The sequence below is a fragment of the Hemicordylus capensis genome, chromosome 5 (assembly GCF_027244095.1).
Source record: "Hemicordylus capensis ecotype Gifberg chromosome 5, rHemCap1.1.pri, whole genome shotgun sequence".
Taxonomy (NCBI): Eukaryota; Metazoa; Chordata; class Lepidosauria; order Squamata; family Cordylidae; genus Hemicordylus; species Hemicordylus capensis.
The window spans coordinates 193,270,368-193,414,546 of record NC_069661.1 but is presented as its reverse complement, the minus strand read 5'-3'; the positions used below and the strand labels follow the sequence as shown (position 1 = coordinate 193,414,546).

General features: G+C 42.7%; 2 protein-coding genes and 1 long non-coding RNA gene across 3 annotated transcripts; 2 read left to right on the top strand and 1 right to left on the bottom strand.

Annotated features, from left to right (window-relative positions):
• Nucleotides 1-25,125: 25,125 nt before the first annotated feature.
• CSRP2 (cysteine and glycine rich protein 2) lies at nucleotides 25,126-47,601 on the top strand. The gene is made up of 6 exons (XM_053258293.1): nucleotides 25,126-25,283; nucleotides 37,743-37,861; nucleotides 41,695-41,863; nucleotides 46,274-46,403; nucleotides 46,788-46,881; nucleotides 47,273-47,601. The coding sequence occupies exons 2-6, from the start codon at nucleotides 37,750-37,752 to the stop codon at nucleotides 47,347-47,349; spliced, it is 582 nt and encodes a 193-aa protein (XP_053114268.1). The 5' UTR covers nucleotides 25,126-25,283; nucleotides 37,743-37,749; the 3' UTR covers nucleotides 47,350-47,601.
• A 9,235-nt stretch (nucleotides 47,602-56,836) lies between these two features.
• ZDHHC17 (zinc finger DHHC-type palmitoyltransferase 17) lies at nucleotides 56,837-137,424 on the bottom strand. Its single transcript, XM_053252738.1, has 17 exons — nucleotides 137,290-137,424; nucleotides 114,084-114,187; nucleotides 108,734-108,856; nucleotides 106,005-106,082; nucleotides 98,363-98,507; nucleotides 96,002-96,066; nucleotides 95,210-95,372; nucleotides 81,437-81,562; nucleotides 81,111-81,253; nucleotides 78,874-78,974; nucleotides 72,492-72,616; nucleotides 70,666-70,728; nucleotides 67,510-67,603; nucleotides 64,625-64,708; nucleotides 64,127-64,284; nucleotides 62,125-62,219; nucleotides 56,837-59,933 (listed from the first exon to the last, which is right to left on the bottom strand). Exons 1-17 carry the CDS (start codon nucleotides 137,350-137,352, stop codon nucleotides 59,795-59,797), a joined length of 1,869 nt encoding a protein of 622 aa, XP_053108713.1. The 5' UTR covers nucleotides 137,353-137,424; the 3' UTR covers nucleotides 56,837-59,794.
• A 13-nt stretch (nucleotides 137,425-137,437) lies between these two features.
• On the top strand, nucleotides 137,438-142,742 carry LOC128326245 (uncharacterized). The gene is made up of 2 exons (XR_008307904.1): nucleotides 137,438-137,834; nucleotides 142,485-142,742. It is a non-coding gene; the product is annotated as an uncharacterized LOC128326245 (long non-coding RNA).
• Nucleotides 142,743-144,179: the final 1,437 nt, after the last annotated feature.

The window sequence follows — 144,179 nt, the reverse complement described above, 5'->3', positions numbered from 1 at the left end:
ATAGGGGCCACAGAAATCACCATCAGCCAATTACAAAAAGCAACTTTACTGGGAACAGCCTATATTCTGCGACGATATCTATAACAACAGCAACAACATTGACAATAAAATTCAGCTATCCCAAGTCCTTGGGAAGGACTCGATGTCTGGATAAAACAAACCAGTCAATAACACCTGTCTGACTGTGTAAGTAAATAAATAAATAATAATAATAATTAATAACCTCCCTAAATGCCTGCCTGGAGTCGGTGATGGGCTGGATGAGGGATAACAAACTGAGACTGAATCCGGCTAAGACAGAGGTCCTCATTGTGCAGGGTCGGAACTCAAGAGATGATTTTGATCTGCCTGTTCTGGATGGGGTCACACTTCCCCAGAAGGAACAGGTACGCAGTCTAGGGGCGCTTCTGGATCCGAGCCTCTCCCTGGTCTCCCAGGTTGAGGCGGTGACCAGAGGTGCCATCTATCAGCTTCGGCTGATATGCCAGCTGCGTCCATTTCTTGAGGTGAATGACCTCAAAACAGTGGTACATCTGCTGGTAACCTCCAGACTGGATTACTGTAATGCGCTCTATGTGGGGCCGCCCTTGTACGTAGTCCGGAAACTACAGTTGGTTCAGAATGCAGCAGCCAGGCTGGTCTCTGGATCATCTCGGAGAGACCATATAACTCCTGTATTGAAGGAGCTACACTGGCTGCCGATATGTTTCTGGGCAAAATACAAGGTGCTGGTTATAACCTATAAAGCCCTAAGCAGTTTGGGCCCTGGGTATTTAAGAGAACGCCTTCTTCGTCACGAACCCCACCGCCCACTGAGATCTGCTGGAGAGGTCCGTCTGCAGCTGCCACTGGCTCGTCTGGTGGCCACTCAGGGACGGGCCTTCTCCGCTGCTGCCCTGAGGCTTTGGAATGTGCTCCCTAGTGAAATAAGAGCCTCCCCATCTCTGACAGCTTTTAAAAAGTCTTTAAAAACACATCTCCTCACCCAGGCTTTTAATTAATGTTGTTTTAATGGTTTTAATGCTGTTTTAAAATATTATTTTAAAAATGTTAAATTGATGTAATGTGGTACCCCCCCATTTTTGTCTTAACAAGTGTTTTACTTTGTTTTTATTCTGTTGTAAACTGCCCAGAGACGTAAGTTTTGGGTGGTATAAAAATGTTTTCATAATAAATTAATGGTCATCTTGAATATTCTACATGCAAAGGTGCTCTTACCCCTAGACTTCCGGGCAGAAGTCCAGAGCCTCCATACCCCTGGGGGCCCCCAAATCCTCTTTAGTCTGTCCCGGGTGGTGTGGTTGCCACACCAGGCCACCAGCCTAGAGAACACTTCAACTAGGAGTTAATACTTTCATTTGTGAGGAGAAGATTTTTCAGTTTAATTAATTTTTTAAAAACACCATTAAGGAGAACCAAAACTAAGCAGTTATGTCCCACTTTTTTCAACTGGAAGATAAGCACATGCTTAACTCTCCAACAGAAATAAATGATATGTACAGGTATATTGGTCAAATTTTGGTTAGCACCCTTGTAATAGCTAGGGATTATGCTAAACGGAGGGGTGGAAGCAGATGCATGAGTCACTTGTATATCTACTTTACTTTCTTCAGTGCAACATCTGAAGCTATTCTTACTTGGAAAAAACATACTTCCATTCTTACCTAAGAAAACACACTTGGCACATTTGCAGAGAAACATGTCAAACAAATAGGATTGGGATGGGTCTAGTTTCTCAATGTGTGCTTATACATGTTATATGAATTAGATGAGCCCTCAGTGGTTCTCAAAAGAAACAGCATGTTGATAGTGGAGCCTCAGAGGAATGATGCAACTTTCTGAGCATTTCTCTTTTGGATTTAATTCTCCCTCCATTCAAAACACAACAATGTAATTCTTCATTGCACTGATGAAGAGAAGGGTATTTGATTTAGCAGTACAATTCAGGGCTACTTCTACCATTTCTAAATATGGGAAACCATGAGTCCTCTTGAACACTCCTGATGTACACTGTTGTAGTCAGTAATTTGATTAATGTGGAACCCACAAAGGCAACAGTGTAGTCCGGAAATCTTGATTAGCTGTCATTGCTACCTCAAAGTTAATGATTGCTAATGATTTATTAACAATTGCTGCTAACCCAAAATTTCCTCTAGCAACTGGATGAAATTATATAGGAAATTACTGTGCTGTGACACATTAGATAACTGGATTCCCCAGTGTGCATTTATAATTGTAAGATGGGGCGGGGGGGGGTGGTTGGCATAACAATTACAAGAACTAATGACTTCTGGAATTGTGATCTTGTTTACCTTAACTTGGTGCTTCTGGAACAGACCAACCTAAGAGCTATGAAAAGCAGCATTATCTTGAGCAGCATCTGATGAAGGTCATCAGCTTAACTTGAGTAAATCTTATGACTAGGAAAGAATAGTCTTTTCATGCTACCTGGCAGTTTTCTAGTTTCAAAGCAAGATGCATCATTTGCAGGAGCACTTTTAAAAGACATTTCTGCTTAAAAGTGGGCAGGAATGGGATGGATTCAGTTCTTAGTCATACACAGGCAACAGTACAGCACAGAAGAAATGCAAGGCTCTTATCTGAGCTACAGGTATTTGTAATTTGTGCATGTGGAATACTGGCTTCTCTAGTTCAGCTTCAGTGGTTTAATTTCTATCTCATGCTGCAATACGTAAGTGATCTCAGGGAGCTTAGTATTTATAAAATGATACTATTATTCTGACTGCTATCTATATATCACTTTACAACAAACGTTCTCAAAGCAGTTTACACAGAATAATATGGTTCCCTGTCCCAAAAGGGCTCACAGTCTAAAAATGAACACAAGGTAAACACCAGCTACAATCACTGGAGGGATGCTGCACTGGGATTGGATAGGGACAGTTGGTCTCTCCCTGCTAAATATAAGAGAATCACTGCTTTGATCCTCTTGAGCCCAGGTCTCATGATCTCTCCTTAGCGTCCTCTCCAACCTGCTTCAAAACTAGGACCTAGGTATACAGAAGAACTACAGGGGTTGAAGTGGCAAGGCAGACAACTGGAGGGCAAGTGGAGAAAGACTCAACTCAAATCAGACGGATTACAATATAGAGCGCATTTGAAGATCTATGCTCAGGCTTGTGTATTGGACCCACAAGTGCATGCACAGCAGAGTTGTTCAGCAGTGTGACAGAGCTAGTGTGTGCCCCCACTCACTTGAATCAGAATTTGGAACCATCAATTATGTGTTATGACTTTTTAATGAGTTCTTTGTGGACAAAACCTCTCATAGTAGGGCTGACTTAGATTCAGACCCCACAATTACTGCAGTGTTAGGCTGACAGGCATAATCTCATACTGTGCGAGAGATGGCAATGCTAAACCCCTCCTGTATTCTACCAAATAAAAACCACAGGGCTCGGTGGTCACCAGGAGTTGACACCGACTTGACGGCAAACTTTACCTTTTAGGTTGGATCAATTTCCATTTGTAACTGAGGATGGGGACAAGCTGATTGGAACAGTGCGGCCTACCACCTGTTCTACCACATGGCTTATATTATCCATGCTAGCTTGGCAAAGAGACACCTTTTAACGTGGTGATTCTCTTTTATTTGGCAGCAGGCAAGTAACTGGCCCTATCCACCCCCAACACAGTACCTCCAGTGACTGTTGCTGGTGTCTATCTTATGTGGGTTTTTTTAGATTGTGAGCCCTTTGGAGACAGGGATCCATTTTATTTATTTATTATTTCTCTGTGTAAACCACCCTGAGCTATTTTTGGAAGGGCGGTATAGAAATTGAATAAATAAATAGATAAATACATACATACATACATCATCTGGCAGGGTGTTGTTGTGGAAGGCCTGGCAGAGAGTATAAATGCTTCTCTGAGTGAGGGCAGGATGCCTCCTTGTCTTGAAGAAGCCATTATTAGACCTCTTTTGAAGAAGCCTGCAATGGATCCCTCAGAGTTAAGCAACTATAGGCCTGTCTCCAACCTTTCATTGATGGGCAATGTAATTGAGAGGGTGGTGGCCTCCCAGCTCCAGGCAGTCTTGAAGGAAACTATTATCTAGACCCATTTCAAACTGGCTTTTGGGCGAACTATAGGCTGGAGACTGCCTTGGTCAGCCTGATGAATTATCTCCAGTTAGGAATTAACAGAGAGAGAGAGTGACTCGGTTGGTCCTTTTGGACCAACCAATCTTTCGGTGACCATAGTATCCTTCAGGAGTGTCTGAGCGGGTTGGGGATGGGAGGCACTGCTTTGTGGTGGTTCTGCTCAGAAGCGCTATTACCCCAGGACTTTGGGGTCTTCCACACCACTTGAGGCCCCCAAATCCTCTATAGTCTGTCCTGGGTGATGTAGTCACCACACTGCCAGCCCGCGCTGCACCTGATGGCCCAGTGCAATTGTGACATGCACCGGATGCTCTAGAGACAGAGTGGGGAATGAAATATGTGGGATAGGAATATGTTTTTTGTGTGTGTTGAAATGTTGTTGCTAATGCATATTTGCATGAATATACCTGTATTAAACTTTTGCATTCTTGTTCGTGCAGTTGCTGTCTGTGCCCTCAAAAACCCACTTGTTAAAAGTACTGCATGTGTCACAGTATGTGTGTGCGTGTGTGTGTCAAGGGGGGGTGGGGTTCCAAAGGCCTTTAGGTCCAAGTTCCAAAATTACCTAGTTGCACCTCTGGTTCCACTCCTACCTCTTGGGCAGATTCCCATGTCAATATCAGCAGGAGAAGGCATGACATTTTTCACCCAGGCTTTTGGTTAGACTTACAATTTGTATTGTTTTATTGTAAACTAAGTTTTGAGCAGTATAAATATGCTAAATCAGTAAATACTCTTGCAAAGCTTTGTATTAAGAATTAGAATAGAAACAACCCCCTACAACCTATGAAACAACAATGGCTGGACAAGAACAAGGAGGTTACGATAATTATGTATAAACTCAACCAACAGGCACTTCAAGCTAGAAATCCAGTACAGAAAAAGAACACAATGGCAGTTGGGTTCCCTTGTAGTACACACATGGCTCATAACCATATTCCTTCCAAAGATAATGTAACACATTAATATGATGTAGCATATACTATTTTTCCATTTTTCCCTATTTGTTTTTTTCTAGGTTCCCTCTTCTCATTCACTATTGTTCTGTTGGTTTTTTTTGTACTTTTAATTCATTTCTTTGTATGTGCATAAGTAATTAGCTGTAGATTGTCTCCACCCCCAACTTGGTGATACTATAATTTTTATAGATGCCCTCAGTTAATTGAGTTTGCTTTTAAAAATAAGTTTTTTATTAAGTTACATGATGTACTTTCTGGAAAACCTGTTTAATAAAATTTATGTTCAAAAATAAATATTGAAGATGAGAAAAAACTGAACAAGCCCCGTTACTTTTTAAAGCTTTCCTCCTAGGAATCAGACCAGTGCAGGGGATGGGGGCAGAATCAGGTCCAGAAAAACCCAGCCCACCTTTTCAGTTTGACAGGAAAAAGACTGATGGCCCATAACTGGGAGTCACACGCAATTCGCTCAATAGCAGGATGATGGCACCAAGCTTGGCAAGTCGCCAAAACGCACAGAATGAGTGACATCCACATCGATCGCCGGGAGAAAGATCAAGACAATGAGCTTAATTGGAGTCTGCTTTGTGAAAATTAAATGAAACTGACAGACCTACAATGACAACTAACACAAACATCCACAGTTGTGAAGCCAGAGAACAGTACAAAATGCAAGCTGGCCAAAGAACTGAGCCATAGCCAAATTTTATTTGAGTTTGTTTGTCTTTTCTCTAGAATGTTCAAGAACTTTCAGGAACTGGAGCAAGAGCAGCCTCCACACAGTCAGAAGTGGTACTGCCTGGTGACAGGAATCAAAAGTATAACAGCACATGGGCCAAGAATGGCAAGTCATAAAACATACGAGGCAGTAACACACCAATTGCAAGCAAGCTGACAGAAAACCAGGAAACCAGTTTGTGCCAGAGGCTAATCAACAACCAGCTTACCACTTGATAAGGCCCCCAACCCTTACCACACATTAGAATGTATGGCAGAACAACACACATCATTTTATCATTCCAGAAGTTTACTACTGTATTTGGTAAATTGACTGTACTGGGCAGAGACATGTAGAAGCAGATGACAGTGGATAAGAGCAGAATGAGTAACAAAGGGAAGGGTCCAAGAACTGGCCTGCAAAGCAAGATGCATGAACCGGAGTGGAAGAGAGACAATGGTCTGCCTGGAAAAAGAACAAGGAATCTGGGAAGTCTAGACAGTGATAACACGTGGAATTATGCACTGAATGTGAAAGATGGTTGCAGAAGATGATATATTTATAGGGTGGAAGTGGAATAAGTGCAGGGTTTTTTCCAGGTCCATTCAGATTGCATTGGCCGCCTGTAAGCTTCCAGAGCCTGTTCAGTATGCTAGTGCTTGCCTTTAAAGGCTTTTACAGCTTGAGTCTACCATACCTTTGGGACTCCCTCTCCTTCTTTGAACCTCCATTGTGGTTGCACTCATAAGAACAAATCCAGCTCTGTAATGCCCCCTCCTCATTTCAGGAAATGAAATCCACAGCCTCTAGGGAAAGAGTTTTCACTTCCCAAGTGTGTCCTGATGGTATTCTGGAGGAGTTCAAAAATGTATCTCTTTCTCATAGCCTTTAGCTAGTAGATGAATATGATGCCATGAGACGCAGCCTTATTGCTGGTTGTGGATTTTTTATAGATCTGAATTGTTATTAATTATTGTGTGATTGTATGATAGATAGATAGATAGATAGATAGATTCATTCTTGCCTAAAAGAAAAAAGCAAGTAAATAAATGCATTAATCAACATATTATTACAAGTATGGACCCACAACAAAATGTTGCAGTTTATGCAACATGTGGTGTGCCTGTGTTACTTGGGCCTGTGGCTGAACACAGTGAAACAACAGAAGTTAGCAAGCAAGGCAGCTCTAACTTTGGTCTTACTTCATATTCAAATTTTCCCCATTTCCTGGTGTTGGGGGGTGGGGCAAGGCAGCTCCTTTTCATCCAGCTCTAATCTTCACCTTGCTATACCACTTGCGTTGGCTGTTCATGTAAGTTGTACTGGGAATCAGTCTTGTACATGGAAAAGAAGCGCTATGAGGTTTCATTCTGGCCTACAGTAATAACAGTTGAGACGTCTGGAAATACCTTAAGATGTATCTGATACTGGGAAGCAGTAGCAAGATTGACAGTTGCTGCTTCTGAAATAATGAATACTTGCATTGCAAAGAAACTGGTACATTATTACTTGTGATCTGAAAACACCATGTAAGTAAAACCTCAGAGAGCCCAGCTAATAAAAGTGCACATAATACTGTACAAGGGGTGATATTCACAACAGTCAAACCCTGACATATCATAGAAAATCTAACATCAACAGAAAGTTAAAGCGGGGGGGGGGGGGGTGGACACAGAACAAAGGAAATGGTTTTAAATAGCTGTGACTAGTGCCAAAAAAAATTAAATGGAAGACTTTATCTATTTTCCCAAAAGTACACTGTTCTGTATCTTGAGCTATCCAACAGCTCTGGAAAGTATCTCAATACTTTGCCAACAATAACAGACACCTTTAATCAAATATAATATCTTCACAGAGACTTACTATATATGACTACTTGAAACAAAATACAGCAAGCATATCTATTCCTAATGGCTGATATAGTAATATTTAAATATAACAACTCAGTATTATGCTCCATCTGCATTTTCCATTAAAAAAAATTATTTGTCTAGGAATTATTTGTTTTTGTATTAAAATGGAAACTGGGTGTTTTAGTCTATCAATAAGCTTTATATTAAGTAACAGAAAATGCTAAGGCAGACTTTAACAATGCAGAGACTTGATCTGAAATGGTAAATTAATCTGGCTGTTAGTTCGGAGGGAGGGCGGGAGGGGGAATTCAAAACTGTGAAAGAGAAGAAAAGGATGTGTGTTCCATGTGGATCTGAGTCAGGATTCAGTACAGGAGAGAAAAGACATGAACCTCAGGTAAGAACAATTCTGGCTCTGAGAGAGAAAAATGTGAACAAAGAATAAATGGATAAGTTGCTGAGGGAATAGAAGTTGCTATAGGCCCTCATTATTTAACAGTGTAGTGACCATATGGTATATGAACTACCACTGCTGGAAGTGTTTTCATAGTCATGGCTAGATCTAAGAGATTTGCTTGGTAGTTAGAGGTTACTACTCTAGTTCCTACAGAACCCCTTCCAGATGATTTGTCTTACTCCACATAGCACATGCATTCTAACACATTCTTCAAAATTGCTTGGAGAGGGTGCAGTAAACATAGTCTCACAACTAATTATCTTAAAACAGCAAGATCCAGATACCCAATGCCCAATAGATCTTGTGGACAACCTGAATTTCGTGCTCTCCAGCAAGAGAGGTAAAATCCCTCTTCCATATAAAACTTATGTCTAGAATTCTTAGACACACCCTCAAACTGAACCTGGCTATACCACATCAAGAAGTACATGTGCTCGTAGTTTTACTACATGCTTGGGAATAAATGGATCTGTCAAAGAGAGGTATTTTAATTGGGATGTTAAAAAGTGCCACAACAAAGAGGGAATCCTGCATCAGAAGCAATGACAACAATAGTATTTACAAACCAAAATAAAATGTATTAGAGGGATATAGGGAAATAGGGACATTAGGAGGAAAGCTATCAACCATGAAGAAAAACAGAACAGCAAAGGAAGAAACTCAGTTCATGAAGGTACCCTATATTTGTGGATGGACATGTCAATAATACATCTTATAAACTATCCTAGACAAACTTGAACAAAATGTATAGACTAGGGCAGAAAGGAGTGATCTTGTTTGTCATGGAGCCATACTTTCAGTGAACCAAAATGAGATGGAATCAGAAGCAGCAGGAATTCTCAGACTTCTGTAGAATAGGGTTGCAGCAAAAACCTCCATGGTTCCTTAAATGTTTACATCTATCATCCAAAGTTTGTCTTAATAATAATAATAATAATTTTAAAATACCCTGGTACTTGCTTGTCATCTAAGTGCCTCATATATGAAGAGTGGAATGGGTTAATGTCATTAACTTCCCATATCTCCTTGAGGAGGCCAAGCCCTCCTCTTGCAAAACCTACACTATACTGTCCCTTTGAAGCTATCTGGGGTTGGCCTACTGGCAAAGCTCAACAACATCTGCATGTTTATGCAATTCTTGCAGCGCTGCTGGTCCACCCATCTCTCTGGTGAGTCTTGATTCCTCATGGCGAAATTGGCCAGAGTCTGTTTTGGGTGCTGCTGCTGGCAAGCCAAGATCCCAATGGGGCAATTAGGCTTGGACCAGTGGCTGAAGCAGAGGCTGGAAAGAACTTGAGTAGGACCTAGAACTTGGAAGCTAATCTAAGAAGACCTGTGGCACCAGCAAAGGTCATGTTGCAAACGCTGTACGTTACTGATGCCCTGCCTATTCCTGGAACTGAGATGGGTCCGGATCTGCAGCAGTACCTGAGCTGGCCTCCCTTCCTCCTGATCAGGCTCACTGAGAGAAAGGCCTTGGGCTGACAGGCAGGCATTTTGCTGTCAATGCTGAAGTTTAGTTCTGGTTTGACATTCACTCTTGGGATCCCAGGGGTGATTAAGACACTTCCAGGAGTGGATCAGAGACATGTCCCATATTATTTCCAGTGGTCTTTGGTAGACAGGGCAAACTCCAGCTATTCAGGGGCTGAGTACTGAGGGATCCTTCTCAGTGCAGGGGGCATCCAACTGGTATTTTGCCTTTCACCTTCTCCCTGAAGAGGCCTCATCAGGGTTCAAGTCTGATAGTTCTAAAAGTAATTCATTTAAACATTACTCCATACTACACAGAATATTACTCCATACTGCAACAGGAAAGGGCTTTTCAGCAGTAAGCACATATGCAATGCATACATCAGTCTATAACTGTGAGTGAGCAAAGGAACTAGGAAGGAACTCCAGTATGATACAACACCACAATTCCTAGGTGATTTGGGAGATTGGGAACTGGGCATAAAACTGTTGGCAGATGCTCCAAAGTAAATCAGTAGCTGAATGGCTTGTTTTGGTACTCTGCGTCCCAAAAGGGTACAGACACTGACCCGTGACACAGTTTCTGTTATCTAATACCTCAAACACTTCTTTCCAACAAGAAAACAGCAGTGTGACTGAATCACAGAGCTATTTGTGAGTGAGGGTACTCAATTTTTAAAAAATAAAATTACCAACATTATGCCTGCCAGTGGTTGAATTTGAATCATTTCTCATTTTCCTTGGGTTAGGTTCTCTGTAACATTAAGAATCAGAGAGTTAAATAATGAAATTAAAACTCAATTTCTGTTAATGGCATCAGTTTTACTTAATGGAACATAGAAAAAAGTGTTGGTATTACTCTTAACCTTGGCCTACTGAATATTTATTTATACAGCTTGAATTTTTTTCTGTTCTCTTTCCCTTCTTCCAATTATTCTCTACACAGGCTTTTGCACTTAGTGGGAAATGTACTGTACATGTTCTGATCAGCCTCAGAAAGCTGCCTTTGTGCAGTGTTACAGGAGTAACTGTTACATAACTATTTTCTTTATAAGTGGACTGAACTGCTGAGGACAATTACTGAGCAAAGTGTTGAAACAGATTGTCATCAGTACACAAAAGAAGCCCTCAGTGTCCTTGTAGCTCTTCCACTACACCAGCTTTCTTCACAGAAAAGAGAGGTGGTTGCCAAGGCTGTGCTCTGACAAGTAGCTTTCTTGGTGTGCAGAGCTTTCCCCCCTCAGCACTGGAGATAAGGCATGATGGAGCATTATATAATGCAAAGTAATTGCAGAAGAGTCAGAGTTCCTCACTGAAAAACAGAATCACATGTTCATCCGCACTGGACTTACGAGACAAATTACACATGATTGCTATTAACCCTCATCCCCTGCTCATATCTCCCTGGTAATTTTTGGTTAAAGATGATATGTGATGTGACATCATTACCCTTAGAGTTTACCACCACCACTCTATTTCAGCAAGCTGATGCTTACTAGGAGTAACAAACTCCCAGTTCAATGGCATCACTTCACATCTTCTTTAACAAAACAAAAGTCAAAGAGCTGTTCTTCATGCAGCTGCTTTCATGAACAAACGTGTACTCGTTGCAACTGCAGTGTGTCATTCTGGTATAAGTGGTAATTATTCTAGCTAGTTAATTACATAGGAAGCTGCCATATACTGAGTCAGACCTTGGTCCATCTAGCTCGGTATTGTCTACACAGGCTGGCAGTGGCTTCTCCAAGGATGCAGGCAGGAGTCTCTCTCAACCCTATCTGGAGATGCCAGGGAGGGAACTTTGAATCTTCTGCATGCAAGCATGCAGGTGCTCTTCCCAGAATGGCCCCATTCCCTAAGAGAACAGCCCCATTCCCTACAGTGCTCACATACAGTCTCCCGTTCAAATGCAAACAAGGGCAGACCCTACTTAGCAAAGAAGACAATTCATGCTTCCTACCACAAGACCAGCTCTCCTTCCATCCACAAGACCAGCTCCCCTTCCACCTCTACACATGGACTGACCAACAAACCTCTTAGGCATAGAGGTCATGACACCCATGCATTGAACTTATTCCCATATTGGGAGCAGACAAACTCATTCAGAACTTTCCCCTTCACAGAAGGCACAGAAACACGGGGAAACAGTTCCAGTTGCAGATACATGTCCAGTTGCTATTTCTGAGTTAGATGCACAGGAGACCCAGTATTACCCAGCTCATGCTGGGTAATCAGTGTGGGAAAACTGGCCAGTGGTAAGGTTTCAGAGCAGACAAATTCTGTTTTGAAGGCCAGGGTAGATGTCATGGTCTAAGATGATGATCAGATTCTGGAGCAGTCAGATAAGAAGGCAAGACAAGGCTGTCTCCGCGGTGCAGAGAGAAAGATACTTCAGTAGTTAGAATCCCTTGTTTAAGATTCATGACCCTTTATAAACAGTTGGATTAAATCTATTCTAATTTAGCAGGTTGATGGACCAGAGACACATCAATGTATAACAGCACGTTGGCCTTCACTCAGCCTATTTTTTTCTGGCATGTGCACGAACCAGTTCTTATGGGCCTCCAAACTGGTTTGACTGTCCGGCAGTTCAGCTAGTTCAAAGTGGGGAGGTATCTTTAAGGATGGGGGAGGATGTTCCTACCCCTGCTGCCATGTTTTCCCCACTGGCACTGTCTTTTAAAATGGTTCAGTGGGGTGGCAGCATACCTCCTTGCCACCCTGGGGCCTCCTCAGACACACACAGCAGGCACTTTTGGCCACTTCTGGTCTGAGGAGGCACCGAGGCGGCAAGGAGGTATGCTGCTGCCCTGCCAGACCATTTTAAAATACAGCACCAGCAATGGAAACACAGCAGGAAGGGTTCAAAACAGCAAGCGCTGGTTCCGTGCACACCACTAGGGCAAAGGCCTGAACAAACAACAAGGTCTTGCTCCTTAAAGGCATCAAGGGAAGCCAGGGAAGTGGGAGGGCCCGTAAAAAAATTGTGGCTGTAAAAACAAATAATCAGCTATCACCTCCCTAAATAAGTATAGAACAGCCAAAATGTCTGCACAGTGAGAATAACTCTAACACCTGTTTAGGAATCAGAGTTGATAAGTCTTCAAAGCAGGGGTGAAATTAGCAGGGTTTAAAATATGCTGCAAAGGGATCTCAGAATAGAGCTTCCTGGTATCAGACAGTGCCAAAGAGTCATGCACCTGCTGTAACACTGACATACCAACTGAACATGCCAGAAATGGCTGAGGAGAATGAAGTATTGTTAGGAAAAAGAGGAAACAGGGAACAGCTGCACTTGATGCTTTTCTTTTCTTCCCAAAGTAGTAGAACCTAAGGATGCAATCCTATATTTTAGAGAAAAAGACTAGCATAGGACCTTTGATCAGTGAGCACCCTTTGACCATCATTTCAAGCCATAAGCTTGCTGAGGGTAATATGAGGGAAAGTGAGTATCTCTAGACTTACTCCCCAGCAACAACAAAGGGAGGGTTGGGGAGTACATGGACTTGGGTGGCTTACACTGGAACCTCCTGTTTGTCAGACTCTTGAATGAGTATGTGAAGAAATCCCAGAAAGGCACAAGCTATCAACCACACATGACTGAGTAAGTAAAGGAGTGAGAAATGGACATTAAAGTTCTAGAAGATGCTCACAAGGTAACTTCCAAAGTTATTCAGATCTAGGTTATAAAAACCTCACACCCAATTTCCCGAGAGGTGCAGCAATGCTCCTGTGACATGGTTTTTATTTCCAGAAAACACTTTGATACAAGCAATTTGGATCTTCATTCAATTTGGATCTTCACTAGCAAACTTATACTAGCCTGTGGCAGAATCTGGTGATCTGGAAACTTTAAATTCTAGCCTACAGGTTCTCCATTGCAGGGTTGCAGCTAGGTAATTTCATATTGGATCTAAAGGCTTTATGTGTTGGGTGGAGCTTGACAGTAATTTGCATGACTTCAAATTATGTTTGTTAATTATACCACTTTTCAATAAAAGTTATCAGAGTGGTTTACATAGAATAATCTATCATATATATATATATATATATATATATATATATATATATATATATATATATATGGCATACCCATGGGTAATCCCATGCGTGGCAGAGAGTTGCAAGAGTTCACAAGACTCTTGTGAAGTTCACAAGCAGCTGCCAGATAGCGACAGGTACGGGTGGGGGAAAGAAAATGGCAGCACTGGCCAGCAGGGATAAAACAGCAGCAAATGATGGTGGCCGGCCACTGCCACCAGGCAGAGAAAAAAGCAGCGACAGATGGGTGGGGAGGTGGAAGAAGAAGGAAGAAAATGGTGATGGGCAGGCAGGGGCCCAGAAAACTACCACGGTGGCCAGCAGAGAGGGTGGCGCAGTGCAGCCTCCCTCTCTGGCCCACCTGCCGGCCAAAAGGAAGGATTGCCTGGCCGGTGGGCGAAACCGGCGGGTGGGCGGAGGAGAGGGCGGTGCACTCCCTCTCTGTCCCGCCTGCTGAACAAAAGGAAGGATGGCCTGGCCACCAGGGAGGAAGAAGGTGGCAGCTGGCCAATGTGCGGGAGAAACTGGCAGGCAGGTGACAGAGAGGGCAGCACACTCCCTCTCCGGTCCACCTGCCAGACAAAAGGAAGGATGGCCCAGCACAGCGGTGCCGGGGGTAGGAGCACAGGTAGGGAAGTGGTGGCGGGGGGAGAAATGGGGGAGAACTAGAGGCGCAGATACTCTGTGCCCGGCCCAGCTGGTATGATATAATACACTAAGGTCGTACATGGCAAGCCCCGCCTTCTAAGTGCTTTACCAAATGAAGGTAACATAACAGAAGCAACGTGGTGATTGTGCAGTAGGGATTCCATATGCAGATAGGGAAGAGGAGCAGGAAGAGGAGCAGGTAGAGGAGCGAACGAGTGCATGAGGGGCGGGGAGGGGCATGCAGGCGGCGGGGAGGGGGCGGGTGAGCAGGCAGGTGGTGGGGAGGGGGCGGATAAGTGGTGAATCAGTGGGCGGCGAGGAGGGGCAGGCAAGTGAGCGAGCAAGCGGTGGGGAGGGGCAGAGTGAGCGAGCGAGGCTGACACTGAGCAATAAAGCAGAGGCTGTGGCGGGGGCAAAGCAAGCAACAAAGTCCTAGTGCACAGAGGATCTGTGCGGGTTCAGCTAGTAAATAATAGATACATTAAAATATGAGTGAAGAAAGGGTTGATTAGGATTGGAGAGACCTGAGTTCAAATCCTTTCCCACTCAGCCATGAAGATCACTGAATGACCTTGGGCTAGTCACTCTCTCTCATCCTAACCTACCTCACAGGATCATTGCAAGAACGAAAAAGGGGGAAGAAGAACTATGTATGCCACCCTGTGCTTCTTGGAGGAGGGAAGGGTATACATTTCATAATAGTAACATACACTTATATATGTATTGATTTTAGCCACATGCACTCCAATACTAACATGTCAGTTGAAAAACGAATGTAAATGGATGCTACAAAGAAACAAACTAAAGCATATTTGAATGTTACCCCCAACAAAACAACCTTTTAAAGCCAAAACAAACAGATGACAGAAATTCCTAAAGTAATGCCCAGAGTCAGTCACAGAATTATGCACACACTGCTGCTGTATACCAATACAGAAGAAACACAATTCACAGATTCGCTTAGCAAGAATTGCCACATGCAGTGATAAGAACATAAGAAAACCCTGCTGGATCAGGCCCAAGGTTATTTATTTATCAAATAAATAAATAAATAAATAAATAAATAAATAAATAAGGTCCATCTAGTCCAGCATCCTGTTTCACACAGTGGCCCACCAGATGCCTCTAGGAAGCCCACAGGCAAGAGCTGAGGACATGCCCTCTCTCCTACTGCTACTCTCCTGCAACTGGTATTTAGAGGCATCTTGCCTCTGAGGCCAGAGATGGCCTATAGCCCTCAGACTAGTAGCCATTGATAGACCTGTCCTCCATGAATTTATCTAAACCCTTCTTAAAGCCATCCAGGCTGTTGGCTGTCACCACATCTTGTGGCAGAGAATTCCATATGCGTTGTATGAAAAACTACTTCCTTTTGTCGGTCCTAAATTTCTTGGCAATCAGTTTCATGATGAGATGACCCATGGTTCTAGTGAGCGTTATGCAAGAGGGAGAAAAAATTCTCTTGATCAACTTTCTCCACACCATGCGTAATTTTATACACCTCTATCATATCTCCTCTCAGTCATCTTTTTTCTAAACTAAAAAGTTCCAGGTGTTGTAGCCTTGCCTCGTAAGGCCAATTCCATGATAAGGATCATTAGCAAGTTTTATTTTCAAACCCCTTCCTAATGATCCCTAGCATGGAACTGGCCTTTTTCACAGCTGCTGCATACTGAGTCGACACTTTCAACCACAACCCCAAGATCCCTCTCTTGGTCAGTCACTGACAGCTCAGACCCCATCAGCGTATATGTGAAGTTGGAGTTTTTTACCCAGATATGCATTACTTTACACTTGTTTACACTGAACCGCATTTGCAATCTTGTTGCCTACTCTCCCAGTTTGGAGAGATCCTTTTGGAGCTCCTCACAATCTCTTTTGGATTTCACTATCCCAAATAGTTTGGCGTCATCTGCAAATTTGCTGCTTACCCCAACTTCTAGAAGAGGCTGGGGTATGCCAAAATAGAACAAATACACAGTTCACACAGATTAATAGAAACATAGAATGTTACAGCTGGAAGGCTCCTTGGAGGTCTTCTAGTCCAACCCCTGCCGAGCTCAAGAAACTGCAACAACATCCCTGACAGATGTTGTCCAGCCTCTATTTGAAAATCTCCAGTGAAAGAGAGCCCACCACCACTGCACAAGGTAGACTGCTCCACTGTTGAATCGCTCTTCCAGTTAGAATGTTCTCCCTCCCTAATGTCTAGCCTAAATCTGCTTCCTTGTAACTGCAACCCCTTGGTTCTAGTCCTGCCCTCAGGAACAACAGAGAACAAGTCCACTCCTCCTTCTGTGTTACAGCCCTTCAGATATTTGAAGGTAGCTAGTGTATCTCTCCTTAGTCTTCTCTTCTCTAGGCTAAACATACCAGCTCCTCACAGGACTTCATTTCCAGGCCTTTCACCATCTTTCTTGCCCTCCTCTGAACCGTTTCCAGTTTATCAATTCTTAAATCAATTTATCACATCTTAAATTAAATTATGGGGTCCAGTTTAGGACACAGTATTCCAAGTGAAGTCTAACAAATGCAGAATAAGTGAAACAATTACTTCTTGTGGAGACACTACGCTCCTGTTAATGCAGCCTAAGACTTCATTAGATTTTTTAGCAGCTGCATCACACTGCGGGCTCATGTTCAATTTGTTCACTAAGACACAGAGATCCCTTTCACATGTTCTGCTACCAAGCCAGGTCTCCCCACTCTTGTACTTTAGCATTTAATTTTTCTTGCCCAAATGCAGGTCTTTACATTTGTCTCTGTTCAACTTCATCTTGTTGGGTTTGGGCCAATATTCTAGACTATCAAGATCAGATTGAATCTTGATTCTGTCTTCTAAGGTGTTAGCTATCCATCTCCCCAAGCTTTGTGTTTTCTGTAAATTTCATAAGTATCCTCTCTGCTCCCTTCACCAAGTCATTTATGAAAATGTTGTTTCCATTGAAAGCTATAATCACCATGCAACGCCAGTTTATTGTGGGCAGATCTGGCTAAAATCAATTCCTCACAAAAGTAAAATATACTTTCTATTACTTTTTTTTTTTTAGGAAGACCCTGATATTCACTCTCATTTTGAAAAAAACAAAATTCAACAGCCTCCACAGAATGAGAAGAGGCCCTAAGGGGATAAAAAATGTAGCTTCTTTATCTCAAAGGACTGGCTGATTCCATAGGAAATGGAGGTGCAGGATGGGGAGGTATTCAGTCTTACAATTAGCATATAACAAGGTGTCAGAACAGAGAGGAGAGCTGCCAAGCATGAATTGTCCCCTTTGCTAAGCAGGGTCTGCCCTGGTTACATTTGAATGGGAGACTACATGTGAGCACTGTAAGATATTCCCCTTAGGGGATGGGGCCACTCTGGGAAGAGCACCTGCATGCTTGCATGCAGACAGTTCCAAGTTCCTTCCCTGGCATCTCCAAGAGAAGGCTGAGAGAGACTCCTGCCTACAACCTTGGAGAAGCTGCTGCCAGTCTGTATAGAGACAATACTGAGCTAGCTGGACCGATAATCTGACTTTGTATATGGCAGCTGTCTATATTCCTAACAGATCTTGAAAAGCAGAAGTTTTATGCAAGAAAGAAGCCCACAAGGAGATTGAGCTGCAGTTTACCATTCCAAAGAAGTGACTGATTATATCAGTTGACAAAAGCCACTAATAAATCTAATGAATATTAGCTGATAATTAGATGTTCCTAGCAACAGAAGTACTATTAGCATAGTTAGTATTTAAATATAGTTACTGCAAATTGACAATTCACCAGCAGCAAGTAGGAGCAGCAATCCACTTTACCTGTGAGCTCTATATATCTGAGTTGGTATTGCTCAATTCTTTCCCCGCCCTCTTTCCCAGGATGTGTGGCCACCTCAGACATGCAAAAGAGACTTCTGGATCAGCTAAGCTTCAGGATATTATTTATCTCTCTTTCAATCTTAAGAACATAAGAACATAAAAACAGCCCTGCTGGATCAGGCCCAAGGCCCATCTAGTCCAGCATCCTGTTTCACACAGTGGCCCTCTCCTGCCATTACTCCCCTGCAACTGGTTCTCAGAGCCATCCTGCCTTTTGAGACTGGAGGTGGCCCACAGCCCTCCGATTAGTAGCCATTGATGGACCTCTCCTCCATGAAGTTATCCAAACCCCTCTTAAAGCCATCCAGGTTGTTGGCTGTCACTACATCCTGTGGCAGAGAGTTCCACAAGTGGATCACGTGTAGTGTGAAAAAGTACTTCCGTTTGTTGGTCCTAGACCTCCTGGCAATCAATTTCATGGAGTGACCCCTGGTTCTAGTGTTGTGTGAGAGGGAAAAGAATCTTGTACCAATTGAGTGAGGATAAGAGAAAAAGTGATTGGTTGGAACTCCCTGCTGTGAAGGCATCTGAACTTTTGCCCTAAGGGCCCTGCTGAAAGGTGCTACTACTGTTCCATGATGCATGGAGGGAGATCTCTTACTAACTTAAAGGTAAAGTGTGCCGTCAAGTTGATTTCGACTCCTGGTGCCCACAGAGTCCTGTGGTTGTCTTTGGTAGAATTCAGGAGGGGTTTACCATTGCCATCTCCTGCTCAGTATGAGATGATGCCTTTCAGCATCTTCCTATATCGCTGCTGCCCAATATAATACCAGCAGGGATTTGAACCGGCAACCTTCTGCTTGTTAGTCAAGCATTTCCCCGCTGCTCCACTTAAGGTGCTTACTAACTTATTATCAGAAGAAAAAATTCAGGAACGCTGTGCATTTTTCCTAAGATACAAGACTTATTGGTGTAAGTTTAAAATTCTCCTCAACAGGTATCTTTAAAGAGTCCATGTTTTACTAAGCTTTTCACAGAGCTCTTTCCAGGAACCTCAGAACTTGGATTTAATAATATCCTTATTTTGCTGGGCTTATTGAGCTCTGATAGCATCAGCACCTGTGGTCTGTACTGCACATTATTTCACTAATTGCAGTTAGGATTATATACAAATTGTATGTTTCTCTCATCTTAGTGGATTTTAAGATAAACCTACAAGAATCTGAAGTGGAGGTTAAGCTATCGGCAAAAGGAACAGAGAATCAAAATAAGACCTCTTCTCTCCAGGTTTGCTTTGCAAGAAGTTTAGTGAAATTCATACGTATGCAATGAATTGCTGTATTCTTAATGAGAATACAGGCTTTGTTGATTGAATAACATTTCATAACTTCACCTCTAACACTGTAAATTAGCATGGGCTATTTCAGGATTTTATCACACATTATTTTCTGTTCTATGTGAGAAATGCTAGAAATATAAAAAGCACCATTTTAAGTCAAGCAAGGCATCTATGAAAAAGTAATCCAGAAAACTCTCAAGCCAATGTCGATTTACACAATTCATTAAGGATATTCAGATAACCACAAGGGCTGGTGGGGGGAAGGCTGTTCCAAACTTATTTCCCCCACGGATAACAGCGAAACTGTTTCTGGGAGCATGGACCGTGCGCCCTGATTATCCATGCTGCAACCAGTAGTGCGGATCTCTGGAGGCCAGGACATGTTCCGGCCTCTGGGAATCCCACAATGCATTGCACTCTGAGCATGGTGCATTGGGAAATCCCCATCTAGGTGGGCACTCTAGGCACCCATCTCTGTGTCTTCTCGGGCTTCGTGCAGTGGTGTGCTGCAGCTGCTCAAAAAAGCTAATACAGTCCTAGACTGCATTAACAGAGACATAATATCCATAACATGAGAACTAATTGTTCCACTTTATTCAACACTGTTCACACCTCACTTGGAATACTGTGTCCAGTTGTGGTCTCTGCATAAAGAAGGACATTGATCAACTAGTTCAGAGGAGGACAAAGATGGTGAGCGGTCTGGAAACCAAGTCCTATGAGGAATGGTTGGAGAAGTGGGGTATGTTTAGCCTGGAGAAGACAAAGGAGAGAGATTCATTATTTATTTATTTATTTATTTATTTATTTAGATGATTTATTTTATTTGAAATATCATGGCTCTCTTCAAATATCTGAAGGGCTGTCAAATAGAAGAAGGAGTGGAGTTGTTCTTTCTTGCTGCTGAAATCAAGTCTAGAACCAATAGGTTGAAATTACAAGGAAGCAGATTTAAGCTAGACATTAAAAAGAATGTTGTAACCTCAAGAGCTGTTCAGTAGTGGAACAGTCTGTCTGCTTCATTCAATGGATGGCTCTCCTTTGCTAGAGGTTTTCAAACGGAGGCTGGGCGGCCATATGTCAAAGATGCTGTAACAGTTTCCTGCACTGAGTAGCAGGGTTGGACTTGGCCTCCAAGTTCCCTCCCAACTCTAAAATTCTATGAGAACGCAAGAATACACAATTTCACATAACAGTTTTCTTTGGAGACTGGGACATAATGTAATTCAAAAGTGGCTTAGTTCTTGTTTTCAAAACAATAGACCACTATTTCAGAACTAAATTACACATTCAGAAGCTAAACTCACATGACAGCAATGAATACCACTTCTTGATTACACTTATGCAAGTAACTCATAAAACATATAGAAATGAGATGAGTTAGTGACAACTTTGCCTGGATTCTGAACAACAACTGAGTGAATGATGCCCATTCTGGAGAAAACAGCAAGTGTGTCAGCAGTACCACTATAAAAGTTGTACTGGGTTTGTGGATATGTGATAAGGGCATGGGAGCAAAGCTGAGGGTGGCAGGGTGGATCTTGGAGTATATATGGCAAAAATAGAGAAGTTCAAGAGGATATGAACCAAAAAAGGAACTACAGCTAAAGAGAGGAAGAGTCTGGACACTGTAGTCAATTTTGTAAAATATAAAAATGTAGCAAAAATGGGAAATTAAACTTCTTGCCCATCAAACTTCTGGAGCACACACAACATATGCACAGCTTCTGAACACAAAGTTAATTCAGAGGGAAAGCATATTAGTATTCATTCACCCTCTTTTCTGCATGCCTCTTGTGCACAGATCCTTTAATTTTATAATGTATGGCTGCTGAGCATGCAGCAGGTGCTGCATTCAGGGGTATATAAAAGTTATTATTTAGGTCTCTGCAATCCAACCCCCAAATGAAAAATGTTCATTCATTTTAGAGCAATTAAATGAGTTATAAGAAAATGCCTACCTTAAGGAGAAAACAATGGTTTTCTATTGCAGTATTATTTAGAAGTTATGCCTGTGTAACAAAACAAAAAGGGCCTTGTGTTCAGAACTACTCAGCTGATACAAAGACTGATCCTCAAAAGCTCTATTGGCACAATCCCCTTTAGAACGAATTAGGGCCCTTTAGTCTAATCAAGGGGATAGTCTTACTATGGGGAGATAGCTGTATTAATAATGTTGTTATTGCTTATTAATTTCCATCCTACCCTACGTTTCTATAGGAGTACCAAGGCAGCTGCTGATAGTCATGAAGAGCAATAACAAATAAAGCTAAATAAAACTAATAGACCCAGATCTTTAAACAAAAAACAGCCTACACCAACTCCACAGCACAACTTTATCTTTACCTTTAAAACAAAAGCAGCAGCAGTAAATCCTGATTACTAACAAGCATCTGGAAAAGCCTGCTCAAACAAGATTATCTTTACCACCCCACCCCATCAAAGCACATAGTGTGGAGCCATATGTATCTCTTTCTTAAGTAGTCATTCTACCTCTTGAGAACCTCAACTGAAAATGACTATCTTGCGTATATCCATCAGCTGTACCTCCCACAGCGGCAGGCGGGACACACACAAAGGTCAGAGGACCACCAAATTGAAATAGATTTCTCTTCTTTTTTAAATAGTTGATCCAGTGTTGAAAAAAGAAAAGCCTTCATTGGCTTCAACTGGAACACGCACAAAAGCTTTCAAGGCAAACACTGAGATGCTCATGCATCCTACTTTAATGGTTTATGGTCTGCTAATGGCTATTATCCATGTGATGGCAAAATGGAATCCATGTTTAGAGGCAGTATATCGCAACAATGGGGAGGGGGTGTAAACTTCGTGAGGGCAGTAGGACTCAAGCTCCCTCCAGGATTTCCTGGAGGGAGCAATGGGCCCACCGGGCTGCCAGGTGGGGTGGTGGTGGGGGTTCAAGCCCTCCTCCGGATTTCCTGAGGGAGGCAATTCCCCCCACCACCCGCTGCCAGGTAGCATCAGTCAGTTGAACAACACAGTCAGTCCTGTGTTATCTTTGTAGCAACTCAGCAAGTTATTAGGAGGCTCGGCTGAGGCTCAGGGCCTTTTCGCTTTATGATTCTCTGTTTAGAAGTAGTATCACACGGAGAAAAGCTAGTGGTGCTCTATGCATGCAGTTGCTCTGCCCAGAATGACCCCATCCCCAAGGGGAATATCTTACAATGCTCACATGTAGTCTCCCATTCAAATGCAAACCAGGATGGACCCTGCTTGCTACCACAAGATCTCTCCTCCCATATGCCCCTTGCCCCCCCCCCACCGTTCCCAGAAATTAAGCTGTCTATGCCCCTGCTTTCATGCCCTCCTTGTGGGCTTCCTGAAGGGACCTTGGTAGGCCACTGTGGGAAACAGGATGCTGAACTAAAAGGACCTTTGGTCTGATCAGAAGGGCACTTTTTATGTTCTTATGTCACTGCACAATAGTGTTGCCTATTTACTATCTCCAGTGCTCAGGTATTTGCCTCCTATAATGAAAAATAAATGATTATCTCCTCTGCTGTAAGGGCTGTAAGGGCTACTACCTCATCTCCTTGTATTATGTTCAGACAGGGTCTGCCTCTTGCTAGATCCTCAGGCGTCTCTGTGCCTTTAAGAGTTAAACAGAATTGAGAATTAACCCAGTGTGGTTTTTCCCATCTTAGTTGCTGCTCTGAGAACACATGAAGTGCATTTCCTAGCATATATACATTGGCAGGGATGTAGTAGCAAGGTTGGAGTAGGACAAGAGAGCGGAAGACGGGCCCCACCTTCTCCACCACCCCTCCTCCCATGTCCTTGCTGCAGAAGAATGAGGACAAAATGAAAAGCAAAATATTCTTAGCTTGGGAAAACATCCTTTACCTTACCCCTATGCAACTGATATCACACAATCCCCATAGAGTGCCCCACCCACTCCACCAGGCCCCAGGAACATTTGTCCCACCTTGTTCAATTTTAGTTATGTCCCTGTGCATGAGTCCTACCTTAAAGATAAATAGCAGCTACATCAGGGTCTTTAACTGTTAACTCTAAATTTTATTTTCGTTATTGCTACTACAGTGCTAAGTAGAGTGAGCAATGTTTAAGAGTCCTTTTAATAGCAACTTGATAAGCAGGAATTAGGCAGGCGAAGCTTTTCTGACCACTCTATTCTCCAAGCATTAACCTGAATAATGTTTTTGCCGCTTTAGGAACATATGAAGCTGCCTTATATGGAATCAGAACATTGGTCCATCTAGCTCAGTATTGTTTACTCAGACTGACAGCAGCTTTTCCAAAGTCCCTCTTAGGCAGGAGTCTCTCTCAGCCCTATCTGGAGATGCCAGGAAGGAAACTTGGAACTAGGGGTGTGCCCGAATATTTTTGGCACCTCTTTGAAGAGGCACCGAAATGAATCAGCTCCCTGCAACTAAAATGTTTCGGCGTGGGGCGAGGGGCTATGGCGTATTAACGTAGTAGCAAATGTAGCATTTGCTACGGGCCCCGTGTTTTTGAGGGCCCCGCACACCTGGCTTCCAATAAATATCCCTTTCCTGCTAAATGTGGCTTTTAAGAGAAGGCTCAGCACAGCATCGGTCCCGTGGCTGTTGCTGGTGCTCCTTGCGTAGCGCTGACATGCGAATTTTTTTGGGCGGCAGCGCTCCTCGCTCCCGCCCCTGCCCCCGTCGTTGCCTGGAAGTCTCCGTAAGAGCAGCACGCATGTGCGCATGGTGGCGCGCGCGTGCGCCAGCGACATACGCACGCTGCCACACGCGCATGCGTGCTGCTCTTACGGAGACTTCCAGGAAATGACGGGGGCAAGGGCGGCAGCGAGGAACGCTGCCGCCCCCAAAATTTCACTTTAAACTGCAGTGCCGGAGGGGGAAGAGCGGCGGGAGGGGTAAGTTCTACCCTGCCGCCCTTAAAGGTAGACCCCCCCTCGGTGCCGGACCACTGGACCGGTCTGGCTCCGAACCGGTTCGGAGGCCTCCGACATGGCCTCCGAACCGGTTCGTGCACATCCCTACTTCCGGTCATATCCAGGGATTTTTACTTTACCAAGTACAGTAAAGGGATTTTTATTACGTCTGGCTTTCCCCTCTTGACTGATTATTGCTGCTGCTGTCTTCCTGTCTTTCTGTGTTGCATCATGGTGTTTTGCATTGTTTGGTCCAACTATTGCATTTAAATGTTTTTTCAAATCATACTTTAGCATTGTACATTGCTCTGAACCTTTTAAGAAAAGTGGAATAGACTTTTAATAAGAACATAAATCAGAAACAGGTTTACCTCCTCATCACCTAGTGCTGTTGTGTGGTCTAGGCTTAAATGTGAACATCATTATTCAGATACAGCCGTTGAGAGGTTTGTTCTCCCTGGGAGGAAACCTGTGTGTGTGTTTCGGGGGGTGGGGGACCTCTAGTATAACATGGTGAACAATGAATTTATTTCGAGTTCCCTCAGCACTCCATGCCAATTTAATCCGTGTGCAACACAAGAACGCGTAGAAACATTTCCCCCCTAGAATATTTGTTGTTGCTGAATTGCCTCTGGCGACATGTGTTAACAGCTGCCATTCGAGGGGGCGTTGGAACGCTCACGAGGGCGGGGTAAGAGAGACACCCCGGTGGAAGGGAATACAGTACAGAAATACACCGAGAGCTCCTAGGCACGCGATACCAATCTGGGAGCACAACGGCTCGTGGAAACGTAGGGAGTCACGTCACGCACGGTGATGGAGGAAGAACGAGACGCAAGGGAAGGGCTCGGTTGGTTGCATACGCCGCGCTAGCACCGCCCCCCAGCGGGACGCTATAAACAGCTTCGAGTGAAAGCTCGCCTGCTGTACTTGCTGTGAGCGTGCGTTTTCAGTGCTGGGTGCAGCTGCTTGTGGTAAGTGCTTCAAAAGCCGCACGCGCGCCCAAATGGAACGGGGAGAGTGTTGCTTTCTTCTAGGCGGGCTTCTCTCTCTCTCTCTCCGTTTTTGTTCTCCTCCTCATCAGCCTGGGTGGTTTTTCCCGAGTAGTACAGGGCTGTGACAAAGCTGGGAGATGAAGCTGGGCTTGTGCTTCTGTAGTATGCTTATTCTTAATCCTGTTAGAGAGACGTGTCAAAAGCTGTTAACTTTCGGGAGTGAATGATTTCTTTCTCTCTCCTTCTGGCTATCTACTCCCTTTCCTTCGGGGGTAGCTGAAGGGGTAACAGCTGTTCCCCCAAAGTTACCTATAGTCCCATTCGCTTCCTTAACTTTACGCACGCTATCTTCAGGCTTACTATGGTACTGTGACTCCAATGACAACACTTCTGCTCCCCCAAATCGCTATTTCTGTCCCTTTAGAAAAGGCTTCCTTTTGGTCTTGAAGCCCTGTTACCTAATCCTGCAGGTCCCGTCTGTGTATTCTCAGAGGTACTTCATCCACTGTTCTTTTCTGCATATCTGGGATTTAGGTCCTTCTTCTTAAATATCTCTAAATCTGGCTGCTTTCCCCTTCAAATAGGAAGGGGGGGGGATCTCTCCTCAGTTTGTACCATGTTTAATCTTTGTGCCTCCTATGTAAAACTTTAAGAAGAACGAGAGAACTTGGCCATGGTAGATGCTAGTCTTGAAGGTGCTGCATGGTCTCCGCCAGTGACTTTACTACTTAGTGCTCACTACTTCAAGGATGCCAAACATTACTTCAGGTGGATGAGTTTTTATGCCAGCGCTCTTCTACTCGGTTTTCAATCTGAGCACTTTCTGGGAAAGCTATGCTCTTCTCTTTGGGCAATATGTAGTGATTGTTTTAAAATCTGTCTAAAATAACCCCCTGTTCTAGTTTCTCCCCCTCCCCCTGCCAGCATTCTAACTTGGAAATGAACTCAACTATCAATAGGGAGCTTTGACTCTCAGTAAGGAAGCAGGAAACCTATGCCTATGCCTTCATATTTATTTATTTATTCAACTTTTATACTGCCTTTCCAGGAAGGCTCATATCTGGATGATACTACATATTCTCATGAATGGTATTTACTTCTTTAAAGTGTTTATTTCAGGGGGAAATCTCTGAGGTGTATCATGTAGAGCTGCTCACATGATGTGGGTGTGAACTATTCCATTGTGAATTCTTACATGTAACTGTATAAAGCAAGACTAACTTCACCAAGCTTCTGTGGGTTGAGTTCTATTAATTTTAAGTGGAAGACAAGCTACAGGTTTTCAAAGTACTGCTTGAGAGATGCTGTTTTGTTAGCCTGTCAACTAATCTCTTGGAGGTTTTCATGTTCTGTGAAAGAACTCTTTAAATAGACTGGATTAATTAGAAAAAACTCCAGCTATCTGCCATAAACCCCTTAGCAGAAAGCTAAATGATGTGTGTGACAGGGCTTATGCCTTGCAGGTGACTTAAACTTGTTTTTCTATGTTGGGCCTATTGCCAGGTTGGTGATGTACTCAGTATTTTAAAATAAGTGTACAGCTGCATGTTATTAATAAAGATCAGAATTGCTGCAGAAATCATTTAAAGGTGGTTCTGGAGATCTTATTCTCCATGGAATCCAGAAGCTGCACATGTATATTGATTATATGCATTGATAGTAGTAGTCTTGGCCTAGATATTTCATTGTCAGCAACCCCTTTTGTGAGAGGCAACATGCATGACTGTCTCCTTTGCTGCAAGGGTTGTTGCAAGGGTTTAATTGGTACCTCTTCTCTGCTTCCTGCAAACTTACATAACAGTTTATGTTAACTTGCTACAGCAGGAAAATTGTGTCCCCCATGATTTTGTATATGCTACAGTCAAATAAATTCTGACTCTAGCATATCCAACAGGTTCTGTCACGAAGAACTTGCAAAACTGAGGATGGAAGCTGTAATATGTCTGAAGAGATGAGTTTCATAATTCCTTGGTGCCCTCATGCCTGATTAAGAAAACTGGTTCTACAGCCTGGTTGCTGAGCTCGGAATGCCTTCTATCTTGGATGGACCCATCTGTAGCAACTGTTGGGTTGGCATTCCTGTAGTTTAGAGAGGTTTGGGTCTTTCTACAAAGCTTGGTCTTTAAAAATGCATCTAAATCGGCTAGTAGTGTGTCTTCACTACTTTCATGTAATATCTACTACACTTATGTAAAAATCCTTCCCAGTGGTTACACGCGCTTAGACCTGAATAGTCCAATTGTAAACATATCTTGACAGCATAATAAAAATGCAATTGCTAATATTTTGTCAATTGTTTTGAACAAAATTATTATGCTGTAAGTTATGAAATAATAAAGGTTAGTAAGTATTTGCATTGTTGGCGTTCTAGTGCAAGTCGACAGCTTAGATAAATACCTTGGAGATCTTACGTTTTGCTACTCTAGAATTGAAACTCTCAAATCCTGGGAAATATTCATTGATCAAGCATACTGTGTTGCTATTATCAAGGATACACATGCAAATGAATCTTCATATTTAAAGATTCACTAAATATGAATTAGCTGGAACAGAATCAATCCATTTTTTCCATGTCTGTTCCATTACGATCAGTGCATGCTTGTGATGACTTGTGCTGATCAGTTATATCTTCCTTAGTACAAAATGGTGAGCACAGTAACATAAATTGTCATGCTAGCTAATTGGCATTGGTCTCCCTGTCACAGTAAACAGAAATGAGAGAGCCAGTATGGTGTAGTGGTTAGCATGTTGGATTAGGTATGGGGAGATCAGAGTTCAACTTCCTGTTCAGCCACAAAGCTCATGAGCTGATGTAACCTACCTTACAAGGATTTTTGTGAGGATATTGGGGGATGGGGGAGAAAAAAATGTAAATCCACCCGGAACTCATTGGAGAAAGGATGGGATACAGTCTCTAAAAAGGAAGATGGCTGTGGTTGGTAACTTCAGTAGACCTTTGCTTCTAAAGAAGCAATTATTCAAGTGAACAAAATAGCTCAGTGGAAAGGCGGTTTGAATTCAACTAGGCAGCTTGGGCATGGGTTTTTGCCCTTTGGTAACTATTGCAAAATCAACATAACTGACTAGGAGACAGCAGTCTTGGGTGGGGGGGTGGGAAGTATAGCATAACTGTAGTTCTTTATCTGTATTTTGACTGCTTCTGGCTGATATTTTTTTTTAAAAAAATTCAGTCCTCTAAACATGGTGAAAGACCTGGATCTAGTTGCTCCTAAGTAGGTGATCACACCATAGGAAGCCTTGACTGTGTAGCTGTTGCGCAGCCTTTCCGTAGTAGGCTGAGTGTTTAATTGCAAGTTGTTTCCCAAACTCAAAACATGTTCTTCAGAACTATGACTTGTCTCTTGGATGACTGTGGTTTAAGCTCCTCGCTAGCAGTAAAGTACATGACTATGACAGGCTTCTGAGAGGCAAGTAAGTCTTTCTTTCTACCCTGCAGATTAAATGAAGGAATATGACAGCTTCATAAAAGCAGATTAATATGAACTAATGCAGGTTAATACATGGCCCCTGAAACGGCTTCCAACTTTTCCCTGCTGGCTATATCAGGATGGCCCTGTGAAAATGCAAGAATCAACTGAAGCAGGATGACATGAACACCATTTGCCAGAAGGTGTAATCTTGGTATAGGAAGAATTAGGAGACTTGTAGCCAGGTTCTCTAACTCAGATAGTCTTAAGCACACAGTTGACTAAAATATCTGGCAAAAGTGGTTTTTGTTGTTGTTGTTTTGCACCCTGCACTGCTTTTAAATACACTATGAGGCATAGCATGTCTCTACTAGCAGATAACTCATTGGGAAATCAAACTGAATTAAACCTTAAATCAGAAGCTGATACTAACCCAAGGATAGAGCATGTCCATTTTGAGTGGATGTGGAACTTGAGTGTAAGCAGCCATGCAGTGGGATGGTGAGCTTGACTGACTGTGCTACACTAAGATCTCTAGATAGATGAATCTTCTTCCACACAACTCTGTAATGCTAGTTAAAATCTCTACAGTTTTAACTCAGTATTGAGAAGAAAAGTGACTTGGTCTCCTTTGACTTCGGATATTTTGCCTTGCAGAAAAACTTTATCCAGCATTGCTACTCTCTGGTTCCTTTTCTGTGTACCCAAGGTTGGCCATAGAGAAAACCCAAATGCAAGATCAGATTCCTTGCCCAAGTGCTCAAAAACATCACTGAAAATTGGTCAGGAAACCATCTCAGCTTCCTAGGTCTAGCTTGCATCTTAACAAGCATAGATTTGCCTATAATAGAAGGAGAGAAAGATATTTCAGGGTGAAAGTTGTCTGCTAGAACTTTATTTCCTTTCTGCATGCCTTTGAGCATCTGCAGGAAAAATTATCTAAAGGAGATGGTGCAATGCCAGATTTTCACCTGGATACCAGTATTCATCTTTAAACTAGTGCAGAGAAGCAAATGTTAGATGCATGGGTAGTACTGCAAATCAGATATGTAGATCTGGAAGGATGTATCAATGCATTGAACAATATGCATGGACACACATGGCAAATGCACACTGCTTCTAAACCTGGCATCGGTTGCTCAGGGTCTCAAAAAGAAATAACCATGCTAGTCATCTACAATAGATTCTCACAATGCATAATAAACCTATGGAATTCTCTGCCTTAAGATGTGGTGACAGCCAACAGCTTGGATGGCTTTAAGAGAAGTTTAGATGAATTCATGGAGGACAGGTCTATCAATGGCCACTAGTCGGTGGGCTATAGGCCACCTCCAGCCTCCGAGGCAAGATTCCTCTCAACACCAGTTGCAGGGCAGCAACAGCAAGAGAGAAGGCATGCCTTTAGCTCTTGCCTGTAGGCTTCCCAGAGGCATCTGGTGGGCCACTGTGTAAAATGGGATGCTGGACTAGATGGGCCTTGGGCCTGATCCAGCAGGGCTGTTCTTATGTTCTTAATATTTTCACCATTTTTTCCTGGACCCACAAAAGGAAGAATACATCTATTTTTGTGTTGCATATTTCACCTCAAACTTGTCTCTGAACAGTTTACATTAACATAAATTAAAATAATGGAATTGTATAAATCTAATATTTAGATCTGATATAGGTGTAGGGTGTCGTACTGTCTAGGGTCAGCCAGGAAGAATGCCTCCCTATAGTGGCAATATTGCATATTATGCAAGAACATGGATTTCTATAATGGATATATGGGATTTATAAAGTGGAAGGAAGCGTTCTTTATATAGACTCATATGGAAGGAAATAAATTTTAAGGGCAGCTAAGCTGCTGTCAAAGCTAAGCAAGGAACAAAAAATTCAGTTAAAATACAAGGATCCTACTCTTGAGAGGATGTCATAAAGTGGGGAAATCTTACAATGCCAAGGTTTTGGAAACAGAATGTAGCTTGTATCCCTCTTAGGATCCTGTTTGCTGTGATTGATGTCAGCTGCTGCATAGTAGTGCAGCCAAACCCTTGTAAAGATGTAGTGGAATCTTAATTTTTAGATTTCATTGATGCCAAGAATGACAAAATAGTAATGGTGTATGTCTTAAACTTTTAAGAATCTCCTCTTTGAGTACTAGATCCTGCCAATGCATGGAAGAGCAGTGTTAAACTCTTGGGAATCTTATAAAGGGATGTGTTAAATAGATAAAATTAATGTTGCTACCCTAAATTGAGCTACTAAATTGCACATGATTGTGTCACAGTGGAAAAGCTGTAACTGTTGGTTTGAATGCACTAAAACATCCTGATTGGGATTAATCACTTAATCTCTTCTGTCCACATTCCAAAAATGCTTGCCTCTGAGCAGCCATCCTTTGTAAGATGTACTGGGTCACACTCTGCATAATAACTTTGGGAAAGCGCTTTTTTGTATGATCATTTCAACTTTCTGTACTTGTAGTAGGGGGACACGTTTTGTGCATACCCCAGTTCATTGGGACTGGTCTTGCACTGTAATATGGCCTTCTGCTTTCACACAAAGGAATGTGCATCTTCAAGACCAGCCTCTTGTATTGATTTAAATTGGTTTGCCCCTGGGTCCGCAAGATCCAATAACCAGACACAGAGTTGGGAACTTTTCAAGAGGCTTTATTGCTCTGTCTGCAGCAGCGATGGTTGCCAGCTAGCTCATGCTCAAGGCTGGGAACCCCGATTAGTAGTAGCTAAGTTCACCCTTTATACCTATGGGATACCAATCTTAGCAAGAAAGAGCCAACGCCCTATTCAATTCATGTTCACACAGACAGTGAGTCACATTCCTTGTGAGGCAACATTGATTCAATTTCTTACACAGGCAGTTTGCTGTATTGTTACATAAACATTCTTTGTGAGGTAATATTGTTTCAGTTTCTATTTCCTTGTTTCTTCCTGGTGTGTCAGCAAGTTAACGTAACTACTGCCTGGTCCTGAGTTCATCATGGCGACACTCTGATTCATCAGTATGAGGTAGCAGCTCCTGTATTTCAGGTGCCCAATATCTGTGCCTTGGAGCATAAGAATTCATGAAGTAGTTGCAGCTGCTATAAAACCCATTAGCTGCTCTAACTTGTGTTGGGTTTGCTTGCATAACTGATTATTTCTCTTAGGTGATTACCATGATAGGGTCTCCAGGATAAGATGTGAATTGATGAACTATCTTGCAGTTGATCTTGCAAGATATTATAAAGATGTGGACAGATGGCATGCTTTCTGGCTTCAAGTGAGTGATACTGTGCCACCTTGTAACTTAGAAAATAAAAAAGGTACATGTGACAATCCATTCTTGTGAGAGGAAGCGTCTGTAGAAAGCAGTAAGTTCAATACCTTTGCATATGGCTGGTATATCTCAACAAAGTGATAAAATATTGGCATAAAGTGATCTCAGTATAGCATTACCAGTTGTGGCAAAGGCAGGAGCTGACATGTGAACTGCTTTCTCATTTCAGAAAAGAAGCTGGAAGAACTGTGTCCAAAAGGGGCTGCCAGTGCACCCTGTGTATGCATTACAACCTGAACTGGGCGGTACTTAAAGATGCTACTCTTAACCGTACAAAGCAAGTGATGCCACCAATTAGATTAATAAGTTGTCAAGAACACCAGTGATCTCTCCATCCTTAAGAATTAAAATGTGACTTCTAATGGCTTGGAAGGAAGGAATTATAACAAGTTTTGTAAACAGCCTTAGTTGTTTGCAACTAATTCTAATTCCATAAATACTTATCATAAGAGACAAGTGAAAAGATTACTACCTAGTTCAAAGGGTTCATGGGTTTAACTTCTGCTGTATTGTCATGCATGACAATATTCACGACATATGGCACAATGGGTAACTTAATGCTTCATTCCAAGTTGTGCATTTTTCTTAATGTCTAACAGTGGTCACACACCTGGCTGATTTTGGCATAAGGACAGAAATTGGGTTAGTATTGGGTTTTGAGAGGAATATTCTCATCCAAGTGCCCCCATATAACTCCTCAATGGCATTCTAAAGCATTCTTTGTCCTTTACTATCCCAAAATATTTCCATGCTGTTGGGAATCGTTCCCCTGCTCATCTGAAGTTAAAGGGTGACTGGTAAAAAGGCCTTCTCGGGTATGGTGTCCTACATATGGAATGCCCTACCTAGGGAAGCTTATCTGGTGCCCACTTTGTCATCTTGGCACCACTGTGATACCTGCCTGTCTCAATTGCACCCCAGACTAACCCTTGGCTGTCTGTAATAATATTAATGAGGAAGCCTCCCCCTGAGTGCATGCTTCCAATTCACTAAGTTGTTCTGGCCAGGTTTTAAGTGCCTCCAGGTCATTTAGCTTGATCACAAAGGACTAAGATACCACTCTGATAAGCATAGCCCCTAGCCCTGGAGCATGCACAGAGACTGCCAGAATAGAAAATGCTTTGGAACACTGAAATGTAACTCTCCTCAGTTCTCCTCTCCTGAGATGCAAACACTGAGATAAACCAAGGCCATTCAGAGGGCATCCCCTCTCCTAGAGATAAGGTTTCTAGATGCAACCAAGTGAATCATGCTGAAAATCGGTGTTGAGACTGCCTCTCTTGGAGGACACTAATTCAACCCTTTTAAGTGGAATGTCTTAAGAGAACACACATAGGTGTGACTTGTAGGAGGCCCCCCTGCAAAAAATAGCTCGGCCACTGGAAGTCGTCAGTACCCGGATCAGATTTCCAGAAGGTGGAGAGCATGTAGCCCAGCCATCAAACACCTCTTATCTTATGTTTAAGACTTGCACTTTGGGTGGTATGCAAATGTGTGATAAATAAATGTAAAAACTATCCCCCAATGGACACGTCCAGTATCAGGCCCCTCAGGCTACTTGGAATATATATATATTTTTAAAAAACCCTTGCTGGAATGCACATCCTACTAGGGTTGCCATGCCCCCCTGAATTCTGGGTATCACCCAGATTGCTTAGCCCACCTGGATTCACCTGGATTTTAGCTTTTTCTTTTTTTAATGGCTAAGCTCTAGCCCTTGTAGAAGCGGAATTATGGAGCAAAGCGTGCAGTCACTATTCTGCTCAACCACTGGATTTGGATTAAGAGAGGTAGCACAGGAAGCTAGCTGGAAGGGGTGCACAAGTACAGTAATCCCCTGAGGAATGTTGCCTTTGCTTTATATCAGCAGGGGATCTTTATTGGGCAGTTGAAAGGATAGTTTGCTTTTGATATACTGTATTGTAATGTTTAAGGACTTCCTTGGCTTTACATTCAGTGCATGCCTACCTAGAAGTAAGCACTGTTGGTTTCAATCAGATCTTCTCTCAAATAAGTGTGTACAAAATTGCAGCCCTAATTAAAAAGCTGTGATTTTTTTTTTTTGTTGTTGTTCTATTGTTGCTGTGAATCTGTCAAGGAAAATGGTCAGGCAAACATATATTCCCCAACTACTGTTGGTAGATATCCAGAACAAATACAAATCAACTGGAAAGTGCAGCTGCTAATTTGCATGTTTAAACTATTTGCAAGCCAATTTACATAATATGCAAGTTAGGCACCCAGATTTGGAGAAACAGAATTTGGCAACCCCACACAGACACCTAATGGCACAGTGGGGAAGTAACCTGCCTAGGGAGCAAGAAGTTGCTGGTTCGAACCCCCACTGGTACACTTCCCAGACTATGGGGAACACCTATATAAGACAGCAGCAGTACAGGATGATGCTGAAAGTTATCTCATACTGTGTGGGAGATGGCAGTGGTAAGCCACTCCAAAGAAAAACACATGGCTCTGTGGTCGCCAGGGGTCAACACCAACTCAGTAGCACAACTTTTCCTTTACTTCACATCCTATCCACCTAGACAAGTAGCTATAGACCTGTATCTATTCTTCCCCCCTCCCTTTGTATCAGTGTTCCCTCTAAGGCATGAGAGCCAGCATGGTGTAGTGGTTAGAGTGCTGGACTAGGACTTAGGAGACCCGAGTTCAAATCCCCATTCAGCCATGATACTTGCTGGGTGACTCTGGGCCAGTCACTTCTCTCTCCGCCTAACCTACTTCACAGGGTTGTTGTGAAAGAGAAACTTAAGTATGTAGTACACCACTCTGGGCTCCTTGGAGGAAGAGCGGGATATAAAATGTAATAAATAAATAAGGCATGCACACGCTCACAAGTTTTTTGCTGCCCTCTCAGTTAATTTTAGATCATACTCGGGCTGAATCAGGAAGGCTCCACTCTGAATGCAAGTGTGTGAATCTACCTTGATCCTGCCACCCAGAACAAAACTCATTCTGCACATAGATGGAAAAAATTACAGGCCCAATGCCCTGTATCCCCCTGTCTCTCAGCACTAACCTGTAAATGTGTATTGGAGGGCATTCAGAGCCATTCCTGGAGCATTAGCCCCTTAAGGGAAGATCATCACCAGCAACCTTGCTGAGGAGCTAACCATTTCCTTTACTGTAAATTTTTGCTCTTCAGTAAAACCTAACTTTGCTTTCAGGGAATATGTCTGTACTTTTATGGTGCATTTTTGAATACTCTTAACACAGGTGTGTCCTATCCAAGGTCTGCTTTCCTGGTACCTTAAGCTAGAAGTTGTCTGTATGAAGGTTTGCACTAAATTAACTTAAATACCCCACAATAGGAACAACCAGAGCAAACCTGGAGGCTTAACAGATGAGGCTTCTACCCTAAATCTCCTTTGGAAGAGAGTGTGTGCCTTCACACACCAGCCAAACTTACCCCAAAGTCCCTTTGAGATCCTTGGACCCAATCCACACACAAGTCGGGCTTTGCCTTGCAAATTCTAGCTTATCTTGAGGTATTTCGGGTTTTTAAAATGCTGGTTTTAAACTGATGTAGAATCATTAGTATTATAAGGATAGTCTCTTTACAAATGCAGATGTAGCTCTTCATTACTCTCCCTCTCCCGCCACCCCGCATTAGCTAGAAGGAAAACACTATGTGAACTTGTGTCAAAACAAAACCCTAGAGCAGAGGGGAGGGGCTGCTTCCCTCAATGCCGCGAGTGTAATTCGAAGTGGCTTTGCTCAACATGAAGCCATGTGCGAATAACTCCCTGGTAATACCCCCTGATGATGCTCTTACTTTGCACAAGCCTTCCAGTATGTGCTGTAAGTAACTTAACTTAAATATTCCTGCTGAATATTTATTGGTCAGCTGCGGCCTGTTGCTCTGTGCTTTTTAACACTGAGTCTTTACACCACTCTAGAAGTCTTAGGCTGAAAGGGAACCTATATTTTACAAAATCAATAAAATCCCTTAAAATTTCCAGAATCTGCTCTTAACCCCAGCACACAAGTTTCCCTCTTACATTTAGGGAAGGCATGGAGGAAGTGCAAGCTGGTACCCTCACTGGTGCTGGATGAAAAGGCAGTGATGGACTGAATATTGGCAGACATCCACACTGGTGTTGCTGTGAGAGACTGTGCACACTTCAGCTTGCAGTCCTGCATGGAATTGTGGTATTTTGTGATGCTGCACAACTGGTTGTGGAAGACCTTCTCTAGAACATATACAAGTTTGTGTACCTTGTAAAAATTGCTAGCTCTGTGAGTATTCTGGAACAAATAGTCATTCTTAGCGCGATGGCCTTGTGCTAGTGCAGCAGCATTACTTTGTGCAACACTAGTCTGGATGTAGATGCCTAAGAAGTCTGGAGGAATAAACCACATGGCATCATTCTTGCAGTGTTTCAGTGTGTGGGGGGTGGGGGAGAAGCTGCATGTGCTTAATCATTTCTCAACCTCCTATTGGAAGCGTGGTGTGCATGATGCGGAATAGAGATCTTACAGTGTGTTGTTCCTGGTCCCAGAATGTGAACCCACAGTTTGTGATCATAATGGAGGAGTTGGGCAGCATTGCTGCAGTCCAGTGGATTTCTCCTAAACTTTATTTACTACTTTTGATATAGCATTATATGAACGGTGGTAATGTGTGACTAATAGCAGAAGAGAACTGCTATTGCTAAAATTCTTTCATTGGGATTTTCCATGGATTCTCTGGTCTTGTTGAGCCATAATCAAGCTCTACAGGCTCTGAAGCAGAGAATCCTGGATATTGAAACTCAAAACAAGCTTTCCATGATTCCAGAATGTTTGAGAAGGAAGCTGGGTTTATGCATTGCTGTCAGGGGTCCCACTACTTATCTGTATACCCTAGGGGACCCGCGCTATCTGAGGGCTTTCTTTAGAGCAAGGTATGACCTGCTCCCGTCGGCTGTCCTGTCGGGGAGAATAGAGTATACCTAGGCAAGATAGAATCTGCCCTGGGGTTATAGGGAGATTGAAACCATCCAACATGTATTGCTCCCTTGCCTGTTTTACAGAGAGTTAGGATGCTCTGTGATATCTCCTTGTCTGGCACCCTTTCCAGGATGCTCAGAAGATTTTTGTGTCTCTTATCTTCTGACAGATCAGTCTCTATCTATTACATATAAGGTGGTGAAGTTTTGTTCTAATGCTATGTGGTTACATCAGTTTTTTTATTTCATGCGTATATTCTTCCTGAATTTTTAGTTTATATTTATATTGTTAGCAATTGCTAGTTAAGTCTTTGATTGGTACTGTATGCGATTGATGTTTTATTACTTTCTAGCAACTGTTAACCTCTTGTAGGATTCCTTTTACTCTACCATTTCTAGTTGATTTGTAAGCTGACCATGGGTCGTGTGTGTGTGTGTGTGTGTGTGTGTGTGTGTGTAGAGAGAGAGCGCTTGTTGGGCAATTGGTACATAACCAATGGAGATCTGTTCCCTACAAGTTAAATAAGGCTGTACTTCATTGGTGAAAGATAGAGCTTACCCCTGTCTACAGGCTGTGCTGGGCTGTAGTTATAATTGCATTAGAAACTCTCTATAATTCTTTCTAGCAAAATGTTTATATTTCTTAGCAACTAACATGGGAAGTGCTGTCCAAGCACAGAGTGCTTGTTGCGAATGGTCCGCATATCAAATCAAATGAATGAATGAATATCTCTTTGCAGCCTCAGAATGCCAAACTGGGGAGGTGGCAACAAGTGCGGTGCTTGTGGCAGGACAGTGTATCATGCAGAAGAGGTTCAGTGTGATGGGAGAAGCTTCCACAGATGCTGCTTTCTCTGTAGTAAGTATTCTTGCAGATCCTTGTTGAAGAAGCTGCAAGTGATCAGGCTGCCTTAATGCAAGTTAGTAATTGGAAGGAAAAGAACATGGTGGCATGTGGAGCCTGGTAGCAATTGAAAGTCATAAAGAACTGAGACCTTGGAATGTAAGAGATCAACTTTTGCAAACATGAGTTGCTTATTCTCCTCTCCAGTGCTTTTGGCTGCCTTATTCTCCTACTACAGATATGTATATACTGCTTTTCAACAAAAGTTTCCAAAGCGGTTTACATAAATAAATAAATAAATAAGATGGCTCCCTGTCCCCAAAGGGCTCACAATCTAAAAAGGAAATATAATCTAGACACCAGCAACAGCCGCTGGAGGGATGCTGTGCTGAGGATGAATAGGGCCAGTTGTGGTGTAGTGGTTAGAGTGCTGGACTAGGACCAGGGAGACCCGAGTTCAAATCCCCATTCAGCCATGAGACTTGCTGGGTGACTCTGGGCCAGTCACTTCTCTCTCAGCCTAACCTACTTCACAGGGTTGTTGTGAGGAGAAACATAAGTATGCTCTGGGCTCCTTGGAGGAAGAGCGGGATATAAAATTAATAATAATAATAATAATAATAATAATAATAATAATAATAAATAGAATTGTCACTCTAAAAAGGTGCCTCTTTGCCCAGTTAGCAGGGGGTTGAGCAAAGATTCTAACTGATAGGGGAAGCTGTGTGTGTGTGTGTGTGTGTGTGTGTGTGAGAGAGAGAGAGAGGGGGGGGGAGGGAGAGAGAGAGGAAATAGACTCACTTGTGCTTCTTGTAACTGAGCATATTGTGGAATGTGCACCTTATACAGGTGAAACTCAGAAAATTAGAATATCGTGCAAAAGTCCATTTATTTCAGTAATGCAAATTAAAAGGTGAAACTGATATATGAGACAGATGCATTACATGCAAAGCGAGAGAAGTCAAGCCTTAATTTGTTATAATTGTGATGATCATGGCGTACAGCTCATGAAAACCCCCAAATCCACAATCTCAGAAAATTAGAATATTACATGGAACCAAGAAGACAAGGATTGAAGAATAGAACAATATCGGACCCCTGAAAAGTATAAGCATGCATATGTATTCAGTACTTGGTTTGGGCCCCTTTTGCAGCAATTACTGCCTCAATGCGGCGTGGCATGGATGCTATCAGCCTGTGGCACTGATGAGGTATTATGGAAGACCAGGATGCTTCATTAGCGGCCTTCAGCAATTCTGCATTGTTTGGTCTCATGTGTCTCATCCTTCTCTTGGCAATGCCCCATAGATTCTCTATGGGGTCAGGTCAGGCGAGTTTGCTGGCCAATCAAGCACAGTACACTGTATACTTTTCAGAGGTCCAATATTGTTCTATTCTTCAATCCTTGTCTTCTTGGTTCCATGTAATATTCTAATTTTCTGAGATTGTGGATTTGGGGTTTTCATGAGCTGTACGCCATGATCATCACAATTATAACATATTAAGGCTTGACTTATCTCGCTTTGCATGTAATGCGTCTGTCTCATATATCAGTTTCACCTTTTAATTTGCATTACTGAAATTAATGGACTTTTGCACGATATTCTAATTTTCCGAGTTTCACCTGTAGATATCCAAGGATTAAGACCAGCCTTTAAAAGAGCCCTAAATACACATCTTTCTAGCCTGGCATTCTTAAATTATTTTAATTTATTTATAGTTGTGTTTGAGTAATTTCTCTGTCATCTTGTGAACTGCCTAGAACCATAAAAATTAAATAAATAAAAATATTGACAGCTGCTTTTAACTATTCTGGAATGAGCCTTAAGACAATTAAACCATCTCTGTTTGGCACAGACCAATTAAAGGGAGAGCATTAAGATGGGGTTCTGAGATCTAAACATGCACCCCATCTCTGAAAATGATGTTATGGTCACCTTAATCCATTTAAATCCCTTAAACCTAGCCTGCAGTTCAGCTGACACCTGAATGAATGTTGGAAATTAAAGCAAATTAAGAAATACAAGATCAGTTCAGCAAAATGCAAACCCTAACACTTAGCTGTTCCAGCAGTTCACATTTCAAATCTTCAGTTAGAAAATTATTTAGTTGTTGGCTCTCCTCACTCATACCAATAAGTTAATTTAATTATTCGGTTGATTTTCTGTTTCAGCATAGTGCAGCCAAAATTCTGTTCGGTTTTGGCAGAGGAGGATGTAGATTATCTTAAATGAACAGAGTCCAAGTGATTGTTTTTCATCTTGTAGTTTATTGAAGCACTGAATTCTTGTGCTAAAAGCTTGCTTGTTAGAGATAAACAAAGGACCATGTCAAATAATAGATTGCTTTATGATGCAACTGCCTGTCTAAATAACAGTATTACGATAGGAAAAATGCAGAGTACAGCTTACCCAAGTTGGTACCATGAATAGGTGAGTGGGTAGGCAAATGGGTGTGAGAAAATAAAATCTCTAAGGTTACACTTTGGGGGGGAAACTTGCTGCTAACTGTGAAATATAATGGAGTATGAGACTTAACCTTGCTAGCACGAATGTCCTTGAGTTAAACAGCAGGGGCTGTGAAGAACAGGGAAAAACAAGTTTGAATTATTCGTAGTTGATAGAATGAAATGATGCTGGAAATATTGGGGCTCTGATCTGGGAAGTATTAAGTGTCTGAGGATGTACAGACTGCCATCTCCCATGCAGTAAGAGATGATGCCTTTCAGCATCTTCCTATATCGCTGCTGCCCGATAATTGCAAATAGCCTCTGCTACTCTGGGATTATGGGCAACAGCCTTCCAGTTACAAGGCATGACTTCCCAGCATAGCCTAGTTTAAAAAACAAACAAAACAGCCTTGTAGGAGAGGAATGGAAAATACTGATTACTTCATACAGTATACAAACTGACTACAGCTGCAATCCTATGCATAGCAGGGGATTCCCAGCCTTGGGTCTCTAGATGTTGGACTACAGATGCCATAATCCGCAGCCACAATGGCAGAGTAATTCCCTTACTTCTGAATAGACGTGCATAGGTTTGTGCTGTGAAGGAATCTAAACCCATGTGACAGTACTCACAGTAATAATGGAATGCCTTCTAGCAGCCTGTCATTTTAAACATGCTGTCTTGAAATAAGCACTATGTGCATGGTGAGCTGCCTGCGCCTATTAAAGACCATGGGCTCCACTGTGGTAAATGCACTCATAAAACTGTCTCTATCCATGGGGATGGAAGAGAAGAGAACATACAGGCTTGATTCCAAGAAAACAAAGTGAGAAGCCTAAAAGTGTAGCAGCAGAACTAGGTAATAAGTTACTGATAGTATTCCAGGACATGGTTTTAAGTTGGCTTAATGTTCCAGCTAGGCTCCTGGAACAAATGCCAACACAAGATCTAGTCCACCACAACGTTTAGTTATGGATACTTGGCATTGTTACTGAGTGAAAGTGTATCTGGGAACAGTTGCATAATTAAACAGGTTGGCACTAATATAGATGCTTGCTTTATGTGATTTTTAAAAAGTAGGAGGAAAAATTGCTGACCTCAGTTGCTGGCTCTCTTACAGCCTCACTAATTAAACGGCATCAAGCTTCCATTCTGTAAATGTCATAGTTGTGAAAGGGAGGGAAAGGCAAGTCCCTTCACCGAGCAAAATATAATTCAGCAATTCAAAAAAAACCCCAGCTCTTTAAACTTTCTACAGTCCCTTACAGTTTACTGAGAGCTACTACAGGCAAGAGAAACAAAAACATCTTGCAGTTGATTTGGGGTGGTAGTGGTCTGAATAGGCAATTACGTAAGAATTATTCTAAAAGGCAAATCCTTTTTTTTTTTTTTCCCCAGTGGTCTGCCGGAAAAACTTAGACAGCACAACAGTAGCCATCCATGATGAAGAGGTATACTGCAAGTCTTGTTATGGAAAGAAGTATGGCCCGAAGGGATATGGCTATGGCCAAGGAGCGGGCACTCTTAATATGGACAGAGGAGAGAGGCTGGGCATCAAGCATGACAAGTATGTACAGTGTTACGTTGCTTATAACTAGTAGTAACTGAGCTGCACTGGGTAGTTCACCCATGCAATAAAAAGCTGGCTCCTGGGTTCTTTAAGCCATGTGTTCTGTATTGTACATTGGATACAAACAATGTTAGTGTTGACCTCCCAAAGCAAAAATGGAATAGTGAAAATCACTCTGATGTATGTGAATTTTGATTTAATGCTGTTAAGGAGAGCATCTCTAGGAAACATATTGTCCTTACGCTGTGTGTGATTATATTGTCTGATAACAGTGCAGAAATTGGTGATTATAGTCATATATTTTTGTTTTTTGCATTATATACCACCCTATATAAAATCTCAGGGTGCTTTACAATCCAGTAAAAACCTGACAATATAAACACATTAAAACTACCATAAATAAAACTGTAATGGATGTGTTTAAAAGCAACCAGAGATGAGATTCTGACTTCATTTGGGAGTGTGTTCCAAAGCCTTGGGGCAACCCTAGAAAAGGCCTGGTTTGGGGTTGCCACCAAGCAAGCTGGTCGCAACCAGACCTCCCCCCTCTTTCATGAAGGCAGCAGTGCTCTCATGATGAAAATGATACAAGCCAACTTGCATTTTCAGTGTACAGTATTAAAATGAGCCTACCTCTTAATCATGTTAATGAAATCAGGTTCATGACTATCTAATGTAGGATTAGGCAACACAAGTTTGCTGCCAAAGGAATGAACCCTGTGCATGCTTTTCATTCATATCTGCTTCAATGTGAGCCATCATTTGCCAATTCAGATATAATGGCAACTATGGCTTGTGCTGAGCCACCTAATGGTGCAGTGGGGAAATAGCAAGTTGCCAGTTCGAATCCCCACTGGTATGTTTCCCAGACCATGGAAAACACCTGTATCAGGCAGCAGCGATATAGGAAGACGCTGAAAGGCATCATCTTATGCTGTGCAGGAGATTGCAATGGTAAATCCCTCCTGTATTCTGCCAAAGACAACCACAGGACTCTGTGGGCGCCAGGAGTCGTCACCAAATTGACAGCACACTTTACCTTTATGGCTTGTGCTGAGAAAGTCAACTGAAGTGGAGATGAGGAAGTGAATGAGCAGAGGTTATTCCCAAGGTGCTAAACCATGGTTTCATTTTGCATGTGAATCAGTTCACCCCGATGGTAGTATGCCCATTCTTCTATTAGCAAGACTTCAGAGTCTTGCTTCAATTTCAGATGTGCTCAACGCTTAAGGCTGTAAAGCGAATCTTGAGCATAATTGTCTCAAACAGTATGAAGTCATAACTATGTATAAAACTCTGTATAAAACATTTTAAAATGCTCAACAGTGGCAGACATCCAGACTAACCTTTTGTGGATGTGCCAAGTTCTACTATCAAAAGTATTTTATTTATTTATATTTAATAAATTTGTATACCACCCACTACCAAAGCCTCTTGGTGGTTTACAGCATAAAACAAAGACTAAAACAGAGCAGTGAGTAATTTTGAGGACTTGACTACTTCCAGATCACCTTCAGTTTGAGTGTTGGTTGAAAAGAAAATAGTAAAAATCAGCCGGCTGGCAAGTGGTGCCTTGGCCTTAGCAAGATGCTGACCATGCCATTATGCAGCTTTATCTAGGGGTGTGTCAAAGCTGATGCATCACCACAGCAATGAGTGAAGGACCTAATTTTGGCATGAATGAACTTGTCCCACCCTGGCCTAGCAGGAGCTATAGGTATTGCTGACCCTTTCTAATACTATTGGGGGCTAGCTTGTCGGTGGAGACATGGTTCTGCCTCACTTATCAGGAGTAGGATGCTGTAATAACTAGACTAGCACAAGCAGCTATTGGCTTGTGGAAGAACGAGGCCTAGACTTCTTGGGTGTCTGTAAATAAGCCCCTGTATTGTATAGTGTATTAATATTCTCAAACCTCTTCTTGTAAAAAACAAAAAACCCTGATAAATGAATTGTATTGTACTATATTTCTAAAACTTCTGCATTATTGTAAATGAGATTTCTGTGCTTGCAGATCCCTATGCATGGAGAAAGTGTGCAGGGTAAAAAGTTCACACTGATTTTTATTTTGTTTGACAATTGGGGGTTGTTGTTGTTTTGGAGGGAAAACCGAGGGAATTTTTGTTCAGATTGGCTGAGCTGAGCAACGGTTGGGGGCAAAAATGTACATATATTTATTCTTTTATTTGATTTCTATACCGCCCTTCCAAAAATGGCTCAGGGTGGTTTACACAGAGAAATAACAAATAAGATGGATCCTTGTCCCAAAAGGGCTCACCATCTAAAAAGAAACATAAGATAGAGACCAGCAACAGTCACTGAAGGTACTGTGCTGGGAGTGGAAAGGGCCAGTTACTCTCCCTCTGCTAAATGAAGAGAATCGCCAAGTTAGCAGGGGTTTTATATATTGAGAAAGTTCTGGAGAGTGGAGTCTCTCTGCTGGAGCAAGTCGGAGCTGGAGGTAGCAGAAAGAGTCTGGAAGTCTGCTGAAGTGAGCCCAAGAAAGCAGAGAGTGAGCAGCCAGCAAGAAGAGAAGCCCAGCTGAAATCTAGGGATGTGCGAAATGTTTCGGATACAAAATGTTTTGTACCCAAAACAGCCTGTTTCGGGTGTTTTGTAGACAAAACACCCATTTTCCAGATCCAAAAGTTTTGTATACAAAACAAAACGCCCCTGTTTCAGCTATAAAACGTTTTGTTGTTTCAGACCTCCATTTTGTGGTGATCTCTGAGTCAGTCTCCATTTTGTGTTTGACATCTCTTTGAATTTCCCACCCTTCCAGCCTTCTGATTAGTGACCTAAATCATGGGCTGACCTGCTGACAATTCCCTCCTAGTTCCCCATTGGCTCTTTTGCTTCTTCCCACTCTTTACTGACCCCACATTGGCCAGGAGGAGGGTTGCTAACCCATGGGGTGCTGGGTTCTGCTGTTTCTGTGGTGGTCTGAGTGTAGATTCTCTGGTAGAATATGAGAGTGGATTCTTGTTTTTCACTGAAAATCTCATATGCTACCAGAAAATCTACAGTGAACACCTCAGAAACAAGAAAACCCAGTACCCCACAGGCTTGTTGGTATGGGGGTGGTTGGCACCCTATGTGCACTACACAACCCCTCGCCCCCCAAGTGGAATTATGGGGCTGCTCAAACCTCCATTATTTCCTATGGGAGAAATCTTAAAGACACGTAAACTTCAACAAACCACAAAAGATCAGCCCTTTGCCCAATTCCTTTGAAATAATTCTGGAAGTTTCCTTGCCCCCATTGGGCACTACCACCCACCACACTCTGCTCTGGGTCATCCCTTTCCCCTTGATTTGAAGCGATACATTTGCTGGAATCCCCATTATTCCCTATGGGAAAATTCTTAAAGATGTGTAAACTTAAAAAAAAAAAATACAAAAAAAAATCAGCCCTTGGCCTAATTCCTTTGAAATTTGGGTGGTAGCTTCCACCCATTGGACACGACCACCACCTACTCTTTTTGCCCTGGGACCCTTTTTAAAAATCCAAATCGATTCAGAAAATTTGGCTACAAAACAGAGCTGATTCAGAAAATTTGGCTACAAAACAAAACGGGGATGTTTCGATTCGGATACAAATCGAAACAAGAAAATTCCAAAATGCACACCCCTACTGAAATCACTGGAAGAAAAGGAAGAGCCAGGCTGGACTGAGCCTCAGACCTGTGCTGTAATTAGAACAAGAGACTACCCAGCAAGCCCAGCTGAAAAGAAGGCACAGAGGACTCTGAGTAGGGACCAGTATAGGGCCACGTAGTCATTGCATTTTCCCAGCTCTTTATTTTTCCCTATGCTGTAAGTCACTGAGTTTATCTTTTGCTGTAAAAAAAGTTTTAATTGAACCAATTCTTTTCTAAAAGTAAATTTTCTGGTTATATAAAAATTTGAAGCTTGTTGATTTTGTCTCCACCCCACGCCTGTAAGCCTTTCTAAACTACTGAGGTTTTCTTCCTAATTTTTGATAAAGGTGAAGGGCTGTTGTAGTGGACCTAGCCATACAAAAAATCCACTTGGTGGCAGCAGTAAAAAGGTTAGGAGGAATAGAACGCTGTTCCTCTACATGGCCAAAGCTAGATAAGGATCATATGCTCGTGGGACAGTTCTGTGGTGGTCTCAACTGCAGAAAAATTTTGTACTTCATTGCTGTTGCTCAATCATTAGGCTAAATGTTTGATGCACAGGGGTCTATCGTGGGGCATGTTGTATTCTATCTAATTTATATTCTCTTGCTTGGATGGCTACAGTTAAGACTAGATTGTGTGGTGGGAGAGATGGTAGCATTTCATTTCCAATCCATTGAAATGAGGGGGCATGGTCTTTAATGAAATGTGTAAAATAATGTGCAGTGAAATGGGTCATTCATACAAAGGTAAATCTCACTTGTAGTGCACCTTCTCATCGACCTACAACAAATCCAAATACTTCAAAGTTTGCCCAGAAATTTGGAGGAGCAGAGAAGTGTTCCAGATGTGGCGATTCTGTGTATGCAGCTGAGAAAGTAATAGGAGCTGGAAAGGTAAAATTGCATGGTAACTTATTGAAAAAATCTTACCAACCAACAGATCTCATTTGAGTGAATGGTGTATTATCTTGTGAGAATGGAGCTCCCTAGATCTAAAACTGCTTCTTACTAAAGGTACCAATAGATATTTTTCAGAACGGGGAAGAATGCAGTCTGGAAATAGAACCCAGCTGAATTCAGTTTCTCAAATGTATATACACTTATAGTATATTACTATCCTAATTTTTTTAAAAAAACAAAACAAAAACCCAAGTTGCCTCTAGGAAGATTGAGATGAAACTTATTTAAGCTGGTCCTGATTATTTTGGGTTTAAATGCTGCTCATAATGTGTTCAGTGGTGCAATACAGGAACGTAAAACAGCTGTGCTCTCTTTTAGCCTTGGCACAAAAATTGTTTTCGATGTGCTAAGTGTGGGAAGAGCCTTGAATCAACAACTCTGACTGAGAAGGAGGGTGAAATCTATTGCAAAGGTAAGATTGGGAGTGGGGGAAGAACTGTTTCCAGTGCAGAGTCATAAATTTTGATTTAAGGAAGGAAATGGGGTTGGCAACATTTTAAAGGTTTTTATTCAATTGTTGCTTTTACCTTTTGACAATGAAAATGTTTTAGTAGATCAATACAAGTGATATTTGAATGACAGCTAATGAACAGAAGTATAACTTCCAAGTTGCAATGAAGGAGGTGGGAACTGTATCAGTTAAGAGACTGTAAAAGCATTTTTCTTTCTCAGGTGATAACATTTTTAATTGTTTTATACCTAGTGCTAAGTTTATCAAAACATGTGATCTACTTACACTAGTACCTGCTTCTTACTAAACAGTCTTATGGAACAGAACTAATACAAACTTCTTCTCCTTGCAGGCTGTTATGCAAAGAATTTTGGCCCCAAAGGATTTGGCTATGGCCAGGGAGCAGGTGCTCTTGTTCATGCTCAATGAATCTCTAGTACTACATCACTGAGATGGTTCTGTAGTTAAGAGATGCAACTCCAAATGCTATTAATTACTGTGAAACTAATACTAGTGTCTAGGGATGCTTTCCACATCAAAACAATTTGCACATCCCTACTAGTGTCCTAGGCTATTGCTTGGTTTTAAAATATTGTATATTTTCATGACTTTTTAAAAAGCTCACTTGGTAACACTAGATGCACTGTCAACAGATGTTAATAAAGCTTCGTATTTAGAAAATTGTCCTGTGTGCACATTGAAAGGGGTTGGTTTTTTGGGGGGGTGGGAAATCCTTGACTTTCCCTTGCCTACACAGCTGCATATATAGATCCATGGGTTTTATATTGTACTTCCCCCAAAAGAAGGTGACGCAAAATGTAAGATGATGCCTTAAAAGATAGAGGCTAGATAAAGGTTATACCTATATTTACCCAAGAGGAATCTGAATCTAAGATTCCCCCCCCCCATATTTAATAGGAAAATACTGGGGTTGGGAGTGCGAACGTCATCTTAGATTCAGGTAAATCTTGTAGACTGCTTGTCCACATGCATCTGAAGCATGCTATGCCTGCTGCCTAAAGAAACACTTCAGGATGTTGTGGCAGAAATTGGGTAAAAGCATGTTACTCCGTGGTAGTCTTTGGCATGCCATTGTTTCCTTGATAGATATGTTCAAACAGTAGACCAAAAACTGAGGCAACGCCTCAAAAGGTTTGCTGGACAAAATGTTTATGGGGAAACCCAAAATGCCCAACTTGCTTAGGTATAAGTAATCAGCAGTACAGACAAGTCTATTGGTCTTTATAAAAGGTTCCACTGACTAGAGAGTCAGGCTTCTTACCTTGCATTTAGGATTTCCTCAAACTTTATATTTTGAGCACCTTCTTTGAGGCTTTGCCTTGCCTTTGCATTCCAACAGTACACTACTATTCATCTTACTATAGTCTATAAAAGTCATTAGTCTGTTGTCACTATTTAGTATAGCAACATAAATTTAGACAACCCACAATTACACCTTTACCAGCAGTGAGCTACCAGTTGCACACCCAGCAAAAGATGTATTGCTCTGAGTGTTGAGGTATTTATTCTGTGTGTAATGGACATAGAGTTGCAAGACTAGAGTTTGAATGGTAGTTCAGTGCAATGGACAGCCAAGCTGCATATTAAATCTTGTGATACAAATTCCTTGGATGGTACCACTGTAGGTAAAACTGTATATTTGAATTGTGTAGAACTACACATCAAAGGCTAAACTAAAATATCTCTCTGAGGTGCTAACTTTCCAAAAAGGTTCCTAATAGAGCATTCAGATAGATCCCTGATCCATTGTAGTCTGAAATGGTGCAGATCTATTTCTGAACATAGTTGGCACCTTTAACATGGAGGACAAGGTTCCCACTGGAGTCCTCATATTAGCAGTACCATGGCTTCCAAACAAGCCTACCTTGAAGTAGCTGCCCTCCTGCTATCTGTTTCATTAACTATGATGCATACGAAGTTAAAACTCAAATGTTTAAATCTTTGTACTAGCTATTAAGTGATCCCCTTCAGATATTGGGGGGAAAGCCTAAGGACTTCAGAAATAGAACACAGAAACCTATTGTTAACAAAGCCATACCACTGCTGCATCGATGACCTCTTCAAAAGCTTGTAATGTTGGAACAGGGTCCTGCTGCCTTAAGATTTGACTGTGAATGTGAACAAGGCTCTGATGGTTCAGGAAAAAACTCAAGGTAGCTGGATATGTATGTATCTTCCATCCAATCCACAGTGCCACAGGTAGAGAGGCAGTGGTTCTGGACAAAATTGAAAAGCACAAGGTATACTTCCTGGAATAACAGTAGGGTAGGGTAGGGAAGGGAAGTAGGTTAGGCTGAAAGAGACATGACTGGCCCAGAGTCACCCAGCAAGTCTCATGGCTGAATTGGAATCTGAACTCAGGTCTCCCCAGTCCTAGTCTGGCACTCTAACCACTACACCACACTGGCTCAAAATCAAAGAGGTCCCTACTTAAATATGTAATCCCTCTAGAACAGGCTGGCTGCAGATGTTGGGTTACAAGTCCCACCATCCTTGACTGTTGCCTGATGGGAATTGTAGTCCAGCAGTTAAGGGGCTAAAGTTATGCATGAACACAACAACCTATAAGCAACTTAATTCAAGCCATGCTTTTCTTCAGTTGCCACCTCTCCATGTGCCTGCATTGTATTTAATTTTCTGTTAGAGGAGCTACTTGAAGGTTACTGTTCTTGGTTCCCAAAATAGTTGGGAACAAACAAGTTCCTGCAGGGGCAATATGTAATTATTTTCTATAGTGCATTTGGAGTGTGACTAAATTACCAGGATAACTTCCTTACTCTAAATGGCATATATGGTTTTCATAGTTAGATTAGTAACTGTTTCACTGGCCATCCTTCACAACATTATTCACTGTGGCAACTTCATTTACTGTAGCAAGAGGCTGTGTCTAAACATGTCATCAGTTACTCATATATTTGCTGTCAAATTGAGGACCATATTTCAAGCAAGGCTTTTTATATGCCACAAGGTCTTTCTGGAGTAGATTCTGTCCAAGTCTGTGGGGCATGCCATTTAAATTACAGATGAACAAAGATGAAACATGCATATTTCCTATATAACACACACATGGTCAGACTGCCAAAAAATGACTTCATCTCCCCTTTCAAAGTCAATATTAGTAAGGAGCAGCAATCTTGCAAAGTCCCTAAATCAGAGAGTAATGCTCAGCTCTGAGTTTTATTACATCTATGTAATTAACAAAAAAAATATATAGCCCAGGTGAATATAACTTTGGCAGGAGGATCAAATATCCGTTTTAAGAACAGTATGATAATTACATGACTAGATTTAACAGTTCCTCCTGTGTCAGTAAATTCAAACTGAAAAGAGGGGAGAGGATTTGTGGAAGGGGTAGCTGAAACTAGTAGGGCATCAAATCACAGAAGTTGGTTTAAGATTTTGTTTTTCATTGCAGTTTCTCAAACATGAAGCTAAATTTTTGATGCATGAGGGACTATGATGTGGGCACATTGTATTCTGTCCAATCATATGTTTGTTTTTGTTACTTAGAAGTTTGGCCCAGTGTGGGTCTTGCAGCGAGTGTGGGGGATAGTCAGAAACAAAAGGGAGGAACAGGAGGAGAGAATTGAGTTTCTGAATAAAGTCTTAGTTAAAACGACATAAGGTTACTTTGTGTCTGAGGGAAGCATTAAGGCATTAAGTCTCTTTGTCACGGCCAGATAATACTAGAAGAAATAGTACTAGAGATTCTCTCTTTAAGAATCTAATGGGGAAAACCTTTCCTAGAACTGAAGGTAGGATCACCTCTGCAGCACCAATGCCTCTGCAACTCAAGCTGGGACTCTTACCTCAAGGGTGGGTAGAGCTAAATATGAGTGTTTCAGGCACTACTAAGTCATTTCTCTAGTATCACGAGCCTTAGGAAGCTTGGTAAACATTAAAACTGGGAAGGTGTTTCTAGCCTTAGAATTGAGCCTTGCCAATGATCAGTGTAAACACATGATTTGTTTATTATTTATACTGCCTGATGTATCTTTACAATAAGAATTTTTATTAAGAAGTAAACCAAAGGAGACAGACAAATCACCATAAAGACAATATAAAACTAATCATTTTTCACAATGAAAAACACATTTTTCTAATTAATTACATCAGTAAAGAAAATATATCTAGAACAAGATAAAGCAAAAGAAATTCAGACTCTTAAAGTTATAAAATCTGTTCAGCTTCTTGTAAATTACATATCGAGAACACTAAGTCAAATCCAGAAAATGGGAACAAAGTTTCACCATAACGGATATTATAATTTATAAAGGGTTCCCAAACAGACATGAATGATTCAGTAGATATACCATGTACATAAGCCGAGACTTTCGAAACTGAAGAATAGTCCCACACTTTCAAAAACCAATAGTTTAAGGAAGGGATTTCCAAAATACGCCAATTAGAAGCATATATAACCCTAGCCACTGTAATCATATATAAACACAATCTGTTTAATTTGGCAGGAATATAAGGTTTTATCATACTTAAAAGAAAAATTTCTGGAAGAAAGGGAATCTTAACTTCTAAGATTTGTTCAATTTTCATCTGAATTTGTTTCCAAAACTGTTGAGCTTTGCCTGATTTGTATCAGTAGGCATTGTACCTAATATAAAACAGTGAAAACAAAACTTCATGGGATAAAAACAGTTTAAAAATAATTTCTGTTAAAAGCCTGAGAAAACAGGTGTGTTGTGAGGGTCTCTCTGAAAGTAAACAGATGGAGATGCTCTTTTGACATATTTCAAACTGCCGCCCAGTCCTGAGTCACCACCATACATGCCAGTGGCAACCATAATCCGATCTCTCCGGATGATCTTTGTATGTGATAACCAGCACTTTGTATTTCACTCAGACCTAGCACCAACCAGTGCTGTTTTTAAAACAGGTGTTATATGGTCCCTTTAGGTTATCCCAGAGACCAGTAGGGTCAGCATTCTGTACCAATTGTGGTTTCTGAACTTTGTACAAAGGCAGTCCCATATGGAGTGCATTACAGTAATCCAGCCTGGAGGCTACCAACATATACACCATTGTTTCAAGACAATTTTCCTCTAGAAATGGGCATGGCTAACATCAGCTGAAACTGTCACTGCCTCAGCCTGAGAAACCAGAGAGAGTTTTGGATCCAGGAGCACTCCCAAGCAACATACCAGCTCTTTCAGGGGGAGTGCAATCCTATACAGAACAGGCGAATCTAAACCATCTCTCGGGTCCCAACCCCTACCCCTAGTCCATACCTCTGTCTTATTCAGAGTTAACTTCAGTTTGTTATCCCTCATCCAGTCCATTACCATTTCCATCTTGAGGGAAGACATAGATTTGGCTGTCATCAGCATATTGATAACACCTGCACTAAACCTCCTGATAATTCTCTCCCAGCAGTTTCATGTAGATGTTAAAGAGCATTGTGGAACTTCATACTTTAGTTCTCACTTTGCAGAGCAGCAGTCTCCAAGCGACACCATCTGGAATCTCCAGAGAGACAGGAACTGAACCACTGTGCTACCCAATCCCACCTCCCTTGGGCAACCCAGAATGATACCATGGTTGATGGTATCGAAAGCCGCTGAAAGATCCAAAAGGATCAGCAGAGTCACACTCCCTCTGTCGATAGTCAATTGGAGATCATCCATCTGGCTGACCAATGCAGTCTCACCCACATAGCCCATTCCAAATCCCTTGAAATGGGTCTAAATAATCAGTATAATCCAAAACTGTTTAGAACTGAGGCCACCACATGCTCAATCATCTTGCCACCCATAGAAGATTGGAAATGGGTCTGTAATTAGCTAACTCTGAGGAATCAAATACAGGTTTCTTAGATAGTAACAGCCTCCTTACAACAAGAAGGCATCCTGCTCTCATTGGAGAAGCATTTATAACTTTTACCAGACCCTCTTTGATAATACTACCAGATGAAATAAGCCAAATTTGGCAAGGGTCAAGAGAATATATTGTAGGATGAATAGTCTGAAGCAGATCGTCCACATCCTCAGGATCACAAACTGAAAGTGATCCAATCTAATCCTATAAGAGGAGTTGCTGGACACCTCCATAGGAGACACTGCAGTAACTGTGGAATCCAGTTCGCCCCAAATACGAGAGATTTCATCCACAAAAAAAGTCATTGAAGGTGTCACAGTGAGTGAGTGATGGGGGAGGGGGCACATACTAGCCGCAGCCATAGACAACTCTGCTGGATGTGAATATGTGGAAGAAATGCAGGTAGAAAAGAAACGCTTCGGTACCGCCCACACTGGCAGAGCATGGATCTTCACTCTTTCCTCCTCTTGCATTCTGGTCATCTACTTTGCTGCTTCAACTCCCGTAGTTTTTCTGAATAAAATAAAGTTGTACCATTGAGTCAGTGTCAACTCTTGGCGACCACAGAGCCATGTGGTTTTCTTTGGTAGAATACAAGAGGGGTTTACCATTGCCATCTCCCGCACAGTATGAGATGATGCCTTTCTGTATCTTCCTACATTACTGCTGCCCCATATAGGTGTTTCCCATAGTCCGTGAAACATACCAGCGGGGATTCAAACCAACAACCTCTTGCGCCCTAGGCAAGTTACTTCCCTGCTGTGCCATTAGGTGGCTTTCCCAAATACCATGGGGATAGAGAAGACACTTAGGAGCTATTGTGTCTACTGCTCTAGTGAGTTCATTATTCCATGTTTGCACCAGAGCATCAACAGGATCACTAGCAGAGCTGACTCTAAACCCTTCCAAGGATTCTTGGAATCTTATTGGATCCAATAACCTTCTTGGGTGGACTAACCTAATAGGTTCTTAACCCCTGCAGTGGTGGGCTGTGGTTGTAAGTCCTACCTTAACCAGATGGTGGTCCGTCCATGACAATGAGATCATAGGAGTTGACCCATGGAACACAACCCGATCAGAGCAAAAGACCAAATCAAGCGTGTGGCAACATGTGTCGGTCCAGAGACCACTTGGGATAGGCCTATAGTCATAATGGTCGCTATAAACTCCTGGCCCGCTCCTGACAACCCAGTCCTAAAATGAACACTGAAGTCTCCCAACACCACCAACTTGGGCAACTCCAACTCCGCAACCAGATGCGTCAGCTCAGTTGTCCACTCTGTTGGGCAGTGGGGTGATCGGTAAACCAACAGAATCCTTGGTCCCTAGACTTAGGTACACACATTCAATATAGGCCAATTCCCTGGGTGGGATCCTGGTAAGGGAGATGCTATTCTTACAGGCCACAGCCACCACACCTCCCCGCCCACATCCTCTCACCTGCTCCACCAGGTGAGAGTAATTCACCGGGAGAAGCTGGGACCAAACTGGACCACTAGCCTCTCCCGACCAGTTTGGCTCCTTCCTGCAATCATGTCATGGATGATCTGACTTATTCTGGACTGACCTGGCATTACAGGGTAATAAACTGAGGTTCTGTTGATAATTGGCACTATTCTCCAAGATCAAAGAGGTGGTAGGCCTGCTGGAAGGGGAAACCTCCATTAAATTTCTCTATTCCTTTCCCCTGTTACAGCCTGCTGACCTACCAACACCATATCTTTGTCGATTCCCCATCACCACTGGAATAGCTGCCCCAGAGTCATCCCCTGCCTCCCCATTTCTGGACATTCCAAGACACATACTTGCACCAGGCCCAACCAGTCACTAGGCAAAAATAATACTGTATCCAGCAGGAGTCTTCCTTTTAGGAGACCAGAACAATACGTTTGGCCCCAGCCCTCAGTCCCACCCCCAAAGGCTGCCACCAAAGGCCAATCCCCTTTGGACTGTACGCCAAATGTTGCTCCCCTTTATAAAAGGGCCAAAAGTTTAAAAGCCCAAGAGGTGTGGCTCTCACTCACCCTATCAGGCAAACCCAGCCCAGATGCAAGATGTTACAGCAATTAACGTGAACAAAACACCAGATAGCAGCCAAACAGAAAATGTGCAGTCCCTCTCCCAATTCAGAAGGGGTGGGACACAGATGAAATAAAACTCTTACCTCACAGTGTCTCTTACTCCACCTTTTATAGACTCGAGGCCTAGTTCTGGAGATACATTTTGCAGTTAAATCTACATTTGTTGCTGAAAACAAATGAAAAAGCATGCAGTATGACGGTTGAGAATACCACACCTATTCTCTCATAGCTATAGTTCAATAAGACTTTTGAGGAGGGGCGTAACTATAATAGGGCAAGGGGAGACAGTTGTCTGGGGGCCCACTGCCTTGGGGGGGCCCCAGAAGCAAGTCACATGAATGACTCCTCCAGCCGCACACATTCCTTGGCTTCCTTCAGTTGTATTCATCCTCCAAAATTGATGTGAGTGTTAAGACATGGCGCTACCGAACAGCATGTCTTTCTCTAGTACCATTAAATGACTTGCATCATCCACAATTTAAAAAACCTTTAAAAAAATAATTTAGGATGATGTTCTATTGTGGCACATAGGTTATATGTGTGTGTGTGTATGCTTATTACCACTATTCAACCTCTTTTAAGATTGCTTTACTTCATGAGCTGAGCTTCAGTGAGGGGGGCACCTTTAAAAATCTTGTCTCTGAGCCCACTCCAACCTTGCTACACCCCTGCTTTTGAGTGCATATATATGTTGGAAGAGATATAGGAGAAAAAAGCCAGATTAGTTTTGAAATTGAGTAGAGCAAAAATGTTTAGGCAGAAATCATGCTCTGACCTTTACATCCCATTTAATAAAGGATACATTTATGCCAAGTCTGGGAAAGGCACATAATAAATTATTGGGTACAGAGTTCCTGAGAAAAATTGGCTAACTTAACAAGATTCTAGCCCTTATGCTTTTAAAAGTAGTAGCAGGAGGGAAGTGAAATACCTGGTGAAGTCTAAGAGACAAGAATGTTAATGATTCTCCTGTGTACAGGAGTCTCACCACTTTACGAATGCAGACTATCCAACTAATACCCTCTGATTTTGATTGGCATTGCTTACCCCTCTGCCATTGCATCATCTGCTTAAGATAATGTAGTTCACATCTTGATCACTTGAAGATACTCGAAGCACATTACTTTCTGATGTAGGTACTTTAGAAGATTGCTGCTGCTCACCAAAAAAAATTGGCTTTGAAAGGGGAAATGAAGTCATTTTATTGGCAGTTTTACCATTTGTGTATTGTACAACAATATGCATGTTTCATCTTTATTCATCGGTAATTTGCTTCAGACTCTGAACAGAATCTACTCCAGAATGACCAACATTTATTTAATATAGCATATTGATAACTTAGCGGGATAACTGGACAATCTCCTGTGATCTAGATACAGCATTTGCATGGTAGGTTATTACCATGTGTAAATTAAATTAATTAATTAACCTCACAATATTTGCACCGAATACTTATATTCAGAGGTGTGGGTGGGTCCAGGAAATGGCACTATGGATAGCACAAGACATTAAGAAGAGTCTGTAAACAAAGAATTGTCATATGCCTAATTCTAGAATTACTTTCCACATGCTAATTTGAAGCAGAGAGAGAGATTGCTCTCATACACTTGCTCCTTTTTCAAGTTAGTATATGCAGTGGAACAAGACTGCACCCGAGCAGGTTCTAAGATGTTTTCCATAGAACTCCTCAGGTCAGAGGGGTGTTGCAGCAACTTCAAACTACGGTTGTGTTAAGCAACTTAAGACAAAAGCCTGGTTCAGATGTTTCTTGATCTGCATATCATCATCTACTGGCAAGTTCATATCCCTGCTGGAATAACATGGAGGTATCCGCAGAGGCCAGGGCCTCCACAGCTCCTGGGGCCCCCCAAATCCTCTGTAGTCTGCGGTGTGGTCGCTGCGCTGAGCTGCTGGCCTGTGCTGCGCCAGGCAGCCGAGTTATTGAATGGGCAAAATAGTGGCAAAAGTTATGACACATACTAGTATCAAGGAGACAAGTATTTATTTGATTAATAACTTACAAAAATCGACAAGTTTAATTTAGGTAAGGAGAGCTATTTTATTAAACATTTGACAGATTTTGTTCACAATGTAATACATCAATATCTTGACAGTAGTAAAATAATACTTGGCACAGTTATAAATAAGGTAACGTTAAAAAAAATCAAAATATTCAGTTTAAAACGGTGTAATTTTATGCATATTAACTGTTAAAAACTCAGGGCGACACTGGAAAACTTAAAACCTGCAAAAGTCAGCTTTGTCCTGGGCAGACACAACATTTTAATTTGCTTGATGTGTAGATTAACACACTTAAATTCTTCTCTGTTTTGATTGGTTTCATATAGCTCCTAAAGTGGCATGTTGTGCTGCAGTATATTTAATTGATATACTAGCAGGGGGGAATGCTGCATAGATTATTTCCTCCCATTCGGATGGTTTTGGGATATACACCTCAATATTTCTAAAAACAAATGAGAACTGCACCAGAACTTTTTTAGATGCCTCAAAAGTAGAACACTCTCTTGGGTGAGTCTAACTCCATTATTACTTTCTCTTTGCCAATTTTATAGTGTACACGCAAGCAACATTTATATCACATGTTTTTGGTTCAATTGAAGATTTACTCTCTGTTAAGGACACAATTTTCTTATTTTTTTTTTTTACAAGGAATCCATATAGTATTTGTGACTGTAAGTGGGTTAAACAAATCCAAACATATTTTATACAGTTTTTTCTAGGGCTATGAAGTGTATTTAGTATACAAATTGACACCTTTTAACACCAATAAGTGATTCTGCAAAACACCACTTTCCCTAAATAAAGGGGCTACTACACTTAACGCCAGAGAAATAAAAGGTCCTGCCCAGCCTTTTTCGGCTTTGAAACTAAAATTACAAATAATGATGTAAGAATAATATATTCTTATGTTTAAAAATTGTATCTGACAAAATAGCATTGGCTTTTGCCACCCCTGCACCCAAGCTTCATGTTCTTTACCTCAGAAATAGTGTGTCAAAGAGAAGGTTGATTTTTCCAGTATTAAACATTCGAGTACACTAATGCTGCACTTCTGTAACTCTTGATATCTGGTACTTGCAAACTATGCACACCGGGCAATCAAAGAAACAGCTAGAGAGGGAAAATGTCTACTTGCAAATACTGAACATCAACTATTTACAGTTTCACTGCTCCTCTTACTAAGGCAAGGGGTGGGAATACCTCTAGATTGCTTTAATACCTGTAATCTGAGTATTACAGGAAATGCTAGCTTTGCCAAGCATCAAACATGCAGTGAAGTTGCAAGGTACAGTGCCTATTAACAGCAAGATTGATCATCACTAAAAAGCCCATTAGTTATCTTCCTACATTTTTGGTTGAATCAAATGAAATGAGCAGCTTTTAAATATACTAACACACACACACTCACACACACACACACACCCACACACACACCCACAAAGAGAAAACTATTTGATAAATTATTTATATACAGATACACATTCTTTACACTGGTCTCTATCATTTGTATTAAGGTCCCCCTCCCCAAATCCTCCCCTCACAGGATTCTCGAACCATTATGTTGCTACAGCACTTAAACTAAACAGATTTTCAAGTCTTTCTGTAAACAATAGTTAAGGAAGCAGTGAGAAATTAACAAGGAATATATAAAAATGCCATAACAGAAAATCAGTGCATCACATTCAACAACAAAAAAGCAGATCTGCCATCTGGAATGCAACTTCATACCACTCCTTACCTTCCAAATTTATCTGGGTTTGATAACTTGAAACAATTAAGGATGTTTTCCCTACCTGTTGACTTACCATATTCTTCAAATATGTTCCATGTTCCATACAAAGAAATCACAACCTGCTTTAGCTTGAATTCCATCATCTTATTATGTAAAAATAGCTAAAGTTTTAATCAGTGTTTACTTCTTCAGCAACTGCAAACAAATTCATTACAATTCTATCCTTTCTTCCTATTATTGAGAAATGCATTCTTTGGTTCCACCCATGCAACTTTGTCATGTTTTCCAGCTCTCCCGACGACTGTAAAATATATTGTGCACGACTGTTCCCAGTATTTCAGAACTGACATTCCACTGATTGTGTATATTATAATTGTTTTCCCTTTACTTTCAGCAGGTTATTATATGCTATATTTCATTTTGTGGTCTAATTGTTAAAAGTATTATCATGCACATAAGTGGAACTTGATATTGGACAGAAGTGCTGTACTTCCTTTGTGCAACTTTTTCTCCCAGAACAGACAACTTCACACAGGGTTTATCATGAGCATTGTATCAGACACAAGACAGTCCAAATAGCCAACATTTAGATAACAGTTCTGTGATCCTGCTTGCTGTGTCCTGCTTCAGCATCTTCAGACTTTACGGTGGATCCCCAATAACATTGTTTCATTCAGAGTATTGAATGCACATTTTTCAATGTACATAATACTATTGCAAATCTATACAAAAAATTTCATTACAGGAAATATAATATAATACAGTGATCTGAAAGTTCTGACTGCTTTGTGAAATTTGACTGTAAATTCCAATGGAATTGTTCAAACTACAAAATAAATATTTAATGTTCAGCATAGCATGACCTTAGTATGCTTGTATTTTAACAATCTCATGCTCCATTGTGAAAGCGGTTAAAAGGAAAGAAAATGCCATGAATATGATGATGTGAATAATTCTCATGGTAAGAACAGTTAAAATCCCTTTTTCATCTTCCTTCTCATTATCAGGATTGGCAGTTTATTCTGTCCTTTGTTTATCTCTGTTAATAGAACTGATGTGGAGAAGGTACCATTAGATTCACTGTTAGCTCTATTCATAGCATGCTACTTGTTCAAGGGATGTGGATTCGAGAGAAACAAATTTTCAGGCACCACTCAAATATGATATGCTCACAGGTTGGAGGTGGATGTTACACCAGCTGGTAGCCACTTCCAGATGTTTGGTCATACTCTATTGTATACTGCCTTGTCCAGTCCACAATAACAGGACGAATAAGACCACAGCATCTGAATTCAAAGAAGTCTATAATATTCCTTATACATCCATGGCTAAAAATAAACAATAAAACAAAGTTGCAGAAATATTTAATCTTTTATATATAAATAATATAAATATAAACATTTGCAATGTTTACACCTTTACAAACGTATTTATATGGGGGCAATTCATGGTAAATTGTATTTATTCTAGATATCTATAGAAGATGTAATGTACTAGGTGTTCAGCAGATAAAGGTTCAAGGAATTCAAAGGATACTAGCCGACCCCACACATAGCATCTATGCGCTCTTTGGGGCCGGTGGTTACCTCTTCCCCCCCACCTTCTGCCCCAGTCTCCACTTCCAGACCCAGCCGCCTCTCCTCCCCCCGCCACTTCTGCCCCCTCCCCTTTCTTCCCCCCACCCCCGGTCCTTTCCTCTGCAGCTGGGCCGGGCCCACCGCTGCCTCTATGGCCAGGCCTGCCACCGTCACAGCGACCAATACTCTTGGGTGCGCCTCAGCCGATCAGGCCTGTCCGCCGCCCAGCCAATCAGCTGGGCGCTGGGATGCACATTCCAAGGCACACCCAGGAGAATTATATATATAGATGTGTTGGAGAAACTGAATTATTTGGGAGAAGGTTGTAAGACGTGATATTATTGTATATATGCCCATTGTTGGTACTATATTGTATTCTACTTTGATTGTCCATTCATTAAGGTAGTATAGGTTTGGAGATATTTTATGTAAGTTTGTATATTATGACAACAACTATGAGAGGAGGTATGGGAGGCAGGGACCACTGGGTAGCTAATGCATGAAGCAAGAGGGCTAAATGTAGTGGTAGTGTTTGTAGGAAAGAAGCTGGGCATGGCATGGCATCTAGGGAGACAGAACACAGATATCAGAATATGGATGATAGATAATAGATGGTGTAGGAAATACTTTGGGGATTAAAGTAATGATTTTCTATTTTTAAAAAATCTTATTAAGTTTTACAGTTTGATTACTCTGTTGGCTTAATCAGTTCCAAACTAATATACAGGAGAAACCAGAGAAGGTAGGGTAAAGTGTAACATAAATGGGAAATGCAGCAATTCAGGTATTAATGTGGTCTCAGAGACGAGACAGAGCTAAAATTGGCCCATGTCAAATAAAGAGAATATGGGTCTTAGTCTGTGTACTCTGTGTTTCTGAAGTCCATTTGCAGGAAGCAATTTTCATTTGCAATGATGATTTGGAAAACTATTAAGCTTTTTGTTGTGCATGCTGATACTAATGCATCATTACTTCTGACTGAATTTCAGAGAGAGCGTGTGTGTGCGCACACACACATGCACACACACGAAAACTAGAGGTTTTTTATTTATATCTGCATTTATATCCATGCCTGGTTTAGGCTATTACATTTTAGGTATTTTAGCCCCCTTTTCAACTTACATAAAATTCCCAGAACAGGTAACAAACAATCATTTAACAATATACATGAATACAACAAATGTATTGACCTACTGAACTAATGAGAAAGTAATGAGTTCTAAAGGAGCCATTACTGCACCTCCAAAATAATCTTTGCAAGTCATACTGATAGTTTACTTGAAAATGTCTGACACCTAAAGGAGAATGCATTGTGTTCAACAGCACTTTGCTTCAGTCAGGGCCAAGGGGCACAGGAGACCCATGAGTAACTTTCCCTTTGTTGTAGTTAAAAGTGTAGCCCAGTTGCAGAAGTCTGAACATTTGGAGCACTAGTGAAGTAGAAGCAGTGCTTAACTCTTTCTTTGCCTTTCATTTTCCAATCAAAATTGCGCCCTCACCTAGCTACTTTCCCACCTGTAGGGAAAGATTCTCCTCCTGGAGCTACATTTCAGTAAACAGACATACCAAGAGACCATTCACATGAAGGATTCCACTTTTTCACTCACCAACCTCATCATGGTAACTGATGAGGCTGCTATCTGCTGGTGAGTGTGATGAGCAAACAGTTTCACAAGGAGCCCTGCATCAGACTGGGAAGAAGGCGAGAAGCTGTTTGGCTGCAGTGCACTGAGGAGCCTAGAGTGCCCCAGCAATGCAGAGACACACCATTGGGCCCTACCACCTTTTCCAGTTGCAAAGCTGGAACAGGAGATTGTCCTTGATCTTGTGTGCAGAGATGCAGTGTCCCCCTGTGTCTTATCTAATTTGACCTTAAATTGTGAAAATATTCATTTGTATGCATAAACATGCATTTCTATAGTTTATTCATCTATATACTTACTTAAATGGGCTTTCAATAGACGTTGTTGTAACCTTAAAGTGCTTATATCGTCTTGCATTCATCCTTTCATTTGTAGTAATACCTAAACAAGAGATCTGGGGGCACAGAGAAAGGGAAGTGAGTATTTAGAATATTTCAAGTTAGATATATAAATATACAAACCACTGAAGGAGAGACACTCTGTACTTAGTTTAGTGCTTCAGAGATAAATTTTTACAAGGCACCTTAAGTGCTTCTGAGAAACATATTATCAAGAGAGTAGAACAGGTAGACCGCCTTAAGTGGTGCAGTAGGGAAATGTGTGGTTAACATGCAGAAGATTGTTTGAATTCCTGCTGGTATGTTTCCCAGACTATGGGAAGCACCTATATCGGGTAGCAGCGATATAGGAAGATGCTGAAAGGCATTACTTCAAACTGCACAGGAGGAGGCAATGGTAAATCTCTCCTGTATTCTACCAAAGAAAACCACAGGTCACCACGAGTCGACACCGACTTGACGACACACTTTATTAGAACAGGCAGACTGTGAATGAAATATTCTCATGTATCTCCAGTTTCACATGACAGTAGAGTTTGCCTTCCACACATAAAACTGCTCTCTGGATTACTTATGCGGAAGCGACACAGGTGACTGCTCTGAAGGAAAACATGGGCATTCGGCATCCACACTGCAGTGGATGCAGTTAGGTGCCAAAGTTAAGAGACTCTCTCAGAGTCTAACTCTCTTCCTGAAGTCGGGAAGCAAGGTTGAGGCCGACAACAACCTTGCTTTGCTCACTGTATTGACAATTTGACCCTTGGTGCCTAACTCGGGTATTGGTTCCTAGATGATACTGGATGGACACTTCAAAGCTTTGGTTCCTAATTCTCTCTGTACAGACAATTTAACCCTGGCACCTAACTAAAGTGTTAGTTTCAAGAATGTTCATGTAATAGCTGTGTGTACCAGTGAAGAGAGAGCACCAGATTACTCTCTTTTCCCTGAAATATCAATGGACTCTGATAATGTTTTCCTAGTCTACAAAGCAAAATAAAGCAAAAACCGTTATTTCCTGTTTTTTTTCTGTTTATACCATCCAGAGACAGAAGTTTGGGGCAGCATACAAATTTGATAAATAAACCAACAAGCACACTGCTAAATGACAACACAGATAGCTGTATATTATTTTGTTACACTGAACCAAGCACATACCTCAGAAAAAAGGAAATGAGGTTTATAAAAACTGAAGAAGAAAAAATATTTTTACCAACATGGACAATAATTACCAATCCTCATTATCAAAACCAAGAAGGAACACTTGAAACAGATTTCCAAACCACTAATGGCCTTTTGGAATAATTTCCTCTGTAAGAAGTTGCATGCTTAGAACTGGTGGGCAAGATCTTTACTGACAGTGTAAAAACCACATTGTGTTTTAGCAATAAAAGGGGGTTTTGCCAGCAGAACAGCTGCACTCAATACGTTCTTGATTTCAAGCCTTTTCTACTGTCCTTTGTGTTTCTGCCTCTCATTTTCATTTATGATTAAAGATGTATGGTAACAGATTTGAAAGAGAAATTTATTTTTTTCATCTTTTTGTATACCCTAAATCATCCAAATCCCATAGTACCAGCTACCAGCTTCAAGTCTGATGCCATCTACAGACTTAAGAAATAAATCACATTTCAAATGTGATGATTTGCAGTTGATAGAAGCGAGAAGCTGTAATATATGGAGTCCACTGCTACTTCCTTTGGGAAGGGATGATGGAAAACAGTACATATACATATAATGGAAGAATCTGTGTATGTGCATGTGCGTGCACATGAAGCATTTTCAACTTCACAGAAGCAAGGTGGGGGTGTGGGGGAAGGATACCTGCATTCTTGGTTGCATGTGCATACCAGAAACAGCATCAGAACAATATGCGGTTTATTGGGTTCAACCACAATTGGACGAAGTTATAGAAAACACAGCATATTTGTTAATTTTACTGTTCACGTTAAGGACTTTCCCCCACCTGATACATCTGACACATTAGGAGCACAGCCACCCACATGAAGTGAAACACACTGTTCAGAAACATCCAGAACATCCAGGGTGAACAGGTGGCAATTTGTGTAATATATGTCCAAAAGCCATCTGCTGTATAACTAGTGTGACAGTGGATTCCCCAGTCTGAAATTAAAAAAAAGGGGGGAGGTTAGAAAATGTTCTCTGAACTCCTTAACCACTTCCCCTCCTTCCACTACTTAAGACAGAAACCTCCACAACTGTCCAGCTTATATTTGCATCACTCTTCCACCAAAGCAAAGAGAAGTATGTGAAGTAATACAGGAAGATATATGGGAAATGTTTCAAAATGAAATTGCTTTTTAGGATTAAAAACCCTATTAGGCAACAACAAATGTGTAGTTCCATACCCACACACAGAAAAATGCAACATGAACATGCCGATTTCAGTCACACTAGGAGTTAAACAGGCTGTTAGAAAATGATTCAGGAAAATTATACTCACAAGAGATACACCCATAAATCATCCAGCAAATCATGAAGAGCAAAAAGAACAGATATCCCATGAAATAACGATGGTTGCCTGCTCCTGAAAATGAGAGAATTTACATAGAAGTCTTCTTTTTAAAGATTAAGTGACAAGATACCAGAGGGGTGCTTTAAGTCAATTTATTTATATTTATTTATTTATTATATTCTAGCACTACACTATGTGGCACAATGGGGAAATGACTTGATTAGCAAGCCAGAGGTTGCCAGTTTGAATCCCCGCTGGTAATGTTTCCCAGACTATGGGAAACAACTATATCGGGCAGCAGCAATATAGGAAGATGCTGAAAGCCATCATCTCCTATTGCGTGGGAGATGGCAATAGTAAACCCCTCCTGTATTCTGCCAAGGACAACCACAGGGCTCTGTAATCGCCAGGAGTCAACACCGACTCAACGGCACCCTTTACCTTTACCTAAGCATAGCTTTTCTGCCATGACTAAAGACTTCTTGCATCAACTGCAGTTTCACCACAGTTCCTAACAAGCATTGAAAATAAGCCACATACCCTCTGAGGAGAGTGCTAACCAGCCATTCAAGGAGTGGAACAAATGTATAAACAAACAAACACCCAGCATAAACCAAACCTTAGGCTCAGTGGCCTTTCCTTTCCCAAAATGAAATCAGCTTCCTCCACACATAAAATATGGTGTTAAATTACCCCTGCCAATACATAATAAATAATCCAGTTAGAAGTGTTTCAAATGCAAAGTTTCTTCATGAATCTTGGGTTTTATGCTACTATGATCTGTGACCACACCTGCTTCAAAGTCAACCTGCCAAACATTCACACAGGGAACTTCCCCTTTAAGACTCAAGGCAAAATGTTCAATATGAATCAATATCTTTATTTTGGTCTTTGACCAGCATGAAGCAAACATAGAATCTGTCATCAAAAGTGGAAGATTGGAACTATAAAATTATAATTTAAAAATGGTTTATGCCTGTGCAGACTGTGCAGACTGTGATTCAGAAGATGGTGACACTAAAATCATATCATCAAACTATGGCCTATGAAAAGCTATAACTTTGGTTAAAATCTTTAAAATGTGATATGTGATAAGGTAAAAATATAAGAGGCATCAGTATAGGCATGAGCCGTCTCGGGTCTGATTAACACATGTTGGTGGTCAGGTCCCAGTACGCTGCCACGCAGAGCTTGACAACCTTATGTGTTATGAGGAGGTTGCAGTCAGAGAGTAGTAGTGAGACGTAGAACTAGCCTGTCTGGCCTGGCAACCTTGTAGGTTGTGGGAGGATGAGAGTATTGCAGATGTCTCTATAAAATAGGCAGTAAAGGAGGACGTGCCCAGTGCTTCAGCGGCATAAGCGTTCCAGGAAGGTGATCTTTCTCTATCTTCCATCTAACACAGCCGAAGGGAGGGTGCTGCAGTGAGCCAGGGTGAAGGTTCTTCTGTGGTTAGGGCTCTCTAGTTGCATAAGATATGCAGCGGTGTCACTATGTACCTTAGGCTTTCAGTGATGGGGAGCTTAGGGGCCCTGCCTAAGTCAGTTTGGCATTCTGCATCCATTATGCACTGTTATGTGTCCATTATGTGTCCTGGCCCGCTCATATCCCAGGGAAAGTAGGTGGGCAGGGGAGAGTCTGAGTGATGATAGTTTTGTTATCACTTCTCAGCCTTTTGGCTACGATCAAGTGTAGTGCAATAAACAATCACATTTTAATGAGACATGTACAGAACCCTCCTGGGAAATGTTGTGCTGGTAGCTGAGATCTGTTTGCTTCTCTCAGATGTTTTGCCCAAGCACAATCCCCAAATTCACTTTGAAATTTCATGCTAGCTGAAATGTGGTAGTAACTCTAATTTTAAGTGAAAATTGTAAGCACCTTACAACCAGGTTTCCGTCTAGAAGTGAACTCAAAGTTCCCTATTACAGACATCTCTTAACTGGAAATACCAGGAATCAGATTACAGGTTTCATACATACCACTGGATTGCAGGCCCTTTCTGCTTGTATTTATTCCTGTCTTATAATTTAGTACATAATTTTTAAGAAATACATTACCCATTTGTCCAGTTTAAACAGAATGCATTGGTCAAATATTGTTGGAATTAAATTATATACTTTTGAGCAAGATAAAGCTATACTCCAAAACTCTCAAATAGGTTAATTAGGACTCTGACACTCCATTTATGAATGAGCATATGTAGATGTGCAGCACAGATTGGTTCACGTAACTGGCTCTCTATGGTGGTTAAGATGGTGCCTTTAGAATCTTATATGGATTATAAGATTATAATTAAGATTATTCCTACCTCTAACCCTGCCACCATGTTCTCAATGAGCCCCTGGTGGCGCAGTGGTAAAACTGCCGCCCTGTAACCAGAAGCTTACAAGTTCAATCCTGACCAGGGGCTCAAGGTTGACTCAGCCTTCCATCCTTCCGAGGTCGGTAAAATGAGTACCCAGAATGTTGGGGGGCAATATGCTAAATCATTGTAAACCGCTTAGAGAGCTTCCAGCTATAGAGCGGTATATAAACGTAAGTGCTATTGCAAAAAAAAAAATTGTTTCTGAAAAGTTCTGTTTTTGGCAAAAATGGTTGCTGGCAACAAAGTAGCACACTCATACTCCACAGAATCCTTGTTCTGGTCTGAGTTAACTTGCAATAATGGAGCCCTGCCCTAATCCATATTGGTCAACTAGCATGTTGAAAACAGGCTGCCTGAACTCACTACTGAATAGCGCGCAGGGGTGGGGAGGAGTGGTGGGGGGAAGAGAAGAGATTGGACATCTAAGTCTGACAAATGTGCTGTAGGAAAAAGGTTGACTATGAAATAAGCATACTAGACTTTTGCATCTCTACTTAGTACTCACCTACACAGTTACCAACCCATGGGCAGTGGTGGTCAAACTTGGCTATACATCGATTGCACACACCACAATGTTTGGACCTCACTGGTTTCCGTATCTGTTTGACAGATTTTAATACACATACAATTATAGCAGGCTTTACAAATGAAAGAAAGGTTAATCAGTTGAGTTTTAAAGACTTTTTTGGGTTGATGTTTTGGCTCATGTATATATATATACAGTGCTATCAAGAGTTCTCAAATATGATCTTGTTCAACAGTAACACATTAACATTCTAACCCTGACTTCACTATGGGACACGCCGCGCAAACAGACCTCACTCACCTCCTTAGTTTTCCTTTAAATGGAAATTGTGTATGTGTTGTGAATGCCCACCAGTACTGGCAGCTTGCAGTGGAAGTGTACTTGCAGTGGGCATCACTAAATAGGGCCACTGGGTCTCCCTCTCAATGCAGAATTAAGGCCAAGCACAGGAGAATTCTCTTTACTGCTATTTGATAGTGTTAACATTTTGAAAAGCACCTTTATTCTAAGGATCAAAGCAGCTAAGTCATTATTAAATGAGAAAAACCAACCATAGTTTACAAATAAACAAGCCTTGTGGGGATGTTTACTTGTAGTTATTGAAAGATGAAATGATTACTCACAATGAGTGACAGCATAAATAATCTGTATGCCGGATGGAACACACTGAATAAGTAGTATTATCACAAGTGAAAGTGTTTCACCAAAATTAGTATCAGAGCACAACCTTTTTTCTTTTTTCTTTTTAGTCTTGGGTATGACACCTACAATATTTAGCATTTCACTGTTCTGAAATACTATATTTATCAAGGAAGAAAAGCATTTGCCCCTGAAGCACAAATAAAATAATGTCAATCTCATAAATTGACTATTCTATAAAAGTAGACAGAATTATTTTATCAGTATGCCCCCAAATGAAAAATAACCCCATTATCTACCACCCTCTGTTCAGTTATAAACAAACCTTGATGCAGAAGTGAAAATTCAATTATATCCAATAAAAATGGTATTTGAAGACTAAAGACTAAATAATTTATACAGCATTTAGTTTTTAAAGTGTTATTAAAATCCTAGAGTTCCAGGTATGTAGATTATGGGTTTGAACAAGAGTATTCTTACCACACTATAATCCCTTCCCACCCTGAGAACCTTTTAATTAGATAGCACACACTTCACTTACTACATAGTCTTATACAAAGGCAAAAATTTTAACCTATGACTGATATAGCAATAACCATCATGCTTGATCACGTTACACATCTCACAAGTATAAAGTGATCATCCACGCTGGTTATTGCTATCAGTCACAGTAGCTTGATAACTGTGTTTGCAAAAAAATATCCAGTATAGATGTGCACAACTAAAATAAAGCTGCATATCATATCTGAAACCAAATATTAAGTCATGTTTTGTACTCCTCACTTATATGACACTTTAAACTATATCTGGATGTAAAAGTCCTAACAATTAGGACACAGAAAAGAAGCCATTGGCTGCATACAGATGGAATGGCAAACGATGGTTTGCCTGTTAGGAGCATAAACGTACTTGAGCAGTGGATTCCTGTGCTCCCACCTCTTTCCCTCAAGCTTAGAAGCTCCATTCCTGATTTGCAGCACACTATAGCCCAGGGCTGCTCAACTTTGGTCCTCCTGCAGATGTTGGCCTACAACTCCCATAATCCCTGACTATTGGCCACTGTGGCTGGGGATTATGGGAGTTGTAGTCCAAAAACAGCTGGGGAGCCTAAGTTGAGCAGGCCTGCTATAGCCCTATTCAGAAGTTAGATGGTCTAGTGCTGTTCATGGTTACAGCACTGAAAGCTGGTAGGAAGGTATGCCCCAGCACTGTCACTTGCCCCCTTGATCTTGCTGCTCACAATTACAGTGGCATTTGTGTGAAAAGGGAAGCACTGTAACTGCAATGGTAGGTGCTTCCATGATCGGCAGCCTGGGGCAACCCAGCCTGCCGATCACAGAAGCACCTGCCATCATGGTTACAGCACTCCCTTTTTCACACAAGAGCTGTTCAGTAGAAAGCCACTGAACCCACTTACAGTGCTCGAAAAGGGCGGGTTGGGAGTCCTGTCCCCAGCCCGTCACTCACCCTCCTGGCCCAACTCTTCACGTTTACTGCAGTGTTCGTCTGTAGAGATAAATGTTTTACGTGTGATTTTGCCCGTTTCTGTGATCAGGACACCCCTGTCTTTCAGTGCTGGTCTGGGCACAATGAGAAGTCACTCTGTTTCAAGCAGCAGTTGCTGTTTGTCTTTTATTTTTAGGAGCTGTATAATCTTTTTGTATTATATCAAGATACACAGGAACAACAGAAAAATCTAAAGAATTAGAAGGAATTACTACTGCTGTGCTGTGAACATAGTGTTGGAGAAGGGTTGCTGTGTTAAGATGGGCAGCTGCTGTACCACATCTAAGTCAAACCTTACCTTTCGCTATTAAAAGTGGGGCAGCTACCAGAATTTCCATATTGATTAGTCAGAGGATCATCTGCATTTGACTGCAACAGCTTAAACCATTTAATCCAGTTTTCCACCCAAACCCAGCTGAACTCACTTCCAAAGCAGAGTGTAGGGCTCTAATCACAGTGGTGAATGAACCCCAATACCTTGTTTCTTTCTGAATGCAATCTCAACAGCAGTGTTGTCTCTAACAGGGATTCCCAGATGTTGTTGACTATAACTCCCAGCATCCCCAACTGCAATGGCCTCTGGCTGGGGATTATGGGAATCTGGGAATTCCTGTTAGAGGGAACACTGCTCAAAAGCAGTGTAGACAAGAACTGGATACCAATTTACCACTATGCTTGCAAAAATCCCTTTTGCTCGTGGAAGGAACCCTTCTGTGAGTGCAACTCTTCTTTTTTCCATGGAAAGGGCTTCTACAAGCACAGAGGTAATTTGGGATCCACCCCACTGGGTGTTGTGTTGTGTGTTTTGTTCAAAGTATAGCATGGCATTTGTATTCCTAAATAGTGATTCAGTACTCTTAGATAGCAGAGACTCATGTATATGCTGTATGAGTATCTGGTCTTGCATGCCCAAGCATACACTAATTGCTGAAAATAAGCATGACATTAAAATTTATAGTTTAATTACATGTAAGCAAAAAAGCATACTACCAAACAGGTACTGCAGAATATACTCAGGTCCAAACTTCCCGTCTCTGCAAGTTCCACTATTGTCTGCAGAAAAATAAAACACAAAACATAACCTTTTAAGACTTGACTTCGTAATGACATCTCCAGGTATAAACTTGGCCTTGGCAAATAGACTGGACTATGCCATTTTGTTGAAGTGAGATCAACTTAATAGTTGTAAACCCCTGCACAGAAACAAACACACACACACACACACACACACACACACACACACACACACACACACACACACCCCTATTTGGCTCCACTCCACTTGCCTCTAGATGAAGGAAACTTCACCCCTCCAAGACTGTGCCGGCATTCGGACTGAGAGATTGGTCCAGTGGCTCTTGGGTAGCATAGCTTTTATTATTTTGTATAGTTTATTAAGAGGCACTTTGTTCAAAGATTATACACTTCCTCTGACTTATTTAAACACCCTCTCCTTGCTCAGAAAGTGCTGTGTGAGGTCACCATTGCCCTGTATGAGTCTTTCCCCACTTTCAGCACAGCAGCACTATGGGCTGCTGCCGCCACGTTGCAATAAGGAAGGTGATCTACATCTAGTCCCAGAACAAGGGAAAGGTGCTCCTTTGTGCTAATCTTGATACCTGTGCCACAAATCAGAGTTCTCCTGTACAAAATATAGGGTCAAGACTAGTCAGCCAGCTCATCAGTGGTAAAACAGTCCCTAGACTGTACCACTTCAGGCTGTAGGTAAGATAGCAATTCTCCCAACACATAGAAAACTGTTCTCGGGGTGAAGGTATATTGTCTAGCCAGAGAGCATATTACACCTATTCTTGTCTATCCATACTGATTGCAAGTCATCTTCTGGATCCAGTTCACCTCAACAGACTGATTCCAAAGTAATGTCTTCTTTTGTACAGCCTTCTCCATCTACTGAGGTCATCTGGGAAAGTCTGAGGAAGTTGATGTCAATTCTAGTTCTTTTTAGTAATAGCACTGATCCTTTTAAACACTCTACCTCAAGAGGCGGCTTAATTATATCTTGATATTCTTTCTGCTGACTTGTAAACACTTGGATTGTTTGAGCAGGCCTTTCCTAGAATGTTCTGGGACTGTCTGTGTGGTGCAGTGCTTGGATTATGTAAATAGTAAAGCATTTTATAATACAATGCAGGTAAACCTCACTATACATGGTACTGCTATTCATGGTTCCATATATCTGCAGTCCGAAAATAGGCCCCTATCCTCAGCATACATGGGTACATAAAGGGTCAATACCCATATATCCGTGTTTCCTCGGTGGCCAGAAATGACCTTCGAGGTCATTTTTTAAATTATTATTATTATTATTATTAAATTTGATTTGTATACCGCCCTTCCAAAATGGCTCAGGGCGGTTACCATTTTGTTTAACTTCTGGTCACCATTTTGTTTAAAGAAACTATTTTTTGGCTCTTTTGTAAAAAACAAACACACACCCACACAAAACCTTTTAAACATAAGAACAGCCCTGCTGCATCAGGCCCAAGGCCTATCTAGTTCAGCATCCTGTTTCACACAGTGGCCCACCAGATGCCTCTGGGGAGCCCAAAGGCAAGAGATGTGGGCATGATATTTCAAGGAAAATCTCCCAAATCGGGGGGGGGGGGGGCACTGCTGGATAATCCTCCAATCTCCATAAACGCAATGCCTCATTAGCCACGTTTTTGTCATCTATGGAAAACAGTGGGAATGGAACCTCCACAGATAACGAGATATACCTGTAGTCTTATTCTGAAAACAATAGCCATTAAGTAGTATAGGGGTTTGGTGTTTAAAAAAAATAAAAAAAAATTAACCTTTTTCTTTTGTTCTTCTGTAGCTTTAATTATTCCTGGGTCTGATTTCCAGGATTTTCCAAAATTGTAGAAAAGTGCAACACTATTGGCAAGAAATGGAAGGTGGATAAACAGAAAGTTCAGATGTATTTAATGTTAAGGAATTTAAATATGACACATGCAAATTAACAATCCTTTACTAATTAAAAATAATCTAAAAATAAGAAAATATGGCTTTTGAAGTTTACCTGTTGCAATCTGTATTTTTCATAGAACATACAATGAGTTGTTTATAATGATATACTGTTCAAATGTACAATCTCTTCTTTGTTCCAGAAGCTCTTAAGTTAGTAGTTTGCTAAAACTAAAAACATCTTCTAAAGAAATCATCCAAACATCCAACCATATGAGAAAGATTGAGAGAGTTTTATTGTTTCTCCAAAGGCTTGAAATTCCAGTTAAATCACAAACAGAATACTTTAAACCATATAAAAGACTGTGTAGGGAATCATTGAGAATACCATTATCATCTGTTGGGAAACAAAAATACTGAAGTTCACATTTAACTGAAAGTTTTTCCACTGTAAATAAATAATTGAAAAGGGGGAGTTTGTTACCAGACAGCCTCCCTCCCTTCTTGGAAACTTTGGCCTTTGACCCAAGCAAGACTGAGCAGAACCCCAAAGGCAGGCACTTGATACCAGGAAGGGGAGCAAGTCCCCAGACAGGTCAGACTTGTGTCATGTAAAATCTAAATTGACACAATGTTGGTCTACGGAGAGCTAAAACACCTGAATACCTTGCATACCAAGTAAGGCCAGAGCTCCAAATAACGCACTGTGGAGGGTCTTAAACAAGATATCACTCCTAGGAACTTGAACGGTTCCACCCTCCCAACAATCACAACCAAGCCCAACTCTGTTATGTAGATTTGGCTCAATACAGCTCTTTGTTCTGGGATCCATCTGAATTATGTCTGCCCCATTCATACATCTCTTCTAGATCCTGCACTGGAACATTCCTCTTTGTATTTCTGAGTTTTACCACCTTTGGTACCTTGCAGAGGGAAGGACCCTATAAAGAGCAGGGATGTGCACAAACCTGTTTGAACAACCAGCTGTTTGGCCAGTTCAAAGGCGGGGGGCGGGTCTGACTTTGGGGGAGAGTGCCTTTACCCCTCCCTCTGCTTCCCTTCCCCCTGCTGGTGCTCAGTTAGCAAAGGCTCCGTCAGGGCAGCAACATACCTCCCTCCTGCCCCATTACCTCTTTGGCCGGAAGCACACCCATGCGCTGGGTACTCCCTGGTACTTCTGGCCAAAGAGGAAACAAGGTGGCAGGGAGGTATGCTGCTGCCCTGACGGAGCCTTTGCTAATGGAGCACTGATGGGGGGGGGGGAGAAAGCAGAGGAAGGGGTAAGTGCACCCTCCCCCGCCCTTAAAGTCAAATCCCCTGCCTTCAAACTTCCCCCACCCGGTTCCATGCACATCCCTAATAAAAAGCCTTGGTTCTCAAAGCTCAACTGTTGTAGTTTCTGGAGTTCTTGGAGGCACATGCTGCCTTCTAGGCCTACTTGGTTGAGTATCCACGGTGTGTGCTCAAGCCCTTTCTCTTTAAGCTGAATGAGTGGTCCTTAAGTTTTAGCATTGGACCATGAGGTCCAGAACCACTGAGATGACCTGAAATCACTATCCTCGAGTGCCCCTTGCATGGGCTTGCTGCATGGAGGCCTGCACAAAACTGCCTTGGACATTCTTGGAACTAGGAGTCCTGGGGTCACTCTCTGCATGGGCTCACTATGAGTTAATCCCCATATTGGCTGCCTCCTGAGCAGAATCTCTATTCCCTGGAAGAGAACCATTAAGGTTGGGCCACTCACTGCATGGGCTTTCATTTAGCTTTTTAGGGACCTTTTCAGAGACCCCAGGACCTAATTGCCTTGGATAACCCAGTGCTCCCTTTACTAGCAGTGGGCATGCAGAGTGTTAGAGTCCTTGGAACTTGGTGCCAAGCTATGTCTGCTTGCCTGCCATCTTGGCAGTTGGGGACCCTGAATCTCTTCCTATGGGAGCCAGCCCTTTGGAATCACATACAAAATAGCAGATTCAAGACAGGTATTATGCAGCTCTTGACCCTTTTATTCTGCTTCTCTCTCCCCACATTCCAATACCTACCAACTGCCAGGCTGCCTGCCTTCATTTCTCCCTCCCTGGGAGGTGCCTTCACTCCCTGTGCAACTGCCATTGTACCAAGGTTGCCCACTACCATGTTTTACATTGTGCCTGTGCCTCTGCATATTACAAATAAAGATTATTTCTTCTTTTCAAAAGCCTTGCCTCCAAGTCTGTTGCTCCTCCCAGGTACTTTAACATTGTCTTGCCTCTGTCTAGAATGTGGTCCATTTGTTAATCACATTTGCACATATAGTTTTGAACAAATTTCCCTGAGTTAGTTAAAAAGCATACACACATGTGGGTAGTGTACACAGCATGAACAAGTGTGGTAACAAGTAGCTTTATTTGGAGTGTGGGAATAAAATGGTCTGTAAATTCATAAAGCACATACTGTGGTTTATAAACCAACTTCAAACTATGGTTTAAGATCGTGGTTGGTTGGCCCCAGGCCCAACCAAATCACAGTTTATGGGTTATCAGAATATTAACGAATGAATGAATGATTTGTTATGGTCACAGACCCACAGAAAGTACATATACAAAAACATGATACAGTACAATTCCAAATTCAAAACTACAGAACCATCATACATAATTGTTAGCAAAATTAGTAATCATTAAACAAACAATGTTCCACATTCAGATTATGTCATCTTAGTCAACTCATGACTAGTGGTACCAAGCAACAGACCAAAACTCTGTCAGAAATAGATGGATTCTGATCTGATACAAGAAAAGATAGACAAAACTCATCAGACCTGCCTAGCATTTTGACTAAAATAATCTGAATAAAAGTAGAAAAAATATCTCAACAGAATGAGCAGTACAAAAGAACATGTCCCACATTTTCCACCTCATCCACAGGGGTAGATACGCTCATTAAACTGAATGCTCCAATATCTTCCCTCAAGAAGAGCTGATGGGGACATTAAAACATGCCAATATAAATGTCCTCCGATGATTCAGAACTGTAAGATTAAGGAGGTATCTGGCTGGAGTAAATCAGGGCCTAGAATCTCCAAGATTAGAATAGATGGGGACCAAACAACCTTTTTGCAGCTTGGTATCCCATATATATTAGTCATTTTAGCTTTATTATAGCCTAAAGGTATTAGAAAACTGAGAGTAAACCCATATGTCAAAAGTTTTGCCAACAAAGACCTTCTTCAAACAGTTTGATAAGCATCTACCATAGTTAGTGGGTCCAAACCAAACAGAAAAAAAATATTAATTTGAGCCCAAACTTAAAGACATGAAGCCAAGCCTGTGCCTCGGTTATAATTAGGCCCGATTCTAAGCTCAAAGATGCATTGGAAATGAAGCGGAGAACTGAAAAGATAGCTATCAAAATTTTGCACTGAGCAACTTCAAGGGGACCATAGTCATGATAAGCACACAACTGCGTGCCCAGAATATCAACAGAATTTCAGTGCACATGCATTCACGCACAAAATCAAGGGGTGCTTTACAGGATGTGGGCTAGAATCCAAAGCAAGGATACATGACCATAGGAGAGGACTGTCTACACAGCTAGAACTTTACTTTCATTCTTCAGAGCAGTTCATTTAGCAGCAAACTCCAACTGTTTGCACTAGTCTCTCCTGTGCTTTTATATAATCTCTTTGAATCCAAGCTGTGCAGTCACCAACTTTAAAGAGTTTTCTAATGGAAAACTCAACCCACAACATTACTATTACTGATTTCAGTGATAATCTCAAAAACTGTGCATATTCCTATTCTGATGATACACTGATTGAAGCGTTCTCTATTGATAAGTATTGCATATCCCCTCTAGCAGTTTGCTATACCATTTTACTCCACAATGAAGTATTTATATCTTTAATTAAGTCACCACAAATGAATGCTTTGGACAAGTTACTAACTGTGTCCAATTATCATGAAATTTCTATCATCTCAAAGTACATCTAGTACAGATGTAATGTTCCAAATCTTCTATGCATCGTTAGGATATCACACAAAACTTTCTCCCTGGCATGAATTCCACCCTCTCTTTTGTGGTCTGCCTTAACTAGGATGTGGTGTTATGTCTGCACTGGCTCCAACCCTGGATAATGCTACCCAGATTTCCTCTTAAGCAGAGCATGAAAGTCTAGTTTAAACAAGCTTCAGTTAAAAAGGCAATCTTTGTTAGCAAGCTCCTAATCACCTAACTACAGTTGAAGGTCAGGAACCATTTTTGCAGGCCAATAGGACTTTATATTTCAGTCCAGAGATTTAAAATATTTTTATAAAAGCTATTGTCTCTGTTCTTCTAATACACATACAGAAACATTGCATTAAAAGCTGGTCATGAATTTAGCACATTAGAAATGCACAACTATCCAAGATATTCCTACTACGAATAATGCCACTGAAGACTCTAATGCTTTGCAACAATCAGCACAGTGGCAACTAAACAGACCGTAAAAGTCTCAAATGGAATGCAATGAGTAAAACAAAATTATTATTGTTCAGCATTATTATGCTGAGAATTTGAATGTCAGTTCTGGATATTTAAATTATCCCTTCCCAACCCACTTTTAGTTCTGATCATAATACAGTACCAGGAGCAATTTTATCATGACAGCCACATGTTCACATTTCATCAGATATCTCATTTTTTACCAGACAGAGAAAAAAGAAGATGGCAGCTGACTGCCAGAGTAATGCCATGCTTGCACAACGAACAAAGCTGTGTTTGTGCAAGATGGTCGCATAGCTGTACAAAGTCACTGGAGTGTTTGAAGCTGTGCTCTTGCATGCAAGTCCCTTGCAAAATATATAAGGAAGAGGTTTTACAGTAGGAGGTGCACCACCTTGCTGTGCGAAAATGCTTACTCCTGTACAACGCAAATCTTGAAAGCAGGATTTAGCGCATTTGGCTAGCACAAGATATTTGCACAAGCACAACATTCGTCTGGATGTCGGCCACTGTGCTCTGAGAAAAATTATTTTCTAGAACTGTAAAAAGTGTATCTGTATTGGGGGACTTCTTACTCCCAACCACAATTTTTCTGCTTCATGCTATAAAAACACTGAAGATGTGCTCCCCGCCCCCCAGTGAGGTTGCAGGCAACTTGACTGGCAGTCAGTCAAGTTCCCTATAACTTTACAGGAAAAAATTGCATGTCTGCAATGTTTTTATAATATGAAGCAGAAAAATTGTGGTTGGGATAAGAACCCCTGCTCCCCACCCCATATTTCTTACAGTTATAGAAAGTGTTCAGCAGAGAACAGTACCTTCTTTATTCTCTGTAATGAATAACATATCTGATTAAATGCCTCCCTGTAGCAGTCTTCATAACACTGCTTCTGGCAGTATATTTTGACCACCAATAATAAAGACTTGCAGCATTAATGTACACTGACATAAAGGATTTAAGGGAGACTGCCTATTGATACCTACATGGCAAAACCTAACACATGCTCCTGATCTGCTACATCATTGTGAAATGTGGAACGCTTAAGGTCAATGGGGGCAAGAAAGAAAAAAACCTCATCACAGAACTCAGGAACAGAAAGAGATAAATAGCCTGGACCTGAGGAGGGGGGAAATGGTGTATGTATATATAAGCGGAGGTCGAAGGACCTGTGGAGCAGGGGACTGGGGCTACATCTTACTAGGGACTGAAGAAATGCATCCATTCATTAAAAGAACAAAGATTCAAAGAACATGGAGCTAGATTTCACACACACTTATTTAACAAAATCCCAGGGAGCAGGACTGAACACTGTAATCCATGTCAGTATTTGCAATTTACTTGCTTCCTATCATCAGCATAAGTACACTACCGTAATAAAGGAAAACTGCTTTCTTCTCTTCCACTTCCTTACTCTAGTAAGAGTTATGCCAGTTACAATTAAGTCCTCCTTTGTAGTCCTCCTACAATTAAGTCCTCCTAAGTTCATAGTCCTTATCTATTCGTTCACTTTCATCAATATTCCTACTACCTGCTTTGACTCATTCTGTCCTGCCCAGCTCCACTTTTACTTATTTTTGTCCCCTTTCATGGTCTCTTTCAATCCCACCACAATCTCTCACACTTTGACTCTTCTAAAGGGAGCTCTTTTCAGGCTCCCTTTATTGGCCCACTTACCAGTTCTGCTCCATTTCCCTCAGCACTTGTTATACAATCTGTTATAACAAACAGTATTATACAGCACTGTTATGTAATCCACCAAAATTGAATATTTCAAAATGGCAAACTGCTGAACACAACATAAAGGATATCATTCCAAAACCAGAAAAACCACGTCACATACATCCAGAATTTTGTTGCTAGGTAGATTCCCAGAGGCAGTGCACTATGCATGGAGTGATCAAAGAATGATCTGTGGAACAAAAGAAAAACTATATTACTTAATAGCTCGCAATATATTGTTCAAACATGCTATACTTGATTATTCACTAAAAACTTAGCATATGAAAACCCCACAGAGTTTCAGATACTCATTGCAAAACTTGGAAATAACAGATCCATTTAAAAAAAAACTATTGTCAGGTCAGCTCACGTTGCCAAAAGAAGTTTGCGAGTGATGTTCTTCTCCACCTTGGAATGTAAAACACAGTTCTGCACATGAATGCTCAGCATTCAGGTTGACCAACCTGCTCTGAAGGCATATGTACAAAAATTATTTACTGGTATTCCCTTAATATCAATTAAAATCTCACTGATTACTGGGAATTGTGTGACCAGACCACCTGACCAAGTAAGCATCGTCTCTGTTTGGGTCAATTCTCTTTATTGTTTCTTTCAAACATTTTGTGTAGTTGCTCTTCTGTATCTAGACTCATCTGTGTTTTGGCGAGAAGGGATTGAATTTCCAAGCTGTTTTCTATCATGGCTTCCAAAGGGAACTACAACTCCTATGGGACAATACAATATGGTACATGTGTCTGGCACCATCTGTCAAATGCACCAACATTTTGAGCCACAAGAGAAGTTTTGGAAACAGACAAGGATTTCCCCCAAAATATTTATGGAGAAAGCTTCTATATACCAAGCCAATTCCAAATCAAGAGGAGAAGAGCTCACCGGTCTTCACTAGATAACAGACACAGCTCCGTCTGAAGTGGAAAATGTTCATGAAATGACTCCCTCCCCACACCCGCCACTCAATCTCCACAAGGTAAAATGGTTCTGTGAAAAGTGTACCCAAAGGGTAAAGGTAATGATATCAGACAGATTTCCAAGATAGTAGTCATGTTACTTTCCTACATAAGGCAGAACACTTACACAAGGCCATGCTAATCCTTTCACCACACACATGGTTCTGTGAATTAGCCATCAGAGAGCAGGTGGCAATGCCTCAGAAGTTCCAACAGGAAAATTAAAAAGTGCTGCCAGTTTAATAATTATTATTTTTAAAAAATTACATTGCTTCAGGCTAGCTGTTCAAATTTCTCAATGCTTTTATGCTTGCAGTTGGATTCCACTGTAGCACAACATTTCAGTACACCAACAATATTACAGAATTCTACAGCCACAGATTATTTGCTCTAAAGCCACATTCTGACAGCAGTGAGAGGATTAAACTGCACACTCTGTAAAACTCAGGATGATCATTATTTCCTGAGTATGCAGGAAAAATCTAACCCACAACATCAGCTGCAGTAACATAATTTCCCACATTTACAAAAAAAGATTCTAATGTTAGAAGTTTTTAAGAACATACCTGACATGGGCTGTATTTCTTGCACTGACAAGGAATAAATTTAAGACATTCTTCCCTGCAACCTTTCCTTAAGCAATGTAATTAAACAGTTCCAATATGAATTCATTTTCTTAAAATTAACATTAAAGACCTATATGAATTATTGCATTTGTTTATCCAAGCACTATCTGTTAAGATTCCCCTTTTAAAAATATATAGTCTTAAAAGGTATGTGTTTATTACAGACTATTACATTATGGAAGTAGAAGAACAGGATACTTTTCATTTCTATAGATAATATAATTCCATACATAGCTTTCAGTATTTAATTCCCAAAACTGAGAAAGGAAACATTACTGTTGGGTCGATACACCATTGTGTTTTCATAAACATAGTCAGAGAATTATATATCAAGTGACTGAATTTGTAATTTAGTTATTTCCATAGAGCTACAACATAAATGCAGCTTCCATCTAACACACTATGCAACCTATACATTATCTAGAGCAATAACTGCCTTTCAGCTGTTACTGGCCACTGTGGCTGGAGATGATGGGATCGTAGACTTGCAACAGCTAGTTGGCTGAGGCTGTGCAGCCCTGATCTAGAGGGCAGAACATAAGAGCATCAAAACATATTTTCATAGTATACCTACACCGAAAAGTTTTTCTCTCTTCCATAATTTCATGAAATACTGAAATAAGATCCAGCAAATTCCTTTCATGAATGGTGCTTTTAAGCGTTTTACAAAATATTATGTAATCACTAATGTTATCTTTGTTTGATAAAATAATTCCTCTATTTGGTACTTACTTGGAAAGAAACTGAACCATAGCCCATACACCTCCATACATTAGTCCTTTAATGAGCCAAGAATCAATATCAAGGTCTGCTATAAACCCAACCAGCCAAATAACAAGAAAAGGTGTTCCCAGCATCACTTTCTGACGAAATTCCTACATAAACACAAACATGTATTAAACAACTTAGATATTTTAAAAGTAAATTACTAAACAGTTTTAACACTCAAACGATCTCTTAGGGTACAAGTCCGGGTGGGTGGGATATCTAAATAGGTACACAATTTATCAAAAGAAAAAAAGTATCACATGATTTATCATTTAAAAGAGTCTTCTCACCTTATCAGCCCTCAGCTTTCTGAGAAATGATGGATTGTCATAGCCCTTTGCTTGTCTCGCCTCCTGTAGGTGGTTTATCATCCAAACATTTTTTCTTTGTTTTGCTAAGTCAAGTGGTGATTCACCCTATCAAGATTATGAATGATTTAAGTACCCTTCTTTAAAAAAAACGGATTCAGAGCAATTTTACTTAAACACACACACACAGTAACCAACATTTAAACTAATTATATAGACAACACTGTTTTGGTTGGCAATGTACTTTCTAGTAAATAAAGAGTGAGGCAGAATTCCATTCTTCTAAATCTGTTTTCATTTCCATCAGTTGTATCTGATGAATGATAAGCAGTTGGCTATTTCTATATCCTTTGGGAACAAGATTTCTTGCCTCACTGTGAATGCATTAGTTTCCCTTAAGCAATATATGAAATAGTTAATGGGAAAAGATCCATGTGCTCAGATCATTCTGGAAAAAGAGATTGCTTTTCAAATGACAAGCAGTAGGGATGCAGCCCTCTATCCCCAGAGACCTCCTCACCCGAGTCCCACTGTTGCTCCTCCCCACAGGAGCAGCAGCAGTTGACCCGGCCCTTGCTGCCGCCACCTCTATGTCCACTTGTTCCCCTCAGGTCACTGACAGGCCCGGTCCCGTCCCTTGCTTGCATGCCTGCGCCAATGGCCTCGGTACCCCAAACAGCAGCAGTGGTTGACTGGACCCTTCATTGCTGCCAATAGGTGCCTACATGGTCGCTCATTGCCCTCAGGCCATTGACAGGCTGGGGCCTGTCCCTCACCCGCCCTTCTTTCTCTCTTATCCTCCCTTCTTTTTCTCTCTCTTTCTCTCCCTTCCTGAGTCAACAGCTCCCTCATGACCCCTCTCTTCGCAGACCCCTGCCCACTATCATCAAACAGTTGCATTTCAACTGACCTTAACCATCACAGGCTCCTCCTCCCTATCTGCATATGGAATCCCCACTGCCCAATCACCATGGTACCACAGGCCTCTCCTCCCTGTCTGCATATGGAATCCCCACTGCCCAATCTCCATGGTGCTCCTGCTCTCACATGCTCCTTCTCCCTATCTGCATAGGGAATCTCCACTGCCCAGTCACCACGGTGCTTCTGCTCATGAACTCTTGTGAGATCTGCCACGCATGGGATTACCCATGGGTATGCCTTAGAGATAGATAGATAGATAGATAGATAGATAGATAGATAGATAGATAGATAGATAGGTGTGCACAGACCACAGTTCAAGGTATGGTCTGAATTTGGACTGGTCTGATGAACCTCAAACCATGTGTGGAGGCCAGATGAGTGACAGAGCTGCACTGCTGCCACATGGAGGCTGCTGGGGGGTGGGGGCGGGGGATGGAGTGCCACCCCAGCAGCAGGAAGCTGCCTGGAATGGCAGTCACATGGGTAAGGACCTGTGTCTTTACTTTTAAAGGTGCCGCCCACCACCCCGCCCCCACCAGGTGCTGCCTTGAACCACCTGACCGGTTAAGCTGAACCCGTTAGACTGGTCCAAATCTGGACTAGACTTCGAACCAGGCTCCAAGAATACCCCCACTTAACAACATAGTTTACTCACTAAACCCCAGCTACAAACAACTTAAAAAGTGAAGTGAACAAAAAATAAACTGATTGTTGGTATCTGGTTTTGTACTTGTTTTATTTAGCTTTGCATTCAAAGATGGCTTTTAAATATTCTTCTTCCCAGTTCAAAAGGGTGAACAAAAAGGAGTCCTATGAGGGATACCTATCTTCAGTTGAGAGGCTTAAACCATGCTGTTTTCTTCCCTATAACTGTGGTATTAATAAACTGTGCCTGATCCAATTCTGGCTGGGAGGAGAGAATTGTCTGGAGGATGGAATATTGAGGTAAGGGGGAGGGGGAAGGTGCTAGGAAAGTGGAACGTGGGGATGAAAAAGCCAGTTAGGGTTGTTGGGTTTGGTGTAAGAGAAGGGTGGGTAGGACTGTAGGTTAGGAATAGGTATTACTTTAAAGTATAGGTGTTTTAAGACAAACAGGTGTCTGTAAGGAAGGAAATATGCCAACATTTTGATTTATACCTGCTCTAATTGTATAATAAACCTGTTAATTTAAAGACTGTGGTCTGCCTTGAGCCTCACTCACTCAGGTGCCCCAAAAGGAAGCACATGCCCCAAAGGAAAGCCTGTGTTTTAGTGGGTTTGTGCATGATCACTTTTACTTGCAGGTTCAATCCCCTATGTATAAAACAACATTTATTTATTTATTTATTTATTTTATTTGATTTGATTTATATACCACCCTTCCAAAAATGGCTCAGGGCAGTTTACGTTATGGCTCCATTATTCTAGATCCTTAAAAGATCAGTGGCCTTGATTCACAGTCCCTGATCAGTCTATAGTCAACTCCCATTTTGAAAATTAAATGCAATCATGCCTCCCAATAATAAAAGTTTATTATGCATTTTGAGATTATCAAGTAAGTAATAATATTTAACGATTTTTATATTTACATCCACTCTTCCTCCAATGATAATAGTAAACACAGACACATAATTATCATAGCCACAATAAACTTATGCTACATGCTTTCCTGTTCAGGGTATCAATATGTAATATATGGATGCCAGTGTTGCAAAAACCTGACCTATCTGCACTTGACGTTTGTTCCCTGATTTTACAAGTTCACTTGTACAAGTCTCATTGTGCTCAATGGGATTTACTCCAAGATGAGTATAGGAATGCAGACTCTAAAGAACTGAAATTTTTGAGGCCATTCTATTGTAAACCAGCTTGTGCCTCTTTTTAACAGGGAAATCTGGATAATAAATCATAAAAATAAGTAAAGCACCAATGTTACTAGTTACAATGTCATTTTTTAAAAAAATATCCTCTTAGCAGCTGTAATGTATTGCAAAAAGTTAGTATTTTGCCTTGCTGACAGCACTTTACAAGGGAATTAGACTCTTTAAATACGCTGTGAAAAATAACAGCTCCTAGTTTCGGGCAAAGCAGCATTTCACCATTTTAATTTTTTAAAACATGCTCAGACAGTTACATCCTGTACAGTTACAAGGTACATTTTAAAGAGACATTCAAGAACTACTGTATATTTGCATCACTTTATCTCCAATTCTCCTCACCCACCCCCAGATACACAGACCCTGATCATCAATAAAGTACTGACTGAAGTACATATACAGTATAATGAAACTTTGCAAGACAACTTTATTAGATGTGGGAATCAAATAATCCCAAAGAAAACCAGAAACGAAAGACACACAGTAGCAATGGGGGCTTGTAACAATCAGGCTGTAACAGCCTTTCCTTTCCTGTAAAGAGTGAACCAGAAGTGAACCCTCTCCTGATTGACAGGCACTGATCTCTGGAGATCAGCCACTCAGCACACAGTGGCCGGGACCTAGTGGGCCTGGCAGCAGGAAGAAGAGGCTGTCTTTGTTCTCAGTTGGAGCCAGACAGGGCGAACAACAGGTTGGCTGGCCGGGCAATGGCAGCAACCAGGATGACTGCAGGGGCCTGAAGTCTCTACCATGGATTTGGTGAGTTCAGGAAAGAAGCCAGGGCTTTGGCTTCAGGGAAATGTTTAGCAAGGGAACAGTTTGTTAGCTAACACATTAGATTTCTTTCTTTTCGTGCTATGAAAATCCCTACAATTGGTTTATTGTGTTTTTATATGTAACGTAACAAATCAAGGCAAACCAAGCCAGTGCCCTTTTCCCAACTAGTGCATTGTAAAAGTCTCTGTAAACTCTCAAGGGGGCTTTTTGTGTTTTCTTGCATTTATGTTCTATGCAACTATGCAACCACGATTTTTAAAGTTTGATGCCCCAATATCATCTGAGGGTGCTTTTTGAAGTATTCTTGTAGTTGCTGAGTGTCCCTTTTACCTGTAGCTTGAAGCTGACAAAGCCACAGACTGAAGCAGTCTGTAGTATTTTGAATAAAGTTTTTCTCTTTTTGGTTCTTTGCATTTTACCTGTCTGAGTGGATTTTTAACTCAGGAAAAGGGGCTTTACTGTGGTGCAAACATGCCTCAATGTTAATTGCTCAGAAAATCACTACCAAGTGTTCTCTTCATGTGTAGACTGCACATGGAGGGGTTTTTGTATTTTTCCATTAGCAAAGAGAAGGAGAGTTTTCCCGGGAATTTCACCCACACCAGGGAGGGATTAAACTCTGTTAAAAAGTGGGTGTGGTGGCAGCGATATAACTACCAAGGAACGGTTAAGTTTTAAAGGAACAGCCTTTGTTGAGTAAACATGGAGGGAATGATTCAGGATTTTTATTTCCCCCATGTGGGCTTGCTCTGAGACAAAGGCTGGGCTTAAATCTGCTATTTGCTACAGGGCTTGATATAAAATTCTTTAAAAAGGGTTCAAAGTGAAATGATAATGCTCAAATCACTAAACAGAAGGACAGAGGTTCCCAACCTGTGGTGCTCCAGATGTTGCTGAATTACAACTCCCATCATCCCCAGCTACAGTTTATTGTGGCTGTGGATGATGAGAGTTGTAGTTCAGCAACATCTGGACTTGCAGGTTGGGAACCCCTGAAATAGAATGAGGACAATTATTCATTCATTCATTCGATTTCTATACCACCCCTCCAAAAATAGCTCAGGGCAAAGCAGCATTTCACCATTTAAATTTTTTAAAACATACTTGGACAGTTACATCCTGTACAGTTACAAGGTACATTTTAAAGAGACATTCAAAAACTACTGTATATTTGCATTGCTTTATCTCCAATTCTCCCCACCCCGCCAGATACGCAGACCCTGATCATCAAAGTACTGACTGAAGTACATAATATAGTACATATATTATACATATACAAAGTATAATGAAACTTTGCAAGACAACTTTATTAGATGTGGGAATCAAATAATCCCAAAATAAATCAGAAACAAAAGACACACAGCAGCAATGGGGGCTTGTAAACCAAGACAGATAAACAGCAGGGGGAGGGGGAGCATGTTCACAAAATCTGCTTAAACAAATCGAGATATGAACATCCGAAGCTGTATTATATGGAGTCTGATCATCAGCCCATCAAGTGCAGGACTCTGACTGGCAGTAACTCTATGAGCTTTTCCAGCCTTGCTTCCTGAAATTCTTTTAATTTAAGTCAACAGGAATGCCAGATTTATGTCAACACACATCATTGTTTAAATATAAAATGAAAGAACCTTGCACATGATAGAAAAACAACTTGCTACAACTAAGAATCTTAAAGAAATTATCTCTTGTCATATATTTCAAACAAACTGCATAGATGAGAATTTTACCTCCTGATAATAGATCTCAAGCTTTACCTAGCAAAACATTCCTTATGCTGTGTGATTTGTGACACAAAATACCTTTGGGTGAAAAAGACAAAACATTATAATGTTGCTTAATGAAAATATGAGACACAGGTGCTAGCACTTTCAGAATGCTGCCATTTAATAGAACTATAACAACTACTCTTTAATTTTATCAAAAATCTCAAGCTCACAGATGTGAGATGTCTGAACAAAAATCTGTTTGACAGAGCAGTGATACATAACCCCATGAATGCAATGCAGTTGGGTTATGCGGGTGTGTGTGTGGATGCAGAATAAGCCTCACTTACTTGCCTATGTGAAGTTCTGCTCCTCTTTTGGACTGCAGCTAGGGTTTTGTGGCTTTATCTGTTTGCCTTTCCCTAGCTGCCCCCATTCCATGTCCCAGGGAACAGGGGCAAACTAAAAGCCTGTTAGTTTTGCATTACATTAGTTTCTTTGGTGGAGCAAATATGCCTAACATCTGTTCCCACTTGAACATGCCTCATCACCAGGATGTCAAGAAGAAGTCCTTCCATCTCTGATACTTGCACTTGAAAACTGAAACAATGAATTAGCAGTTTAGCACCTAATATGTAAATGATAAAGTGGAAGGAGCCCAAACTAAAAGGCAACTGGCTTCCTTTCTGGAGTTTTCAAACATCCCTTCTTAAAGATGCCTGGGGGCTCCATGGCAAGCCTTAGCCTCACCAATTGCAGGGATAGTCCAATGAGGGCAGAAGGGTTAAGTCATTCATTGCCTTAGACAAGAGATCGGTTGCCAGGACAACATGAAAAGTTGCTAAAACCGGCCTATGGCTCCAGTTGCAAAGACTCAGTGCAAGGTAATCTTCAAGTTACGATCCAATGTCCCAAAAAGACTCTGCAATGCAGTGTTGGCAGACTATATCCTAAAGCTAACATATGACAATGAGTTGTACCAGGCCTCACACAAATGTACTTCCCTGCCGCCTCCCCCCGTCCCCGCCGCCTCCTGAAAAGTCTCTTCTGGTTCTGAGGGATGGGTGACTCTCTGGAATGGAGCAGGATGTGGGATGCAGGAAAAAAGGGGAATTCACAGTGTACGTGAAAGGGAACGTCTCTTTTCTCTGTCTGAAAATCAGACAAGAGACACTTTCCATGTGAAGAGTTCTATGTGCAGACTGAATCTCCCTCTGATTTTTGGCAATCACCCGACACCCAAATCTATATTTTATTCTGTTCCCTTCTGAAGGAACTTCTGATCCACAGGATAAACTTTTTTAAGGGCAAAGGGGGCTGCTGCAGGGAGGCAGAGCAGGGAAGTTTCCTTGTGGGTAATTCCTTCTGCCTGCACAACTCTGAATGCAACCCAAAGATTTCAAGCTGATAGCTGGTACAACTTTTTTTCAAGTCAGAAAGAAAGGTGTGACTGTGTTCTTGTAGTACAGAGGAGGCAAAAGACAACCAACTGAAGGTACCTCCAGCTCCAGTTTTGCACTCCTCCTCTCTTCTATTGAAGGTAACTCCCCTCCTAAACAAAGAATTCATGGAGGCTTGAAAAATGGCTGACTCCTCCATCGTTCGGCCCCCGCCTAAAAAAACAATGAGACAGGTACCAGAAACAGAAAAAGTTACCCAGGAAAGGCAGATTGTCTTAAAGACAGTGTACAAATTCCAAGGATTGTGCACTTGAATCCCTGCATCAAAAAAGCAGATGCCTGACCAGTTAGATGGCTAACTTCTAGCAATAGGTTTCATGCACTGAAACCTGTGTGAGGCTTTGGAATCTCATTCTGATGTTTGCTAGAAGGGAATGTAATAGGAGCAGAAACCGGGAAACTGTATTTTCTGGTCCTTAGTTGCTTTTCACGTACACTGTGAACTGAACTTATCCCAAGCTTAAGAGTTTGCTCTATCCTTGGGCAGTGTAAGCCTCAACATTTACCACCAAGGAAGTCAGTGAACAGAATAGAACTTGCCTCAGCAGAAAGCAAACAGGAAGAAGTTCAAAAGCAACGCTGCTTGTCCACACATTTACTAGTTTTCTAGGCTGTATATAGCTTCCTGACCTAGACACAACTGATTTGCTCATCCTTTTACAATCACCATAAGAATTATCCCCTGGAGAGACAATGCCCAGTATAAATGCTACTCCTGCTCCAGCAGGCCATTGTTTATATTGTAGAATCATGTAATATCCCTAGCCCCTTCAGATCAAATGATTAATTGAGCTTAAAAAAAAAAATCTAGAAATCATGATCAGCACCAATTCTTTGTATGGTAATAGGAAGCCATGGTAAACACATGATTTTTATAGATATGTTGAAATGAAGGCTTTCAACCCATATCTATACAGCAATCAAAAGTTACTATGCAGCAATCAAATCCCTTTTTAAATTGAGAATTTCAAGATATGAGATGACCTGCCACAAATATGATCTCAAATACATAATCAGGGCTCAGGAAATCCAATCTGTGATGAGTGAAAAATGATGCCTAATGAGTGAAAAAATCCCAGGGAATGAACCAACATAGCTCAAGGAACCATCTGATGAGTAAAATATTTTGTCTGGCTGGTGAAATGAGCCAACATTTCTTGACCACTGTGCATAATATTAAATGATGCTGTGGGTTCCCTGCAACTGCCGAAGGACTTCTGAACCCTGCTTGAGTAATAGAGCAAGGGAAATTAAGCCACTTTCTGCCCTCTTTCTATGGCTTCTTGCCTCCAGACTCTCTTAGCTGCTCACACTGAAACTTGACAGGTTTTTCTACCCTCATTATCTACACACACACACTCCATTGACCTGGTGTGTGTGTGTGTGTGTGTGTGTGTGTGTGTGTGTGTGTGAGAGAGAGAGAGAGAGAGAGAGAGAGAGAGAGAGAGAGAGAGAGAGAGAGCGCACACAGCCATCTCACATGAGCTTGTCCTTTCATGAGAACAACCTATGACTGGCTCCTGAGAGGTCCAGTTTCTTTTCTTCCACCCTGTGGTTGTGCTGTGACCCCGGCTCAGCCTGCACTGCTATAATGGCCAGCCTGTCTTGCTCTTCCCTAATCTCATGGGCAAGGCTGTGCTCAGCCACCCACCAGCTATGAAGTGTTCACATCCTCACAGAGACCTATATGTTCAAAACCAGTTTAAGTGTTTAAGTAAGTTGGAAGTGGGAGGTATTACTTTGCAGTGGTTCCGCTCCTACTTCTCAGGCAGATTGTCCAGATGGTGTCACTTGGAGATTCTTGCTCTTCAAAATGAAAGCTACTGTATGGGGTCTCACAGAGCTCCATTCCATCTCCAATGCTTTTTAACATCTCCATGAAACCACTGGGAGAGAGCATAAGGGGATTTGCTACAGGGTGTTATCAACATGCTAACACCCAAATCTATTTCTCCATGTCAGCTTCATCAGGAAATGGTCTCATTTCTCTAAGTGCCTGCCTAGAGTCGGTAATGGGCTGGATGAGGGAGAACAAACTAAGGCTTAATCCAGGCAAGACAGAAGTGCTTGTTGTGGGAGGTAAGAACTTAGGAAGTGGTTTAGATCTACCTGTTCTGGATGGGGTTACACTACCACAGAAAGAGGTACATCATCTGGAAGTACTTCTGGACCCAAAGCTCTCCCTGATTTCCTAGATTGAGGCAGTGGCCAGGAGTACCTTTTATCAGCTTTGAATGATATGCCAGCTATGTTCACTTCTGGAGATGAATGACCTTAAAATCAGTGGTGCACATGCTGGTAACATCCAGACTTGACTACTGCAATGTGCTCTTTATTGGGCTGCCTTCGTAGATAGTCTGGAAATTGTAACTGGTACATAATGCAGCAGTCAGGCTGGTCTCCAAGGTTACCATCACATCACTCCTTTTGAAAGAACTACATTGGCTGCCAATAAGTTTTTTGGGCAAAATATGAAGTGTTGGTTATTACCATTGTTCCCGCTAAGGCGTGCGCGTGCAAGTTTTTTTTATGTCCGCTCAGTTAATTTTAGATCCCGCTCAGGTTGACTCAGGAATACCCCATTCTGAATGCATGTGTGCACACACTGTCTTGATACTGCTGCCCAGAACAAAATTCATTCCGCACACAGATGAAAAAAATTAGAGAAAACACTGGTTTTATAACCAGGCCTATAAAGCCCTGACTGGCTTGGGCCAAAGTATTTAAGAAAATGCCTTCTTCATGAACCCCAACACCTATTAAGATCAACAGGGGAAGTCCAGTTGCAGTTGCCACCAGTACATTTGGTGGTGACCAAAACTGGGCCTTTTCTAGGGTTGCCCCAATAAAGGACTTTGGATTGAACTCCCAAACAAAATTAGAGCCTCCCCATCTTTGGATTTTTAAAAAAATTGAAAACATACCGGTTTAATAAAGCTATTAGTCCATAGTTTTAAATTTAAGTTATTTTTATAACTTATTTTTAAGTTATTATTTTTAAGATAAACTGTTTTAAATATTGTGTTTTAAAATTGTAAACTGCCCAGTGATTTGTACATGAGGCAGTATAAAAATGTGCTAAGTAAAGTTTTTACAAAAGCAAATTTATAAGTATGTACTTTTTCTTTCTATAGCATAACCTCAGAAATTCTAGGAAAAGACCATAATATGTTTTCTATAAAGAAGTACTAGGTTGCATTTCGTATATCATAAATAACTACACCACACAAAACCAATTTACTGCAGGTCAAGCTTTCATAGCAAAAGTTTCCAAAGTGGATACAGTGGACCCTCGACTTACGAACTACTCGACATCCGATGTTTTCAACTTACGAACGACAAAAATGGCCACACGCTTACGAATTTTTCGAGCTACGAACGGAAACCATTGGCGGTTTAGATGCGGTTTCCTCGACTTACGAATTTTTAGATGCGGCTTACTTGACTTATGAATTTTTTCAGACCTCCATGGGTGCGCTTTTCGACTTACGAAATTTTCGACCTACGAACGTGCATTCGGAACGGATTAACTTCGCAAGTCGAGGGACCACTGTACTTGCGTTTTTCTATATGGCAACCCCTTAATGTCATCCCTGTGATGGGGTTTACTTCCAATATGCTTACTGCTATATTCTTTTTCCTTTAGCAGAATAGCTAAGGTAAAAGGAACAAATCAAATCTTTATTGTTACGGTCACTCAACCAGCAAAGGTAAAGGGAACTAACATTGGCTTATATACCCCACAGCATTATGTTGGCAGCAGCACCAAACCCATCAGTGTCACTGTGGGTGTGGGGCTCTAAAATACGCAGCCACACTGCTGCACAAGAGGGCACAGTTGCCTTTTGCGCAATTGTATGGAGTGTGCAACTTCCATTGGGGAAAATGGAAGTTGCACACCCCATACAACTGCACAAGAAGGAGCACTCCCAGTACTGTCCTCTTGTACAGCAGCAGGACTGTGTATTTTATAGCTCCCACAGTGGTATTTTAGAGCCCCTCACCAAGGCAGCTCCCATATCCTAAATTCACCTTGGAAAGTTGAATGTTCACTAGCAGTTTCTAACAAAGCCACAGTATAATCTATCCAAAATCAAATCTGACTTACTGACGTGATGCTTCACTCAACTTGCTATTCCATTTAAAGAGCAAGACCTTTCATTTTTAGAGTTAACAGTTATATTTAGAAGAATCCCACAGGAAATGTTCCAGCAAAAATAAATGCTTCTTTTAAAGTTAAGGACATCATTTATGATAAAACTTTTCACTCCTTTCAAAAAAATCACAAAAATATTCCCTAAAAAGGCTAAAGAATTACAGTAATGTAATGCATATGGTTTGGATGTTCAACTATTTCATGTTGCACAGCCAAAAGTTTCTTTTAAAGTAATAAAAATATGATTACTCATCTCAAAAGATATACCACAATCCATCACCGAGTACAATCTGCTATCCTGTTGCAACCCTAGAAGATCCTTGTTACAAATGAGCAGCATCATGTTTTGTATCTCTATCTTTTGAAGGATGAGAAAGGTTCCATTACCCACCCTAAGCCCTTGGGACAGTCCAAGAGCTTAAAGACAAAAGGTACTGATGAGAAAATGGAGGCATGGGGGTGATCTATAGATAAGTACCAGTCTTTATTACATATACCACACTGGCCAAGATCCGGAGACATATTAGTAGACAATCCATGCTAGAATTAAAACAAACCACCTGACTCTTCTCCGTGTCTATGCAATCTAATCACAGCTTTCAAAAATAGGCATCATTCAGCATCATCACAGAGATGTCACTACCTGATAGGCAGCTAAGTATTACTGCAACAGAAAACCTTACACTAAACTCTAACTCACAGAGCTCAACAGATGAGGACTCGGGGGTTTCCTGAAGAAGGGCATCAGCTGAAAAAGGTGCCTTCAGCTCATTTCAGATGAATACATGACCCTTGGAAGAAGTCATCTACAGAGAAATTCCTGCAGTTCCATGTAGGCATTTTGTAGCGTCTGAAGCAATTCTAAGCTGAAGCTCAGTCAGACCAACTTTACTTGGTGAGCATGAACATATCAGAGCAGTAGTGACAAACACAAGAAACTCAATATCTCTCTCTCTCTCTCTCTCTCTCTCTCTCTCTCTCTCTCTCTAAGACATACCTTTCATTAATCTCATGTGTGGCAGCTCTCACAAGGGTCCGCAAGCGAGCTACCAGGAGGGGCAGAGGACAGGCATGCGGGCGGAGGGGGGAAGGTAAGCGGCAGCAGCCGGGGGGGAGGGGAGAAAACGGCAACAGCGATGGCCGGCGGGGGGTGGGGGGTGGCAGAAAGTGGCAGTGGGGGGTGGGGCCTGAGAACGTGGGGGAGAGCCGATGGGGAAGGAGGGGCGAGAAAAACTCCTCCTGCTTCCACTTGAGCAGGCTTCCTTTCATATGTATTAACAGGGACACAAAGAAGAGAACCTGGAGTGCCTGTGTAATGGGGGTTATCTGGAAGAGCTAGTGTTTTTTCTTGCCTCCCACTGATGCATAAGGCACAGAGAACAACCCTGCACAGATATTTAAAAGGCTGGAATAACTGCAGATGCTCTGCGCCGGGCCCAGCTAGTGTATAAATGATAGCATTCTGGGAAACTAGTTGCTTGGTACACAATTTCAAGCTGCCCTGCGATAGAAAGGAAATAAGCTGGTACATTTTTTTTGATGGACTTTTTGTACTTCACTAAAACTTCCATTTTCTAAAGAGACTTCCCTCAAAGCATAATGAAGAGCAGCTCACAATTAAACATACAATTTGCTAAAGTTAGTGCTTTCAAGAGGCTGCTGCCTCTTCAAACACTAGAGGCTAGATCACTTCATGCTGTATGAACAGTCAGTAATAGTTTCTTAAAACCTTGATAAAGCCAATTGTGTGCCACAATAATCCAAAATTTTATTGGGAGCATAATGGGTAGGACCTTCATATATCCTAAAGAATAAAATAAGCAAAGAGTTTTTTAGGCCAGACTCTGTTGGAAGAAGGCAATGACACATATACCCCTTTCCATCATGTGCCATAAAATGACAAGGAAGGGAATCTCATATGCAAATATAAGAATTTAAGAACAGCCCTGCTGGATCAGGCCCAAGGCCTAACCAGTCCAGCATTCTGTTTCCCACAGTGGTCCACCAGATGCCCCTGAGAAGCATCTGGTGCAAGGGAGGCTGCGCAACCCTTAGGGACATGATTTTGGGTGGCACAGAGGGCTTCCAAAAATTGCCAAATAACCATTGTGCAGTTCGTTGGAAAGTTTTGTTAGGCTGCTCTCTCCAGTGCACCAGTGCATCCTTGCTCTATATATCAGTCTTTTTTATTGCAGCAAATGTTGCAGAGTGGTAAAGTTTTCCTCCTTTCAGTCCACTTCTGCCCAGATACTACAAACGCTCTTCAGTAATATAAATCCTCCCAATAAATTACATTAATTTAGGAATATGGCTACATGTTTAATGTATCATTTCTTTTACTTTTACCTTTGTGTGCCATCTTATAACTGTTGTTTCAAAATAAAAGCATGTCTGAAGAAAGATAACATGGTCTACTGCTGCTTGCCAATGAGGCAAACACACAGATGTTCCATACTATAGATATTTTTAGACAGATTTAATTTGTGAACTAAAAAGTGAAAGGACGGACCTTGGAAACAGAGAATTTTAAGATTTGCAGTTTTCACTGATGCAGGCTTACATTCTTTAAAAACTTATTTTATAATTCAGCTGAGCAAATAGTGTTAGCAGCTGGTATTTGTCTAACACGCTGGAGAAGCAGGTCCATGAGGCAGTGCAGCTGAAAGAAGAGAGTTAGTGGGCTGAAAATGATCATGGGCTGAGAGGAGAGGATGCACATAAGGTGGTTGGGGCTGATGGGGAAAAGGGCATGGATGTCTGAAAGAGCGGTCAAGGATGAACACAGTGGGGTCAACCCTCACAAAGAGTACATGGATAGGACGACTGAATTCTACATTGATTAGAAATGCAGATTTTCCATAAAACAAACAGAAATTTACCTTGATATTTTGGGCATCAACATTAGCTCCAGCTTCTAGAAGAAGACTAATCACTGTAGTATTTCCTGCTAGTACTGCCCAGTGCAGAGCTGTGTTCTTATGATATTTGTCTCCCAGATTCACTGAAACATTAAAAGTAAGCAGCAACCGAGTTGGGTCCACACTGAAAAATAAAGCAAATTTATATCAACAAGGACACCATTATATCCAGTGAACAATCCCCTTCAAGGGAGTACTTATTCATGCAACACAGATCAAATATCTTTCTCCAGTAATAAAATGCAGTATTTTTCTCCTACTGAGCTCTATAAAATACGCTTTATGAAATAAGCACTAATGATCAGTTTTCAGTCTGTGAGGCAGAATTCTATAGAAACTAACAGTTTCCAAGTCACTAGTGCTTTTAATGCAAGACAAAGATACTTAAACTGGATTGCATGAATTAATGCTCTCACCTCCTTCCAAGTGTTGAAGGGACAAATTTAATATGAAATTACAAGAACTGCGGTCTGGCCTATAGGAAAAACATATGGCTGGTAGAAGGCTTGCTATTGTACCTTCTTTATAACAAAGTAACAATTCAAAGTGTTTTGTAATGTTTTATTTTTCTTACATAAGACAAATGTTGAAGAATTCCCTCACAAGAATTCTTTGTAATAAGGCTTATTTTTCTCCAAAGTAGCCAAAAAACTAAATTTAGGGTAGATATCTATTTACATATGTTATATAGTTTATATTTTATTTACTGATACAAAATATTTAAAATAGGTCTGATTTTGAATGAGCAGTTACCTGTGTGTTCTGTAAGCTGCCCACATTAAAGGAGTCATTCCATTTTGATCCATCATATCTACATCCTGATGGAAAGAGTAGCAGTAATCAGACAAGCAAAACTGATTAAAGTTGATGAAAGAATTCAGAGATCAATAAATCAACATGAACTGGTGCAGTAATGCAAAGATGGTAACTAATATTTTTAAATCTATTCAGTGAAGTTCACACATAGTACAGAATGCTTAATTTACCACTTTGTGCAAATATAATATGAGATCATATATTGTAATATATGCTAGAGCACCACCTGCTGTTGCAAGTAAGCTACTTTTACAAGAAGCCAGCACAAAATTATAATAAGTGACTGGAAGATTACACATCAACACCACAAAGAGAAAACAAGTACAATGGCTAGGAACCAAAGAATCAGGGGCGGAGTCACCATTGGGCCAAAAGGTTCAAATAACCCGGGCCGGGCCCAATCAGAGGACGCGCCTCACAGCGCCAACACTCCCCCCGCGTCTGACGTCAGACATGGGGGTGCTGGTTTAGCTCTCGAGCGGGGGCTACGCAGCCCCCATTTGAGAGTTAAATGGCCGTTGCAATTGCGGCGCGGCTGCACTGCAAATGCAGCACCAGCCTAAGTAGCTCCTGAAGGGCCCATGCAGCCCCTTCGGGAGCTAAACAAAGGTGGCCAGGAGTGGTTGTGGGGCCTTGTGGCTCAGTTTGGGAGCCAGACCACGCCCCCTTGTCTGACATGAGACGCGGGGGTGTGGCTAACCCCGTGTCTGATGTCAAACATGGGGGCGGGGTGAGCGGGGCCGGCGGCAGTCACACTCTGCAACTGCAAAGAATTGTGCAGCTTCTTGAACAGCAGGCTCCATGCTCCATTTTCTGACCACTAAAAATCAGTGGGCAGCATCCAGATTTAGTTATGACTTAGGTAGTCATAATATTTTTGGGGTTTTCTCCACGAGTACTGCAAACATTTTAGAAATAAAATCTGAGATTCTCAAGAATCTGCTCAGCATTTAGATTTTATAGCATTCATGTACAGAAATACACAATGTTTTAATGCTAATATCAGAATTTACTGTAGCTTTTAAAATGTCATATTTAGCAGGGGTAGAGCAACTGGCTCTATTCAACCCCAGCATAACATCCTTCCAATGGATGTCACTTATGTCTACTTCATGTATCTTTCAAGACCATGAGCCTTTGGGGCAAGGAACCATCTTATTTTTATTTATTTCTTAGGTAAACCACTTACAAGAACTTTTTTGTTGTTGAAAGGTGGTACGTAAATAATAGAAATAGTATTACTAGCCAGTGTGGTGTAGTGGTTAAAGTGCTGGACTAGCACCAAGGAGACCAGAGTTCAAATCCCCATTCAGCCATGATACTTGCTGGGTGACTCTGGGCCAGTCACTTCTCGCTCAGTCTAACCTACTTCACAGGGTTGTTGTGAGGAGAAACCTAAGTATGTAGTACACCGCTCAGGACTCATTGGAGGAAGTGCGGGATATAAAATGTGTAATTTTTAAAAAATAGTATGCTCTCCCTTCCCAATTGAAACTGATTTGAAGCATATTTTGAACTCTGCTTAAGCAGCAATTCCTGGTTAGTTTTAACTGCAGTCAATGAAGCAGTGCACCAGTGTAATGCTTACCTCCCATTTAGACTAGCAGAGTATGGTGAGGAAAAATGAGCTTCAGAAGGGAAGGAGAAGATGGATACATAATCCTGTGGCCTGCCCCCAAACGATAAACTATGGATCAGTTCCCACAATCAAAGAAAGCTGCTTCAACAAAAATCTGAGATCCCTGCCCCAACACATGCTCACACAGAGCATGTCATCTGAATTCAGGATTTTTCAGCAGTCTTAACTTGGCAGTGCACCAACTGGACATAGAATCGACTTGAGCAAACTGACTTCAGATCCTGATAATGGATCCAAGTTGGGTTGATTGCTGAAAAATCCTGAGTATTATGAGCATAATACCAGAAAAAAATATGGACTCATTTACCATTTTTTAAAAGACCATAGCTACTCTTTAGATGTGGATAAACAAGTGACACTTTATAAGCAACATACCTCAGAATGGAACACATTTTATCCCAGTTATCTTGTGTGTTTCATATGAAAATTGTAATTATATTTTTCATGCCCATTTTGCAGTCAGTATGGCATGGTGAACAAGTTTTTGTTCAGTCAAAACTGACTGAGTATCCCTGCCAGTCTCTTAATTACTCTGTGGGACAGAATAATTTCTAATATATTTACATACATTTTTTTTTTTTTTACAATGAATAACCCATGAAAATTGGGTCTGTAATGCAACCACAAGTAAAAGCTACAGTTAATAAGGATGGACGAACCTGTCCCTTGGCTATTAGATACGTGACTATAGAAGTATGTCCAAACTGGGCTGCCAAGTGAATGCAACTGCATCCTTCTCCATCAATTAATGATGGGTCTGCACCATATTTCATCAGCTGTACAACCATCGATAAATGACCCTGTCTAAGATAATAAGAATAGAAGATACAGAGAACTTTGTAAAGTAGTTTATTACAGTATTAGGGTTAAAAAAAAACAAAACCCATCAAATACAAAGCACTGGAAGACCAAGACGCCATCTAGTTCAAAACAGCCCAGATTACTGCCTGTTACAGGAGAGGGCCATCCATCCTAGTCCCTTTGCCTGACAAATTAACTCATACAACAGTATACCACAAGCATAGAGCACATGACTCAAAGTAAGCAGGTCATGCACTGAAAAAAACAAACAAACACATCTCTATGGTTTAGGGCACATTTGCACCAGCTGTTTACTCAGGATACATGCAGGTCACACCAAATCCAAGTTGGAGTTACTGAACTGCGTTCCACTTCCAGGCTTGGTTACATAACATAAATTTTGAGTCTTAATAGTCAATTATAGAATAATTTATTTTATCTACTAGTAGGTGACACCAGTTGTTTGCTGGGCAAAGTCATTTTGCGTAGATTACACATCTCAGAAAGTTCAAGAAATTAACTATATGTAATAGAATTTTTTATTAATGTGCTTGCAAAAGGGAAGTAAAAGAACAGTTTAAAATTTGTAGGATTTCAACTTCAAATATTATTCATTTTATTGTATAACAACCATCTATGGTAAATTTAAATACTAGTGAATCTGAATCTGAGCAAGATAAACAGGTTGCTCACCTGTAACCATTGATCTGGTGGTGATCCGTTGCAGTCATAAGAGTGGGTTCTGTGCCTATGCGGGACCATTTGGGCAGAACTGACTAGCTCCTCAAAGTGCTTAGCCCTGCCCCTTGCACGTGGTGCATTTGTTCAGTTTGGACAGGCTAGCATTTTCTCCTCAATTCCTGGTGGACCAACATTGGAATCCAAACGTCTTATGGAAGCAGTGTGCATTTCTACAAGTTAAGTAGTGTCTTTTTCTCTCTGCAAATATATTATTAGTATTACTTGTTTACACAGTCAGACAAGTGTTATTAACTGGTTTGTTTTATCCAGACATTGAGTCCTTCCCAAGGACCTGGGATGGCTGAATATTATTGTCAATTGTTATAGATATCGTCGCAGAATATAGGCTGTTCCCAGTAAAGCTGCTTTTTGTAATTGGCTGATGATGATTTCTGTGGCCCCTATGGTGTTGAGGTGCTCTTCAAGGTCTTTTGGAACTGCACCCAGGGCGCCAATTACCACTGGGATTATTTTGGTCTTTTTCTGTGGCAGAAAAAGACCAAAATAATCCCAGTGGTAATTGGCGCCCTGGGTGCAGTTCCAAAAGACCTTGAAGAGCACCTCAACACCATAGGGGCCACAGAAATCTATTATTATTATTATTATTATTTATTTGATTTCTATACCGCCCTTCCAAAAATGGGTCAGGGTGGTTTACACAGAATATATACATATTGTCACTTTGCATACTGCAGCAGGGCAGGCGAGAGGGTCTTATGACTGCAATGGATCACCACCAGATCAAAAGTTACAGGTGAGCAACCTGTTTATCTGGATCGTGATCTGTTGCACTCATAAGAGTTGGTCCCTAACGAGCTCTCAGTCTGGAGGTGGGTGCAGTATGCTAAGGTAAGACCTTTTTCAGCACACCCACACTGACTTGAACAAGCTTATCTGTTAGAGACAAATAAAACTATTTGAGAGCCTGAAACACCGCCAGGAGCTCCAAGAAGTTTATGTGCATCTGACATTGGCTCGGTTACCACAGCAGTACTGGTGGTCCACACTGGACCACAGGCCTTGAGTTTGAAGATCCCCACAATGGGCTCCCCAGCCCCGTAATGATGCATCCGTCGTCAACCAGGCTGGGGTACCCAGAAGAGGACTCCGGACAGCAGGTTGTTCTGTTTTGTCCACCACTGTAGGGACACAAGAATTGGGGGATGAATTGTTAAGAGCATCTGTGCATTGTCCACATTCAGATGAAATGCAGACAGAAACCAAAGCTGAAGATGCCGGAAACCTAGTTTGGTGAAGTGCACAGTGGAGTTGCACGATGTCATGAGGCCCAGCAGTTTCTGAACTGCATGGGATTACTGTCTGGGTTGCATCATGAAGGAAGTCCCTAGTACCTTGATGTGGAGGAAGCGTTCCTCTGGTAGAAATCTACATTGCAACTATGGATCAAGAACTGCCCTTATGTAGTCTATGTGCTTGGAAGTTCCAGTCTAGACTTTGTCTAGTTGACCTGAATGCCCAGATCCTTGAGTAAACTCAGGACTGTCGAGACTTGCAAAGGTAACTTGTCTTTTCATCTTCCTACCAGGAGCCAATCTTCGAGGCACGGAAAAATGGTTAGGCCCTGTGCCTGAAGGTGAGCCACAATGGCAGCCATGCATTTCATAAATAGATGGGGTGCCATCACCAGTCCAAACAGCAGGATATTGTACTGGTAGACATGGTGTCCCACTGTAAACCTTAGAAATTGTCTGCGGTTGGATTAGATTCCGATGTGGAAGTACGCATCCCGGAGATCCAAAGTTGCAAACCATTCCTTCCCATGGATAAGAGGAAGGGTGCTCTGCAATGTTACCATGCGTAACTTGCGCACGTCCACATGATGGTTCAGCCACCTCAGGTCTATGATTGGTCTTAGTCCCCCATCTTGTTTAGGGACCTGGAAGTAGCAGGACTAAAACCCTTACCACTGATCTGTCCACTGAACAGACGATATTGCCCCCTTGTCCAAGAGAGTATGAACGTCCTCCATCAGTAATGAGGATGTAGATGTGTACTTAATCCCATTGCTGCTCTCAATGTCAAGGTCAATGTTGATGCTCGGCGTTGAGCTGCTGGAGATGGACGATTGAGGACCACGACTTCTGGAGTCGCAGGGTGAGTGTGAGGTGTCACTGGCGCCGATTGGAGTGTCATTGAGGAAGGAGTGGCTCAGGATGTGGTGGAAGACTACAGCAGTAGCCCATGTAATCTTCTCAATGTTTTTTGTACAGTGGTGCCTCTCCGGCATCAGAAGATTTATGCCTTTTATGATGGGAAGAATTCGTAGGCAGTTTTGGCGCTTTAAATGTCTCATTAGAAGCTGCCATGGAAGCCCGGGTTGAGGATTTAGATTGCACAGTGGTAGTCCCTGACTTTGGCTTCAGTACCATGCCCAATGTCAACTTCAACACTGTACCCGATGTTGAGGGCACAGGAGTGTTGATCGGAGAACTCAGCATTGGGGTGCTAGGGCAGAGCACTTCATCGTAAAGGGTAGCCCTCAACCGTAGCACTCTATTTTTTCTCATTTGATGAGAGGAAGTTAAACTAATCTTACAGTGGAGGTGTTGTGTTCTTCCCCCAAACAAAGCAAACACAAATCATGATTGTCTGTTGACGCGAGTTTAACATTGCAGTGAACACAGTGTTTAAAGCAGGCCTGCTCAACTTCGGCCCTCCTGCAGATGTTGGCCTACAACTTCCATAAACCGTGGTGATTCTCTTTATTTAGCAGGGGGAGAGTAACTGGCCCTATCCACCCCCAGCACAGTACCTCCAGTGACTGTTGCTGGTGTGTGTCTTATGTTTCTTTTTAGAATGTGAGCCCTTTGGGGACAGGGATCCATCTTATTTGTTTGTTATTTCTCTTTGTAAACCACCCTGCGCCATTTTTGGAAGGGCGATATAGAAATTGAATTATTAATCTTAATCATCATCATCATCATCATCATCATCATCATCATCCCTGGCTATTGGCCACTGTGGCTGGGGATTATGGGAGTTGTAGTCCAAAAACAGCTGGAGGGCCACAGTTGAGCAGGCTTAGTTTAGAGTCTTTTTCTTATCCATAATGGGAAAATAAGGAAAACATACTCAAGTGTGAATGAAAGTACGAGTCCAATCCAAGGTCGTAACCGAATAAACCGTCCATTTCGACTAAGTTGAGAGTATTTAGAGTAAGAGTTGTCTCGTCCAGTCCGAGTCCTTACACTTAATAAAATAACTATTATAATATTTTTTAAAAAACAGAAATTGTTCTAATCCAAGGAGCTCGCTGTCCGAGGTGCTGACACAATGGAAGCCAGAAAGGAACTGAGGAGAAAACGCGAGCCCGCTCAAACTGAGGAAATGTACCATGTGCAAGGGGCAGGGCTAAGGGCTTCGAGGAGCTAGTCAATTCTACCTGAATGGTCCAGCACAGGCGCAGAACCCACTCTTATGAGCATAACAGATCATGATCCAGATGATCTGCTTTTCTTGGGCAGGTTGTTTTGGAATTATTGATCTGATTATTGAGTTAAACATCTGTTGAGAACAATAACAGTTAAAATATGATGACACATTCAGAAAGTCTGCTTAAGAAATACCAAAAAAGTTATTTCAACATGTCCCCAAGCATATTCTGGTGTGAAAGGTAGTGCACTCAGCTAATTTAAGTGGATGGGTTGTGAATCAAAATTTGGTATCTGTAGGTTATTGGGAAGTATGACTTTTTTCACATAAATTCTTCAAAATATATAGCAATAGCAATAGCACTTACATTTATATACCGCTTTATAGCCAGAGCTCTCTAAGCGGTTTACAACGATTTAGCATATTGCCCCCAACATTCTGGGTACTCATTTTACCGACCTCGGAAGGATGGAAGGCTGAGTCAACCTTGAGCCCCTGGTCAGGATCGAACTTGTAACCTTCTGGTTACAGGGCGGCAGTTTTTACCACTGCGCCACCAGGGGCTCTAATTTTGACCTCCAAAAATTGGGGAAATAACCCACAATGAGGATCTCCATACACAGTAGAAAATATAAATAGATAATACCCCTGGGGAGATAGAGGTGCTAGTTATTTGACAGCGCTACATTTTTCCAAATTTCGGGCTGCATTTGTCCGGGCCTGGTTCAATGTGTTACCCTCTTCTCTTTTGGATCGGAGGTTTGCAAAAGATAATCCTGTTGCGGTTTTCTGCCCTTGTGGCGTTGGCCTTCTGGAAACTGTCACCCATGTGTTGTTGTACTGCTCGTTGTATCGGGACGCTAGAGAAGAGCTCATTTCGCCTTTGCTACTTAAATTTCCCGGAAGGTGTGATCTCTTTTATACTTATTACTGCCTCGCGGATTCAAGCCCTGGGACTACAGCAGTTGTGGCTAAATTTTTCTATATTGCCATTAGGTTGAGGTCCCTATTAAGTGCCTAACTGCGAGAGCTGTCTGTTGTTTTTAAATAATGTATTATTATTTATTGTAATCTGTCATATTGTGTTTTAGCATTGTTTTATTGACGTATTGTGTATATTTGTTACTACCATTTTTGCTGGCCAATGGCGGTAATAAAACTGATGATGATGATAAATAGATAATACCCCTCAAGATCACACACCTCAGAAAAATTATCTTTTTCTTAGAAACCTCTTGGGAATTAGCTTCATTAAATTTACCTGGCCAAGTTGTTCTATTGTCCAACACCACTGAAGAATTTTATTCCTCATTTTTCTAGCCCTTAGGAGCAAGCAACAAGTTTTTATGAGCTTGGATAGCCAAGAACCTGAGACTTAGCTAGGCCCAGCAATCTAAATTTTAGAATTTAGATTCTAAAATCTAAATTCTACAGCTTCAGCCCATTTTTAATTTCTTTCTTCTTTTAAGTAGAGACTGTACAAGGAAGAGGAGAATTGCTTCTCCCCTTCACAGGGTGCAGGAAATGCCAATATTTTCTCTTTTTGGAAAGAGAGGAATTCCATGTCAGCCCAAGTACCAGCAGAGTCAACCATTGCTCCAGGTATACCTTTTCACTATGGCAAGGGAAAGAGAAAAGCCCTGCTATGAAGGATCTTCCACATATTAGAAAGCAGGAGACAAGGTATGGAGACAGGCAGGGAACAGAAATGGCTATATTACCTCTCCAAAAATAAGGGGGACTCCAAGGTACACAAACTAGCCAGCATATTACGTACGTGATCAAGTTGTTTAAGATAACAACTAAAGTGTAGAAATATCTCACAATTACTATGAGATCCCCTTTTTGCTTTTAAATTACTCGAACCTTGAAGGTTACCTTTTTACCACATAAGTATATTTTGTGTAAAAGAATATTTAAGCAGTGGTGGGCAGGGAAGGGAGTGAAGAAGCGATTGTACATACAGTATAAGGACATTTTCTTGCTGTTTTCCCACTCATCTCATTATTGTAGAGGTGAACACTTGAACTGCACCTGAATCTGCATTAATTTATATGTGGAATTTACTCTGGATACTGAACTCACTTTCAGAGCAGGTTTAATACCTAGGGTCATGTCTGTTGATCCTGCTGCAGAGTCTTCCATCTCTGTAGAAGGTATAAGACATAGAGAGTGAAACTTCCAGTCTAGGATCAACAATTCTTGGATAAGATCCACTGAATGAACATGGGGGTTCCCCACTGTAGAAAGCTGCCCAATGAGCATATTGTTCTTGCACATGGGTTTTTCCCAAAACAATTTGCAATTAAGCAACGATTTTCACCTATTTATCTCTCTCTCTCTCTATCAAATTGGTATTTGGTTCACCGCCCCAAACTTCTGTCTCTGGGCAGTTTACAACAAATTAAAACACAGAAAGTAAAAACCTAAAGAAATTTAAAACCGCAGTCAATTTAAAAGCTTGGGTGAAAAGATAGTACTTTAAGTACTTTTAAAAAGTTGTCAGAGATGGGAAGGTTCTTATTTCAGCAGGAAGCATATTTCAGAGTCTCGGGGCAGCAATAGAAAAGGCCCATCCCTGTGTGGCCACCAGATGAGCCAGTGGCAACTGCAGACAAACCTTTCCCAATGATCCCAATGGGCGATGGGGCTGATAGTGAAGAAGATGTTCTCTTTAATACCCTGGCCTAAGCTATTTAGGGATTTATAAGTTATAACCAGCACTTTGTATTTTGCCTGGAAGCTTATCAGCAGCCAGTGTAATTCTTTTAGTATATGAGTAATATTGTCTCTCCAAGATGATCCGGAGCCCAACCTGGCTGCCACATTCTGTACCAACTGCAGTTTCCGGACTATGTACAGAGTGGTCAAGTCTGGAGGTTACCAGCATACGCGCCACTGTTCTGAGGTTGTTCATCTCAAGAAACAGATGCAGTCGGCGTATCAACCAAAGCCAATAGAAAGCACCTCTGGCCACTGCCTCAACCTGAGATACCAGGGAGAGGTGTGGGTCTAGAAGCACTCCCGGACTGTGTACATTTTCCTTCTGGGGAAGTGTGACCACATCCAGAATCAGCAGATCAAAATTGTCTCCGGAGTTCTGACCACGCACAATAAGTACCTCTGTCTTAACTGGATTCAGTCTCAGTTTGTTACCCCTCATCCAGCCCATTACTGCCTCCAGGCAGGCATTTAGAGAGGTTATGCCTTCTCCTGATGATGCTGACTTGGAGAAATAGATTTGGGTGTCATCATACCGATAACACCCTGCAGCAAATCTCCAAATGATCTCTCTCAGAGATTTCATGTACATGTTAAAGACAGTATGTAGTACTTAAGAAACAAAATATTCAAATTTGTCCCCACCTTGTTGCCCAGTGAAGGGGTGTGGAGTTTAGGTCCCCTCCTAGCTGGTCAACAATAGCACCTTTTGATATGTAGTACCTGCAGGCATAAAAGAGGTAAATGTAATAAATAAAGACAATAATTAAAAGCATTGGCATCGAGCAATGTGAAACACCAAAAGCAGCTGTGGAAATCAATATAATTTTATTTGAAGTTTATTTCCTGTTTGGCCATTAATGATTTCCTTCTTGGAAATGCTTTAACAATGGTTAAAACAAAAGTTTTAAAACCCAATTAGTTTCTTTTCTAAGGATCTACAGAAGCTGAATAACATTTTTAAATCAGGCCAGTTTATCAGAACTTAATTTAATACACAGCAATTACCTAGTGAAAAATGTTTCACATGAGTGACTACTCATGCCATTAGCATCAATTTTGACTAAAGAAAAAAGATCATTAACACACACAAACAAGTCTGTATTCACCCTAGAGAATGCAAACAAAAGTTTTTACCATCACAACTAAAGAAGCACACAAATTTGTGCAAGCAGTACAAAGCCTGCCAATGCTACTAATTAAGGGCCCTTTCTAACAGGCACACATTTGGCACCCATACTGACGGGTATGTCAATCTGAGCCAGTAGTGGAGCCAGGGAATGTAAGCACAGGTTCTGCCTCATACCTAGAGGCCCCGCCGTGTGTGCACTGTGCACCAGTGACACCCATTGCGCGTGACATCACACGCACGTGGGCATGGCCTGATCGCTAGAGGTGAGCCCTTCAGAGCGCATCTCCAGTCAGCATTTGCTGACTGTGTGCATTTATTTCCCTTTCTCTCTCTCACTGACTCTCACAGGCCCTTCAGAGACCAGGCCATGCCCATGTGTGCACTACATGACGTGCAAAAAGGGCATGGCCCAGTCCCCGGAGGGCCTGTGTCCAGAGCTCATTCCCAGCCAGCATATGCTGGCTGGATGAATTTATTTCCTTTTTTCTCCCTACAGCGAGGGAGAGAAAGGGAAATAAATGTACCCAGCCAGTCAACTTTCCTTTCACTAAGTTAGCCCATGTGCTTTCTTCCCAACTTAGCCAATTTGCACCTCAAAAGTTCACCCATCCTCCATCTTGAATTGGGGTGGATCACATCATCACAAACTATGCCACTGAGGTGTCCCTACAACTATACCAAACTTGAAAATTTGAAATCGAGCCATGCATCGCAAAGTTCATAGGGACACAGGCACAAACACACACACACAGCTGGGTCGTCTCATAAGCTTACTTTCCTCAAGCAAAGTAGACTAAAAACCACTACAAATGTCAGTCAAGTGTTCCTGCATCACAACCTGTATGGGGGCAGAAAGCAATGACAGCCAGTGCACAATACAAACATTATTGTGCAAGTAAGCTGATGCAAGTTCTGCACTAAGATACACTAAGAAGTGAATAAAGTTAGGATTTTAAATGTGTTTTAAAAGACACACATGAAAATGTTTAAAGGCTATGGAGAAATATTTGAATTCTAGACTTTCCAGGATTTATTTTTATTTGCTACAAAGGCCCTCTAAGGAGCTTATAACAAAATAATTCTTAACTCATCAGAAACACAATTAGAAACCAGATTTTTTAAAAAAACAAAAACACAACAGCAACTGATTTATCATACAGAAGAAAGTAATTCCCACAATGGGCATTATTAGCATTGAAATAATTCAGAGTTTTGTGCCATTTCTAAAATTCTGAGGTGTTGGCATATGCTATCAAAAATAAGAATTTAGATTGAGGGGGTTTATTTGTACTGAAAATTTAATCAACCTAAATTGAAATAAACTGCAGTCGTTTCTCATGGCTTTCCTGAAGTACTGCCAACTGAACATTCATAACAATTAATTCAAAAGATAACTGACTGTATATAGTTTATCAGACTTTAACCAATGACTTAAAAGCAGAAATGCTATTCTTTTGATATAGAAATTAGTGCACTGTGGAAACAAACTCAACAGCTGCTCTATTAGGTGTATTAACTGATCTTAATTTGGCTTCTGGGTAGGTCAAACTTTTGACAATTACAGAATCACACACAATTCTGGAAAAATAAGACACACACTTGCTGACATCCAGACCAAGAAATGCTCACAGAGAGCTTCCACTCGTGTGCAGAGGGGGAGAGGCCATTTTTTGTGATCAACCCTTCCCTCTGCAGCCTCATGTGCATTCTGAAAATATGTCCCTCAGAGTCCCTCCTTAAGAAAATATGTTCAGAAGGCACAATATGTCTTAAAAACACAAGGCAAAGGAGGCAAGGGGGACAATAGTAAAAAATCACCCTTCCCTTGTGTGCATGAGCAGAAGCGATCAGTGTGAGCAACTCTTGGTCTGAATGTCAGCCACTATATACATACAGGGCTGCTCAACTTTGGCCCTCCTGCAAATGTTGGCCTACAACTCCCATAATCCCTGGCAATTGGCCACTGTAGCTGGGGATTATGGGAACTGTAGTCCAAAAACAGCTGCGGGGACAAAGTTGAGCAAGCCTGAAACACATTTCAAAAAGCCATATGCAATATTGACTTGTTTTGGTTTTTTTAATTCTTTACAATCAATATCAGGGAGTGACTCAAAACATATACTATTTAAAACTATTTAAATTACATGGCCATATTTATGCTAGCCCTGCTACACAATCCTGACTGGGCTCTATCAACATATGTCTGAATCTATGATTTGATTTTCATAACATAGGTACTTACTTTACTAAATCTAATCTGTTGTTGATTGCAGCCCAATGGAGAAGAGTTACGTTTTCTTTATCTGGTTGCCGTACGTCATAACCTGCTTCCACCAACTCTCGACAGCGTTCATAAATGCCATACCTCGAAGAAAATTCCATTATGATGATGAGTTACTCAAATTAATAAAATTAAAGGGCGTATGAATTCAAGTGTGTTGTATTGCAGTGTTTCCTGAACCCACAAATAGAGAACACAATCCACAAAAAAGAAACAAAACTAGAGTGGATCACAAAAGAACTCAATGAAACCTTATTCTTCCTTCCCCACCTATGCCTCAGTACACTGGCCATTATTCTCTGTCCAACATTTCATATCCTTCTCAGAGACTCATCAGCTCCACATAAATCAACTCGTTCAGGAAAAACACAGTTTGAAAATCTAAGTCAAGGTTTGATATTATTATGAACTGTGCATTTATATCAAATCAGGCCACTTTGTTGATTTGTCAGACCAAATCAAAGTAATCACAGTGAGTGTATCTCACAAAACCATAAAAATCTTAAGCAGCATTCAGAGCTTGTGTGAACCGTCTGCCTGCACAAGCCATTTTCCCCACTTCCTTTCTGCCACTACCTGAGCTCCCAAAAGGAAGCCCGAGGGTCAAGGAACTCTTGCCCCTTGTGGTGCAGTATCTTTATAATTAATCCTTGAAAACGTGCCTGTGGGGATGCGTCCCGGCACCCAGCGGATTGGCTGGGCGGTGGAGGCGCCAGATTGGCCCACCCCTGCTAACTTGGCAAAGAGGCACTTTTTAACGTGGTGATTCTCTTTATTTAGCAAGGGGAGAGTAACTGGTCCTATTCACCCCCAGCACAGTACCTCCAGTGACTGTTGCTGGTGTCTATCTTGTGTTTCTTTTTAGATTGTGAGCCCTTTGGGGACAGGGATCCATCTTATTTATTTGTCATTTCTCTGTGTAAACTGCCCTGAGACATTTTTGGAAGGGCGATATAGAAATTGAATTAATAACAATAACAATAATAATAATAATAATAGGCTGGGCAGCGGGAGCTCACTCACGGCAGGAGGCTGTTGAGCTGCTGCCGGGGAAATGGCTGCGGCTGTGGTGAGGAAGCGGCCGCGGCAGTGGCCCCAGCTGTGGTGAGGCGGCAGCCTGCACGCCCACTGGGGTCAGGGGGCGGCTGGGCCGCCATGAAGAGGTGGCGGTGGCCGAAGGGGACCGAGAAACCGGCAAGAGGCAGGAGAAACCGCGGGCGGTGGGTGGGGGGGGAGAAGCAGGCCGGGCGGGTGTCAGAGACGCCCGATGGAAGACAGTCTCAGGGAGAAGGGGCTGAAGAGGGGAAGAAGAGTTGAACTAGGGGCGCAGACACTATGCGCCCGGTCAGCTAGTAATATTATAATTATTATAATACAATACTGTATTATAATACAATAATGTGGTGTAGGGGTGCTGCAGCAAAAGGGGGAATCATCATAAACTGGGCAGGGACACCAGAACAAAAAAGGGGCATCTGCCCAATTTCCAATTTCTCTTTTCATCTTCCTGCAGCAGCTCACATCACATACCATTCCACTGGGCAATGGTCCCTCAACTCCTAAGAAATGATATTTTGGAAGCTCAAGGCTTAGCAAGGAAACAGGTAATACAGCTTCTTTGAGCACCATTATGTTTGTACAGTTCATCTGGGTGCTATCCCTTGTATTTTAATATATCAAAAAAATGATACAAAATTACCCATAAGAACATTTCTGTCCCTTAGTTATACAACTATCCAATCTAGCTGCCTACAGGAGCAAAAGCAGCAGTATTGTGAACAATGAAATGGAGAAAAATGCTGTTCAGCTGGATACTACACTTGATCTTCATATCTTAAAATGTTGCAAGAGGTCTTTTATGACTTCACACTTCATTCTCAACTGCTCAGACAAGACTGTTTAGTTTATTTAACTTATTATCTGGGCAATAAAATTAGCAAGTTTACACCTTACATAATTTAAGGAATGACCTTATAGTTAAGTGCAGCCATTAATTTTGTATTGTTTTAAATCTAGGTAATCAATATTCTCCTTTTTAGAAATTTATTTTTAGAATGGTAGTACTCTGACATCAAAAATGTTGCTATTTTTCTACAAAACATTAGGTGGTGCTCACTTACAGATTTCTCTGAAGTATAAAACTGCTTTTCCACAGTGCTGAAATAAAAAACAACATGGAAAAACATCTCCATGTGTTCTTCCCTGAAGGCTTCTTTATGCCTCGGGCTGAAACTAGAGGTGTGGCAGAGAATTTGGATAGGAGCACTCACAATACACAACACCCCTAGCCAAGTGCTTGTGAGCAAGACTGGGTTGAACACAGGCCTGCTGGGCTACATTTATTTATTTATTTATTTATTTATTTAAACATATTTTTAATACCGCCTAAAACTTACATCTCTATTTAACACAAACCCACAAGTCATCTACTTCCACCACCTCCCTACAAACCTAACTTTGGGCTGCATGGGCCCAAAGATTTTTTTAAAATCAACATTTTAGACACATCACTAATCATGTAATAGGCATACTATGAAGTTACATATCACAATTTGAGACAAAGAAAGCGAATAAAAGAAAAATCCAATTATACTATCAGAACAAATTAAGTTCTTTGTTGATCTCTACACCATTTTTGTTTCATGTTACCAATCATATATGTATCCACTCTGATCACTCTTCAAAGTCACCCAAAGAAACCTTCCCACTATCTCTACTTCCTGTACCTCATAAGTCAAATGGTCAAAACTGAAATCTATCATAGCTCAAAGACAACATAAGCATCAATATTAAATAAGGAGTATCTTCTTCAGAGAGTAATAAAAATAGTAATTCACAATCCCAGCTTGCAACATTATTTTTCAAATAACCAACAAAACAATTCTTGATCTAGATACTGAACCCTTATAATAAAATCATTGATGTTACATCTACAAAAGAACAGTGAAGAGACTCTCCTACCAAATGTGGAAAGGGACAGAATAATCTTAGTTAATACCCACAATGTGAATACACTGACCTCCTATTAATTTGACACATCTTTCAAACTCCATGGTATGCAATACTGCTGAATCATGATTTTATAAACATTCATTATATAGTTATCAAAAAGTGACATTTTAGACCAACTTTCTAGACTGTGTTTCTAGATTTACTCTAAATAAGTATCTTCCTCAAACGCTGTCATTTATCTACAGAATTAACAGTATCAGACTTATAATTAGGTGCTTCCTTGGTGTGCGTGTGAACAAAGGAACATAGGAAGCTGCCTTATACTGAGTCAGACCACTGGTCCATCTAGCTCAGTACTGTCTACACAGACTGGCAGCAGCTTCTCCAAGGTTGCAGGCAGGAATTTCTCTCAGCCATATTTTGGGCATAGAAGATTAACATTATCCCTTCTCTAAATCTGTAATGCTTTTATTTTTCTAATAATATTTCTATTTCTATTATCACACTCCTCAACTGAAGTCATCAATACAGAAGACAGAGTTGAGTTTTCATACAAGGTTTTTCCTAGGGATGTGCACAAATTGATTATTTCAATTCGATTTGTGCCAGAATCGGATCACCCCTGATTTGTTTTGTGTCCGAATCTCCCCACCCCAAATCACCCCAGATTGGATTTGGATTCAGTTTGATTTGGATCATTTAGGGCCTCTTATAAAGGTCCAAAGGGCACCAAATTTGGGTTGTGGGTACGTCCCCATGGGTGCCACCTACCACCCAGATTTCAAGGCAGTGGGGCACTGGGTTGGTATTTAATGGTTTTTTTTTTAGCTTTTACTGATTTTGTATCTTTCCACCATAGGAAATAATGGGGATTTGAAGTCACCCTATCCTAACCCTAACATGGATCCCCAGCTTTAATTAAAAAGAAAGAAAGAAAAGCGGGGGGGCTAAGCTCTGGCCCTTGTAAAAGTGGAGTTATGGAGCAAAATGTGCAATCACTATTTTTCAAGTGTTTGGATTCTTTGGTGCCTAATAACTTTCCCTCATAATTTTCCCTATGAGGATTCATTATACACCTTTATTTCTTCTATTCATTTTGACTGTCACTGGACAGTGCCAACAGTCAACTGCCATGTGAACTACACCCTCCCACGTACACACACACTGGGGTACTCAGTTTATTTTTTTAGTAATTTTTGAAGTGTTTAGATTCTTTGGTGTCTTCATTACACACCTTCATTTCTTCTGTTCATTTTGACCCCATTGCTTTGCAGGGATTAGTGGCATCCCATGTGCCAACTATCCCCCACCCGCAAGCCACTGGTTACTCAGTTTATATTTTAGGAATTTTTGAGGTGTTTAGATACTTTGCTGTGTAATGAATCCTCATAGGGATTCATTACGAAGAAAGGTGGTTATTACTACTACTACTACTACTACTACTACTACTACTACTACTACTAATAATAATAATAATATTTCTATACTGCCCTTCCAAAAATGGCTCAGGGAGGTTTACACAGAGAAATAATAAACAAATAAGATGGAACCCTATCCCCAAAGGGCTCACAAACTAAAAAGAAACATAAGATAGACACCAGCAACTGTCACTGGAGGTACTGTGCTGGGGGTGGATAGGGCCAGTTACTCTCTCCCTGCTAAATAAAGAGAATAACCATGTTAAAAAGTGCCTCTTTGCCAAGTTAGAAGGGACACCAAAGAGTCTAAACACTTGAAAAAATTCCTAGAACATAAACTGCGTAGTATCCCACTGCCTTGTGGGTGGGAGGGGAGTGTAGTTGGCACATGGCAGTTGACAGTTGGTACTGTCCAAAGACAGTCAAAATGAATAGAAGAAATAAAGGTGTATAATGAATCCTCATAGGGACTAATTGAGGGAAATTGATTATAAACCAAAGAATCCAAACATTAAAAAAAAAAAAAAATAGTGATCGCACATTTTGATCCGTAACTCCACTTCTACAAGGGCTAGAGCTTAGGGTTTTTTTGTTTGTTTGTTTTTTAAATGAAATCTGGGAATCTGAGGGAAATAATAGGAGGAATATACATTCTGCTGCGATTTGAACTGAATCTGGTACGATTCAATTTGGACCCGAATCTAGCCAATGGACCACAGGAGTGATTTCTGTCTCCAAATCAGCTAGATTCGAGTACAAATTGATTTGTACCAGAAACAATCCGCACATCCCTAGTTTTTCCCCTCCATCCAAGAATCCAACGGTCCAGAGTTACTTTGTGTTCCTCAATATTTTTATGTGATGAGTAGTCACTTTCATGTTACTGTTTGTCAAATGGTGCTAAGATGGACAAACTATCTTAATCAAATAAGGCCACTTACTGTGTTGCTTTGACGATATCCCATGTGCTATAATCATCAATGTGGCTTTTGCGTCCAAGAGACTCACTGTATCCATGATTATAATGGGCTTGGGGCTTGATTTCCTACAAAAAGAGAAGCTTTGTTAGGCTATTTGATCCAGATCTGCTTTAAGGTTTCTTTGAAAAAGCTGCAGTTATTTTAACCTAAATGAATTATTTCAGCCATTCCATGATGATGTCAGTACAACTTTCCCATTTCAAGCATCAGTTTTTAAATAGCTGCAGCAATGACAACTTGAGATAGTAAACAGAGTATATTAGAAACAATCCACAAGGGTTGACAACTGACAGAGATAAGAACATAGGAAGCTGCCATATACTGAGTCAGACCACTGGTCCATCTAGCTCAGTATTGTCTACCTGGACTGGCAGCAGCTTCTCCAGAGTTGGAGGCAGGAGTCTCTTGCAACCTTATCTTGGCGATGCCAGGGAGGGAACTTGGAACCTTCTGCATGCAAGCACGCAGGTGCTCTTCCCAGAGCGACCCCATCCCCTAAGGAGAATACCCTGCTTAGCCAAGGGGACAATTCGTGCTTGCTACCAAGACCAGCTCTCCTCCCATAAATATATAGCTGTGCTCCCAGAAATATAGCAGAGTAGGGATGTGTACGGAACCGGTTTGAAGGACTGGTGGTTCCTCCAGTTCAAAGGCAAGGGGTTGAATTTAAGGGCAGGGTGCACTTACCCCCTCCCTTTGCTTTCCCCTCGCCAGCACTTCATTAGCAAAGGTCCATCAGGGTGGAAGTGTACCTCTCTGCTGCCCCATTGCCTCGTCAGACCCTACATCACTGGATGTACCCGACGCAGCTGCGCACATCGACGCATGTGTGCACATCGCGCTTGCGCACTCAATGGGCATGCTCACGAATGTAACGTGTGCTCGCAGGCACGTTGGGTACTTCCAGTGACATAGGGTACAACAAGGCAATGGGATGGCAGGGAGGTATGCTGCCACCTTGACGGACCTTTTGCTAAGGGAGCGCTGGCAGGGGAAAAGTGGAGGAAGAGGTAAGTGCACTCTCCCCCACCCTTAAAATCAACCCTCCCGCCTTCAAACTTCCCCCGCCCGGTTCCATGCACATCCCTACAGAAGAGTCATTAGCCTCTAGGAAACAAACTGAATGTGCACAAAATGTGCTACTATTTTAAAATATTTGTTAACAAGGAAAGAAACACATAGTTAAGAGGTGGATGTAGAACTCCTTAATTTCTTGCATTGTGCCAAAGTTGTTAGCACTATTTCCAAACTTTCTATATATCATTAACACTGGGAACTATAATCAAGGATTCCCAGTATGCAAATTTGTTGTGATTTCACAATGTAGACATGTAGAAAATCTGCATATTAGCACTGCTAAGTCTGGGATAGCGTATTGGCAGTAAACTGGGACAATACATTTTTACAACAGACATTCAGCAATAACTACTCCTTCCTTTATATGTCCCTCAGAAATCAACAGTTTGTGCTGTTGATTTCACAGAAGGGTGTTTGGCAAATCAAATATTTAGCAAACACATCTCCATTTAAATCTCCATTATAGCTGATAACCAGCCATTGGGAAATCCATCTAAAGTCAAGTAACAACTGCTCAAATCAGTCCTTGATACATTTTCTTTGGTGCCAGGAGCCAGGCCATGCATTTAGGAGTCCCCTCTGCTCCATGGGATACCTATCACTTGCCACAAGCAATGCCTTCCACTCCAGGGCAGACAGACTCATCACTTGCCCTCATCAATGCCCTATGGGAGCGCAGACTCCTTGCCTTGCTTTCTCATTCCTCATTCCTGGATGCTTCTGTCTGGCTCAGGAAGGCAATGGACCAACATGACCAGGAGAAAAGGGGAGCAACCTGCCCCCGACTTGCTCACTCGCTCCTCTTTCTGGTCACATCCATCACTTGGTTTGGATGGACATTACACTTACACTTCAAGGTGCCATAGCAAACTGGTACCTGGGAACTGTCAACCCCTGGCTCAAATTCAACTAAGGGATGTTGCAAGTATAAGCCCTTAACAGCTGACATAAGAACAGCCCTGCTGGATCAGGCCCAAGGCCCATCTAGTTCAGCAACCTGTTTCACACAGTGGCCCATCAGATTCCACTGGGAAGCCCACAGGCAGGAGCTGAGAGCATGCCCCTGCAACTATCCAGAGCTATCCTGCCTCTGAGGCTGGAGGTGGCCTATAGCCCTCAGCAGGGGCGTATCTAGGGTAGGGCAGGCAGGGCACATGCCCTGGGCGCCACTTGAAGGGGGCTCAAATTCTTAAAATTATTTTTTTTTAATGGCCACCAAAAACAAAATGGCCACTGCACATGCTCAAATGGCCTCTATGAGGCCCTAGGCCATGCCAGGCCTTGCAGAGGCCATTTGATCATGCACAGTGGCCATTTTGTTTTCAGTGGCCATTTAAAAAAAACCACAATTATTTTAAAAAATGGCCACTGCACATGCTCAAATGGTCTCTGCAAGGCCCTAGAGGCCAGTAGTGGGAGGGGTAACCTTTTAAGACCCACCCATGGCCTATAGGAAGCGCCCTGAAGGGGCTACAGGTTAAAAAAAATTAATTTAATATAATATAAGTCACTGTACACATATTCAGTTTGGCACTATGTACAGAGAATCAGGGCTTGTGAATACCGAGCTGAAGCTTATGAGCTAGGATTGTATTCATTTGCTCTTACTTTGCTTCTTATGATAAGTGAGTTAAATGTGGTGTCTTAATAATATAGCTATTAATGGTGAATTTGTCTTTGAGACATTGAGAGTTATCCTTAGTATTAAGGCCCACTGGGAGTTTCTTGCTCTCTTTCTCTCATTTTAACTGTCTTTCTGAAAGACTAGAATATATTCCAAGCAGTGACACAGTTTACTCTGCATATCCTTTAATTATTTTCAGAGTATCTGGGAAAAGCCAAATTCTCCATTTGTTTTTAAAACGTGTGTAATAGTGATGCTACAATGCATAGTAGAGAATTAGACAGGTACTTCTGTTTAGTTTTCCAAGTACACCTCCAGATAGTATTTGGATATTTCATGAGCCCCAGCATACTGAAATTTGTAGTTTTCCAGCATTTTTTGGTCTGGTTACATCCACTGCTAAATAGTTTTTGAAATTTTAAAAGATTAATGCGCTTGACATATTTTTCAGCTGATATTATAGTAAAGTTATCTGAAAGATGGGTGTCAGATATTTGGACAGGGAGTGCAATTTCAGTGCTTGCCCTAGGCGTTATTTTCCCTAGATACGCCTCTGGCCCTCAGTCATTGATAAAGCTCTCCTCCATGAAGTTATCCAAACCCCTCTTCAAGCCATCCAGGTTGTTGGCTGTCACCACATCTTGTGGCAGAGAATTCCACAAGTTGATTATACATTGTGTCAAAAAGTACTTCCTTTTGTTGGTCCTAAATTTCTGGGCAATCAATTTCGTGGGATGAACCCTGGTTCTAGTGTTACATGAGAGGGAGAAAATTTCAATCAACTTTCCCTACACCATGCATGATTTTATAGACCTCTATCATGTCTCCCCACAGTCATCTTTTTTCTAAACTAAAAAGGCCCAGGAGTTGTAGCCTTGCCTCATAAGGAAGGTGTTCTAGTCCCCTGATCATCTTGGTTGCCCTCTTCTGCACCTTTTCCAGTTCTACAAAGTCCTTTTTTAGAAGTGGTGACCAGAATTGTACACAGTACTCCAAGTGTGGCCGCACCATAATTTTGTATGCAGAAGCCATGCTGGTTCTCCTCCAGCATGGCCAGTTATCAGGGTGGATTTGATTTAAATCAAACTGATTTAAATCACTAGCAGGGTGGATAAAAATCAAAAAAATCCGATTTAAATAAAAAAATCCGATTTAAATCAAAAATCCGATTTAAATCAAAAAAATCAGATTTTTTTGATTTAAATCGGATTTTTTCTATTTTTATCCACCCTGCTAGTGATTTAAATCGTGATTTAAATCAAATCCACCCTGCCAGTTATTCTATGTCCTTTACAATTTTATCCTTGAGAATGCTTTCCATCAATTTGCCCGAAATAGACGTTAAGCTAACAGGCCTGTAATTTCCCGGATTGCACCATGATCTGTTTTTAAATATGATGAAGTTTTTGTTGAGTTTTATTTATTGTTTTAAGTTGTGTACAACACCTTGAGATTCAGCTGTTAGGCGTTTTTAAATGTAATAAATAAATAAAGCACTAGGCATACTTCAAGTGCTATATGAACAACCCTGATCCCACATCATAAGGAAATAGCAAACACTGCATTATACTTCCCCCTGAACCCGCTTCCTGCCCAGTGTTCAGGGGACTTTACAGGACCAAGGGTCAATCTACTTGTTCCACAGTGCTCTGAGGACTCCATTTTGCACCAGTAGTGACTCCTCCTCACAAAATTTCAATTGAAAGAATAAAATGTCACAATGTGGGAGGATCAAATAAAAGTAAATCAAAGGGGGGAAAGAGAAAGATAGTCAAAATTAAGAGAAACATATTTCATGGACAAAAAGAACTAGCTCAACATTTGCACTATTGCTGTTTTTAATAAGACACCCCATGAAGAAATCTGTTTGTAGAAGATACCATCTGGATTAGCCAAGGAAGTGTTAACTTGCCCCAAGTGTACCACTCAGGATGTTGGTTTTTATGCAGATGCCTGTGGCACCAGACCAAAGTATTGGTCTCAAGTATTTATTTATTTATTACATTTATATCCTGCTCTTCCTCCAAGGAGCCCAGAGCAGTGTACTACATACTTAGGTTTCTCCTCACAACAACCCTGTGAAGTAGGTTAGGTTGAGAGAGAAGTGACTGGCCCAGAGTCACCCAGCAAGTATCATGGCTGAATGGGGATTTGAACTCGGGTCTCCCCAGTCCTAGTCTAGCACTCGAATCACTACACCACGCTGGCCCTTAGAACTACACTACTGAAACTGAGAACTCAGTTTTGTTCTCAAGAAGGGGTGTGTGTGTGTGTGTGTGTGTGTGTGTGTGTGTGTGTGTGTGTGTGTGTGTAAGGATCTGACAATCTGAGGAAACTATCCAAAACAACAAAGAAAGCTGACCCTGATTATTAATGCTGCCAAGCATCCCTAAGAAACTTTAACATGAGATAAAGAATGGAGTCCTATTACACTACTAGATTCAAATGTCCTTGGTTCAAAAACAGAAATCCTGCTTTTAAAAACATTCAAGGTGCATACAAGGTTACTTACACATTCCTATCTTAATTGCCATTACCATTTATCACTACTCTGAAATTATACTGCAAAGAATGGAAAACTGCCATAAACTAAGACCTAGTTTCAAGTAAACAAGCTCTATATATTCTAAATAGCCAATAAAACTAGTTATGAAGGTAGAATGCAAGCAGGGGACAGGGTGTTTCCCAGTGTACTGCACAGAGCGTTGCATGTATGACTATCTGCCTGAAGGGCAGAAGTCATGGTTGTGCATTTTGTGCAAAAAGTTCCTGACTCTCCAGGAACAAGTTCATTCCCTTGAAGCCAAGGTGGTTGACTTGCAGAAGCTCAGGAAGGCAGAGAGGTATATGGATGAGACCCTCAGGGATGTAATAGCAGGGGTGCACAACTTAAAATCCCAGTGGGCCAGAAAAAACCATTACGATGTATGTGGGGGGCCAAAGTCAATTATCAGTGCATTAATTATTGCAGTAAAATTATAAAGATAAACTAGCTGAACCCGCACAGAACATCTGTGTGGTAGTTCACTTCCTTTTTGGGGTCAGTTGGGAGAATTTGTTTGGCTGGTACTCCCACAGCTCTCCCGCTCGCGCCGTCTCTCCCCCCCTCGCGCCGTCTCTCCCCCCCCTCGCGCCTCTCCCGCTCGCGCCGTCTCTCCCCCCCCTCGCGCCTCTCCCGCTCGCGCCGTCTCTCCCCCCCCTCGCGCCTCTCCCGCTCGCGCCGTCTCTCCCCCCCCTCGCGCCTCTCCCGCTCGCGCCGTCTCTCCCCCCCCTCGCGCCTCTCCCGCTCGCGCCGTCTCTCCCCCCCCTCGCGCCTCTCCCGCTCGCGCCGTCTCTCCCCCCCCTCGCGCCTCTCCCGCTCGCGCCGTCTCTCCCCCCCCTCGCGCCTCTCCCGCTCGCGCCGTCTCTCCCCCCCCTCGCGCCTCTCCCGCTCGCGCCGTCTCTCCCCCCCCTCGCGCCTCTCCCGCTCGCGCCGTCTCTCCCCCCCCTCGCGCCTCTCCCGCTCGCGCCGTCTCTCCCCCCCCCTCGCGCCTCTCCCGCTCGCGCCGTCTCTCCCCCCCCTCGCGCCTCTCCCGCTCGCGCCGTCTCTCCCCCCCCTCGCGCCTCTCCCGCTCGCGCCGTCTCTCCCCCCCTCGCGCCTCTCCCGCTCGCGCCGTCTCTCCCCCCCTCGCGCCTCTCCCGCTCGCGCCGTCTCTCCCCCCCCTCGCGCCTCTCCCGCTCGCGCCGTCTCTCCCCCCCTCGCGCCTCTCCCGCTCGCGCCGTCTCTCCCCCCCTCGCGCCTCTCCCGCTCGCGCCGTCTCTCCCCCCCTCGCGCCTCTCCCGCTCGCGCCGTCTCTCCCCCCCTCGCGCCTCTCCCGCTCGCGCCGTCTCTCCCCCCCTCGCGCCTCTCCCGCTCGCGCCGTCTCTCCCCCCCTCGCGCCTCTCCCGCTCGCGCCTCTCCCGCTCGCGCCGTCTCTCCCCCCCTCGCGCCTCTCCCGCTCGCGCCGTCTCTCCCCCCCTCGCGCCTCTCCCGCTCGCGCCTCTCCCGCTCGCGCCGTCTCTCCCCCCCTCGCGCCTCTCCCGCTCGCGCCGTCTCTCCCCCCCTCGCGCCTCTCCCGCTCGCGCCGTCTCTCCCCCCCTCGCGCCTCTCCCGCTCGCGCCGTCTCTCCCCCCCTCGCGCCTCTCCCGCTCGCGCCGTCTCTCCCCCCCTCGCGCCTCTCCCGCTCGCGCCGTCTCTCCCCCCCTCGCGCCTCTCCCGCTCGCGCCGTCTCTCCCCCCCTCGCGCCTCTCCCGCTCGCGCCGTCTCTCCCCCCCTCGCGCCTCTCCCGCTCGCGCCGTCTCTCCCCCCCGCGCCTCTCCCGCTCGCGCCGTCTCTCCCCCCCCACCTGCCTCTCTCATTCGCTAAAGTCTGCAGTGCCAGGCCAGGCCCGCCAGCGTGGGCCAGCCAATTCTCCTCCTCCTGGGTGTGCCTGCCAATCAGGCGCCTCCGCAGCCCAGCCAATCAGCCGGGCTGCCGGGACGCATTTTCCCCAGGCACACCTAGGAGATATATATATAGAGAGAGAGAGAGAGAGAGAGAGAGAGTAATTACCAGTTAGTTGTGGGTCCTTCCCTCCCCACATGGGTCTACAATTCTAACCAAGGATAGTGGCCAGAAAATAAGCCCTGTCCTTGCTCAGTCAGTGGGCACCAGACTGTTCTAGCCCCACTCAAATGCCAAATTGTGGTGCTCCCACTGTTGCTGGCTACCTGGGCCATCAAAAATGTCCCCATGAGCCAGATCTGGCCCCCGGGTCTTATGTTGTGCAGGGTTGTAGCTGACAGCTATCATAAAGAATGAAGGTCTCAGGGAAGGAGGATATCAGTCTGAGGAAGAAAGGAATGCTCTCTTAGAAGGGACCCCTTCATTGGGTGATACACTCGTATCTTCTTCTACAGAGGATACTCTTCCGGGGGCTGGGGACCTCTCAGTAGTGGGTGATTTGATCCTTAGGAGTATAGAGAGATGGGTTTGTGACCCATATGTAGATCACACAGGACCTGCCTGCCTGGTGTGAAGGTTGCAGATGTCACGTGTCTAAATTACTATTAGGCAGTGCTGGGGATGAGTCAGATGTTCTGGTGCACATCGGCACAAACCATGTTGGGAAATGTAGTCGGGAGGTCCTGGAAGCCAAATTTAAGTTGCTAGGTAGCTTACTGAAGTCCAGGACGCTAGGGTAGCATGCTCCGAAGTGCTACCTGTTCGATGCGCAGAGCCAGGGAGACAGGCAGAGCTGAGGGGTCTCAATGTGTAGATGAGATGGTCTGTGAGGTTTTAAATGTGTTGAAACTTATATCACTTCCAGAATCAGAATTTGGTAATGTAATTTTTGTGATTTGAGGCCTCAAGAAGTCACCCTAATCTAGCCTTGATCAAATCCAGTCCAAATGCCACAAGTCACTATATCACTCTGGCAAGGCCAAATGCCCACCTGAACCCCCAGTGGCATGCCTATCCTTTGGGAAAGGCTAGACTGTCACCTGAAACTCATTCAATTCTTTTGCCAAGGATAATTAATGGAGTTTTTTTAACTTTCTCTTTGGGCAAGGGCAAGAAGTCCCAGCAGTATATATGCATAGCACCACTGAAGAGTTGCTTGCTGAAACAGACCCAACTACACTTGATATAATGCCAAGGATGACAAATTTCCTGCAGAATTTTTCCCCATAATTTATTTTTCCATTGCTAAAATTTCATTGACTAACATCTGGATTAGAATTGTGCATGTGCAGCAGTGTAAGCTCCAGACTACTGCTATGCTGTCGCATGAGTGGGAGAAGGGGTGACTTTTGCCAATTTGCCCTTCCCTCTGAAGCCCTGTATGCTACCAAATGTATTCCTGTGCATATCTTGGCAGCACAGCAGTAGTCTAGAACTCACACTGCTGTACATATGTAATGCTAAAACAGATGTCCAGCATTGTTTCATAAAATTCATTAGTACAATGAATTGATGCCAATACAGTACAATATTAGGCAAGTTCAGCAATTTCAAAGTTGTAATTAATCATCTGTTTTTCAGGTGATTATACCCAGGAAGTATGTAAGAGGGTACATATATTTTGTTGATTTACTAAGTACTAGTTGACCCAGGTGAAGAGCATCTGCGCCTCTAGTTCTCCCTTCCGCCCCCCACCCACTCTCAGCTCTCCCCCTGTTCTCGGCTCCCTCCCTCGTTCTCGGCCCTTCTCCCTCCTCTTCCCCCTCCCTCTCAGCTCTCCCCACATTCTTGACCCCCCTCCCTCATTCTCAGCCCTTCACCCGCCTCTCCCCTCCCCCCCCTTTTCAGCCCATTTCGGGGCTCTCTGCACAGGCACAGAGAGATCTGAAATGGGCCGAGTACAGCCCAACCAATCATTCCAATAAAACAAATTCCTTTCCATAAAAATCTCTGGATTTGTTTCAATGTAACAATTAAAGCACATCAAGTGTTTTTATTGATTCCACTTCCCCTCATCAAATATTTCAATTCAACTACTTGGCTACTTGAAAAGCCTTAGAGATAGTGTGGGAAATTATTATGGTGGAAGGACTGTTGTTTTTTAACAGTATAAATAGGTTCAAATAACATGCCAAATCAGTTCATGATCTATTTAGGGCACAAGAAAAAAATTGAGAGAAAAAATAGTGCAAATTATATGCAAATGAGGGGAAATATGCATGGGGTAATTTTCTGATTCAAATTTTTCCAGAAAACTCACATCTCTATGTAGTGGCTACAAAGCAGAACTTTCATGGTTCAAATCTTGCTTCTGTCACACAGACTTAGCCAAACTATTATATTTGCTAGAACAGTAGACAACCCTGAATTTAAGATGACCCCCTTTAAAAAGATGGGTTAAATATATGTTATACTATACTAAATATAGGTTATACTATAGGTTACCCAAAAGGAAGAGGTAATGAACTTAAGATGACCATCCCCAATTTCTAACATCAAATAACTTGGAAAAACCCTAGTCTTGGATTCAGATAAATAAAGTATTTCCTCTCAGTCTCATGGACTGAGAATTATGGGGGCAATAATACTAACCACTTTCAAGTCTTCCACTTTCTCAATCTGAGAGAAGATATTAACTGTTTCTTTCCTTGCCATTTCCCCTATTTAAATTTTGTCCCTGCCGCCCTCAGATTCCCACCTGCTATTAGCCACATTATTAGATAAGACAGATATATAAGTATATCATTAGGAGACTCCAAATAACAAATCAACATGGAATGCTGGCTATGGAAAATTATGGTTTTGTTCTGAGTGGCAGTATCAAGGCACTGTGTATGCACATGCATTCAGAGTGGGGCCTTCCTAATTCAACTTGAGCAGGATCTAAAATTAACCAAGTGGACATCAGAAAACTTGTGAGCATGTGCACGCCTTGGAGGGAACAGTGGCTGGAATCCAGCAATCTACAACTAGTTCCAGGCACACAAGGATTTGAGGTTGTGTTTATTAAACACCACTCTCTCTGTGTCACTTGGCAAATCATTTTTTATACGGAGGACTTCCAAAGCAGTTTTCATCAAGCCAGGAAGGCTGCTGTTCAAAGAAAATGTTAAAAATCACTGCATGCATATCAGCCCTTAGGCATGCCTAAAGCAGCTCTTTGGATATCACTTACTATGAAAGAGATGATATGGAGACAAAAATACTAATGAAATAAGCACCTTAAACACACACACACTTTGTGTACAATCCGCTCTTAAAAAAATCTCTGCATCCAAAAAATCAGCAGTTACAACACCCTCAAACAAGTTACCCAAGAAATTCTACTAAATGGATTTTACTTTGTTTTTAAAGGAAGGTGAGTTCAAAGGAAGGTAAACTTCAAAAACTAGGAGAAGCTTGTTATTTGCAACAACTATTTTTAGCAAATCAATAGTACTAAAAACTGTGCTTTAGATAGTCAAAAATAAATCTCAAACTGAAAGAAAACAGTAGACTTTATTCGGCAAAAGTCAGTCATTTAGCATTAATCCTCTACATTTTCCAATATGCTTATCATGTTTTTACATAACAAAGAAATGAACAGATGCATGACCAGAGCCTTTAATCCAAACACTGTGTTTGGAGGTCAAAAAGATCATGTGATTTTATGCACAGCTGGCGTGGAATAAGTCATTGCTTATTTTAAAAAAATGTCCAGAACTGGACTGCTCTGATTAGCTGACATTCTATCAGGCTAAAATACACATCCATTAAAATCAATGGGAAATTTTTCATTGTCTTCACAAGTTGCATATTCTGTTCTCAGTTCGCTCAACCTGAGTTAAGGAAATCATTCATTCTAAATACTGAATAAAAAGGTCAAAGAAGCCTTGGCATAAATATAAAAGGACTCAAATAGTCCAGTAATATTCCACAGTAACAAACATTTTCAGTCACTGATGTTTACCAAGACAGCATCTCCTCAGCAACATATAAATCTGATATGATTCTTAAATATAATTGCTGATGGAACAAATCATGCCAATTGCAGATTATGCCAAATCTTCTTCATATATATTTATCTAAGGTGTACCCATTGCTAATCCCATGTGTGGCAGTTCTCGCGAGAGTTCGCGAGCAGCTGCCGATTAGCAACAGGGACGGGAGGAAAGAAACTGCTGGCCAGGAGAACGGCCAAGCAGGTGGGAAGGAGAAGTGGAGGCCAGGCCGGCCGCAGGCCGCTGGGTGGATAGAGAAAGCGGCAGCCGGGACAACCGGCCGCTGGCCGGAGAGGAGGAGCAACGGTGGACCAGCTGGCAGCAGGGCAGGGAAGAGGAGCACCTAGCTGGGCAGGGGGTAGAAGCGGTGGCCAGGCCGGCTGGGAACCTGCCCCGCCCCCTCACCCTCCCCGCAGCTGTGGCCTCCGTGCCACCCCCCCATCCCACTGTATAGTGTGTGTATAGTATAGTATAGTAAGAGCCCCCCTTGCCCCCCCCGCCACCGTAGCCAAGTGGCGACTCTGCCTCCCCATCAGTTTGCCACTGCCACTCCCTGGCAGCCTCCCAAATAACAGGGAAGTCAATCTGCAACCCATTTTGGTCATCTGCACGTGCACAGAGACCACTCACGTTACCAGGCGAGTGGGTGTAGGAGCTGCTCTGCCCACCGCTGAGCCCCCTGCGGCCACCGCAAGCCCTCCACCGCTGCTGCCATTGCCACCATGAGGCCGAAACACTTTGCAAGTATCCCAGTCACCATGTGCGCACCGCTCCCCCCCCCCCCGCTGGGGCAGTGGCAGGCAAACCAAGAGCGGCTGCTGGGCTGACCCTCTGCCGCCGTGACCCTTGCGTGGACAGTCTGTCAGTCCAGCGGTCACTCCTGTTCCACCACCCCACCACCACCACCATGGGAGCTGGCTCCAGCCCCACCCCCCCGCACACACACACAGTGGCTAGAATACTTGCAAAGATCAGCAGTTTAGCTCAGCAGTGGGTGGGTGATGCTGATGCTGAACATCCATCCACCCACCCCATCCACTGGCCATATGCTACTGCCCCGCATGTTCGAGGGCCCCACACACTCCCCACATGGAGCGCATTTCAACATCCCCTCGCAGGGTGCGAAGGGCTCCCTCTCACGCAGCTGCAAGGTGTGAGGGCAGGAGCACGCCCAGGAAGGAGAGCCCCATCCTCCAGCAGGGTGCCGCAGAACGGCCCTGGTTAGCAGTGGCCAGTTCTGTTGCCACTGCCATGGCCCAGCCTGGAAGCGAGCGCGACAGCAGGCCGAACCTCTGGGAGTCTCTGGAGGTGGGATGTGCGGTGGGCCCGTTGTGATTCAAGAAGGGGTTCCCCTGCCTGCAGGAAGGAGCCATCCCACCCGCTCCCTGCCTGTTGGAGACGTCGTCGGACCCTCCCAGAGCAGCCGCTGTCTGCTTGGGAAGGAGGAGAGCGTTGGCAAGACTGCTGCTGCTCCCTACCCTGCCTTTCCCTGGATTCTGAGCGGGGCAGGGACTTGATTCTTGGGCTGCTCCTTCAGCACCTCTGCTGAGCGCATCTCTAGCCTGATTCCCTTTAAACTGGCTCCCAGCAACAGCAGCAACACTCCCTCCCCCTCCCCACAGGCACCAGGAAGGGGAGAGCAGCAGCGCCATCACCTGTGCAGTTTCCGCCTAGATAGAGCAAGGGTGCTGGTGATCTGAACTCGGGTCTCTCGAGTCCTAGTCCAGCACTCTAACCACTACACCACGCTGCAGGCAAGGGCAGCTGCAGGCAAGGGCAGGGACACTCCTGCTCTTGTCCAGTGACTTGCAGGGGACAGGAAGGAGCACAAAAATCCCCATTCAGCCATGATACTTGCTGGGTGACTCTGGGCCAGTCACTTCACTCTCAGCCTGACCTACCTCACAGGGTTGTTGTGAGGAGGAACTTGAGTATGTACTACAGCGCTCTGGGCTCAGGAGCTCGGAGGCTGGGGGCAGCTTCGGGAGCTGGACAGTTGGCTCTGAGGGCTGCGGGCAACAGGGAGCTCGGAGGCTGTCAGGCGAGCAGGTGACAGTCCCTGGCAGTGGCAGGGGGAAGCAAGGACTGCGAGACAGAGATAGAAAGACAGAGGACAGAGAGCACAAGACTTGCGGGGGGGAGACTTGCGGGGGGCGAGCGGGGGTGGCAAGAGTGAGCGAGAGCATTGCGGGAGTGGCGAGAGACTTGTGGGGGGCGAGAGTGAGCGAGAGCACTGCGGGAGTGGCGAGAGACTTGCGGGGGGTGAGAGACTTGCGGGGGGTGAGAGACTTGCGGGAGTGGCAAGAGACTTGTGGGAGGCGAGCGGGAGGGGAGAGAGAGAGAGAGCGTTGTGGGAGTGGCGAGAGACTTGTGGGGGGCGAGCAGGGGGGCGAGAGTGAGCGAGAGCGTTGCGGGAGTGGCGAGAGACTTGCGGGGGGCGAGAGTGTTGTGGGAGTGGCGAGAGATTTGTTGGGGTGAGCGGGGGGGCCGAGAGTGAGCGAGAGCGTTGCGGGAGTGGCAAGAGACTTGTGGGAGGCGAGCGGGGGGGCGAGAGTGAGCGAGAGTGGCGAGAGACTTGCGGGGGGCAAGAGCATTGTGGGAGTGGCGAGAGACTTATGGGGGGCGAGCAGGGGGGCGAGAACATTGCAGGAGTGGCAAGAGACTTGAGGGGGTGAGCGGGGGGCGAGAGTGAGCGAGAACATTGCGGGGGGCGGCAAGAGCAAGCAAGAGTGTTGTGGGGGTGCAGTGCCACAGGCTCAGTGCAAGACCACACAGATGCTCTGTGCAGGGTCAGCTAGTAAAATGTAAAATGAATGAATAGTATGACATGTGTCCGTGCAACTATTCCCCTTAGGGCATAGGGCTGCTATAGGAAGAAGGATTTGAGCTCCCTGCCTGGCATCTCCAGGTCGGGCTGAGCTGGAATCCTGCCTGAGAGCCTCGGGAAGCCACTGCCAGTGTATAGACAGTATAGACAGTCTAAGCTGGATGGACCAATGGTCTGACTCACTGGAAGACAGCTTCCTATGTTCATATTTCCCCTTGGGCTCATTTGAAAGGTGCCTGTCACTTTAAGAAAGTTGGAGCGAGTGCTGCTGAGAGCTGTGGCTGGCCAGGCTTTTCCCAAACATTCTGCTTGCCTTGCAGGGCACTCTGGTATCCTGGCTCTATGGTATCCCGGTGAAGAGTGGGGAAGGGAGCCTCAGGGGGTAGGCAACCTCCCCTGCTTGCTGAACCTGGTTTTAGAGGAGGGGCTGGGAACTGGGTGACCCTCTTTTGACAGAGCCCTGTTTGGGAGCATGCTGAGGTTCCACATGTAGTGCTAACCCCGCCTTCGGACCCACCTTCGGACCTCAAGCCCTGTTTTTGCTGGTCGTGAGAATAGCATCAATGTTTTGTTGAACAGCAGTACATAAATATTGATCATCATCATCCCACCTTAATGGCAGGCCAAAGAAAGTGATACACTTAAAGACCATAAAGCACAGCACAGCATAATAATTAAATAGTGGGAGCTACAAGTCAGTTCTCAGCTGAGCCACAAAGGCACAAGACCATCTTGGGATATCCACTAACTTTTAACTCAGTCCCACACTATAGGGATCATACTAACAGCCTCTTACAAGTTGTTTTAAGGAACTGTGTGAAATATTTTGAGAAGTTTGAGCATTTTTCTATTACATTCAAATTGTTACTGTAATTATCTTTCTGTTTATGTCAGCTTTCAGCAGAAACTGAAAATTTTGTTCCTTTCTCAACAATAAAGCAGTCAAGCCACTTGTGGGAGGAGAGAATGAAGCTACTCTCCCGATTGATCAAAACAAGGCTAATGGAGCTCAGCCCAGTTTTCATCAATAGTGGGAACCACCGGGCTCGCTGGCAAGCCCGGTGGTTCTCTGACAGCTAGCCAGCCCAACAACCCCTCCCCTTAAACGAGGTTAACCTTGTTTTATTGATCGTGTGTCAGTCGCGGCTGCTTGCAGCCGTGGCTGGCACACTCGGGAGGGGAGAGGGGCCACAGGAAGGCGCTCCCCTTCCCTCTTCCAACTGAAGCAGCTGCTCATCTGAGCAGCCGATCCGGCTGCCCAGCAACGAGCGACTGCTCATCTGCAGGGAGAGCAGGCCAAGCCCGTCTCCCCACCGGACACCGTCTGGCACTTCACATGAATTGTGTGAGGTACCTCAATGGGTAGCATTCTCTTGTGGAGCTACGGATTGTTGGTGGAAGCTTTTCTGTGAATGGAGACTTGCATCATGCCAAGACTCCTTGTATGAGTGTAACCACCACCACCACCCCGCTTCCATTCATGGAAGGAGCTTCCATCTATGATGTGCTAAAGGTATGGATGCTACACAATGTTCTTCCCGCCACCCATCCAGTGGTATATCTTCAGAAGCAGTATCTGTTCTCCTGTTTCCCCATCTTCTTCCCATCAATGCACTTCAGAGTCATTCAGGAAGAAGAGAAAGCAAAAAAGCCAGCATTCAGCCACAAGGAAGGAGATAGGGAGAGCAGTGATGGAAAAGCAATTGTTTTGCTATCTGTACTATACACACCTTACCAATTTAAATGTAAGACCACATTTAGATTGTGATCCCCTTGGGTAGGGGTGCAATGCTGGGGAGTGCGAACCAGGAGCTTTAAGAAAGAGAACAGGTCCTTACCTGTTCTCTGCTACCCCATGCAGCTTCCTGCTGGGCCAGGATGTGTCCCGCACGCGGCACTAGCACGCACATGGCATATGCATGGGTGCCATGAGTGTGCTGATGCTGCATGGGGGTACGTGGGACGCGCACCGCTCCAGCAAGAGGATACATGGGGTGGCAGAGAGCAGGTTAAGGACCTGCTTTTCTCTTTCTTAAAGCTCCTGCTCCCCAACAGTGCTCAAAACACTGTTCATGCGCACCCCTATCCTTGGGATAAATACCTGCTTTTGCGGGAGAGAAAAGCCCCGATTTCCAGCAACCCCTACAGAGCAGGGTAGCCATTTGGGGGCACAAGCAAGGGCGCATATGCCCACATGGGCTGGCAGGGGGAATACTTTGACAGCAACTTGGCAGCAGTCACCAAGACATGGAGATCACTAACCGGGATACCTGGCCCCAAGGCTTTCCTCCAAAGAGTAACCTGGCTCGATACAGAGCTCCAATAGCCTAACACACTCGTGAGAGAGCGGTCCATAGGAGATGGGGATGTTTTGCCGTCAGGCATCATGACTGCATTTGCTTGGCAATTCTCTCCTCTCACCTCTGATGGTCTTTCTAACAAATTGTAAGGAAGTGTCCCATGGCCCGGCACTCATAAGTCTGGGTTGACATACTCCTTCAGTCCTGCTGCCATTTCTATCGCACTCCAACTGGAGCACTGCTAACCCTGGTGACCGGCTCTGCTCATGAGTGAGCCTAGGGAGTGAATATCCCACACACACCCCCAGGGAAGGGGTTGGTCTCCCCTTCCCCAAGCTTTCTGTTTAAAAAAAAAAAAAAGAACTTGGCTGTTGGGGCTGCCTCTTAAACCTGAACCTGGGTACACACAACCAAATGCATTGTCAATTTGGTTGACAAATGCCCCCCTCCCAGCACAGTGATGGGGTGCCTTTCTTAGCCACCTGGAGTGTTTGTGCTTGTGAACATACATCATCAACACTTAGTGCCCATCCTGTCACCCCATCCCCTTTCCCTCCTGCTTGCAAGGTGGAGGGAGCTAGGGACAGAGTGGGAAGAGGGAATGCCCCTGTGTGGCTCTGCTGCTTGACAGGCTGACAAGCCTGAGATGGGATGTGGCAGCATCCCTGTTGCCAGGCAACTCCATAGCTGAATAGGTGACAGGAGGGGTTGGGCTGGTGCTTGGAGTGGGGATAATCGTGGAAACGTCTGGGCCGCCGCCTCTTACTATGATTTCAAAATCAGCACAAAACTGTGGTTATGGCAGTGCCTGGGTTCAGATGTAACCCTTCAGTGGACAAACTGGAGGTCTCAACAGTGAGCCTTTGTGCAAACCGAAAGTTCAAACTAGAGTTTGGAGAGGCAAACTGCAGGTGGCGTTTGGCCCCAAACCACAGTTTCACACATTCGGAAGTACTGGAGTTCAAACATCTGCCCCGTTTAACTCTGGTTTGGCATTACATCTGAACCTGGCCAGAGATACTTTAATCTTGAACTGATTGGGTAAGCCAACAGCCAGCCTAGGGCTGGCTGAAGAAATGGTTATTTAGAAGATGCAGATAATAAGAGTAAGTAGCGAGCTGTTCCAAGATGGGGCCAGCCTCTTTTGAGGCTAAAAACAACAGCTCTGAGTTGTAGTTTTTATTTTTGGGAATGTTTTTTTAAATGCCAGGAAGAGCTAAAGGATTTCCTTTTGTATGCAAGCTAGAATTAGCCATTTGAGACCAAAATATTGTTTCAAGTATCTTTTCAGATCAAGAGAAAGAGAGAGGGTTTTTCACGCCTTGATTATTTGTTAATTATTATTTGTTTATTCTCAAAGAAGATCTGTTTTAACCTATGCATTTATTTTTATGCAAGCCTTTTTTATAATAGCAAGGGGTTTTTTTATGCAAGCTTTTTCCATGTAAACTTTTTCTTCTTTTCCAAGAAGAGCCTTTTATACCAAACCTCTGCATTATAATGTTGATAGTAAGTAGGGTATGTCTTTCTTCTCTCCTATTCTCATGCTGCCCTCTGCTCTCTATCCATTTGCTTCTTTGGCAGTCTCACTCTCCTTTCATTGCCTTCTACACTAGGACAGCCTCTAATTATGAAACAGGAACAGATACAGATGCCTACATTTGCCCAATCTCACAGCCTTTCTCCTACCTGCAGGAAACGCTGACTTCTTAAGAAACCCATATTTTGAAGACAGATGAGAACATACAGGAACAATCTAGAATTAGGGGTGTGCATGGTCCGGAGTCCCCCCCGGTCCGGCGGGGGGGACTGTTACTTTAAGCGGGGTGGTGGTAGTACTTACACACACACCCCGCCGCTCTTCCCCCTCCGGCGCTGGTCCATGGAAAAATCTTCTTGGGGCAGCAGAGTTCCTCCCTGCCGCCCCTGCCCCCGTCGTTGTTTGTAAAGCCTTCAAAGAGACGAGCGCTAGTGGCGCGCATGCGCCCTGCGCGGCACGCACGCTCATCTCTTTTAAGGCTTTACAAACAACGACGGGGGCAGGGGCGGCAGGGAGGAACTCTGCCACCCTAAGAAGATTTTTCCATGGACCAGCGCCGGAGGGGGAAGAGCGGCCGGGGGGGGAGTACTACCACCACCCCCCGCTTAAAGTAACAGTCCCACACACATCTGGACCGCCGGACCGGTCCGGCGGTCTTTCCCATGGCGCCGGACCAAAACCGTGCACACTCCTATCTAGAAAGCATTGATTCCTATGAAAACAATGGCACTGTATCAAACTTAATTCCCGAGTCTTGGTAAGTCTCAACCTAGAATCAGAATCATATGCTTCAAAAAACCTACCCAAATAAATAATTACTTCTCAAGTTCTCTAGCATCTTTATTATCATTATTATTATTATTATTTTCTTAAAGCTTGGTCTAAATTTATAAGGAATAGGAAATTTTCACAATTCAAACAAACAGCCATACGACAGCTGCTGCTGAATAGTAGTGCACCAGTCTTGTTCCCACAGTTTCAACCTCTTTTATTCCTTCTCTTTTACAGCTGGATTCCTTGTTATCTTAATTTCCCCTCATTTCCTTTGTCATACATTAATCTTCTTTAAAAGTTAGATAATATTAACTAAAAGGTTAATTGACATTCAGTGTCAAATTCAAACTGGACAGCTTTTCAATGCATTTTGCGTTGAACTGTTTTCTTCACAGAAGACTGATTTTAATAGAGCATGAAAATTGCTCTAAAGAAAGGTGTTATGTCTTTCAGTAGCTAATTGTAGATGTTTAATTTTTGCTGCTACTTATTCAATGACAACATGTCCATGTGAGTACACAAGGACAGACAAAACTATAACCATAAATAGACCTATGGTTTAAGAAATTCAGTGAATATGCAAATCAGCACCTTGGCACAACCTCACATTATAAAGATCTTTCCCCCACAACATGAACACAGCTGAGACTCAAGAGCAGAAGCTTCATGACAGAAAGCAGAGCTTCAGGGCACTGTGCCATATTCTCCAAACACCGAGATCATGTAAAGGGCTAAGAAAGCGCAATTAATTTATCTGTGATGAAATAACTTTTTGCCTCCCCCCCCTCTCTCAACAGCAGTAAAGAGCCAGTATATTGGGTACATTTAGTTAGTTGTTTATTTACGATCTTAGATCAAACAGGATTGGGTACAGTAACGCCACCCCTTAACCCCATTGTTCTACTGCTACATATACATTAACAAAGGCATAGCATGAGAAATAATAGTTCAACTTGATTCTGCACTTGGTGTGAGGTCCAATTTCTGTGTTCAGTTCTGGCATTACAGTTAAAGGAGAATATTGAAAAACTGGAATTAGTTCAGAGCAGGACAGCACAGATGGGTCTGGAAACCACATCCTATGAGGAATGGGTATATTTAGCCTGGAGAATACTAGACTGAGAAGGGATACAACAGCTGTATTCAAATATCTGAAGGGCTGTCATGTGGGAGACAGCACTCCTCTGTTCCTCCTCAGGGCAGGACCAAAACCAATGGGCTGAAATTAAGAGGAAGCAGATTCAGGCTAGATACTAGGAGGCATTTCCTGACTGCACGTGCAGTTTGACAGTGGAACAATCAGCCTCATGCAGTGCTGGGCTCTCCTTCACTAGTTTTCAAATAGACTGGACAACCATCTGTAAGAGATGCGTTGAAAATCTCCTACTCTGAGAAAGGGCTGGGCAGGGCTCCAAAATCCCTTCCTAGTAACTTTCTATGATTTCCTTCGAACTGGAATCCAAATCAACAGCTTTTAATTTCAAATACATCAGCACTAGGCAGTGCTTGCTTTCTAAAATGTGAGGTGCTGGGCCTCACTCACACCCACCTGGAAGTTACATCTAGCAGAGCTGGCAGGTGCAGATTAACCAAGAGGCAGAGGAGGCGTCTGCCTATGGCGGCAAAATCTGAGGAGCGGTGGCAGCAGCAGTAGCTCCGGGGAGTATGGGCGAGGGGAAAGTCCCCCCTTTTACTTTCATTTTTCAAAAAGCCGCGGCGGCAGCAGTAGCTCCAGGGAGGGGGGTAACCTGGCAAGGGGAATGTCCCCCCTTTTGCCCCTTAAAGATCGTGGCGGCAGGATAGGGAGCGGGAATGGTGGCGGCAGCTGGCTGCAGGGGGTGGGGGGCGAGGAGGGGAGAGTCACTGTGTGCCCCCCTTTTTACCTCTAAGCCTGCTGTGTGGGCAGTAGCCTTCCTCCTCCCCTCCTACTAGGTGACTGAACGGCCGCCTGACTCTGCTATTTGCAGCCCATTTCCAGCTTTCCCTTCCCATTTCCAGCTTTCCACCCTCTCTCAATCCTAAGCCTCAGCCTCCTTCTCTGATATAGTGCTAATTCTGATCTCTTTTTACTTGGTTACTGGAATGATTACTGAGGCACTTTGAAGACTTAAGGAAAGAATGAAATTTAAGTATTTTATTATCACAGAACCTCAAAGTCCTGGCCATCATCCCACCTCTGTGTGATCAAGTTATGCTACTTTGAGAACAAAATTTACTCTTTACATACTCAAAGCCATGCTGCTATACAAACTTTCATAACAGAGTACTGGCATAGCAAACAGTTTCCAGGACTGTGGCCTGGTAAACCCTAGCTCAAATTAAACCCTAGGGAAACTCAATTAAAACTTTTAAGGCAATGATTATATGTTTTGTTTCTGATGCAAGTATATTTAGTAATGCCTTAGGTGAAATAAGACCACTTTAAGGGACACAGCGGGGAAATGCTTGACTAACAAACAGATGGTTGCCAGTTCGAATCCCCGCTGGTATGTTTCCAACACCTATATCAGGCAGCAATGATATAGAAAGGAGTCAAAATTGACTTGACGGCACACTTTACTTTAGGTGAAATAATACTCAGTCCAAGAAGATGTGGGTTTTGGTGTGTGCATTGCCCACCACCAACTTCTAAGGCACCCTATGTAGCAGAGGTAGAAAGTATATTTCCAATTGCTAGGCATCAGCATTATCTTTTTAAGCACTGAAAAGGTCAAGCATGTAACTTTTCCCAACCCTACCCTTTAGAATTCCAGTACTTCTCTGCTCAGCATTAGGGTTAGGCTTTACAAATATATTATTGTAAAGCATCAACTGTACTCTTCCACTGAGGAGACTACAAAATATACAAGCATGATCAAACTGAAGATACTCAGACAAAAGTTAAAGACACTCATCATGATAAACATATCTGGTGAGTAAAATAAAAATTAAAAAAAAAACCCTCCCTGACACACCTTTTAATGACAGAATCTTTTACAAACCAGCCTAAAGCATGCCTTTCACCATAATAGGTGGGTGACAACTAAAATTCTTCAAAGGCTGCTTTCCAAGCAATTTACTGTGTTCTTCATCTATTTACTAGAGTTGTGTGAAATGCTTATATTGTGGTGACTAAAATAAAGAAAAAGTTTCAAAGTAAGCCACCAGCAAGAGCCTTCACAAACAAGCATACCCTCCCTCTGCTAGTGCTTTACTGTACTAGCACTATCCACACACTGAAATATCTCTTATCTCTAACTCTAGAAGGGATGAGGCTTGTTTTAAAGGGCAGGAAATGTTAGATTTTTAAAAAACATTTTGACATATGAGACTCTTAACAAAACAAAAGAAAAACAGTTTTAAGTGAAACAGCATGCAACTCAGAGACTACTGGGGCATCTAATACATAAAGCACCATCTGATATACCCACAACACAACTACAGCCTTCTTCTGGTTAGAAAAGTGTGCTTATAGGGGCCAAAAAGCAACCAAATTGTGGCTTCCCAATAACTCTAGCTAATGAGTCCAGATTTCAAGGAAACTACTATTTATCCAGCAAATCTGACTAAGGCTACAATTCATTGCACCTGTTTAAGGAATTCTGTTTCAATAATATTTATTATTTTATTGATTTTTAGATTTGCATCCTGCTCTTCCCCCAAGGAGCCCAGAGTGGTGTACATGGTTATGTTTATCCTTGAAACAACCCTGTGAGGTAGGTTAGAGAGATAAGTGACTGGCCCAGAGTCACCCACTGAGTTTCATGACTGAACAGGAATTTGAACTCGGGTCTCCCTGATCCTCACCCAATATTCTAACTACACTGGCTCTCACTGTGACATCTCTCTACCTCTCTGTGTTTTACTGAAATATAAGCCACACTAATTCCCAACCTATACAACATTTTTAAAAAGAGTCTGAACTTGAAATCCAGGTCTGTACCCTTTCACCTAGAAGGCAGAGAAGTGGAACCAGCAAACAGCCCCTGGAGTCCCATGAACTGTGCTTGGACAATAGGGAGGGCTTATGCCTTTAAACAGGCAGAGAAGTGAGTGATGGCGTTTAACCGAGACAGGGGAAACTGCGTTTCAGGATCAACCAGCTGAAGGTCTAGGAAACAGTGACAAGGATGCCACCGCTACCTCCCCTCTCAAGTGAATACAAAGCATGTAGAGCCCCTCACTCAATGGGATGACTGAGGAAAGAAGGCGCAGGGGCAGCGATTGCCCAGGATGACCCCCCCTCCAAATGCTCCCCCCACCCCAACGCTTATAGAAAAATCGGAACAGCGAAAAGGGGAGGAATGACTAACTGAGGGTCACCCCCAGGCTGGAGGGGGGGGCACATGCTACAGCCGCCTCCCCATCTTCCCCTTAGGAGGACCTAGTCAGGCTCACCCGCCGCGGCGGCGTATCCCTCCCTGCCAATCCTAATCGCGCCTCCGGGCCAACCTCCGCCCCCGCCCCAGGAAGGGAGTGCCAAGTAGGGCGGCGGCGGCGGCGGCAACAACCACCCTTTTCCGCTGCTGCTCCTCCTCCACCCTGACAGTCTGCTCCTTCTCCAACGGAGAAACACAGATGGCCGAAAAGAAGCAGGGCCTCACCTCCGGGTGCAGGATAGGGACACAGCCCGCTTCCTTCTCGTACTCATCCAGAGGCGCCGCCATCTTGGTGCGAACGCGCCGCTCGCTGCATGCCGGGTAACGCGCTCCCTCACGACCTCACTTCTGTCTCTGTGCCGGGAGAGGAGGGGGGAGCGAGCGAGCCTCGCGTCTGTCTGTCAGACCCAGAGTAGGGTCGGCTGCACCAGCAGCCCCCAGGAGGAGCTGCGGGGAGGCAGGTGTGAGGAAAAGCAAGAGCCGCTGACCCGCAGAAATTCCGATCCTCAACTTTCATGGGCACTTATTTATGGGGTCTCAGCTGCAGCAGGTCCCGCAGGACTCCTTGTATCCATACGCACGTGTATGTCCATGTTGTGTGAGACAGTGTGTATTCTTAGTAGGATCCTAGAATTGAGAGCGAGCGAAAGGCAATGTAGGGCCACCAGCAGCAGCAGACGACGACAAAAATCAAGGTTACCCACATCAACCAGACTGTACTAGAGAAAAAGATGTACTGTAGCAAAGTGTATCCCACAATTTGAGAGAAGGTACACTGCAGCAAAGTACTTTCTTTTACTATTTGTATTGTTTTTAATAACTTGCTGCTTTCTCGTTCACGACTGAAATGTGAAATGTAACTATCATAGCTCCAGGTCTGTTTGTGGCTTGGTTGCTCATGCCGCAAAACCCCTCTTTCTTCACCTTGCCTCCTGGGACTTAGAGGATTTACGAAATTCAGAACTGTCCAGCACTTATGCCTGTATACAAAATGAGCACCTCAGACATTTAATTAGCTGTCTGTAACTGAATTATCTTAAGGGACTTAAGGTAATTAGTGCCACTGTTTTCAAAGGAGCAATGGTTTTTGGAATGTTTGTATGGCAAATATTCTGTGAACAGAGCAGAACCCAAGATGCCCTGCATCGGGGAGGAGCCACTGATCATCTCCCCTCTCCCCCTGGCTGGGACTCCCACCACAGGTCACCTGCCAATGCCATCACCAGCCACCTCTTTCAGTCACTCACCTGGCTCCCATCCTCCTTCCATTGGCTGGGCTCCTCCTGATGAGGTGATGAAAGGAGGATGCGCATGCACTTCTATCCAGCTTGTGCTTCCAATGGAAGGAGAGCAGGCCTGGGAGCCAGGAGGCTGTTGGAAGGAAGGAAGGCCTGGTTGGCAGGAGGCAAAGGTGGCTGGTGACAGTGTAGGTGGCTAGCTGGAGGGAAGGGCTAATGTAGAGGGAGGGAGGGAGTGGGGGGTGCTTGTGCACTTGAGCACCCTGTGAAGACAGAACTGTAATATTCTTTTGTTTAGTGGGTCCCAAGGGAGAACTCACTCAGTCTGTAGAGGCCCTGAAGGTTTTGTTATCCTTGGTCATCATCAGGCAGAGAGAGAGATTCTTATAACAGTATCTCTCTATTGAAACTAAACACAAACATGAAGATACTACATACTACTACTTGCAGGTATATAAAACACAACAAATACTACTTCTAACCATGCCCACAGAGTAGCCAGAGGTAACCGGGGTAACTGTATTCTAGTCTTCTTAAATACATAACACATTTGCCACATGCCCCCTCTTTACTCTGAGGAGTCACCTATATAATTAAGCATTCACCACACTTATTCAACATATGCAAACGCAATCACAGGAACATGGAACCAGAGGTTACCAGCACTTAGCTCCAGGGGCGTAACTATAATAGGGCAAGGGGAGACAGTTGTCTGGGGGCCCACTGCCTTGGGGGCCCCCCCAGAGGCAAGTCCCATGACTGACTCCCCCAGCCGTGCACCCGCCTGGTCTTCCTTCAGTTGTATTTATCCTCCAAAATTGATGTGAGTATTAAGACCTGGAGCTACTAGAACAGCATGTCTTTCTCTAGTACCATTAAATGACTTGCACCAATCTTGCTACACCCCTGCTTAGCTCACCAGTGGAGATTAGCCTTTACTGCTATCCTATTATGTAGTTCTTGAACTTGAAGGGTAGCTTCACCACACATCTGTTTCTAGTATGCAGGGTTTCACCAGGCAACTCCATAGATGGTGATAACTTCTCAGCCATAGCATGATGTTCTTGTTCTTGCTAGACACATGTTGCTTCTGATGGTGGTTCTACTACTGATCCTTGGGGTAGAACATCTGTTTCTTTTGGTGCAGATGAGATATCTCCTCTGAAGTGTTTGTAGTTTTTCCTGCACATGCAGCTATTGGGGGTCTTTACCACATAGGAATGTGGTTCCTTCCTTTTCATTGTGATAGATGCAGGTACCCAACCTGTACTTGTTTGCATCCTCACTTTCTCCCCCTTACTTTCTCCTCCAAGAACTCAAATGTGAAATTGCTGGCCTCCTTGCTAAAATATATAACTTATCCCTACAATCAGGCTCTGTACCAGAGGACTGGAAAATAGCCAGAGTAACACCAATTTTCAAAAAGGGATCTAGGGGAGATCCGGGAAATTACAGGCTGGTTAGTTTAACGTCTGTTCTAAGCAAATTGATGGAAAGCATCCTCAAGGATAAAATTGTTAAGCATATAGAAGAACAGGCTGTGCTGGAGAACCAGCATGGGTTCTACAAAGGTAAATCATGCCTCACAAACCTTTTGGAGTTCTTTGAGAGTGTCAACAGGTGTGTGGATAAAGGTAATCTAGTTGACATAGTATACCTGCACTTTCAAAAAGTTCTCAACAATGTTCATTTCAAAGACTCTTGAGAGAACTTAGCAGTCATGGGATAAGGGGACATGTGTGGATTGGTAACTGGTTGAAAGACAGGAAACAGAGGGTAGGTATAAAAGAGTGTGCTCACTCCCTGCTCCAGCAGCTTGCTACTCTCTGTCCTGAATTTACATTTCTTAGCAAAATAGTTTAGCCTGAAACACTTGCTATAAACTGCTCCAAAAGCAGGGCATGATCTGGGCTTGTGTGCATTTCTACATCTAATGCAGGCTCTGTTCATTGTTGCTGGCTTCTTGTGGCTGAAATTTGAGCTGTGTCTCAGGCCATTCAGTCTCTCTTTGCTCAACTGAAGACTGTTTGCACTTGAACAGTGCTGGAATGCTGCCTTCTAAATTGTAACTTCTCCAGCCATTTCTTAAACTTGGAAGCTTGTTATGGCTCTCGATTTGCAGATATCAAATGCTTGTGCTAGAGTGATTTTCTAAAAGCCTCTCCTTTAGTTTGATATCAGTCGTTGAGAAAACAATTTTGTCACTCAGCGTTAAATCTTTTGCAGATCCAAATCCACAAGCAGGGGTGGAGCCACCATTGGGCGAATGGGTTCAAATAACCCAGGCCACCACCAATCAGGGACACCCACCGCATCTGACATCAGATGTGGGGGCGTTATTTCATTCCCAAACAGAGCCGTGCAGCCCTGTTCGAAGCCGAAATCAGCACACGCTGCATTGGCGGCGCGGCTGGAGTGACTCTCCCTGCCTTAAAGGCAGGGAGAGCCGCTCCTGGTCTCGCTGCCAACACAGCAGGGCCAACCAATCTTCCTCCTAAATGGGGCTATGTGGCCCCGTTTAGGAGAGAGATCGGCCCATGCTGCTCAACACATGGCGTGGCCCCGTTTGGAAGGGAGACCCCCCCCCACATATCTGATGTCAGACATGGGGGCGGGGCCAGGGGGCCATGGCGGCAGCCACACATGGGCCTCTGCCAGCCTCGCTATGCCCCTGTTCACAAGGTTGTGCTATGTCCCTGGGCTCTGTGACAAAGTCTATGCCTGCAGCTTCATCATATTTAAGTTGCCAGAACTTGTACCTTTCAAAAACAGGGTTTTTTCTGGAGTCACAACAGTTCTTAAAAGCTGCTAGTATTTCTGCAAGAGTTTTGTTAGTGGGGTCTGCAAACACACCTCGCATTCTACTGTAAAGTTCCCAGGCTTTCCCCACTAAGCAGTGAAGCATGCCCGCAATCTTGTAGTCTTCTGACTCCCTCTCTTTCTTTGTGACTTGGAGATATAGCTTAAGTTGATGTTCATATCTCCTCCAATTTTCTCCCAAATTTCCACTGAAAGACATGGCATCTGGAGGCTTAAACAGATCCATTTTGGGCTATATTTTATTTATTTATTTATTTTCACACGTATATCCCGCTTTTCCTCCAAGGAGCTCAAAGTGGTGTACATGGTTATTTTTATCCTCACAACAAACCTGTGACGTAGGTTAGGCTGAGAGATACATAACTGGCCCAGAGTTTCCCAGTTAGTTTCATGGTTGAATGGGGATTCAAACCCAGGTCTTCCAGGTCCAAGTCCAACACTCTAACCACTACGCTATGCTGGCAGTCTGCATTCTCTGGTTTCGTTTGGTAGTGCCCAAAGGAATAAACAGACCAACTTCTGACACCATGTGATATTCTTTTGTTTAGTGGGTCCCAAGGGAGAACTCACTCAGTCTGTAGAGCCCCTGCATGTTCTGTTATCCTTAGTCAGCATCAGCCAGAGAGAGGGTTTCTTATAACAGTATCTCTCTAATGAAACTAAACACAAATATGAAGGTACTACATACTACTTCTTGCAGGTATATAAAACACAACAGAGACTACTTCTAACCATGCCCGCAGAGTAGCCAGAGGGAACCTGGGTAACTACATTCTAGTCTTCTTAAAGGTTCATAACATGTATTCCACAGGGACCACTCTTCCCTCCCTATGCCCCTGGCTAGGAGCCAGAAAGTGGCAACATGCAGCCGGTGAGGCGTTTCCCACAGTCCTTGGTGAAGGTATTTGCCCCCAAACACACAGGTGTTGCCTGAGGTTGCTACTTCACTACACATCATGGATTGAGCTGGTCCTGGGCCATCACTACATCTTGTGGTATTAATTCCCTTGATTAATTATGAAAAAGTATGTTCTTCTTTTCATCCAAATACACCATGACTAAGGTCTGTGTTTTATGGTCCAAAATGGTAAGATGCCCTGTACATCTTGATGAAAGTAGGATATACATCCCTTAAAATAACTAAATAAGTATATATTTGCTGAGGAAGAAAGGGAAGAAATGCAGAATTTATTCCTGCTTTAGAAGACAAAAAGAGAAATTGTATTAATACTTCAAATATTCCATATTTGTAGTAGCAGTAAGGCTGCTGGCTGATTATTCCTTTGTTAGGCTAAATAGCTTCAAGCATTAGTGCTAATGTCAAGATATGGTAACTGGAGATCTTGCTTGTGTGTTTTGAAGGAGATAGCCATGAGGGTGAAATCCCTCCAGCTGACTGTGATGGAGCAGAAAAACCTTTGGCAGCTTAGAAGAGGCAAAGAAGCAAAGAGAGAAAATAGAGCTAAGATGTTGGAGTTAGTGGAAATTGGGGAGGCAGCTCTGTGAGGGAGTGGGGGCTGTCCAAGCTGCTTTTTGGGAGACCTTTTGCCTTATAAATGTCTGTCACTTTCATTTATGCTCTGCTTGTTATGTCTGCAAATAAAGCAATTACAAAACTGTCCCAAGTTTCCACTGCTTTCTGCTCTACAGCAAACCAAACTCGATAGCATCATCCAAGAAGTGGAAAATGCCTAACAATAGAAGCCCTATTTAGACATTATGCTGCATGTGCATACAGGTGTCCATACACATGTACATATTTTTGTGCGAATGGCTATACATGTGTTCACTTTAAAAGTGAACCTGCGTATGCCCCCACAAATGCAGGTTACACTTAGGAAGTGTACTGCTGTACCATGAATAACATGTGGATAACTACCTGAGTACAGCTCTGTATGTGTGCACACTGTGCATGGATTGTATGCCTGTTGAACATAACAAGTGGACAGGGCTACACTCCTCTTCAGATGTTACCTTTTCTGGGGACAGCCATTGTATTGTGTGAGAGAGGCTGCAGAAACATATTAGGGTTGGCAAGGCTCCCAGATTAGCCTGGAATCTAATCAGCATTGATCTCTGTAACTATTAGAAGCAATTTGGGCTATTTTTGTGGCTTGATATTGTGGGGTAAGCAGCAAGTGGCCAAATTTGCAGATGACACTAAACTATTTAGGGTAGTGAAATCCAAAAGAGATTGCAAGGAGCTCCAAAAGGATCTCTCCAAACTGGGGGAGTGGGCAACAAAATAGCAAATATGGTTCAGTTGTAAGCAAGTGTAAAATAATACATATCGGGGCAAAAAACCACCCACAACTTCACATATACACTGATGGGGTCTGCAGGGGAGAGGGGGCCTGTGTTCATCCCTCTCTCTGGTGGCCCCCCAGATTGAGGGAGATAATGAAGAAAATAGGGAGGGATGGAGCTAGAGGGCCCTCAGGAGCTGGAGGCCCATGTTCTTTGAACCCTTTCGCTCAATTATAGCTACGCCCCTGGGAGCTGTCAGTGACTGACCAGGAGAGGGATCTTGGGGTTGTGGTGGACAGCTTGTTAAAAGTGTCGACTCGTCACTTTGAAAAAGGCAAATTCCATGCCAGAGATCATTAGGAAGGGGATTGAAAATTAAAATGCTAATATTTTGATGCCCTTTTACAAATCTATGGTGTGGCCAAATTTGGAGTACTGCCTGCAGTTCTGGTCACCTTATCTTAAGAAGGACAAGTCTCCTTCTACATGGAAATTGGCTGCCTTCCAGGCAACTTCTGCAGTAGACTTAATTCAATTTGCCACCACATCCCACTTTGCTGCCCTCATAGGCCCCCCTTGCCACCTTCCTACCACCTCAGGGGAGGGAGAAAATAAAAGCCCATCAATAAAAAAGATGAGGACGGGAACTTTTTTTTAAAGTACAAAAGTGCCAGAGTGCTTCTAGAGTCTCCTTGTCAAGCAGCTAATTCAGAACCAGGAAGTCACTCTTCAGAACTTGTTAGGAAGGACTCGTCCTTTCCAACTCTAGCTTCATCAGTGAGCAAAATAGCTCACACATATACCTGTGCT

What these genes read in the sequence shown, in the direction of transcription:
- ZDHHC17 (XM_053252738.1), bottom strand. Translation starts at nt 137,352, where the DNA reads ATGGCGGCGCCTCTGGATGAGTACGAGAAGGAAGCGGGCTGTGTCCCT. An exon ending in CAGAAGAACAAAAGAAAAAG is followed by an intron (nt 70,729 to 72,491) that starts GTTAATTTTTTT and finishes ATTTTTCTGCAG; the next exon opens with ACAATAGTGGAACTTGCAGA. An exon ending in GATTTATGGGTGTATCTCTT is followed by an intron (nt 64,285 to 64,624) that starts GTGAGTATAATT and finishes TTTTAATTTCAG; the next exon opens with ACTGGGGAATCCACTGTCAC.
- CSRP2 (XM_053258293.1), top strand. Translation starts at nt 37,750, where the DNA reads ATGCCAAACTGGGGAGGTGGCAACAAGTGCGGTGCTTGTGGCAGGACA. An exon ending in CAGATGCTGCTTTCTCTGTA is followed by an intron (nt 37,862 to 41,694) that starts GTAAGTATTCTT and finishes TTTTTTCCCCAG; the next exon opens with TGGTCTGCCGGAAAAACTTA. An exon ending in GGGTGAAATCTATTGCAAAG is followed by an intron (nt 46,882 to 47,272) that starts GTAAGATTGGGA and finishes TTCTCCTTGCAG; the next exon opens with GCTGTTATGCAAAGAATTTT.